We start from the raw sequence: 135254 nt of genomic DNA on the forward strand, positions 1-135254 counted from the left end.
ACAGCAGCACAAGGGTTCCACATTTTCCACATTCTTGCCAACACTTGTTATTTTCTGTTTTGTTTTGTTTTATATTAACCACTCTGGTGACTGTGAAGTTGATTTCATTGTGGTTTTGATTTGCATTTCCCTAATGATTAGTGATGTTGAGCCCCTTTTTGTGTGGTTATTGGCCATCCGTATGTCTCCTTTGCAGAAATATCTATTCAAGTCCTCTGCTCATTTTTTTTAAAGGATTTATTTATTTATTTTAGAGAGAGAGGGTGCGCGGGGGCAGGGCAGAGGGAGAGGCAGTGAGAATTTTTTTTTTAAGATTTTATTTATTTATTTGAGAGAGACAGAGAGAGCATGAGCGGAGAGAGGGGCAGAGGGAGAGGGAGAAGCAGACTCCCCGCTGAGCAGGGAGCCTGATGCGGGGCTCCATCCCAGGACCCTGGAATCATGACCTGAGCCGAAGGCAGACGCTTAACCAACTGAGCTATGCACGTGCCCCCCTCCCTGGTCCATTTTTAATTAGGTTGTTTGTTCTTTGTTGTTGAGTTGTAGGATTTTTAAAAATGTAGTCTGAGCATTAATCTTTTATGAGATATATGATTTGCAAATACTTTCTCCCATTCTGGGTTGCCTTTTCACTTTCTTGTTAGTGTCCTTTGAGGCACAAAGGTTTTTATTTGATGAAGTCCAGTTATATCTGTTTTGTTGTTGTTGCTGTGCTTCTGGTGTCACATGCAAGAAATCCTTGCCAAATCCAATGTCATGAAGATTTCCGTCTACATTTTCTTCTAAAGAGATTTATAGGTTTAGCTCTTGCATTTAGATATTTAATCCATTTTGCGTTGATTTTTGTGTATAGTGTAAAATAAGTGTCCAACTTCACTCTTCTGCATGTAGATATCTAGTTTTCCCAGGACCGTTTGTTGAAAAACCTGACCATTTCCTCATTGAAGGGTCTTGTCACCCTTGTTGACAATCATTTGACCATATATCTGAGGATTTGTTTCTGGGCTCTCTATTCCATTGGTCTATATGTCTATCTTTATGCCAGTACCGGTACGGGATTGTGGACTGCAACAGCCAGGAAAGAATTCTTGAGATGTTGTATGGTGCAACTTACTTTATTTAAGTAGCTGGGGACAGGACCCGTGGGTAGACAGAGCTGCACTTTTGCTGTATAAAGCTGGTCGTTAACATGCTGAGTGCTCAAGGGGGTGGGGTCGTGCAGGGCATATTAGATCATAAATGTCTTCTTTGAATTTCTACTCGTAAAACTACTTTCACAAGATTTCTCTGGTGCTTATCGTTCTGTTCGATATCGACTATGGGTGAGATGTACAGGCAGCCATGAGACTCTTTTAAGAATGTGGCAACCAGCACATACTTGATCCTTATCGGAACTACACAGGCTGTAAGTCGGCCTTCTGGGCTACAGGTGAACATTTTTCTGCTTTTATCCTTCATCGGTACCACACTGCTTTGGTGACTGGATCTTTGTAGTAATCGTTGCTGTCGTAAAGTGTAAGTCCCCCAACTTTGTTCTTTTTTTTCAAGGCAGACACAAGTTTTTAATACTACTTGCTATTTGACCCTCCTCTTAACATTTTTCTTGAGTGCCCTTGCCTATAATGTTTCTGTTAACAGTTCCTCCTGGATGACTTCTCTTCCTTCATCCGTTACAACCACTCCAAAGCCAGTTTTCCTTCCCTCTTGTACCCCTCTCCCCTTAATTTAGATTCATTTCTAGTTGTGGGTACAGGCCACAGCTGATATATTAAGGCCTTAATCCTCCTGGATGACCAAGAGAAGGGAACCCTAATAATCTCTTTCCCCCAGCTTTAAGTCCAGTTCAGTCTCTTTCAGAACCGTTAGGGCTAAAAGTCACTTCTCTTGTTCCTTCATCATCTGGGCTGGGTGTTTCATCTGGCCCTGCAAGAGGAAGAAAACTGAGACTGGGGCCGCATGACAGGCGAGGTGCATTGCCTAAAAGGCCGTGTGGTATGGTGAGAAGAGCGTTATGTTGAAGGCCGAGAGACTTGTGCCGTAGTTTTACGTCCGCCACTAAGTAGCAGTTAGATAACCGAGCCTTTCTCGCTTCCTGGAAAGTTCTCTTATCTGTAAAGTAAGGAAAGTTGGACTGGATGGTCTCTAAGTTCCCTCTAAATCTAAAAAGTTTATTTTTACTTTTTGCAAGACAGGTTTCTCAGAAGAAGAATTTAAGCTGGTTTAAATGGATGAATAGAACTTGAATGAAAAGCAAAGAAAGACTTCAGGAGATTTAAAACAAGAAAACGAAAGTATATTTAGAAGTCAGTGAAAATAACAGTGACCAGCCTTTTTATTGAGCGATACTGGGTCAATTAGATATCCATGTTGAGGGGCGGGGAAGAACCTAGACCTCTATCTTATATACAAAACTCAGCTCCGAATTATTTGAAATCTAAATAAGAAAGGTAAAACAATAAGGCTTCTAAAAGAAAAAACATAGGCTAGTAGCTGCCTGACCTTGGGATAAGCAAAGAGTTCTCAGAACAAAACATGAAAGAGAAAATGGATAAGTTGGATTTTAGCAAATTTAAGAACTACTTTTTTTTTTATGTTATGTTTAAGAACTACTTTTTATCAAAAGACACCATTAAGAAGGTAAAAAGGAGAAAAACATTTGAGATGTATCTGACAGATGACTTGTATGGAAAATATCCAAAGAACTCCAGCAAATCAATAAGAAAATGCAGGTGACCAATAGAAAAAAGTGGCCCAAGACAAACTGGTATTTCACAAAGGAGGATATCTAAATGGTCAATAAACATGTGAAAAGGTGCTCAGTACCCTCAGAGAAAAGCAAATTAAAACTCCAGTAAGCCCCCAGACAAGAAAAACTGCTCAACCTCTTTAGTCAGTAGAGAAATGCAAACCAAAACCCACAATGAGACACCACTCACACCCACTAGGATGGCTGTAATACTATAAAAAAAATTAAAAATTAAAAAAAAATTAAAAGGAAAATAAGCATTGGCTCGGATATGGAGAAATTGGATCCTTACATTGTTGGTCAGAATGCAAAATGGGTCAGCCACTGTGGAAAAAGTTTGGCATTTCCTCAAAAAATTAAACATGCTGTTACATATGACCCTGCAATTCCACTCCTAGGCATATACTCATAAGAACTGAAAACAAGAGGGACACCTGGGTGGCTCAGTCGGCTAAGCGTCTGCCTTTGGCTTAGGTCATGATCCAGGGGTCCTGGGATCCAGTCCCACATCTAGCCCCACATCCAGTCCCACATCCAGTCCCACATTCCCTGCTCAGCGGGGAGTCTGCTTCTCCCTCTCTCCCTACCCCCTGCTCATGCTTGCTCTCTCTCTCTCTCTCTCTCAAATAAATAGATAAATCTTTAAAAAAAGAAAAACAAAATATTATGCCAAGTGAAAGAAGGCTGACCCAAAAGATTACTTACTGTAAGCTTCCATCTGTATGAATATCCAGAATAGATCACGAGAGCCAGAACAGGAGCTCAGGGCAGGAGTGGGGGGTGGACAGGAATGAAGAGAAACTAATTACTGGGTAAAGGGTTTTACTCTGGAGTGATGGAAATGTTTTGGAACTAAATAGACGTGGTAATTGCTCTACATTGTGAGTGTACTAATTGCCACTGAGTTCACTCTAAAATGGTTAATTTTAGGTTATATAAATTTCACCTCAATAAATCATTTTTTAAAAAAACTATGTACAGTACCTATGTGCATACCCACCAGAAAGGGTGAAATAAAGAAGACTGTCCTTTCTAAGTCTGGTGACAATACAGAACAGCTGGAACCCTCTTACATTTCTGGAGGTATCATCAAAGCAAGACAAACACATGCCCTCTTTCAACCCCAGCATTTCACTCTTGTTTCTATCTGAAGAGAAATGAACACATATGGCCACCAGCAGACATGTGCAAAAACGTCCTTAGCAGCTTTTGTCCATGATAGCCTAAAACAATAAAAAACCTCAATGTCTATCAAGGTCAAATGGATAAACTGTGCTGGATTCGTACATGGGCTACTAGCCAGCAATAAAAAGAATGAACTACTGGTACAAACACAACAAAGATAAATTTCATAGAAAGAATGTTGAGTGAAAGAAGCCAGACCCTGAAGAGTATGTTATATTCCACTTATATGAAGTGCAGGAACCGGCCAAAGTAATCTAAGGAGATAGATGGAAGACTAGCCTTTGCTAGGTTAGTGGTGACGTGACGGTGGGGGTTATTGACAAGGGGGCTCAAGAGAGCTGTCTGGCTGCTAGAATAAATCTTCCGTAACTTAATCTGGGTGGTGGTTACACAGGTGTATACATATGTACATAATAGCTCATCTGTGCGCTTGAGATCTATACACTTTATTATGTTCTACCTTAAAAAAAAAAAAAAAAGCCTAGAAAATCAAAAAACAGTCCCCAGAGTAGGGGAAGAACAGGAGAGAATGTTTGAGAAGCGTAAGGTTGTAGAAGACCTTGCATGGCAGTGGGGTGGCAGAAGTTTGGATTGCGTCTTACAACTGTGGTAGGTTTGAGGGAGGGAAATGACACAGCGGAAGCAGAGATGTGCCTGGTGGTCTGAGCACTGGTCTACAAGCGGAGGCTGTTCTAGTAGGACCTGGATGCAGGTGATATTATACTGTTGAAAGTGGAAACTTGGAAGAAAGAAGGATTAGTAAGGCTGGTCACTGGTTGGGCAAGGACAGCGAAGGATGACAGGGCAAAGATGACTGAGAGTCATTGCTAGATGGCTGGAAAAATGATGGCTCTAATAACAGAAGTAAGAGAGCCAGGAGGAGGAATCAGTTTGGGAAGTAAAGAGATGAGTGGTTTTGCACGCTTTAATTTTGAAGTGGTGACAGGCAGTTGTGAGACTCAGGAGAACAATTAGGGCTGGTGATCAAAATCTGAAAATCACCCATGTGCAGATTATGTTGAGTAGATGAGATCCCTAAAAGAAAGAGTGTTGCAGAAAGATTGCAGAAGCCCAGCCCTTAGAGAAGAAGAGACTGTGGTTGTGGATAGAACCAGGATAACATAGACTAGAATGAGGACTTAAGCCTCATGGAGAGAGAATGGGGCAGGAGATATAAAGGGAGAAGATACAGAAGTAGGAAAGGAAAAGGAAAAGATCGAGAATGTGAGGGGGAGCTGGGATCGTTGAGGGACCATGGTCTTGGAGAAGGCAGGAGGAAACAGGATCTGCAAGCAAAGGCAGAGGACTTAGCCTTGGACAGCTTGACCTGTGAAGAACGCAGGGCTGTACAGTCAGGTCTCAGGCATTGTCAGCAACTTCAGTCACTTCCTCTTGCAGTATATTCATTCTTTTCAATTTGAATATTGTTGACTTGCAGTGTTACACTAGTTTCGGGTGCACAGCATAGTGACTGGACAAGTCTGTAGGTTGTGCTGTGCTCACCACGAGTGTAGCTACCATCTGTCACCAGACAGCACTGTGACCATAACATTGACTATATTCCCTGTGCTCTGCCTTTCATCCCTGTGACGTATTCATTCCATAACTAGAAGCCTATATCTCCCCCTCCCCTGCATCCACTTTGCCTGTGGCAATCCCCTCCCCCGCCTTAGCAACCATCAGTTTGTTCTCTGTATTTATGGTCTGTTTCTGCTGTTTTAGAGTCTACGTATAAGTGAGATCATATGGTATTTGTCTTTTTCTATCTAACTTATCTCACTTAGCATTAAGCCCTCTAAGTCCATCTACGTTGTTGCAAATGGCAAGATATAGCATTCTTTTTTATGGCTGAGTAATATTCCATTTTATATAGATGTACCACAACTTCTTTATCCATTCATCTTTCAGTGGACGCTTAGATGGCTTCCATGGGGAAGCAACTCTTGCAGTATTCTTTGTCCTCTAAGTAGGAACTGAGGTGACCCAGGGTGGAGAATGAGTGTGACTGTGAGAGCCAAGAGGTCCCCAGGTATTTGAACCAATAATGGGTTTCAGGCATAATCCTATCATTTGTGAAAGGGATACAGAAGTAGTTTAAGGCACCATGCTTGCCCTCTGGGAATTTATAGGGTGCAATTCAACAATGGCTAAGAGCCAAAACCAGTGCAAATAGGATGTTTTAAATCCTGATTTGTCATTTTCTAGCTGTCTAACTTTGGGCAGGCTGTATTATGCCTCTGTATCTCTGTTTTCTCATCTCTTAAAAGGGAAGAATAATGACACCTACCTCATATGTTGTCCTGGAGATTAAATGAGTTAACAGGGGGCGCCTGGGTGGCGCAGTCGTTAAGCGTCTGCCTTCGGCTCAGGGCGTGATCCCAGCATTCTGGGATCGAGCCCCACATCAGGCTCCTCTGCTGGGGGCCTGCTTCTTCCTCTCCCACTCCCCCTGCTTGTGTTCCCTCTCTCGCTGGCTGTCTGTCAAATAAATAAATAAAATCTTTAAAAAATAAATAAATAAATAAACAAATAAATAAATAAATAAACGAGTTAACAGAAGCAAGGTGCTTGGAACAGTGCCTGAGACGTAGTAAGTGGTGGATAAATATTAACTAAGATCATGATAAAGCTACAGGAGTTCACAAGGGGGAAGATTAGTAAAGGCTGCAGCTGGTGGGAAGGTTGTGCGGAGGAGCGGGCATTTACTGGAGACCATTCAGGGATAGAGAGGAGGAAAGGAATGAGAGAAGAATTCTAGCTTGAGGAAAACATTGTAAATAAAGTCTTAGATCAGCAAAACCGTTGGCATTTGCCTGTGGTGTACTTGGTGATCCAGACTGTTCCGCTGGGAGTAGTGGGGGTTAGAGTAGGACAGGAGGGGGGGTGACTGGCACTGGTCACAATAAAAGAACTATACGTTGGAGAGTCAGAGCGCCTGGGTTGTGATTTTTATCCTGGCCCTGTGACCTTGGGCAAGTTGTCCAATCTCTTAGGACCCCAAGTTTCCTAATCTATAAAATGAGATGGACTGTATCTGTAAAATCCCTTGCATCTCAAGAATTCTGTGCTTCATACGTGATGACTTCTTGGACCCCACGGTCTGTGGAACAGTGGGGTTTTTTCAGCGCAGCATGGAGCCCTCTGGTCTTTGTGGCTGTGGCCTCATTAGTCCCATGCTGTAAGGGAGTGAGCCGACCAGCCCACATGGAGACTCCACACACTGCCTGTGCAACACTTAGCAATCACCACCGCTAGAGAAATCTGGGATCTCTGCGGGTGTGTTTATGAAAGGCGCCCTTGGGTATTTCATTCTCAAATTATTTAGAGTTAACTCTACGACTGTTCTCTTGAGGAGCCTTGAGTTTTGTGGATACTTGCCTTGAAGTGGACCCTGAGGGCTAAGTAGGAGGGAAAGAACAGTCTTTAGCCTTTTAAAAAAATTTTCCCAGATTGTCTCTGTGGAACTCACAAAACTAACAGCAAAAGCAGCACCATGAGCACCAGACGAAACGCTGGTAAAGCCCTAAAGCTTTCATGGTAAGACTCACCTACGGGGTCCTTTCGTGACAGGCACCAAACACTGTTGTTTTTGATGTTAGGGAGTCCCCTGTTCCAAGATGTGTTTTGTTTTGTTTAAATATTTGATTTATTTATTGAGAGAGAGAGAGAGAGAGTGTGTGTGTGTGTGTGTGAGAGAGAGAGAGCTTGGGGAGGGGCAGAGGAGGAGAGGGAGAGAGAGAATCTCAAGCAGACCCTGTGCTGAGCGTGGAGCCCAATGGGGGGCTCGATCTCAGGACCCTGAGCTCATGACCTGAGCTGAAATCAAGAGTTGGACTCTTAACCGACTGAGCCACCTAGGTCCCCCTTAAAGGCGTGTTTCAAATAACCCAGGACTCTGTATAAACATGGAAATGGACTTTTCAAATTCCATGCTTAGAAATCATGGGCTCTAGTATGGCCCTACTTCATTTTTCCTTTTAGAAGGGAAGTTTGGTTTGTCGTTGTGTTCTCACGTCTGTCCTTCCTGGTTTGAGCCCCTCTGGGCTGCACGCAGGCCTCTGCCGTCCTTCACCCTGCGGCAGGCGCTGCAGTGCTGTGGCTTCAGAAGAAGTTCTCTGAGATTCCTCTGCCACTGGCTTCCCCCGCCCCTCCCCCTGCCCCCCGTTGTCGCTGGCAGCATCTCAGTCATCAAAGAGGTACATCTGGGCTCTTATGCCAGATGGACTTCACACATCTTGGTAAATTGAAAAATAACTTAAAACGGAAGAGCCAAAGTAGATGGAAGCTATTTTATCTATATTTTGTGTCCCCAAAGTTTTGAAGGGTTTAGTGTTTGCAGAAACTGGAATTTGAAAAGAGTGACGGTTTGCCCCGGTGTTGTACTTGGAAGGAAGCGTATTTCTTTAGGGAATAGAGTTCTGGGAAAGGAAGGTGACTCGAGCATATAAGGATTCCAAAGCTAACGCGTGCCCCTGGGTGATGTGAAGGATGCCTTATTACAGGAGAAGTTCCAGGAGGGTGTGGAACGTACTCTGTAGTCACGTGTGGTCGCGAACAGTGAGCTGCGTCTAAGTAAGAGAGAAAAACTAGCAATTCCGGAGCCTCCCGTCTTTCCGTCTCCCCGGCTAACCATTCCCCTGAGGGGTGGCGGTGAGCCTCACGCAGCCCGTTCACGCCACAGCTTCTCCGAGGAGAAAAATAACCGTGTCACGGAGGAAACTATGTGTTGCAGAGGTTGTGAATAAAGGTCGAGAGTGAGATGGTTTGGTCTGGCCTCTTTTCAGAGCAGCGATTGATTACTGCTGTCTGTGTTGCCGTGTCTTCCAGAGCTGACCTGTCCCGGACGCAGCATAACTAACGAAGCTGCTGCAGGATGAGAAGATGGCAGCGCGGCTGCTTGCACCACCAGGCCCCGATAGTTTCAAGCCTTTCACCCCTGAGTCACTGGCGAACATCGAGAGGCGCATTGCCGAGAGCAAGCTCAAGAAACCGCCGAAGGCCGAAGGCAGTCATCGGGAAGACGATGAGGACAGCAAGCCCAAGCCCAACAGTGACCTGGAGGCAGGGAAGAGTCTGCCTTTCATCTACGGGGACATCCCACAAGGCCTGGTCGCAGTTCCCCTGGAGGACTTTGACCCATACTATTTGACGCAGAAAGTGAGTTGGAGGAGGCCACGCAGCTTCAGACCCCCTTTCCTAACAGCCTTAGGGGAGACGGGGGAGAAAGAACTGTCCCTTTCCCAAGTTTGGATAAGTAGTTAAAATTGCGTTTCAGTTCTGGTTAATGCGGTTTATTTTTCCGTCTAATTGCTGCTCAGGGTCATTTGTGGGTCTCGACACTTCTCCACCCTGTTAATAAGACTTCCGGTTTTGGCTCCAGGCCAGATCAGAAAAAGGAAAACGGAATAAAAAACAAAACAAAAGAGAACGTAAATGCAACGTGACTATTAATAGAGTCCGAGAAAGATGGCGCAGTGAAAGGAGCTATAGCCGGGTAGAGTCTGTCTCCTACACACGTTCAGAATTCTCTCTTTAAGTGTAAAGATGATGTAACTATTACAATAGCAGCAAAGCCTATTGTTAATATAAAGGAGATGATGGGTTTGTGCTCTGTGCGATCTTTCTCTGTCCCTTGGTGACCTCAGGTCACAGCTGTTGGAGACAGGAATAGAGGAAGGTAAACCAAACCGGGCCAGTGAGGAGACCAGGTGTTTGGCCTTGTGACTCAGTCGTCTGGGTTGAGCCCCCACTCATTCCTACATTAGAGTCCACTCTGTTATTCCTGCCGGTAAGAAACACAAGTGAAATAAATACTAGTCTTCACTTGGCCAAGAGTTTCAGACTCCCCTAACGAATCTTTGACCAAACCATGGGTTTCTTTCTCATGATTATCTTTTGAAACGAGGCAACAGGTGGAGAAGCAAAGCCCCCTGGTTAATCCGCCAGCCAACTAATGAGCCATTGCATACATGACAGCAGGAATGACATCAGACCCCATTTTAGGGATCCCTCATTTGGTAAGTGTCATTTAAAGAATTAGATTGATAGGTGTTTCCAGATGAGGGGAGAAAAGGCTTTGTGTAATTACATATTCACAAATATGAATCTTACCTAAACTGTTTTTATTAACAAAACTGCCTCATAAACTTCCCCTAACTTGTCCTTCAGTCTTTTAATTTGGAAGAAATTTTAATTTTTTGGCTTAATAATGGGACAGAAGTAAGATGAGACCAGTAGATCTCAGTCATTTTTGGCTCAGGATGGCAAAAACAGGGAAGACGTTGTCTACACAAAGCTGTCTTCACTCACTTCTGCGGCAGCTAGGACAGCTCCATGGCAGAAGCAAAGTAGCACCGGTAGCCTGTACCTTCGCCTGAGAAGTATAGAAAGTCTCAGAAGCAAAGCATGATACGATAGAAATTACAGTAGACTAGAAGTGAGAACTCCTGACTCTACCGTCATTCTCCATGCTTATTATCTGTATTTCTCTTTTCTCAAAAGTATATTGTTCAAGCTACCACAAATAGATTATAGGAAAAGAAAGTTTTCAATGAAGAAAAACTTCTCAAAACTAGTTCATGTCCATTAGCAAGACACGTCACCTCTCTGGGCCTAAATTTTCTCATCTAGAACTGAGAAGTTAGAATTTCTAAGGACTTTTTCACACATCAAGTTCTGGAACTGAGTAGTTTTCATAAACTTTCATTGATTTCCTCATTTACTCTTCCCTTTTTAAAAGTCTAACTTTGTAATCTCAGCCTTTGCCGAGTGGGGTAGATGGGAAGGGAGGAGGCAAGCTGTAACGTTCTGGGTTAGAGAATAAGGGAACGTGGAATCTTTGGCTATTTTTAGAAAAAAAATTCATTCATTGTAAAATTTTGAAATATTTTTAGAAATGTTTTCTTGCTCTTTCCTACCCTGACATCCATGATCTTAGAAGAGGTACAGAGCAATGACAAATCACAGGGTTTGGGTTGTGCCTATTTAAGTGAGTTGGCCAATGGTAAAACTTTTTCAGAAAGTACTCTTATAGCAATAAGAAGATAAGTAAAGCCCCTTGGACCCTGCCCTTTCAGGAGGCTAAAACCTCCTTGCTTTTATTTGAACTGTTTATTTTTCCGACTCCAATGCAAATTAAATCTCCCTTTCTTACACTTGACTTACTATACAAAGAATACATAGAGCTTTGGTTGTCAGAGCCAGTTTCCCGTTTGCATGCCTTTTCCCCTGGTTGCTGCCCCGTAGATAGCCTCTTTTCTCCTCTAACACCTCAGATTTCAGTGGCCCTGGATTGGGAGCGAGGCCTCAGACGGGGTGGGTCTCTGGCCCTGATAGGTGTCATTCCTTGGGCAGGATAGATGTTGACGGAGCTCCATTAGGGGACTGGCTCTTCATGACAGTCGGACTTCAGCCTTCGGCCTCACCACAAGGTTAAATAGTTTGAGGAAAGGATAACTTTAATTGTATTTTTTTTTTTTTTTTTTGCTAATCTTTTTTTTTTTTTTTTTGTGAAACATACCACCATGCAGAAAAGTTCATAAAACATAAATGCATAGATTAATTATTATTATAAAGCAAACAAACTAACACTCATGACAAGAAAGAATATTAGTAGCACTTCAGAAGTATTAATTGTACTGTTAATCAAGGGTTGTTTTTTTTTTTTAAGATTTTATTTTTAAGTAATCTCCACACCCAACGTGGGGCTCAAACTTACAACCCCAAAAGCAAGAGTCACATGCTCCACCGACTGAGCCAGCCAGGCGCCCCAAAGCAAGGGATTTTTTAGTCGATTACTAATATGTTTGCTCAAGTTTATTTGCAAATCTTTACGGGCATTACTAATACTTCTTACTAACTAGGCCTTTCACTAGGCCAAATTAGCAAGGTCTCCTCTACAAGGAAGCACACTGGGAATTAACCCACAAATCAAAATATTGAGAGTAGAAATGACTTTAAGAGGACATTCCCTTGCGTTTGTTTTTCATGGACTGCCTTAAATAATTCTTGCAAAATAGAGTTTCTTTGATAAATGATACAAGTGGATTTCTTTATCTTTTCCTTATAGGTCTCATTTTCTACCTGATTAACCATTTTTATGGCTCTCAATGAAACTGGTTTCTCATTTCCTTCCCTCTATTTTAGAGGTGAAAGAAAACTACTCCCCTGTTAGTAGAGTTCTGGTTTCATCCCGTTGTGGATTTCACACTCTCCAGGGACACAGGGACATAAACCTGTGTGTCGTATTTTCAGATACCCTTGTACCAGCTGGTGCTGGTTTGAGCTTCTTGAGGCCCTCAGCAGTGTTGTCCATGTTGCATTGCACTCCCAGCTGTTCCCGAAAACACTCTCTTCGGATTTCCTCAGACCTCCCAGTGCTACAACATTTTCTTTGCCTCTTGGTACTTTGTTCTAATGTCTCCTTTCTTTGGCTTTCTTGTATTTCAGCTGTTGCTTGCAAATAATTGCATTTAGAGGACGTGTGTGTTTATTTATTAATTTGTTTATATTAAATAAAAATAAGTTATGTACCTACATGGTTAAAAAGTCAATCAAAGATATTCAGTAAAAAGTCTCCCCTTTACACCTCTCCCTCTTCTGCTCACTTCCTGTCTCCTTGAACAGGTAACCACTGTTAGGAGGGTCTTCCAGAGTTTCTTTATATATGTATCGGCAAAAACAAATAGGTATTCTAAGGAACTTGAACTCTCCCGAATGCCTTTGTTCTTGGTTTTCTTTCTGCTATTTTCTTAAGCCTGTTCAAGTCTTAATTTTGTTGTTTTCCCTTCTTTCATGCTTCGAAATCTTATATTTTATCAGTGTAAATTCTCAATTGATTTCTCCCCCTTCCAAGCTTTTTTAATAAATCAAATCAAGGACTTTGTATTACTTGAAGAAGGGTTTTTCTATCTCCCCAGTTCTTAATAATAACTTGTTGAATTTCAAATGGCCACATATATTCCTGATAACTATCTGAAGTGGGGCAGCAAGAAAGTCTGTGGATTAGGTTGAGAAGGGCCTTCAGAGTTGCCTCCTACTTCTTTTCCCACTTCTTAAATTGGTGATTGATCCACGTGTCCTTTTTGTTCAGGGGGTATACGCTCTTACAAGAAAGCCTTATGAACAAAAATCTAAATTATAGGATGGACTGATGTGTCTTTAAATAGGGCTCATGCCTAATGCATTAAGAAATTATATGTGGTTTCCCAAAGTTCAATTTGCCTTCAACTCCTCATTTCTCTTTTCCTGCAAATTGTAGTCTACCTGGAATCATAGAAAATTAGAATAGTGTATCCTTCGACATCAGCTAATTCAGCCTCCTGCTTTTATAAATTTAATGAGGGGAAGTACTTGTCAAAAGCCAATAGTAGGGGCGCCTGAGTGGCTCAGTTGGTTAAGCATCTGCCTTAGGCTCAGGTCATGATCCCAGGACCCTGGGATCGAGCCCTGCGTGGAGCTCCCTGCTCAGCAGGGAGTCTGCTTCTCCCTCTCCCTCTGCCCCCTTCCCCAGTTGTGCGCGCTCTCTCGCTATCTCTCTCTGACAAATAAATAAATAAAATCTTTTGAAAAAAAGTATAGCCCTTCTCAAAAAAAAAAAAAAAAAAAGCCAACACCAGTGTTCGTGGTGGAGCCAGGACTAGAACCCATGCCTCCAAACTCTTAGTTGGTTACAACACATTTCTGGTTCTCCACTTTTCTCATGTTTTATTAACCGATCCTCAGCTTCATTGGCTCAGTTCTTCTGAAGCTAGGCAAGCAAATTTACAGACAGGAAGAAGAACCTGCTTTTTCATTCATTTTCCTGATAATCCCTACGGCTTAATAGCCTTTTTTAGGATGGGTCCTAAGAAGTGCAGTTCTTCTGGAGGAAAGGCTGGTGTCTGTATTAGTTGCAGGATTTTACCTTGCGAAGTGCAGGAGCTGAGTAGTGTACCCGCCGCAGACAAGCTGTTCCGGAGGCTCGGGCTCAGTATCCGCACTCCTGCAACAGTTCAGCTGGACATGTAATCTGAACACAGGTTATTTAACCTCCCGACGTATTTTTACTTTACTTTTTTTTTCTTTTTAGAGAGGGAGAGGCAGGGGGCAAAGGGCGAGGGACAAGCAGACTCTGCTGATTGCAGAGCCCACCGCGGGGCTGGATCTCATGACCCTGAGATCAGGACCTGAGCCCAAATCAAGAGTCAGACGCTTAACCAACTGAACCACCCAAGCGCCCCTGTATTTTTACTTTTAACAGGAACATATCTCCCACCTGTCCCAGTCCCCCAGCCTACTGACAGAATGGGATAGTGAAAAGAGCACCTAACTGGCGATATAAACACTTCCATTTTAGTTCTTCCTGTGCCCCTTGTTTGCCCTTGGCCAAATCACTCAAATTTCTCTGGGCTTCAATTTCCTCACCTATAATATATGCAAGATGAGAGCTGGACCTTTATCTATATCCTTCTAATTGTATTTCACACATATGTCTATCACAGTACATTTTAGCTGTGGCAGACTGCTTCCTGTTTCCCGAGTGTCCCCTGCCTCCTGGTCTCCATTCTCTCCTCTTAGAACGTACTGGTCCTTTAACTTCACCTTTTGACACTTGACCCATTCGTCCAGGCCCTAGGGCCTCTTCTTGAAGCCTGGCTTGATTCTCTACACCAGAACTGATTCCTCCTCCTTCTGAATTTCTGTAATACATTAACGTATAATACATTTGGTCCAACCTTTACCAAGAAGTGGTTTTTAGATTTAATTCACGTTAGCTATAGCAGGGCATTCTGTTCCCAGCAATGTTTACAGTTTCCTCCTTACACACACACACACACACACACACACACACACACACACACATACACACAGAGTCCCAAGCGCTCCTGGCAGAAAATCCTTGCTGAATCTATTTTCACATACTCTTCAACAGGTGTGCAGAACAGAGACAGGCTGCTTAAGGAGAGTTCATGTTCATTAGGTGTGATTTGAAGTATTACTAATGAGGTGCTGCATTTCCTGCTTTTGCACAATAAGCCTAGATGCTCCTTTCTGTTCTAAATAAAAACTACGTATTTTAAAACTTTGTTTTTAAAAAGCCAATATGCAACAATATAAAAAAAAATGGTGTTTCTGTTACTTTATCCCCCAAATCAAAGTGAGGCAAATGCTTGTGCACCAGCGGGAGGCAGGCCATCGTCAGGGTGACGGGTTAAGGATGTGCATGTGTGGGGTGCTTTTCTATTCTCCAAACATCACTCTCTAGAGGGGGAGGAATTTAGCTGAATATTCCCACAGCCAAACCCTCTTTAAGACCTTAGCAGTAGACCAAGTGTTGGGACATCTGGTTTCGGATCCTATCCCTACTTATTCTAGGCCATCTTGAGCATGTCACCTAACCATGCAGGGTGTCAGTTTCCCTAATCTAGGAAATTAAGATGAGGCTAATAGCTAATATCCCGCCTGTCTCGCCGGGTTGCTGTGAAGGTCATTTCTCGTAGCCTACATAAAACAAAACAGCCTGTTGCTCCAGCCCTGCTTCAGTTTTCTCCCTAGCGCTTGGCAACACCTGCCATGGGTTTATTTGTTTATTGTTCATCTTTGTGCTCATCGGCTGGAGCAGTGCCTGCCCTGTAGTGAGTGTTCAATCCATATCTGTTGATTACATTAATCTTAGGAGGCAATGCATATGAAAACACGAGGTACTTTTCTGAGTGCTTCGAACATGAAAGGTGACATGATATTTCTTCTAATAAAAATTTTCCCATTGACCAAAATGAATTGAACTTTGGAGGGAAAAGAGACTGATTACCAGTATATCTTTTCCTTTCCCAAAGAATTAGTTTCCTTTAGGGGCTGAGGAAGTAGATCAGGAAATCGTTTTCCTGACATTTTAGATATTTTCAGAGGGCTGGAGACTGTTGTTAAGTGCTACCAGTCTTATCTCTCCTCTTGTAGAAACTTAGAGTTGGAAAGACTTTATCAAAGGTCATGGGTTAATAGCCTCCACCTCATGCTTGATTCTCTTCTTGGTTTATTGGTATCATGTGTGTATTATACAAAGGATGTTATTTCCTGAACATTGTAGGTTGTCCTGTCATGTCTACCTTTATTAAGTGTTTTGCTTCTTTCTTGGCTGTGTGAGTTGTGTTACCTCCCCTGTATTAACCGACTAAAAAGAGAATGAGAGAAATGGACATTGGAATATATGCCAATTTGGGTTGCCTCATATAAAACATGACCCATTTATTCAACAAAAATACTTCTTGAGTACTTCCGATATGTGAGGCCTTGTGGGGCAGGGGGTCTGTTTGGTTCTCTTAGGGAGACAAAGATTAATAAAGTCCATTCTTCACCCTTAAGTAGCTTATAACATGGCAGTGTATAGTATGATATAATTTTTGACAAGAGAGCCCCAGAAAGGGCCTTACTTACCTCATAGTAAGAGTAGTATTTGAATCAGGCTTTGGAGTTTCTAAAAGAGGGATAGACCGAAACATTCTAGGCAGAAAGAGCAATGCGAGCAAAGGCTCAGAGACAAGGGCGTAGAACAATGGAAGAAAAAGTGGAGTAGTCTGATTTGAGTGGAATGTGGGGAAATGAGTGAGGAACCATGGGAGATGAGGCTGGGGAGGGAGAGCTGGAGCCAGATCATGGAGGACTCCATATGAGACGAGGAAGTTTGGTCTTTATTCGATAAACAGCAGAGACCTACTGGAGGTGTTGGGGAGTGCAGATCGAAGTAGAGCTTTAGGGACGTGAATGTGATATGCAGGGTGGGCCAGAGGACAAGAGACCAGCTGTGAGGTGATAAGGGTCCAAATATGGTGGAAGTGAAGAGTAAGGGCAGTGGATGAAGTCAAGAGCTGTTACAGAGATAAATTGATAGGATTTTGTGATTGATTGTGGAAGGTTAAGGACAGAGTCGAGCATTCAGTCATTCGTTTGATAATGTGATAAATTGTTATTGAGCGTTTTCTGTACGCCCAGGCTCTGTTCCATGCCCTCGGGAGCAAATCAGACAAGGCTATGCTATTCTTGGAACTTAGTTTTTGTTGGGGAGACGGATAATAAACAAGTAAAGAAATGAATCATTACAGATAATGATATGTGCATTAAAGACAATATGGCCTAGGTACTCGAGAGGTTGTGGTGCTCTAACGTGGTAAGAGACTAAACCTAGGGAATACAGAAGAATCAGAGGCTACACGCTGTCTAGATATTCGGTGTCTTAAATAGGCTTTTATCAAGCACTAAATTATAATCTTTAAAAGGACCCATAATGCAGATATTCTGAGTTACTTAAAAGCCAGTATCACTCTGTTGAGAGATTTTGCCAGTCTTCGATTTTCACATAGGCAGGAGTCCAGCACATTTCAGCATCGGTGTGAGTCACGGGGGCACCTGCAGATGAACCTTGCATTTGCTCCAGAAAAAAAGCCTCAGGTCTTCTCAATTCCTTGCACAAGTACTAAGTTGCAGTTCCAAAGCTCTGAGCCATGTTGATGTAGAAGAGACAACCTTTCACCTGAATTCTAGAATGCATGTTATTAATACCTCGGCCATAAAATTCCACTGATTGATAGTTTTAGGAATTAGTCTCCGATGGTTTCTCCAGGGTCATGAAATATTTTTATTTTAATGAAAATTGACCTGTTGAATGGGTTAGTTAATAATGGCCGTTGGAAGTGGTGGAGGACCTCTCAAGATCACAATGATATTGATCATCTTCTGACAATAACCATATTTTAAATTCTTTATTAGTCAAAGAGAATAAGCCTGTGGCATCATTATACAGAGGGATGCTTCTCTTACTGATTGTTTCCATATTCAGATGAGTTGTAAATTCTTTACATATTGTTCTTTACACCTAACCCTGTTTGACACAGTTCAAGATTAGGATTGCCCCATTATATGACAATTTCTGCCAACTCTGAACCCAGCAGTAGAATTTTCGATACTGGCTCTGAAGAGGCACTCCTATTCCTCAACTTCCAAAGTTTGGCCTGTGTAAGCAAGTTTGAATAAAAGATCCCTCCAGTTTCAGAGGATGAGGTCCCCTCTCTACTGTTCAAGGCCAGTCCCTGTCCCTGTGCCTCTGACCCCACCCATGCCTTCCAGCCTTCTCTAGAACTTCACTCTCGCAGTTTTCGTCTCACTTTTCTGGTCTGTCAGTCTTTCCCTTTGCATCCTGGTTCCTTCCCCTCAGCCTATAAACACTCCCAAAGCCTCTCCCATTCTAACAAGCCCTCACTTGAGCCCACATCACCAGCTAGTCTAACCTCTCTTCTCCTGCCATTGAAACTTGTGAAGAGTAGCCTTTACTCATCATCGCCACCTGCATGCCTCCCACCCACTTCCCCATCCTTGCAGCCTGACTCTGCATCCTCACCTCTCCGCTGACATTCTCATGGTAAGATCCTCTGTGATGTCAAACTGCCGAATTTATCAGACATTGTTTTACTTCTTATCGCACCGAACCTCTCTGCTGTATTTGATACCGTTGATTCCTCCCTAATTCTTGCAGCTCTTCTCTTCCTTGGCTTAATGCTCCGTATATCTCCGATCATTCCTTCTCTTCCATTTCCGGCACCTCTCCCAGGTTCTGTACATGGCCCATGTTCCTGTCGTTCGACACACTCTCCCTGGGTGATGTCACCCATTCTCTCAGTACTCTTGAATCTGTATCTCCAGCCTGGAACACTCCTTAATATTCCGCAGCTTGCCAGTCATCTCTAGCTGGGTTTCCCACAGGTAACTCAGTGTGTTTCATATTGAAGTCGTTTCTCCTCTCAAACCTCCTTCTTTCATCAGCTGTTTTAGTGGATGACACCACCCAAATTCTAGATATCATTATCGACTCCCCAATTTTCTGCAGTTCTTAGGGGCTACCAACCTTAAGGAGCTGTCAGTAGAATGTTGCATATTTTTATAAGTAAGAAAATATTGTGGCGCAGAAATCTGAATTGCTCAGATTCCCTAAGCTAGTGTGGGGCAGAGCCAGATTTCAGGCGCGGGGATGTGTGATTTAATGTTCATGATCTTTCGGCCATACCATGCTGTCTCTCTAGCGTATACTGCAGACTCATTTTTTGTTTTTGTGTTCTGTCGCTTTTAGATAATTTTCTAGCATTTTACGCTGCCTCAATATGAAGTTACTCCATGGTGTTTTGAGGTTTTTTGTTTTGTTTTGTTTTTTAGTGTATTTGTCTCAGGCTGTATCTTTAGCATGGTATCTAAGACACAGAAAAGATGAGAAGACTTTTCAAACTACAACAAATAATTCTTATGGGCGGATGAGCTAAAGGGTGGAAAAGGTCGATTAGACACTGAGCAGAAAGTTGCGTATAGTTATAGGTTAGTTGTCTGATCATTTCTTCATGTCTAAGAGATTAATTCATGTGTTCAGTAAACATGTATGAATCTCTACCTTTGCCAGATGGGCATCAGATTATGCACTCTACTCGCTAAGCTGAGAAACAGTAGTTGGAAGCCATAGCCCTGCTTTAAGGACCTCAGGGTCCAGTGAGAGATAAAGATGTGTACATAAAAATGACAACACTACGTGAACTGCTCTAATCGAATTAAGTGCCAAGCAGAGACACACAGGAAGGAAGGATAATTCTGTTTAAGAGAGTTGAATGGGGCCATCTGCAGAGAGGAGGTGATAGTTGAGCTGGACCTTAAAGTATTAAAATATGGTTAAAAATTTCACCTGTTGCAAAAGAGAAGAAAGAGCAGTTCGGGTAAAAAGACTGGTACGTGCAAAGGCAGAGGGGCATGGGAAGGACTGAATTGTTTCAGACAGTGGGTTTGGTTGTGACGAGAGCATGGAGTGTGGTTTGCCGTGGCTCCCGTCGAGAGGCAGATTGGATCCCAATGTGTGTGTACTAAGCCGTGTTTATTTTCTCCCACTTCCAGAGTTCTTAGGTCTGACATAAGCTCTGGGGCCCATCTTGAGCCATTCAGTGCAGCCATACAGGTGTCTCCTAGTGACTCTGGATACTTGGTCTAGCTTATCCTATGGTCTTGTGCCAAGTGTGTGAGTACTAACATGAATGGTAGCCCTCGGGGTTTCCTCATGGCCACCCCATGTTGGGAGCCAGAGAGCAGGAGTGACAGTAGTCTGTGTGATGGCCGCAGCAGCATCCTAATCACGTCCGTTGAGGGTTCGTTCTGTGCCAGACACTGTAGCGAGGACTTTTGGTGAATCTTCATTTAATTCTCATAACCTGATGAAGTAGGTACTATTAATCAATATCCCTATTTTATCAATAAGAAAACCGAGCCTTAAGAACCTAGAGAAGTCGACAAAGATCATGACAGCTAATAAGCAATGGAGCTGTGCCTTGAATCCAGGTCTTTGTGGCCTCAGAGCCTCTATAGAAAACACTCTGCTCTTTCTAAGAGAGAGGAAAGCAAGAATATAGAATATTCTGGAATATGAATACAGTGACTAAGGGGGTTAATATGCTTTATATAACAAACGTGCATTTTGCTTTACCCCAGAGCAGCTGCAGTCTGTGTACCCTAAGAGGGTAAAGGGGAAAGAGATCAAAGGCAAATTCATATTGAAGGGCAGCAAGGAAGAGTGGCCATGTAGGAGGTTCAGGGCCGCCCAGCCTCTAGGGAGCAGCGTCATGCTGGCTCAGCCTGGAGCAGGTGCATGGCGCTGCTGTTCTGCCAGGTATGGCTTCCCGTGACCAGGATGTGGGCAGGAAGGGGTCAGCTGCTCCAAATGTGGGTTGGAGGGCATGCGGTTACAAGGTCAAACCAAATGAGCAAGTGTGTGCAGAAGCACCTGGAAAACAATAAGCCACAGGTGCATGTGGTGCCAACATTACCTTCATCCAGCTTCACTTGGGAAAAAGGCCACAGCCATAACCAGCTGCTGTGATCTCCGAGGGATGTGCAGGGGTTTCCCTTTTGCCAGAGTTAAAGGTATTAAGTAAGAGAGATTGCTTCATTGACCCAAGGATTGGACCGGATGACCTGGTGTGAGAAAAAGCATTCAGGACCAGATGCCGGGAGACCTGGCCCCTAGTAACTCTCAGCTCTGTGGTGTTAGTGTGAGCAGAGGTGTCTGTGCGTGGTCTCTTGGCTGTAAAGTGAGGGTTAGATTTTTTGAAGCTTTTTGAAAACTGCCTTATAAGAGCACAGGCTTTGGAGTTAGACCGCCTTGGCTCAGTTCTAAGTTTTGCCACTTAATAAATAATGTTGTGGTTCTTGGGAAAGTTACCTGACTTTCCGCCTCAGTTTCATCATCTGGAAAATAGTACCTACCTACCTCATGAAGTGGTTGCTGTGAGACAGATACTGAATGGGCGTCTTAGTAGGCTGCCTGCCACGGAGTAAATGCTTAATGTTCAATGTTGGTCCTCAGATAGGCTCATAGGTACAACTGTCAATGATCAAAAGCAGTAAAAACATTAATATGAGATTTAGATGTCCGTCTTGCCTAATCCTCGGTGTAGTGGAATAGAGACTTGGAAGACGAGGGCTCTAAATATTCATAGTTCGGGACCCCTGGGTGGCTCAGTCAGTTAAGCGTCCAACCCTTGATCTTGGCTCAGGTCTTGATCTCAGGGTTGTGAGTTCAAGCGCCGTGTTTGTGGAGCCTACTTAAAAAATAACAAAAGAAAATAAAATAAAAAATATTCATAGTTCAAATGAAAGTATAGCCTAAAGGAAAAAAAATTTGTCCATGTTTCATGTCCTGCTTTAGTTCAGTATTTTTAAAAGGCAGCTGAGTGCCAGGACACAGGTACTGAAGAAATTCAGGCCAGTTGTGCCTTTACTGGAGCCTTTCCTGAGGCCCATGGGACTGTAATCGTGGTTTCACTTGAGGGGCCCACTAAGCAGATTAGCATTAAGAACGGCATCCAGACTCTTTTCAACACGGGGTAGTCGTTTGACAGTGCAGGTCATTTCTGTCCCAACAGCTTCCTCGTCTGAAGTAGAATCTGTTTAGATTCAGCATTAGATGTTCCTATATTAAACTGGGGGAACTTGGAAGGGACATTGATTTGCCGCCCGCTGTATGGGCTCTGTAGATAGTCACTCGGAGGTGAATGCCAGATTGCTGTTGACGAGCGGACGGCGGGCTGCTGCTGCTGTCGCTGGTGTGGCTGCTCTGCGGATCGGCTGTATTCAGATTGTCATCGGACAGAGAACTGTGCGTGCACTCTGAAGCCAACAGGCAGAGAGAATGTGCCCTTCGTAGAAGTTACCAGAATTAACAATTTATAGTTAGGCGGGAAAGAGCTAACAACTAATGTAAGTCAAACTGGCCAGTTGCCTGGTTCAGAGGGAGTACGAAAGGTCCGCGAGAAGACGGTGTATATATGAGGTTGAGACAGGCAAGAACTGAAGGGGAGAGAAGTCAGCTAAAAACAAGAGGGTCAGGGGGTTCTAGAGACCAAAACAGTTAAGATCCAGGGGCCAAACTCGGGGAGACAGTCACAAGTCAGTGTCTGTAACAGCTCGAGCTAGATAGACTCAAAGGACATTGGTTCCCAACTTCCCTCTTGTAGATTGGCTCAGTCCCTGGGCGCCTTGGTGTTCATTATAGCCAGAGGTCATTAGGTACATGAGGGTTACTTTTGCCCTAATGGAGAGGAAGGACTCAGTTGAAGGGAGAGCCACTCTGCTGGGCTGTGTGTCCCACAGCAAACCAGGGGCTGGACAATAAACCTTTCTCTAAGAAGCTTTCTGGTCTGTGATCTATTCCAGCCCTGCATCGAGTACTCTTCTCCGTAACGTCTTTTCGTATCTGTGTACCCTTTATTATTTTAACCTACACTTTTTGTATGATTAAAAGAATCTGATCCTGAGGTGGGGTGAGGGTGACAACATGCCATTATATTGGCCGCACTGCAGTACTTTGGTACTTACGTGCATTTATTGGACCGCATTTGCAGGATGCTAGGATTTGTGCGGTGTGTGTACGAATGTGCTTGTCCCTGACGTGCGCAGTGTCTCTTCCCCTCACAGTAGACCCTGAAGAAAATACGTCTTATCCTGAATTAGCAGTGGCAAAGCTCCTCCATCCTGTGCTCCAAGCCCCACGTTGCTAATTAGAAATGAAAAGCCTGTGCTTTTCAGAAGGTTCATTGTATGCCGGCATGACATATTTATGACAACTGTGCCATAACTCGGTAAGAGCTGTTCCACTGCTCTTAATGGGCCTTGTGCTCAAACGCGTTCAGTGGCTGTTATTATAAACTGATATTTCCCCTTGGGCAATAAACCACAATTCAATTTCAATTTTCCTTTTAACTCATTTACTTCACAAAGATCTAATTTAAGACAGATTAGGTAAAATATTATTGGACTTCATGGACACCAAGTGATTCTTGCTTAAGAAGTATTCTTGTAAGAATCCAAAGCTTGCTGTCCTTCCCATTCATTCTTCCTGGGCTTTGAAAATCAATCCAGTGTTGAACAAGGGACAAAACTCCTTTTCTAGATTCTCATCAGCAGTTTAATGACGATTACTGAGATTTTATTGGCCACGCATATGGCTTTAAAGTGCTTTAAATATATATTTTTTAAAGCCAGCCCCTCACCAGTCATCCCCATTCATTTTCTCTCTGCTCTTCACTGTTCTGGCAGGAACGGGGCATAGAAGCAGGGGAGACAGGGCGGGGTGGGGTGGGAGCAGCCCTTGGTGCACTTCTGCCCTGGGACTGCTCCGTGCTGCCCTCTGCCCACAGAAGTATGGTTTTCAGGGTAGTATCACAGCTGTGGACCCTGGACTCGACAAAGTATCACATTGAAGGAGCAAAACAACCAATTCAGGAGAGTTCTACCAAGACGTAATGTGAAAGAATAAATAATAATAGGCTTTCTCCTCAAAGGTATGGCAGTTCATCTCGGATGTTCCCGCATATTTTCTAAACCACAGAATCACAGATATCAGAGCAGGAAAGGGCCTGGGCACGCCCATCAGGCAGCCTCTCTCTCATTTCATAGACGAGGGAAATGAGATCCAGGGAGAGCAGCTCACCCAGGCCATACAGCTAGCAGAGGCAGGTGAAGCAGGGGAATCTAAGTGTTTGAAGATAGGTGTTTGAATCCCCCCCTCCCCTGTTTTAGTGACCTGGAAGATGACTGGCAGTCCCCAGTCCTGGTGAGCACAGATTCCCCTGCAGCTTATTGAATCCCGAACCTCTGGGGTGGGACTCGTGAAGCTGTACTTCTTACAGAAGCGGCTCGGATAACTCCTACGCGGCCCGTCGGGCCTAGGTCCGGAACTGGTGTTCGTGTGTGACAGGGGTCACCCAGCTGTGCCCCGTGGGTCAGATCATCTCTGCCATTTGTTGTTGGATAGCCCGTGGGTTCAGAAGGGCTTATACACTTTTAAATGGTTATGGAAAAGTCAAAGGAAGGATAGTATTTTGTGATGTGTAAAAATTATATGAAACTTAAATTTCCTTGTCCACAAATAAAGTTTTGCTGGAACACAGACACTCTTAACTTGTTTACGTGCTGTCTGTGGGGACTTGTGCACCACAGCGGCGGGTTGAGTTGACTGTGCAGCCCACAGAGCCTACGGTATTTACTGCGGCTCTTTACAAAGGAGAGCTGCTGGCCCGAGACATGCTATGCTGTTTGTCACGTAAGCCCTGTAAGTGCCAGCATCAAAAGGGAGATTCCTGAACTTCGAGTACTTGTCTTAGTCCAAACACTGTCTTGTTTTATGCTAAAGGTGCAGTTATGAAAGTGGCACCTGGGTGCCGCAGTCGGTTAAGTGTCCGCCTTTGGCTCAGGTCATGGTGCCAGGGTCCTGGGATCCAGCCCCACATCGGGCTCCCTGCTCAGCGGGGAGACTGCTTCTCCCTTTGCCCCTCCCCCCTACTCATGCTCCCCCTCTCTCCAATAAATAAATAAAATCTTTAAGAAAAGAGGCAGTTATGAAAAACTGCATATAAATTAAGCATACGTACTAATTATTTTAACAATAAAGTATATTTTATTGTAATACAGCCTGCTACGGGAAGAATGGACGATTCATGTTCACTGCAGGCGGTTTTGTGTGGACCATGTGTTTATTTCTCTTTGAGGAGAAAAAAGATACCTTCTTTTTTACCTGATGAAGATCTAGGATGTAAATATTTAGAAAGGAGTGCTGATAAACTATTTTTACTCTATGTGCACTCAATACCTAAATTAACTATGAAATTTCTACTTCACACATAAAACATAAAACATTCTTTTTTATTCTTTTCAGATTTTTATTTACTTTTTTGGCAGAGAGAACACGAGCAGGGGAGCGGCAGAGGGAGAGGGAGAAGCGGACTCCCTGCTGAGCAAGGAGCCCGACGTGGGACTCGATCCCAGGACCCTGGGATCATGACCTGAGCCGAAGGCAGCTGCTTAACCATTTGAGCCACCCAGGCGCCCCACATCAAACGTTCTTAATAAAGCCTTTATACCTATAAAACCATAGTTTTTAAATTCACCAGAGATCCCTACTTTCCTTGCCAGCTCCTCACTTACTAATTCAGAACCCTCTGTGCCTCCTGGCTTTTCTTCAGCCAAGGCTCACAGTTTCCGTTTCTTCCTGTCTTCTTTTTCTTTTGCCTCTTCTCCTTGTCCCTCACCTCAGACATGTAAGCATTTGTTCGCTAACCAGGCCGCAGATCGTCGTTAATGTGCAGACGCTGACTCCGCGGTCGGAAGTGCCCTCAGTGGTACTTCCGGACCCGTCTTTCCACCGTGATCAAACTCAGAGATCAGACGAAGGGTGTGGAGCACACCACTTTTAAAAGTCCCGTTCCCTGTCTTCCTCGAAGGCAGGTGGGTGATTCTGTAAGGGCCTGGCCTGGTGGTGTTTAGATCCTGGGACGTGGGCCAGTGCTTCTTTCATTGCTGCTTAGGCTTTTATGTCGTGTGCCCCAGGGGCTCAAATTTCCCATTCACCAACGAATCCGTCCCCCATACCAGTTTCATTCTCTGCCACACGGCCCCTGAACAGCCTCTCAGTTTGGCACAGGAGAAGCTGTAAAGAGGCTCTAAACTTGGCAAAATATACTGCTCTTTGCTGCGTGACCTTTGATAGGTGGTGTCCCTCTCCTGAGCTTATGTAAAGTGCATAGAGGATAATAACCCCTCCTTCACCCAAACTTCACAGGAATATTAGGAGGTTGAATGAGGAGGTTATCTAAAAGGCTTGGCATTTTCATAGAGGGAGTTGCTATAGAAACCCAGAGGCAGACAAGTACTTTGGAGAGGAGGTTTCTGGAAAGTCCCGGGGTCTTTGTTTCTTTGGGTAGCCAAAATATGGAAGATCTGGCCTTTGACCTGTTTCAGCTTAACCCTTTTGCATTCAGCTCCCTTTTGCATTAAGAATCGGCTTTCCTGCAGTCCTGCAGCATGCCCCGCCAGAGCCAGTGCCCTCTAGTAACAGGAAGAACATTATCACGGTGCAGTCTCGAACACTAGGGAGGGTGAACTGAGCATTTCCAGAATGTATATCTGGCTCAACGCCAGCACCGCTTTTCTACTGGGAGAAAGGCATGACTGCCAGATTAGGAAAGGAAAGACTAGACGATGAGAGGAAAGGATCTTTAAAAAAGAAATCTGTTGGCAGCTGTTTATTGGGAGTGCGTGGCTTGGGTTTGGGTTATAGGAACTATGGGAAGAAATGTGAGACTGAGTCCTGTCCTCTGAGAGTGTAAAACTTAGTTTCGGGGGTAACTGGATGGAGTAGAGGGAGGGTTAAAAAAAAAAAAAGTCTTAGAGTGGAATGAAAGGCACAAAGTCCAAGTATAAATAGGAATTCAGAAAAGGGAGAGCTCAGAGTAATTCGGAATATTTCATTAAAAAGTGGGACCTCAGGACCAATTTCAAAATCATGCTTCCTCTGTGGGAAGAGGGGATGTGCTTTGGAGAGCTTGCAAGAACGAGCAGCACGGTAAGGCCTTATCTCTTCAGTAACTGATGGGTACATGGATGTTGGTGGTATCATTCTTTAGACCTTTGTATATGTCTTATACAGCTTAAATGATTCATTTTTTTGTTTTGTTGCTGTGGTGTTTGTTTTTTACTGAAATATTCACAAGCTAGACAGTTCACCATTTTAAAGCATGCAGTTCATTGGTGTTTTGTTCACAGGTTGTGCAGTTGTCAACACTATCTAATTCTAGAACATTCTCATCACCCCAGAGAGAGCCCTTAGCAGTGACTCCTCATACCCCCTCTCCATTCAGCCCTAGGCAACGACTAACCAACTTTCTGTCATAGATCTGCCTCTTCTGGACATTTCATGTAAATAGAGTCCTACAGTATGCGGCCTTTTGTGTCTGAATTCTTTTTAAGATTTTCAAGGTTCACCCATGTTGTGGCATGTATAATCTTTCATTTCTTTCTTTCTTTCTTTTTTTCTTGGCCCAGGTGTCTTTAGTTTTCAAGAAGTTCTTCAAATCATTCTGAAGTTCAGAATGAGTTAGGAACCATTTTTGGCTATTACTATTCTTATTTCTATTATTTGACTTGGAATAAAGCTGATTTTTAAAAATTTGTCAATAACACCTTACTGGGCACTCTTTGGATAATAATGTATATATTTTTATTATGGTAAAATATATGTAACGTAAAATTTACCATTTTAACCATTTTTAAGTGCATAATTCAGTGATACTAAATATATCCATCATGTTATACAGCCCTCACCACTATCCATTTCTAGAGCTTTTTCATCTTCCCAGAAGGAAACTTATACCCATTAAACGGTCTCTACATTTCCCCTCCTCTAGTGCCTGGTAAACTCCATTCTACTTTCTATCTCTATGAATCTGCCTATTCCAGGTTCCTCATAGAAGTGGACCTGTCCCTTTGTGTCTGTCTTATTTCACTTAGCATGATGTCTTCAGGGTTCATCCATATTGTAATATATAAATTAATCTCATTCCTTTTTAAGATTGAATAATATTCCATTATATAGAGAGACCATATTTTGTTTATTCATCCATCATTGATGGACATTTAGGGTCATTTCTACTTTTGCAGCATTTTGAATAATGCTTTTTGTGTATGAGTTTTTGTGTGAATACCTGTTTTCAGTTCTCCTGGGCACATACCTGGGAGTGGAATTGCTGGGTCATATGGTGACTCTGTGTTTAACTTTTGAAGACTGCCAAACTGTTTTCCAAAGCGGCTGCACCATTTTGCAGTCTGCCAGTAATATGTGAGTGTTCCAATTTCTCCGCATCATTGCCAGCACTTGTTCTTTTCCATGTTCTTTTTTTTTTTTCCCATTATAATCATCCTGGTAGGTGTGAAGTGCTGTCTCATTGTGGTTTTATTTGCATTTCCTTAATGACTAATGATGTTGAACATCTTTTCATGTGCCTAGTGTCACATGAAGTTTGTCTGTCTGCCTTGTAGAAATGTCTACTTTAAAATTGGATTTTTTTTTTTTTTTTTAACTTTTTACTGTTGAGTTCTAAGAGTCCTTTTCTAGTCCGGCTGCTAGGCCCTTCTTAGATTCACAATTTGCAAATATTTTTTCCCATTCTGTGGGTTTTTTTTTTTTTTTAACCTTCTTGGTAGTGTCATTTATTGCACAAAATTTTGAATTTTGATGAAGTCTAATTTCTCTCTTTTTAATTTGGTTGCTTGTGCTTTAGATGTCACAAGTATGACACCATTGCCTAATTGAAAGATGTGACAATTTACACTCATGTTTTCTTCTAAGAGTTTTATCATTTTAGCTCTTACATTTAGATCTTTGATCCATTTTGAGTTAATTTTTATATAAGGTGTGAGGTAAAGGTCCAGATTCATTCTTTTGCATGTGGTTGTCCAATTGTTGCAGCACTGATTCTTGAAGGCTACTCTTTCCCCTTTGAATTGTCTTGGCACCCTTGTCAAAAATCAATTTGCATAGTTGTATGGGTTTATTTCTGAATTCTCAATTCTGTTCTATTGATAGATATGGCTATCTTTATGCTAGTACCACAGTCTTGATTACTATAGCTTTGTAGTAAGCTTTGAAACAGGAAAGTATGAGTCCTCAAATTTGTTCTTATTTTTCAAAATTGTTTTGGCTCTTTTGGTTCCCTTGCATTTCTATATGAATTGAGTATGAATTTTTCAACTTGTTAATTTCTGCCCAAAAAGGCAGTTGAAATTTTGATTGACATTGCATTGAATTTGTAGATTAGTTTGGGGAGTATTGCCATCTTAACAGCATTACATCTTCTAATCTCTGAGCACGAGTGCTTTCCACTGGTTTAGGTCTTCTTTAATTTCTTTTGATGATGTTTTGTAGTTTTCAGTGTACAAGTCTTATACTTCTTTTATTACATTTATTCCTAGGTATTTTGTTCTTTTGGATGCTCTTGTAAATGGAGTTGTTTTCTTAATTTCCTAATTTTTGGATTGTTTATTGCTAGTGTATGGAAATACAACTGATTTTTGTATAGTGATCTTGTATCTTGAAACCGTACTGAACTTGTTTATGAGCTCTGATAGTTTTGTGTGTATGTATTCCTTAGAGTTTTCCATATATAGGATCATTTCATCTGCAAATAAAAATAGTTTTACTTGGGGCGCCTGGGTAGCGCAGTCGTTAAGCGTCTGCCTTCAGCCCAGGGCGTGATCCCGGCGTTCCGGGATCGAGTCCCACATCTGGCTCCTCCGCTGGGAGCCTGCTTCTTCCTCTCCCACTCCCCTGCTGTGTTCCCTCTCTCACTGGCTGTCTCTCTGTCAAATAAATAAATAAATAATCTTTAAAAAAAAAAAAGTTTTACTTGCTTAATTGCCTTGCCTAGAACAACCAGTACAGTGTTGAATAGAAGTGGTGAGAAGGACATCCTTGTTCCTAATTTTAGGGAGAAAGCTTTCAGTCTTATCATTAAATGTGATATTAGCATGTGGATTTTTCATAGATGCTCTTTATCAGGTTAAGGAAGTTCCCTTCTATTTCTAGTTGGTTGGGTGTTTTTATTATAAAAGAGTATTGGACTTTGTTGAATGCTTTTTCTGCATCTGTTGAGATCGTCTAGTGGTTATTGCCTTTATTTTATTAGTATGTTGCATTGCATCAATTGATTGTCACATGTTAAACCATCTTTGCATTTCTGGGATAAATCCCACTTGATCATGGTGTATAATCCTTTATATATGCTGGATTCAGTTTGCTGGTATTTTGTTGAGGCTTTTGTGTCTATATTCATAAGGGATATTATGGTTTTGATTTTTCTTCTCGTGATGTCTTTGTCTGATTTTATATTAGGGCAAAACTGGCCTTACAGATGAGTTGGGAAGTGTGTCCTCTTCTATTTTTTGGAAGAGTTTGCAAAGGATTGGTATTAATTCTTTAAACATTTGGTAGAATTCATCAGTGAAGCCATCTGGTCTGGGCTTTTCTTTGTGGGGGTTCATTTTTTTAATGCAAGGTGCAGAAGAGTATTTATAGTACAATCCCATCTGAGAGAGAAAGAGAGTCTTTTTAAGGCTGTATCTGTGTGCGTGTATTTACACAGAAGAGTTCTGAAAAGATGCACAAAAAAAGATATATAAGGAACAAAGGTTATCTTTGGGTAATGAGATAGAACTTAAGTCTTCTGTGCCTTATATATAATTACAAGCATGTATTGCTTGACTTTTTTTTTTTTAAGAGCCTACTAAGAACGGCTAATCTTTGGCCATTTGCTCTTTTATCCACACAGTGAGGTGCTAGTGCTGTGTGCTTGCTACTGGCCTTGTCTCCTTAGGAGCTCAGTCTCCTAGGCCCCTGCACCTCCAGCTTCATGGTCCGTGGCACCCCTTCTCTGTTTCTCCTCCATCAACACCGAATTACCTGTCAGTTCCCTGAGAACGACCCACAGTTATGTGCTACTGGGCCTCTGTACATTCCATTCTATTCCCTTTCCCTGCCAGCCTTCACCCTTTACCTGCCAGCCCTTCCCTTGTATCCTTGAAACCCTTTCCAAATACTAGTTACCTTTGTGAACACCTTCCAGCTCACTCTTCTCCCCTTCATTCTCTACCCAAGGGGAGAAAACACTCTCCCTCCTGTTGCCTCTCATTCATTACACATATTTTCGTTATTGAACTTTGTATTTACCCTGCATCGTAATTACTAGTTCGCATATATGTCTTCCCTAAAAGTACAGTTTTATCCAATTTTGTATCGCAGAGTTTAGCACAAAGTAGATGCTCAAAAGTACTTTGATGGAATTGAGTTCATGAGACAAGAAAAGGCATTGTGGGTAGTATGAGCAATGTGAGCAAAGGCCAAAGTTACGAGTTACTATAATATGTACTGGTTTGGCAAGACAGGAAGATTCATGTTGGGAAATATGGTTGAATGATTTTGGCAAGGCCGATTGATCGTGGAAGCCCCTAAAAGCCGGTAGAGTAGACTTGGTTAGTAAATACTGGCAGAATAAACAGCTCTTCTCACTTATTTCGATTCCTTGCTCAATTCTTTCTTCTCAGTAAGCGTACCCTGACCACCTCCTTTAAAACGGGTCACCTCTCCATTCACCCATCCCCTGACCCCTGCACTCTGTGTCTCCCCTTCCCTCATCTTCCTCCTTTTTCCATCGCACTTACCACGTTGTATATCATTTACTTATTCATTATGTTTTTTTATTTGTTGTCTGTCTTCCCCATTAGAATATAAGCTCCCTGCACCATGTAGCCTGTTTCCCAAGCACCTAGAACATTGCCTGGAACATAGTGGGGATATAGGAAACATTTGTTGGGTGAACAAATCCCAAGTTAATGAACTTCAGTGTCTTATCCAGAGCTGGCAGAGGACAGCCTAGGTATAGTTCAAATGGCTTTTTTCTGAAAGAAAGAAAGAGATGTATAGAAATGTGTAAAACTGCTAAGATCGTACCCACGGTATATTATGTATATAATCTGGGGCCGGGCAAGGGAGGGCGGGGAGGGAAAGAAAGCTACGGTGCCTTAAGGTTTCTTGCCTTAGAAACCAAACTAGGAAGTCGAAATTACAAGTACATTCGAGTTTATTTATTTCTTGCCTAGAAAAATGTTGTTGCGTGTGGTGATCCCATGCTTTAATAACTTCTCTTTTTCTTTCTCCACAGACCTTTGTAGTATTAAACAGAGGGAAAACTCTGTTCAGATTTAGTGCCACGCCTGCCTTGTACATTTTAAGTCCTTTTAACCTGATAAGAAGAATAGCTATTAAAATTTTGATACATTCATATCCTTTTCTACAAACGCGGAGTGAGTGCAGCATTCGCGTGGTCACTGGTATATAGTGTATGTTTCTGAACTTTGACATTTGAATCGCATATTAAGTATTTTATCGGTAGTGTCGTTGACTGTCCCACCAGTCAGAAGTTTGAGTCAACATCTGCCAGCTCCTGAGCTGAGCTTCAGCAAATTCTTTTTTCCAAGGACAATATCATGGGAGTCTGGAATTTTGTTGGTATCATGAAGAGAGACAAATTAAGATGGTACCCCGTAACCGAAGTCTTACTTTTTAAAGTGCCCAGAGCTCAGTAATTTCATTCTGAAGCAAACGATTCAGTTTTTTAACACATACACACACACAAACACGAGTCCAGTATTAGAATTTTTTGGAAGGCCACTTCTTTTTTTTTTTTTTTTTTTTTTTTTTTTTAAAGATTTTTTATTTATTTATTTGACAGATAGAGACAGCCAGCGAGAGAGGGAACACAAGCAGGGGGAGTGGGAGAGGAAGAAGCAGGCTCATAGCGGAGGAGCCTGACGTGGGGCTCGAACCCGGAACGCCGGGATCACGCCCTGAGCCGAAGGCAGACGCTTTAACCTCTGTGCCACCCAGGCGCCCCTGGAAGGCCACTTCTTGAGTACAGAGTTGAATGAATGCTTTTAGAGATCTGCCTTGAATATTTCTGATTTCTTGAGCAGTGAGCATGGAAAGTGCCTGAGATAGTTTCTCGGATTAAATGGTCTCCTCAGTACAGAGGTTTAGATCTGGATTGCAAGCCTGATATGAGTCTTCTGTGGTATTTTTACTCCCCTTCAACTGAAAATGCCAATTTATTCCTGTGGCCTGAATTTTATATCTTATTAATATAGGGGCGTGTATGACAGATGAAAAATCATGTGATGAGTTTAGCAACTTTTCACAGTGACTTTAAATTGTATGGTTGGTGTTTAGTTTGTCAGTCTTTAGTCCGGTGCCCCGAAGGATATTGTATTCTCTGAGTAGGATGAAGAAAGTGGCAGTAGCGACTTATAAATTGGTTTGCTCAGCTCTTGCCACATTTTATTAACTCTAAGAATTTAGCAGCCCGATTCTGAAATCTGTAGTTTACAAGGAACATTGTTCTGGAATAAATAATTCACAGTGGACTTCTTCCCCTTTTGTTCAGAAGACTGTGTCTTTTTCTCTTCTAATCGGAATGTGTTCTTATTCCTGGAAGAAAAATCGAGCTGAGGTGAAGAAAAATCCAGCTGTAAGAAGTATTTTTTCTTTTAAAAATTTCATTAGTAGAGTGAAGATGGTGAATGCCATTAGCAAGAGAGAGTTAGCAACAAATGAGATATGGCTTCTGTGCTTATGAAAGTGACAGTTTGAGTTTGAGTAATTCACATGCTGACCTAAAGGAGTTAATTTGTTTCTCAGTAGACAAGAACAGAAAGGCTGAGAAAAATCTTGGGTGGAACTGAAAAGGCGGCAAAATGGTTTGCTGTCCGTAAACATTCCCGGGCACTTTCAGAATGATCAGACGAATCTACCCCATCATCTAATTCTTAGGAGTATGGTGGTGCTTATGTCCTTGAGATCCTTACCCAACAGGCCATGACTGGCTTCCCGAATTGTTCAAATGCCACACGTAGCGGCTGTTACCTTCCCCTCTAAGGACAATTCAGCCCTTTGGAAAACTAGGGGGAAAAGTGAACCGTTACGTTCTACACCTGAAACTAATGTAACATTATGTGCCAACTGTACTGCAATTAAAAAAAAAACAAAAGTGAACCATTAATTGCATGTAGATTTTCAAATAACGAGTTATGCAAGATAAGGTAATTAACAATAAATGAGTACTGAATAATATAGATCAGACGTAATGTACTTTCTCACCTGATGACATCGGCATCTGGTAGACTGGTAGATTTCTGGTTACTACATGTACAGGTATTTAGAAGCTTTTTCCATAGCTGAGGCCAATGTGGCAAGAGTGGGGGGGATGTTTTACCCAAAAGAAGCAGAGCAGTGTCAGCCCTTTTGAAAGAAAGAGAGTGGCTGTCCTGCTGTGTCCACCCACAGCTCTCTGGTCAGGTGTGGGTACATACGGCAGCATTCTGTGTTCATGGTGGCTTTCACTATCGCCTCGCTGTTTCCTTGTCCTCTGTGCTTTGTCTCCTTTCAGGTTACTGACTTAATTCTCATGATACCCAATGTGAAATGTGTTTGCTTTCTGAGGAAGAGAACAGGCCAGATTTCGTGTATTCTCCCTTGACTCTTTTCTACAGTATTTAGCATGATCATTATGTGCACTATTTTGACCAACTGTGTATTCATGACTTTTAGTAATCCTCCTGAATGGTCGAAGAATGTGGAGTAAGTAGCTCATTTATTTATTTGTCTGCTTGCTTGTTTTAAAGATTCTTACACACCGAATCTTGCTTTGCACAGTTTATCCATCAAGGAAAAAAATTGGTTTTTTCCCACTCTTTACTTCACAGAGAGGGGTGAGGATCCATGTGGAATTTAGGAAATATCCTTAGACGTCAACTCTAGAAAGAGAAAGTGCGCTCTGGAAGTTACTGCCCTTCACCTCCACCCTCTCCTGTGCTGGCCAGTGCCTTTGACTTGCTGCCCCAGCGCCATCTTGTACCCTCAGTTAGTCCCTCATGGCACTGCCTTCTTCTCCAACATGAGATTTCCTCTTTTTTTTTTTTTTTTTTTTTTAACTTGTCTAAAGTTAGAAATAGCTCTGGGGCCTCCTCACCTGGTTCAAAATGACCACCTACTAGATGGCACCCAGTACAGCATTCCAAAGTTCTTGGTTTTGTGTTTCGGTAAGTTTTCTTCAAAGCATCCCTTTCTCTTCCTGCCTTCCTTTCTCCCGCATTGGCTGTGCCCGTTCTGTTTTGTCTAGTAGTCGAAGCCACACTTCAGGCACTGTTATCTTAAAAGATTCACTGAAAGTTTCTGTCTGTTCAGAAATTACCTCAAGCTCTCCATTTCTTTGACAGGTACACATTCACAGGGATTTATACATTTGAATCACTAGTGAAAATCATTGCAAGAGGTTTCTGCATAGATGGCTTTACCTTTTTACGGGATCCGTGGAACTGGTTAGATTTCAGTGTCATCATGATGGCGTAAGTTGTCTGCTTACTTTATTGATGTTCTTGGTGTGATTACGCATGTGTGGTTGTATGCCTGGTTGCGTTCGTAAGTGTGTTTGTGGCCAGTTAGAAGAGGCATTAGTGGATAACCGTAGAAGGCCAAACGGGCCTACGCCTGTGATTCTCGCTTGTGAGGGCAATGACAGCATGTTTATGTGGGAGAAGGTAAGCCAAGGCTTCGTGAAGGTAGCAAGTGATTTTCCCATCGACGTGCTCTCGTATGTTCTCTGCCCTTACAACACTGACCAAGGTTTGCATTCTTATTACCATGGGGCCTTGGTGAAGACTTGACATGTTTTAGGTGTTAACCTTAAGCTGAAAATCAGTTTCCTGGGTATGTTAGTTATAGCACATGTAATTTCATGAGGCTGGTCCAGATGTTGCAGACTTGAGAGCACATTTGAGAGTGGAAACATGAGCCAAAGTATTCAGACTGGTTACTTCCTGAGGAAGTACTGACCAGGACTTGACACTATCGCGAGAGAGCAGCGTACCTCCACAGCAGTATGCTAGCTGCATGTATGCATCCCTGTGTCTCTTTGGGAAATGTAACTGATGATAGAAGACTTAGAGCAGACTTCATCATTTGTACTTTCGGGTGGGGAAGCACTTTGTGGTACGGTGGGGAGTAGGGGTGTTGTCTAGATTGTGTGTGTGTGCAGGTATGTAAGAGATCGAGTACGTTTGTATATATATGGGTCTGAGCATCAGAAAGATGTGTTTCAATTGTAAAATGTGAATGAATGAACGATATGCATTGAATATTTGAAACGGAGACTTTGACTTTCTGTTATATCAAGGCAATTTCTAGCTTTCCAACATTACGAATACGCACTGGTATTCATTTAAAATTGAAGTGTCCTTGCTGGGCACAGAGCTGGTGATAAAGTGGGCACTTAACACACTATTTGCTTCGATCCCATGATCCTGAGCCCTGCCTTTGTACGTCACTGCAAAAATATGCGTACGACTCCTGGATAAGTCATATCTACAGACATGTAGGCACTTTTGCCGTTGTCAACTAGGGAGTTATTTAATGTAAATTTGTTTTTATGGGCTTCTGCTGCAGAAATTTGCCTCCTTTTTCCTAAGAAATTGTTCACAAAGCTTGGAGACATAAGCCTTTGATAACTCCTGGCCTTTCTTTTTACTGAAAATAACGAATGGACCGAGAGTAGTCCTTCTGATTGGGGTCTACACAGCACGATGCTGATTAAGAGAGTAAGCCCTCAGAACCTCCTGGTTGGATCAGTTCTTTCAAATATTCTTTTGAATTCTCTTTGTCCAATTGAAAAAAGAAATGTGTTCTTTAAGTGTTTGTATTTTGAAATTTTCTTTTTCAACAACAAAAAGAATGAAATCATAGCTTGTGTATAAGACCCTTTCTTCCCCCCATTGTCAAACCCTCGCCCAGTGGTACCATTACAAGTTAACTTTGGTTTGATTCTGCAGGTATATAACAGAGTTTGTAAACCTAGGCAATGTTTCAGCTCTACGCACTTTCAGGGTACTGAGGGCTTTGAAAACTATTTCGGTAATCCCAGGTAAGATGGCCCGGGGTTGGTGTTAGGTGTTGGGTTAGGGCCCTGACGTGACGTATTGTACTTTTTGTTTTGTTGTGGTTTTGTTTTTTTTCCTTCGGTGTTTGTGTTCGTGTCTGTGTTTGTCATTTGTGTTTGTGTGTGACCTCCCTTACTACAGATATGTGACAGAGTTTGTGGACCTGGGCAATGTCTCAGCGCTGAGAACATTCAGGGTTCTCCGAGCTTTGAAAACTATCTCTGTAATTCCAGGTGAGAAAATTTACACACAAAACTGACTGCCTCATCTCCTCTTTCCCTTCCATTCATTTTGTCCACCACATTCTAAACCGGTGTCAGCACACTTGATATGGCCTTGCATTACGCATGTTTTTCCTGGGAGACGTTCTCTGGAATGGCCCTCTGGCCCTAAGGCAGTTTCAGTGGCAGCGCTTTGCGAGGCATGCAGCCCCATTGCATCCATGCTTTGAAAAAGCACGTGCTTAAAAATCACTTGGATCCTCCAATATCTGAAAAAAATTGTCACAGAGCTAGCTGTCTCTTGGAACATAAGTCATTTGCTTCCTGGCCTCATGGAATTACAGTAAATTTAACATTCACCGTCATCCCATTGCTTGTGATTTCTAGGCTTCCTGTCGCATGGTTTGCTGATGGGATGTTATTCAATGAACTATACTTTTATTGTTACTGTGTTAATGGAATTATTTAACCACAGAAGACACCTACCCTGTTAACTAGTCCAGTTTTAGAGCCAAATTGAAGAGCCTTGGAGTTAGTGAATGAACTTTAGTAATCACAGTCACATCCTATTGCTGTCTGTTTCACTGGAGTAAGAACCAGTAGACCTCTACTATGTGTGTATTCAGAGGCCATTCTCAAACACAAATCCCAATGAAAGCTTGTGCAGATGCTGTTAAAAAAAGTGAAAGGTAAGACAACATACATGCGTCTGAACGTACGGGCAAACAACAAGGACAGGAACTTGAGAAGAAAAGGGAATCAATCAGTGGGTGGTTGGGAAGTAGTTAATTGACAATCGTTTCATAATTTTTGCCTTTTTCTTTTTGGTCCTGGTTGAGCTAGCCCGGTGGTTCTTCACAAAAGGTTTTGGATCCTTTTGAGAATCAAGGGGAAGTTCCCGGACCCCGCTGAAACCCATCCATGAACCCCATGTTAAGATCCTTAATTTAATTTAAATCCTAACTACCAGATAGTGCTTAACTAATTTTTCTAAAGGCCGGTCTTGAAATCTGGAAGGAAAGACATTTGAGTAAGCCTTGGGAGCCTGAGGCCCACGGGCAGGCACGTGGCAGAAATCAAGAGTGTGTGGTTGCCGACTGGACTCTGGTTCCGTGCAGGGGCTTTCAGGGAAGACTCCCAAGGGACCAGGCTTCCCACTGCAGTTTTGTAGAAACAGGGACATGAAGAACAGAGGCATCCTGTTCCTGGTGTCACGTGGCTCTTCTGGCGGCTGACTCAGAAATATTCCTCTCTTCCCCTTTTCAACTTCATCTAAATATCAGACACAGAGAGAGGGAAGCACAAATGCAGAGTCCTGGAAAGGGCTGACTTGGAATGTAGCTTTCTGAGAACCTCAAGGAAGGTAAACCTCAGTTTCTCCATTTACAAATCTGGGCATGAGGTGGGCCGGTAAATTTGGGCCCTACTAAAAATGAATTCTTTTACAGTTACCAATGGGAGCTTTCTCCCTCTCAACTAGAGGCTAGGCATCAGTTGGAGTATATTCTTGGCAAAAAAAACTACAACCCTGACTTATCAAGGTTCAGTTCCTAGCCATTTTAAATCCGTTTGACAAAAAAGCGAAGCTCGTTCTCCAGGCAGCCTCAGGCAGCTCATTGATGGTGATTTAACCCTTGGGCAGCCTTGTCTTATTTCTTCAGGCATCTGGAGCACCAAATCTTTACTTTCGTTTTCCCTCTGCTCTCTTTCTTCTCTGGCCTCTTTTAAATATGATCCCATGTTTTCTGCTCACTTCCCCCAACATACTCTGCAAGGCATCTGTCTCTTTATGTTCTTGTGATCTGAAAACTTCTCTTCCAGAATTAAATTGGAAAGCTGCATTCTGTTCACTAACTAGGGCAGCAGATGCTATCTCTGGTCTAGCTCTTAGCTCCTGTCTGCTGTATGGATAGCTTCTGACCACAGCATTTCTGCAAGGTAACTCTTGACTGGCGTCATATTACTTATCCTTACTATTAACCCATTGATCTATCTATCTATCTGTCTATAAAATATATTTATAAACACATGGTAGTGCTCCATAAATGATTTTAGTGTAGCAATTATTATTATAAAGAAGAAACCTAAACCCAAAGAAAGAGTTTGTATCAAGGCTTAGACCTCAGCTTCACAATTTGAAATAGATTCCTGATTCCTGTTTCTAGAAGCACCCCCACTCGAGCTGGCTTTGCAAAGTTAACTGGGACGCAAAATAACTTGAAGGGATAATAAAGCCATAATAGATCTCTATCAGTGAGTGCTATGATTGATACTTGAATTAAAATGCGACGCTTTATGCCAAGTCCTTTCACTCCCCGTACTATTTATAGAGAACTATTGCCCTGTTCCTACCTGCCTGTTAACCAGCTCTCCTTTCAAGATGGGAGCACCATCGTATGAGTCACTAGACCTGGTGCCATCTCGATTGGAAATCTCAGTCATTCTGACTCTGTCGTCGAGCCAGGCCTTACTGCCCTCTTAGTGAAAGCCATTGTAGTGCATACCAGGCTTTCTCATGGATCAGTTCAGCGGGACTGGTGCTCTCTTTGCCTTTTCCTGTTCCCAGTTTGATTGTAGGCTTTTGCTGAAGCTGCCGGAAGCAGAAGCAAGAGCAACCACAGAACTGACGTGGGGTCTGCAAGATCCCACGAAGGCTTCAGCTCCCTTCATGAGAGTGTTCCGTTCCTGGAGAACTCACCCACTCACCCGGGCTGACGCTGCCATCCCTCTTAGCACTTTGGTAGATAGTCCGAATGTGTCAGCGAGGTCAGGACTCCCAGAAGATGGGATAACGCAGTGTGTCGGTTAACTGCAGCCTTTTGGATAAGGGGTGCTTTGATGTAGAGCCTTCTGGTGACTTAGAAAAGACCAAACCCACATTCTGACCCTTTTTATTTGCTGACTGAAGACCTAGATATGTATCACACATGGTTTCCCTTTTGCTTCAGAGACCTTGGCTTGAAGAACAGTGTATGCAAACGGCAGTTACAGGAAAAGACCTTTCCTACATTTCTTTGGTCCAGAATTTGCTGGATTCGACTTGACATTGAAGTATTCTGTGTAGAAATTCATGTCTTAAAACTTTGTTTTCAGGGGGCGCCTGGGTGGCTCAGTTGGTTAAGCGTCTGCCTTCGACTCAGGTCATGATCCCGGGGTCCTGGGATCGAGCCCCACATCAGGCTCCCTGTGCAGCGGGGAGCCTGCTTCTCACTCTCCCTCTGACCCTCCCCTGCTCATGCTCTCTCTCTCTCAAATAAATAAATAAAATCTTTAAAAAAAAAAAAAAACAACTTTGTTTTCAGGGTGCTTGGGTGGCTCAGTCGGTTGATCGTCCGACTCTTGGCTTCAGCTCAGGTCATGGTCTCTGGGTGGTGGGAGTCGAGCCCCGCATCAGGCTCTGCGCTCAGCACAGAGTCTGCTTGTCCCTCTCCCTTTGCTCCCTCCCCTCATCTCTCTCTCTCTCTCAAATAAATAAATAAAATCTTTAAGCAAGCAAACAAACAGAAACTTTGTTTTGGCTTTATATTCATTTGGGGCCTGGGCATAAAAATGAGCTTCTGAGTGACTTTGCCAGAAGTTTCATCTTCTACGTGTTTTAACCATGTGCCACAGGACCGACATGCCCAAAGATAGGGTGGAAATCTCAAAGCAGGAATCTGAGGCTTTTCCTATTGAGTAGCATTTAGTGGTGTAAATAAATCCAGTTGGGACAGCCTTACTGGCCAGTTCTACTCATTTCTATCATCATTTCAGTGACTCCCAAAAAGCACTCCTTCTGTATTTGCCAGCACTAGTTTAATATCATTTTGCTTTCTTTAGAGTTATAATTTTTTTATTATTTTTCTCTTTGATTTTTTATTTCTGTGCTTTCATTTCTGTTACTTTCTCTCCGTACCTGTGGTATCAGATAAGAAGCAGGAAAAATGGTGGGCCCTTCTCCTTCCCACCCCGGTATTCACAAAGAAAGCGTTTTCTTTAGACGTATGCATTATGAATATGGCAATTTCTGCTGCCCAGTGAACGGGGATAGAAAGTGTTTTCAGGCTATATTTAGACTCCTTGTTTCCTTTATAATATTCTAGTTATTAATCCAATTGCTTTTGTATTTCTCCTTTTCCCATTGCTTCTCAGGAAAGGTAACAAGTTGAACACAGTGGTCGTATGTGGGAAAACCCTGGAGTCTCACAGGATCCCACTGACCCACCTTTGGGAGCTAGTTAAAATTTTGCTCAGACTTTGTGATACAAATCTGGTCTTGAGTAAATAAATCTATCTCCAGATCTCTCCCCAATTATTCTTGATCCAAAGAACCCTCACGGATGTCATCATGAGGCTTGAACCTGCTGCAGGATAATTGACGTGGCACAACCTAAATCTAGAGCTTGTCTGGACCAAGCCAGACTTTGGGAATTGGGGAACTTTTCTCCCCCGGGCTGAGAACTGCTTGGTACCGCTCCTGAGCCCCATTCCAATGTTACTTTTGTAGAATTAGCTCATGTTGCTTCAAACCAGACAAGTTTCTCAACCTGAGCCACAAGCTAGAAAATATAAATTTACTTTATAATCCGGCATCACCGCTGTGGAAGATTTTGACCCCAGTGTACATGGCTGATTCCTCTGGACCTGGCACGTCCACAGGCTTTGTTCATCTGTCCGACGGCTTGCTGGACGTCGTGAAAGGTGACGGGAGGTTCAGAGGTGCCTTTGGATGTAGAGGCTTCACCTGCTTCTCAGAATTCCGCTCTGGTAGCTGCCATTTCTGTACGTTGGGTCTGCCTGTCTTTCTTGATCCGTAGTAAATGTATTAACCGCTTCTGCTCAGGCTCATCCCAACGCTAGTTAATGTTCGCCTTTTCCAAGAGTTCTCGCTGTCCAATCTGCCCCCACGTGGCTTCTGCTGCACCCTCTGTTGTGTAGGAGTTGTTTGAAGGAGCATTCTGCTGTGTTTGGGATAATCAGTTTTCAGTCAGTATCTTGCTTGTTCTGGGCTGTGGTGTTGTGAGCCAGTAGAAGAAGTGAGGCAACTTCTCCTCAGAGCCAGAACAGTGGCATTTTCCGTTCTCGCACGCATCAGGTCAGGAATTCTACCAGCAACTTCTTACTTTATTGACCTCTGTTGGCGATAGCAGGAAGCACTTTTGCCTGGCTGCGTTTTCTAGTGAGCGCCGGTCGCTGCTGGCAAGACTATAGAGCTTGAGCTCAAGAAAGGCGTTATATGAAAGACCATCAGGTAGGTACATGAAAAGATGCTCAATATCACTAGTGATCAGGGAAATGCAGATTAAAACCATAATGAGATAGCACCTCACACCAGTTAGAACGGCCATCATCGAAGAGACGAGACAGCAAACGCTGGCATGGACGTGGAGAAAGGGGAACCCTTGCACACTGTTGGGATTCGTAAATTGGTGCAGCCACTATGGGAAACAGTATGAAGGATCCTCAAAAATTAAAAATAGAACTACCATATGATCCAGCAATTCCACTTCTGGGAACATATCCAAAGGAAATGAAAACACTAACTCAAAAAAGATATCTGCACCCCATGTTCATAGCAGCATTATTTACAGTAGCCAAGACATGGAAACAATCTAAGTGTCCATTTATGGTTGAAGAGATAAAGTTGTGAGATATATACACAATGGAATATTATTCGGGTATAAAAAAACGAGGAAATCCTACCATTTTTGACAACACGGTTGGACCTTGAAGGCATTATGCTCAGTAAAATAAGTTGGACAGAGAAAGACAAATAAATCCTGTATAATCTCACTGATGTGTGGAATCAAAAACAAACAACCTCATAGAAAAAGAGATCGGACTTGTGGATACCCAAGGCAGGGTGTGGGGGGAGGAGGAATTGGAGGAAGGTGGTCAAAAGGTACAGACTTCCAGGTCTAAGAAAGAAAGTGCTAGGGATGTAATGGACAATATCGTACCTGTAGCTGACATCGCTGTATGACACATAGGGAAGTTGTTAACAGAGTAACTCCACAGAGTTCTCATCACAAGCAAAATTTTTTTCCTTTTTTTCTTTTTTTCCCCCTTTTCTTTTTACTGTATCTATATGAAAAGGTGGATTTTAGCTAAAATGCTGGTGGTAATCATTTCACGATATATATAAATCGAACCATTATGATATGAAACGTCTCCAGTGATATATGACAATTATTTCTCAATAAAACGGGGGGAAAAGAGAAAGAAAGAAATGCATTGAGAGCCTCATCTCCATAACTTGCTGTTGATGTCTGCGAGTATGGTCATTCCCAATCATCAACCCTAACGGAAGGAAGAAGAGTCTTAGCGGAGGCCAGGTGACCCGGTGACCATTTACATTTAACACTGCCGTGTAATTGGGTGTCTCCCTCGGGACGCTAACATTACGCCACGCCACCTTTCTTCCTGTGGGACCTGGATGAAAATCTTGGAGAGTGAACTTTTTAGATAGCCATAGTTAGTGTTATTTAGCAGTTATTCTTGCGTAATTAAGATTTGTTTCTCTGAGCCCCTGTGAAGTAAAAAGCAGCTGAATACCATTTCCAACTTAAGTTTTTACTTCAAACTTCATGAAAGCTGGAAGAACGCTCACCAAGGAGTTGCTCTAAACCTCAGACTTCAGAAGAAAACACTTGAAGATTTTTTTTTTTTTAAGTCTTCTTGACTCATGTTTACAGATTTCTTCAGCAATGATTTCTGGTTTATGGAGAAAAGATTTTAAACCAGCTGACTGAGAGCGTTTAGGTCTATCCCCAGGAAAATGATGAGTTCCATGTATGGTTGGTGTGTTAGTCGAAATCTTTGGTTGCAAGTGGAGGAATACATGAAGGGCTGGAACGCTTTTGGGCTTCTGGAAGCCAGCAAAACCAGAATGCAGAGCCAGAAAGCTCCAGATACCAGGAAGTATTTTTTTTTTCATGTTCTTTCTCTCCACGTGTCTATTTCCTTTTTCAATCTCTTAGCTTGCTAACTGCCTTTACTTCTCAGACATCCTAATATAATGACAGAATATGGCTACCACTTAGTTCCCAAATTTCCACGTCATCATTCCTTCCACTTGAAAAGACTACTGGACTGTCTTTAGTCCCATTCTAAGTCCCCAGAGGAAAGGATCAGGATTTAGGTCAGATGTCCACCCTGACACCTATAACCTACTCACAGATAGTCACTTCCTACAAATAAGGCTGCTGGGGGTCCAGCTTTATAAAACAGGGGATAATTTGAGCCTCATGGCCTGGAATTTCCATTATATGGGCTTGGAACTGTCCAGAGAGTTCCCAGCCCAGGAAAATCAGATTAAACTATGCTAAAATTGTATGGGTTTTTTTTTATTTGATTGATTGGTTGATATCACAGATGCTTCGGTTTGACTATTTTGTAGTATTATACTCTTGTTAGTAATACAAATGACAGTTTACAGCTCCTTTCTCAATTCATTTAAAATGGAAATAGAAATGGCCTTGAACAATCATCCAGTGTTCAGATCAGTGATTGTCTGAACCATTCAGGGGAAATATAAGCTCTTCTTAAAGAAATCCAGGAAAAGAAACTACAACCATTCTTCAGTGACCTATTCACCTATTTTTTAAAATCATGCTTTGACTTTGAAAACAGAACTTAGGAACCTAGAATTGAATTATTGACCTAGTATAGACCCACCTCGACCAAGCCAAATACTTTCCTATGAAAGGACTTTCCTATTCCTCAGCAACTTATGCAAATAAGGCCCATAATACTGGAACAACATTTACTTCTTGATGGTTGCTTTCTATTTTATACCACCAGTATCTTCTTATCTGTGTGACTATGATACAGTTTTCAGGGCCTTCCGAATAAGATTGAAATTGCAGCTACTTAATCTCGAAGAAATAAATATCTCTGCCCTATTTTGAAAGACTTCTAAAGAAGATTCTTCAGCTTTTCCTATACTGCCCACTGCCACATACTCCTGTGTTTATCCACATTCTGTGTATAAGAAAATGAGGTGGGACCTTGAATTCGTTCTGATATACGTGGATCATAGCTAGTGACTGAGCCAGGACCAGAATTTCTGCTTTCTGATTTCCTGTCTGGTGCTCTTTTTGTTTTTTGTTTTTGTTTTTGTTTTTTGTTTTTTTTTAAGATTTTATTTATTTATTTGACAGAGATAGAGACAGCCAGCGAGAGAGGGAACACAAGCAGGGGGAGTGGGAGAGGAAGAAGCAGGCTCATAGTGGAGGAGCCTGACGTGGGGCTCGATCCCGTAACGACGGGATCACGCCCTGAGCCGAAGGCAGACGCTTAACCGCTGTGCCACCCAGGCGCCCCTGGTGCTCTTTTTGAACAGTCTTTTTTTTTTTTTTTTTTTTTAAGATTTTATTTTGAGAGAGAGAGAGCACTATTGGGGGGAGGGACACAGGGAAAGGGAGAAGCAGACCCCCTGCTGAGCAGGAGAGCCTGCCGCAGGGCTCAATCCCAGGACCCTGAGATTATGACCTCAGCCGAAGGCAGACACTTAGCCAACTGAGCCACCCAGGTGCCCCTGCACAGTCTTATGAGGAGAAAAGAATCCGGTTAGAAATGTCTTGAGTCCTATGCCTTGAATGTAGACAAGCTCTTAATGCCTTTGGTGGCCACAGTCTCTATGGAAGGTCCATTCTATAAGAAAACACAGGCCTTTGCATACTTTTGTATCTCTATAGTCTTAATTCATAGCTCTTTTTTCTTTAATTCCTCTCAGATCCCTTTCAGAGTATCTGTGTGAGAGGAAAGAAAATGTCTCATTCGTTTGCTCTTTCAATAAAAATATGTTAAGTGCATGCTTTGTGCTAGGTCCTGTGCACAGCATGCATTACTATTATTGGACTCAGATAGAAAATTCTATTGAATTCAACTTTGAAAATTCCAGGTGGTTACTTGCAAAATACAGCAAAGAACCAGTCATGTCCATACTCCCCATTAGATCACCATGATACGAGGTTAGCCATGCCGCGTTGCTATCCCAGTCACATCTCTTTGAGGAGGGCAACGTCTGGAACGGTGATAGCTTGCAAGCATTAAGTGCCAGGTGCTATACTTGGTGTTTTACGTTCATTATCTTATTTAAGCCTCACAACAACCTGGTGAGGGGTATTGTAAGTACCTTCTTATAGATGAATAAACTGAGGTTCTGGCAAAAATGGTTAACATTTGAGCCATTTACTGTGTTCCAGGTACTGTGTTAAGTGCCTGTATGAATTATGCTTAATCCTCACAAGAGCCCCATGATACTCAACTATCTTTATTCCCGTTTTAAAGATGAAAAAAACTAAGATTCAGGTCATATTAGTAACTGGTCTTAGTTAAGAGTAGTAATTATGCACCTAGCTTCACACTTCAAAGCCAAGATTAGGATTTCTCTTGAATTTTAGTCTAATATCCCTTCCTTCGGCAGTGGATCAGGGGTGAGCTCACTCTTGAGGCCTGTGTGTCTGCGTCCTGTCTGCCTCGCATCTATCCTGGCACACCGGCCTCCCTGGAGTGAGTGCTCAGTACTGTGTTGGCCACTTCCTACAGATGGCTTGACGTCTGGGCAGGCCCAGGAGAGCCTCACACAGCATTTGTTTTGACCCAAACATCGTGAACCCACCGCCATGTTTTCCTGTGTCTCCTATCACTGATACCTCCATCGCAGTTAAGAAAGCTACCCGCAGGTTCAAATGTGAACCAGCGGCTTCTATTTAAACCTCAAATTCAAGTGGGCTAGTTGTTTTTTTTATTTTGTTTTCAATCTAGGACAGAAAAAAAGGTCAGTTATAGAGAATAGGGCATGTATATGGTCCGGAGGTGTATTTGTAAATGGAAAGACAAACTGGAAATACTGGGTTGATAATAATTAACCTTTTCAATACATTGGTATATCCAGAACTCTTGGGAAAATATTTATCGTACTTTCCCACAACTTGGCTTTTTTAAACTTTGCAGTAGTTCTCTGTCCAACCAGGAAACCTCCTCAATTCCTGATCTTCCCGTTTGTTTATTCAGTGAATATTTACTGAGTACCTGCCATGGGCTAGGCAGTCTAGGACAGTTGTGAATGAGACAGACGTAAATAATTAATTATAAGCATGATAAATGCTATAGAGGAAAGTATAAGGTGCTATTAAATTATTAAAAATAATGGGGGAGGGAGACGAATTGGAAGTCAGGGAAGGCTTTCTGAGGGAATTCCTATTTAAGCTGAGCCTGAAGAATGAAGAGGAGTTAGGCAGGTAGGACAGGGGAATGGAAGGAAGCATTCCAGGCAGAGGGAAGAGCGTGTATGATCGCTCTGAGGCAAGTAAGAGCCTGGCGCATATGAGGAGCTAAGCAGCAGTCAGACTCAGGAGAGTACTTCCCGGAGGAAAAGAGCCGCATGTTGGAGAAGGAACTTTCTTTTTCTTCTTAAAAAGTGTTGACTTAAGAATTGATACTTCTGGAAAAATGGATAATATTGCTGGCCTGTAGTTATTCCCATGGCATAAGAGAGAAAGTGGCCATGGTTCAAGGGTGGTGCTGTGGGGAGGAGTAGAAGCCAGTAGCTAAGAGGGAGGCTGGGGGAGGTGGGGAGCGTTCTGACGCGACTCTGATTCCGAGGCTTCTATCTCCTCAGGCCTGAAGACCATTGTGGGTGCCCTAATCCAGTCCGTGAAGAAGCTGTCAGATGTGATGATTCTGACAGTGTTCTGCCTGAGTGTGTTTGCCTTGATTGGACTGCAGCTGTTCATGGGCAACCTGCGAAACAAGTGCGTCGTGTGGCCCATAAACTTCAACGAGAGCTATCTGGAAAATGGCACCAAAGGCTTTGATTGGGAAGAATATATCAACAATAAAAGTAGGTGGCCCCTTCTCTGCAAGGGGCGAAAGACAAGTCTGTCTCCAATTTACATGGTCTGAAGCCATCACTGGGCTATAAAAAGTAGTTGGGGTGAGAAAGGAAGCCAGTGCTCCCGCAGTGGCCTGAGGAAGTTACTCCCTGTCCTCGGGGTAGGGTTGTATTCAGAAGCGCTCTCTGGGTTTTCTCTCCCCTTTAAAACCCAAAATGAAACTTTACAGCCTTTTCACAGGCACCCCTAAACTTTTGCTTTGAAAATCAGGCTTAGGAGTTCGATAAAAATACCTTTTGCCTTGGTTGGGTTACCTCAGATGGTTCAGAATATGCCTCGTAGGCTCTCTTGTCTCTGGTGTGGGGAGTCCGGTGATCTCCTAGTAGCCATTTGAGCCCCTCACACTGAAGGAGTTTTAATAATTTCATTTCAGGAACCACAGCACTTGGGTCTGCACTAAGTGTGCTGGTACTTCCATAGAATAATGGGGAAAAGTTAGCAGTCTCACTGTTCATCACCCCTGAGGAACTAAAGGCAGTTAAGTAGCCGTAAGAAAATGTTGCAAAGGCCATTTCGGGGACACATACAGGAAAGGGGAACGTGCCTCCAGTGAATACAGGACAGTGTAATGTGATCAGTGAGGGTTCAGCTTATCTTTGGTTAAGAGAGCTTTTAAGGACAGAAGGCTAAAGTTGTATAGAAGAGGAGTAAAAAGGTCAGAAAACTCACTTACAGACCCCTTAGACTCGAGTACCAGAAACTGGCATATAGATTTGAAATACGAGTGGAGGTCAAGTGTCTGTGAAAAGGACATTGGATTAGGACTATATGGTAGCACTTTTCATTTTTAAGTATATATAAGAAAATAATTAATGGGAAAGAATTCTTATCAGGTTTTACTCTGTCAGAAAAGATTTATATGAGCTAAAATCAATGACTGTTCCTGCCAGGCTAGTTAGGAACAGTGTAACCTTATTCTCTCATTCACTTAAATCTGCCTTATTCATTTCCTGCTCTTCAAACTTTTCTAGCAAATTTTTACATAGTTCCTGGCATGCTGGAACCTTTACTCTGTGGGAACAGTTCTGATGCTGGGTAAGTAGCTCACCTAATTTTATTCTTCTCCCTTAAAATAATGTGTCAGATGAAAATGGACAAAATTTTCACTTTTCTCTGTGCTCATGTAGTAACTGGGTCTGACATATTGGTTGACTCAAATTTTCTTCCTGTTTCATATTTGGCCAACATTGGCATTCATATTTGGCCAACATTGGCATTTCACGTTCATAGGTGAACGTGCCTATAGTCTCGGGGCAAAATTAAAAATGTAAAAGGCTAAGGATAGAATCTATAACACCAGGTACCTTGCCTATCTCTTGTAGACTCCCCTCATTCTATTATAACATGACGAATAAAATACAGAGTAGGGACACTGTCTTAACGATAGATTAGTACCAAGGACGACCCAAAACATACCAGGCCTGACAGCATGGGGAGGGAACAGAATAGCAGCATAGTATTCTTTCCGTTTCTTAAGAAGATTTTATTTATTTATTTATTTATTTATTTGAGAGAGCAAACGCACCCACAAGTGGGGGGGTTCGGGGAGGGTAAGGGGGGGGGGAGAAGCAGACTCCCCGCTGAGCACGGACCTGAAGTGGGGCTGGATCCCTGGACTTGGGGGTTATGACCTGAGCTGAAGGCAGCCTTTTAACCAACTGAGGAGCCCAGGTGTCCCCTTTTTTTCCCCATTTTTAAAAAATCGTGAGAAAATACATAGAACATAAGATTTACTCTTGTAACCATTTTTAAGTGTCTAGTTCAGTGGCATCAAGTACATTCACAGGGTTGTACAACCGTCACCACCATCTGTCCCCAGTACTTTCCATCTTCCCAAACTGAGACCGTACCCATTAAACACTAACTCCCCATTTCCCCTCCCGCTCCCAGGCCCCAGTCGACCACCCTGCACTTTCTGTCTCTGTGATTTTGACGACTCCGAGCACGCCATGTACGTGAGGTCACACGGTGATTGTCTTTTTGTGACCGGCTTCTTTCACTTAGCACCATGTCCTCAAGGTTTACCCACGTGATAGCATACGTCAGAATTTCCTTCTTTTGTAAGGCTGAGTGATGCTCCATTGTCGGTATATACCACATTTTGTTCATCCATTCATCCGTCAACAAACGCTCGAGTGGCTTCCATACTTTAGTTATCGTCAATAATGCTGCTATGAGCACAAGTGTATAGCAACATAATGTGAATCTTGATTCTGCTACTTTTAGCTCTGAGACTTTTGGCAAGCCTTTCAACTTAGGTGAGCCTCAATTTCGTCATCTATAAAATGGATTTAATAAGTCAAGTTCTCACTTCCTCAAAGGGTTATTGTAATGATCCAATTACGTAACATACGTGAAAGTGCTTTGTAAACAGAAAATTATATATATGTGAGGGTATCAAATCATTATGCAGAGTATACTTGGTCCTCTAGGAATTAGTGTTTTAAGATGACCATGACAACTAGAAGTCCGTTTAATTTCTGTATTGAAGTAGATACTAGAAATTACATTGAAATAAATATCAGGTGAGTCTAAAAGCAGACCTGGTAAAACCAAGGTCACTGAAATCCCCAGTATGACTTAGGTTGTCATGAAGGTTGAGTATTAAGAGAACAGAGATGATTAAGAGGAACTTGTAGCAGGCCATTTGTCATTTGGGCTGGTAGCTAAGATGAATTTGGTTGAATTGCACATTGATGTGTATCTAGGACAGTGATTCTCAAATTCTGGCATGCACAAGAATCACCTGGCATGCCTCTTTAAAATGCAGATTCGTGGCTCCCGTGTCCAGAGCTTTTATTCCCAGGTCTGGGTAGGATATAGGAATCAGCGTTTTTAAGAGGCATTTTAAGAGGCATGCCTGGTGATTCTGATCCTGGGCTGTTCCCAGAACATCGTTGTTTTGTTTTTTTTTTTTTAAGTTGACCTGACCAGGGAGGCCTGGATAGCTCAGCCAGTTGAATGTCTGCATTTGGCTTAGATCATGACCCCAGGGTCATAGGACTGAGTCCCTCATTGGGCTCCTTGCTCGGCGGGGAGCCTGCTTCTCACTTTGTCTGCCACTCCCCTTATGCTCTCTCTCTCTGTCTGATAAATAAATAAAATCTTCAAAAAAAAAAAAAAAGTTGACCTGACTTCTTTGTTCTTTCTCCTTCTTCTTCTCTCTCTTTTTTAAAATACCTGTGTGTTGGCCTGACTTTCTAGACGGTTCCCTATTATCTCCATAGTCCTGGAGATGACCTAGAGTTAATGATTGGGTAGAATTATGTTGAAAAGCGCTGAACTTCCCTTTCTTTTCTCAGGCAATGCCCAGAGGGATACCAGTGTATGAAAGCAGGAAGGAACCCCAACTATGGTTACACAAGCTTTGACACTTTCAGCTGGGCCTTCTTGGCATTATTTCGCCTTATGACCCAGGACTACTGGGAAAACTTGTATCAGTTGGTAAGTAGTAACACCTCTTTTTTTGAGTATTGCCTTTTTTCTCTTTGGGGACAGAATTTGCGTGAGGGTTTGTGGGTTTGGAGACACTCTGTGTAAAAGACCTTCAGTGAAGATATTATATGGGATCTTAGGATGTTATTTCTCAGAGTCAGCTGGTTTACAAAATGAAGGGAATTCTCCCAGCTCTTGTCCCTGTTTCTTTAGTAGCCAGTCACATGTGCGGTAGAGGCTCAAAGGGTTGACAGCCTTTTGCCTGGCCTGGGAATCTGCTATCTCTGCTTACTTCCTGTTGGTCCACCAGACCATCTGCAGTATTTCTCTTCTTGGATTTTTGGCATAGGGCATCTTTTTAGGGACTATCAATTAAACATCCTGTACAAGGCACCGTGCTAGACATTATAAAGATGAGCCTTCTAGCCACAAGGATCTTGGATTCTAAACATATCAACATTTGTGAGATTTGTAACACATCTGAACTTGTTCAGGCAGGTTGTGACAGATTTAAAAAAAAGAAAAAGTCTGCCGTTCTGTTGGGCTATCTTGGTAATTGGAGACAAGTCTTGACTGGTGGTGATGGAGAAGTAAGTGTAGGTGATTGCTAAGGGTCTTCCAGCTTAGAAATTCCATGATAATTCACTGTTTTCTATTTGACTCTGTCATTTGGTGATGCCAGTTTGAGAATGAGAAACATGTCTCCCTCAGGCATGCAGGCCCTCTTGAAGAGAAGCTTCTAATTTTCAGATCCCGTAAGGAATTCTAACTTTCCGTTGGACAGCCTAGAGTTCTCCTAGGTTCAAATCTTTCTCATGAAATATTTGTGGTTGATGCTAAATTCCATTAAATATTTGTGGTTGAAAAGAATAACAATGAAAACTAAATAATAGCGGGTCACATATACATAACCTAAAACCCAAGTGCTCTTTGATGTCTGTTTGCTCACTACTAGTGAAGGGAATAGTCCTAGGATCTGCTTCTTCTTTTTTTTCTACTGTTCTTTATGCCATATCCCTCTTTAAAAACCCACCCTACTGCAGAAGGATAAGGGAGGATGTCACTCAAGATGGGGACTTTCTGCGACTTGGTCCCTAAGATGGAATTTGTCTGTTAATGCTCTTTGAGGACCCATAGATAAATGAGCTGAAGTCTTATATTCTTTTCTTTATACTTGTTTTACAACCAACTAACAAAGTCCAATATAATTCTTAGCTCAGAGCATTTTTTCCTTTAAAAAAAAAAAAAGAATCAAGTGTTTTTCCATGAAAGGAGTATACCGGGAGTATTTAGAAATGCAAGAGGATTTTTTCTGTCACAATGAATGGGAGGTACTAGTGACATTTACTCTGAGTTGAGGAGAGAGGAAGCCATTTGGCCGTTGGGATGCTAAGTGCTCTGCAGGATGAAGGCACACCGTGCAATAAAGGACTGTTCTCGAAATGCAGTGGTGCCCCTGCAGGGGAGCATTACCCCACAAGTTATTTTCAGCCTGGTACATTTGATGCACGTGACTCAGAAAATGGTTCCTGTCTTTACAGACCTTACGAGCAGCTGGGAAAACGTACATGATCTTCTTCGTCTTGGTCATCTTTGTGGGTTCTTTCTATCTCGTGAACTTGATCTTGGCCGTGGTGGCCATGGCTTATGAAGAGCAGAATCAGGCAACCCTGGAGGAGGCAGAGCAAAAAGAGGCTGAATTCAAAGCAATGTTGGAGCAACTTAAGAAGCAACAGGAAGAGGCACAGGTTGGTGATCAATGCTTTGCTACGGTAACTTCCTGCCAGATCACCATGACTAAGGCTCCGTCTGATTGTCATTCCCGTTGATCTTCTGTAGGCACGTTGTCAAATAGAAGTCGTTAATCTGATGAAAATAACCCAAGTAACAAATGCAGATGGTTGGTCCAGTCATTCCATTTGTCTTTATGGCCCAGTTGTTCGTTAATATGATCGCTAGTTGAATTTCTCAACTGGGTAGTGCTCAGCTGCTCCGGCGGCTGGGAGGAAGACAAGTGGCCGGAACAGGGTATATAATGTCTCATGTAAGCACAGCCTTTTCGTTGAGTAAATCGTTAGGATCTCCTTCGGAGAGTCTCTGGGGTCATGAAAATATTGGTCGTAACTGAAAAGAAGACGCGTGTAAAATAGTAAAGTAAGATGCGAAAAACAGACTAGTGATCCCACCACCCTAACACTTTGCTTTCTGATCCTTATCCAAATAGACAAGTGTTTTTATACTGTTGGGCCCATAATATATAATATAGTTTCTTAACATTCATTTTCAGAGTTGCCCAGAAGAAATCTTTTGGTACCAAGAAAGCAGCTAAGTTCTTGTCTGAGAAACTCAAGAGAATAAATCCTAGAGTTCTCGCCACTGGGTTCTGCTCTGATTACCGTAGGGCCACGTGCCACAACACAGCTCAGCCAGAAAATGGAGACAGTCAGGTCCTGGCCACAGTGTCCTCTATGGGCTGGTTCGCCTTCCTCCTTCCCCCTGCTTCCCCCATCTGTGGGAAAGGAAGTGACCTGCACTGCTTGCCTGTTTTTGGGCAGCTCCGGTTAATGGCTTCTGACTTTCCCGTCACTGTGGCTCCTTCCCTAGGCTGCTGCCATGGCCACCTCCGCGGGCACTGTCTCAGAAGATGCCATCGAGGAAGAAGGCGAAGAAGGGGCAGGCTCTCCTCGCAGCTCCTCTGAAGTATCTAAACTCAGTTCCAAGAGTGCCAAAGAAAGACGTAACAGGAGAAAGAAGAGGAAGCAGAAGGAACTCTCTGAAGGAGAGGAAAAAGGGGATCCTGAGAAGGTGTTTAAGTCAGAGTCAGAAGATGGTATGAGGAGGAAGGGCTTTCGGCTGCCAGACAACAGAATAGGGAGGAAATTTTCCATCATGAATCAGGTAAACTCTTTGCACTGGGTCAAATAAGCCTAAGAAATTCTGCTTTTTCTAATCTCACTTGATTCTCATATTCACCGTTGGCTCTTCATTTTCCAGCCCTTTCCCTGCATCGTCTGGCCTACCTCTCCACGCTCCACATTGTTCCCAGAGGCAGGCGATGTGGGCGTGTTAGGATGGTCCTCTGCTCCAAGGCTGCCCACCCCCCACACCTCCACACACTCCACACCTCCAACCTATCCCACCCCACCCCCACTCTAGGCCAGCCCTAGGACTGAGTGATCACCTTTGGCAGACTGACTTCAGCCAGAAGGTCCATGTCACACCAGTAGGCCTTCCATTCTAAAACTTCGGGAAGCACCTTTCTCCTTAAACCTCAGAACATCAGAATTTAGCTTTCAAACATCTTCTGTTTAAGAACTGCATATAATTTTAGGTTAGAAGAAAAGTCCTGAAACTCTTTAGGTCACCTTATTTGAATGTGGCAAATTCTAGTAATTAATTATTCTAGATATATAGTGTCATGCTGATAAATTAGCCTACAGTAGATTAAAAGCTTCCAGTTGTAGCCAAGTTTGATAAATGGGGAAACTAAGAGAAAGAGAGAGGGGAGGACTTATGGATAATTACTGAGCATTCTGTTACTATAAATATTACCACATAACACCTATTTTTGGATTTCAAAGAACACCACCAAAATCCAATTCTCCGGCCATTTAATTCCCCATATTAAGGAAATGCTGGAAAGTTTGTAAGGTGTAGAACAGATTACAGTTACCAGGTTTATGGAGTGTACCCAGTGTTTTCTCGTCTTCCAGAGATGCTGCATTGTGTCTCTCCCTTGTATCTCTCACCTCCCAGTTCCGTCTCTGCTAGAACTGTTCGTTTTATCACAGCAGAATCTCTCCTGTCATCCCCTTCTTTCTATCCTGTTAATCCCGTCTTTGTTCAGACCTTTGTATTGTTTCATTCTACTGCAGTTAGCCACCGCAGGTTCGTTTCCTCTGATGTTTCTCCCTCTCCTTCATGTTTTCTATACCATTGCCAGAGCGCTTCTTAGTAAAACAGAGCTCTCCTTATTCACCCCCAAGCAGTCATGGAGTGCCTGTCATGCATCAGGGATTATGACGGGTCCTAGAGATTCACAGGGGTTCAAACACCATCCCTGCAGTGGAGCGGCCACTAAAACTTGTTTCTGTAATAGCACTGATGGTTCCATATTGTTCCGTGACTGCAGTAGGCCGCAGTGTTTTAGAGGGCACAGACCTACCACAACCTGGAGGCTTAGCAACTGGTAAGTGGGAATTAGTCAAGTAACGTATGTGCGTGTTGGTGAGGGAGCACTAGGACAGAAGAAAGGACGCTCCAGATTTGGAAGAAAAGTAACTTCTGGTGTGGACACCCCCAGCTTGAATTACAAGTAGAGATGTCTTTTAGGCACACAGATAGGCAAGCGATGGCTTCTGGAAGAGGTGCTGAGGTGAGAGACAGTGATCGGAGCCGTGAGACTTGATGAGGTATTCCAAGAGGCTGTGTCAGGTGAAGGAAGGAATGGTGGCCTAGGGGCACGACCACTGATGTCCGTGGGCATTGGAGATGGAGCTCATGAGGAAAACAGACGAATAGTCATCAGAGGTGCTAAGAAAACCAGGTCAGTGAAGCCCAGGGAGCACAAAGGTTGGAGAAAGGAGGGAGTGATCAATGGATTGAAATTTAACAGAAATGCTTCATGAACTCAGAATTGGAAATATGTAGGGGATTTGGCAATATAAGTCATCGAGAACTTTAAAGACACATCTCAGTCCAGGATAAGGATGGAAGCCGTACGGAAGTGGAACGGGAAGTGAAGACAGTGCGCGTAGGCTTCTCATACAGACTTCTTTCAACAATGTGAGTGAGATCATTTTTATAATCCGGGCTGGGGAGCCCAGACTAAGGGGAAATAGAGGTAGAAGATGGAGTCGAACAGAAAGAAAATGGAGTACAGGCTTGGAAGACGTGAAAATAGATGGAGTCTTTAACAGGAAAGGGCCACTCCTTCTACACATGTCAGGATAATAGGGGAGGGTGGGTGTAGGTAAGTTTGTAGGTGGGAAGTAGGAGATTGAGGAAGATGACACCGGACAGTGTCTGGTGTGCAGTAATACAGGAAATTCCAAGTCCGACTGAAGGGAACGAGAGATTGAGTAGGGGGTTTAAAGAAAATATTGACAGCGTAGAACAGTGATCACAAAGGATGGGAGAGGAAGTTACCCTAATCATATGCACTCTGTTTACTAACGAAGCACCAGCCCTGTAGTTGGCAGTCCTAGCACCCCTGCTCCTGGCCTTCCCAGTCCCCGGTCACTGTGCCGTCGGGCACCCTGCGCTTGCACCAGAATGAGCTGCTAGATGCTTCTCATGTGCGATGTTTGTTTTCTACCCTCAGTTTTGCTCCAGAAACCCCCTTTCTGAGATGCCCTATTTTTCTCTCTCTCAATGTCCACACCGTACTTCCTCTTCACAACCTTCTCTCGGAAAACCTTCCCTGACCTCCCCCGTTCCACACTTCATTGGACGTGACCATTTCACCTTTCCGTTATGTTTTATACGTACCTCTTTATGTGTTGCTTTTTGCTCTGCGTGGACTTATGTTCTTCCCTCTCTTAGATAAAGTGCTAAAGGCAGGGCCTGCATATGGCTAGCATTCAGACACTTGTTGGACAAGTGAATGGGGGACTTTTAGAAATCTGATTTCACCCCTTCTGGGACTTCTCTGTGGCCTGGAACCATCTCTCTGTCTCACCTTCACCTCACCTTTCTCCTAGTTCAGCCTCTTTTGGGGAAAAGTGTGATTCAGCTTTGTTGTCACCCAACCCTTGTCTTGAGAGCCGTCTCTGAGCTAGTTAATGAACACCTTAGTGCCGTTATTGAATGGTCTCTGATTAATCTATAGGCTTTAGCACAGAGTTGCTCTGATTGCTCCCTAGCTCAAAAAATAAAACTGGGCTTCTGAAATGTCCTGCTTTGCATGAAAATACTCACTTCCTCTCATTTCTCCATCTGAAAAAAATTGTAGATTCCTAGAGGCCAGGGCTGTCTGCCAAGACTTGCTGAGAAACCCCACATGGAAGTCATATTCTTTGTCCCAGGACTCTTCTGCGGTTTCTCTGATTTTATCTGGAAGAATGACTGAGCAAACTGAGGCCAAGAGAGATTCACTAACTCATCTAACGTCATATGGCTAGTAGGTGTTAGAGTCAGGATTTGAACGAGGTCCTTCAGACCGCAGAGCTTGTGCTCCTGAATGCTACGCTGTAGAGCCACCCCTCCCTACCCACCTCCACATCTGGTCATCTCTTGTTGGCTCACCAGTGAACGTGGCTTCCGTTTCCCATGGCCAGTTCAAGTGTATGTCCATTTCCCTTACTGCCAGATCTTCAGAGAGCGCCTTAAGACATCTACCCATCCCATTTCCTGCTCATTTCTCTATAAAATTACTACTACCATTTTAGGGCTTAGGACAGTTCATAAATATAAAGTATTATCAGTTTTTCGTAGTATTTTAATTTTTCCATTGTAGCATTTCTCAAGCTTTTTAGGCTTAGGACCCACTGATATCCTTAAAAATTGAAGACCTCAGGGCACCTGGGTGGCACAGTCAATTGAGCATCCAAGTCTTGGTTTCAGCTCAGGTTGTGATTTCAGGGTCATGGGATCGAGCCCTGCAACTGGTTCAGCACGGAGTTTACTTAAGACTTTCTCTGTTCCTCTCCCTTTGCCCCCCCCCCCATTTTCTTGCTTGCTTCCTCTCTCTCTAAAATAAATAAATCTTTTAAAAATAAATAAATAAATACCCTTAGCTGTATTCTCACCATAGATCTTTAACTCATGAATTATTTGTAGTATCATGCATTGATCATTTGGGAAATACTGGTTCACTGAGTTTCACAGATCTTCCAAGTACTGACACACAGTATTAATTACATACATTGTAATCACTACCCGCGCATCAGAAAAGTCTAAATACTGTGAAACTGTCAGGCTCACAGAGGCCACTCTATACTTGTGAGAAAATGAAAGTGATAAAGGCAGATATCATCTTATTATTACTATGAAATAGTTTTGACCTCTTGAGCCCCCTTAAAAGGATCACAGAACCCCCCAGGAGTCCCTAGACCACACTTTGAGAATGAGTGCTGTTTTGGGAAGGAAAAGTGAAATATGGCATGGACATAGAACCTTTAAACCACCAATTTGTCACATCCTAAGCATCCCAGTCATTGTTAAGCCTTGTCCCAACAGACAGCTGACATGGATACCCTAAAATCCTCAATTAGTTTTTCTGTGGAAAAATGTGAGGGCCACCTCCTCAAATCAAGAACACCCCAGAGCCATTCTCCCAAGGAAGCATCTAGACCTGAAGTAGTATATTTAGTTGGCAGTGATGTGCCTGCCTGAAAAGGATCAGAAGCTCCTGATTGGTGGACAGGGAAGATTTTGAAAACAGGAGCTAAGGCCCACGCATTTTATAAAGCAGCCTGGATCCCAGGAGTTAATAGAGCCAAGGGTCCTGAGTCATCACTGAAACCCTCCAGCGCAAGGAAGCTGAGACTGGGGAGAGGCTGGGGTATCTAACCTCAGGATGTATCTCCTTAGAGAATGGGCTAGAGCAGGATTGAAGGCTGGGTCCAAGGAGAGATGGGGCAAATTCTCTTTTCCCCTTCCACATTTATTACAGGCAACTCTTTTGCCAAGAATGGAACAGAGAATTAAAGAATAATAGGTAGATAGTTTTCTTTTAGTGTGTATTGTCTCAGGATCCTGATTTCTGTGTGTTTGTAGGTCACTGAATTGACCATTATCTTACTTACCAGTTCCCTATCAGTTAGGAATAGATCTCATACAGTATATTTTTCTGACTAGGCTGCAAGGTGCAAGAGGGCAGGGACCATGTGGTAGGTCTTCTTTACCACTGTATCTACATCACTTAGTACACATAGGGATTTAATGATCATTTGTCTAATAAAGGAAACCTCTTTCCTAACGTGGAGACCTATTGTACCGTGTAGTGTCAACAGCCAGCATTAGCTTCATGCAAACTCACAGACTTAGTCCGGGGAAGTGAACTTCTTTGAGAAGTGAGGCAGTGACCCAATGCAGGTATGACGTAATGTTCAGGTGTGGGTGGCTAGTTTGCAGTATCATCTAAATGCATGTTCACTAAATTAAGCACTGTACCTGTGATACGCAGAGCACTCCAGGAGATACAACATGAATCAGGCAGTGTGCCCCTAAAGAGCTTGTAGCTGGTTAAAAAGGAGAGCGCACGTACTCTAAAACAGAGGCTCGGGGCTCTGGAAGGGTGGAGGAGGTCTGTAGAGGAAGAAGCTGAAGGGCTGGACCGTGGACAGTGGCGAGGACTTGCACGGCTGGAAGCGTAGAACATAGAGACCTGCAGGCAGTGTGGTTCCACGTTGGGTCTGTGAGGAGAAAGAGTGAAAGATAAAATGGAAAAAGTGAATTAGAGTCAAAGCTGGGGGGATCTCGAAGGACATTTTTAGGACATTGATTGATGATATTAAGTGTGATCATGGGATTTAGCAAAGGAGCCCAAGAGTGCCTGAGTCTTGTCTTGTCCTGGCCATATTTCTCTCTAGCGAGCCCTCCAAGGGAAATACATATACCCAAGGCACTGTTATTAACTCCAGTGTTCTGTGTTAGACTGAACCGAACATGTGGGTAGAAGCTCAAAGATATTTCCTGTCCCCCTCCCCCTGCCATCCACCTTGGGATCTTACTGCATTTTTTTTTAAGATTTTATTTATTCATTTGAGAGAGAGAGAGAGCACAAACGGGGGAGAGGGAGAAGCAGACTCCCTGCAGAACTGGGATCCCGACATGGGGCTCGATCCCAGGACCTGGAGATCATGACCTGAGCCACCCAGGTGCCCCAAGGGATCTTACTGTATTAATCATCATTTTTATTTTCTGTGTTTTATGATGCTTTGACATTTTAGGAGTCTTGCTAGCTGGGGAGAGACTGCCCCTCCCAGTGCAAACTTAATTCCTAGACAGTGAACAACTTGTCTGGAAGTGTGTCTTTCATATACAAATCAACCAATCCAAACCTTCAGCCCCAACTTTTTATCTAACGCTCACATACCAAGACACACCAAACCAATGTTTTCCCTGCCCTCAATCACTCTGAGGGCCAGGTACTGGACAGCCAGCACCGCTCCTATAGCCCAGAGCTGGACAGCCAGCACCGCTCCTATAGCCCAGAGCCCGCTGAAATTACTCAAACCGCCCGATCCCGAAACTTGTCAGATGTTCCTACTCTGTCTCAGCCGTTCCTTCTGAGGAAACCACCATACAGGCTCTGAACCATGCTTTTCCCTTGCTCCTTTTGCCTCCTAACTGACCCTACTACCTCCCCATGAGGCCCTGCAGCATGGCGTGGCATGCCTGCCCCCTTCTCTTGAGAGCTACAATTAATAAACTCTTTCTAAGGTAGCTGTCTCTGTGTCTGTCACCTTACCATTTCTCATCAGAACAAAATCATAGGCACAATAGGAAGGCATTGCCTTCGGCATAGCACATTGCTGTGGTATAAAAATTTAGGAGATGCCAAACAAAAGGGACAATTAAAAATATTAGTGTCTTTAAGTTTTCTTTAACCCAGGAAATTTAAATCCATTGTAAGGCTTTCTGAATGTACCTATCTTATAACCAGGGTGTTTTATATTCAGGAGTGGGATAGATGTCACTTGGATACATATTAGTATATTTATTAAAAAGGAAGAATAAGGTCATAATTTTTCAAATAAGAGTAAGTCTGATTTGGCCAATTGCTTTGACAATAAGGACTGGTTTTGCTAACTATATCATATGGTAGATACTTTTGTAAGTTAAATGAGCTAAATCTATGGCTTTAAGGTTTTGATGAAAATATCTTCAAAGCATGTAATAAAATAAAATGATTTTATTAAAAAATTAATGTTGGAAAAAATTAACGCTGTCAATGATGCATTGAAATTAATGATATCTTGATTATTCCAACCATTTCTTTTGGGTTAAATAAGGTCTCTTTAAGTAAAAGAATTACCTCTTTATGAGTAACTCATATTTTTATTAGTAAATAAAAATGAAACCTTTTTGGCATCCTCAGAAATCAAGAAATGGAATACTTCTAAAAGCTAGGTAACAAATCATTTGGCAAGTTGGGTGGTTTATAGTTCTTTGCTTTCAATAAAGTTGAAAGACTACCTGATTTGATTGTCAACCAATAGATCATTAGGATAAATTTTGCTGATAGCTTACTATGTGATTCTGGTATAGAATTTGAAAGGAAATTAAAAAATTGAGTGAGATTGCTATAACCAAATTCTTCTGTTCCAAGATACTATTTATGTGAATAAGGTTTCTCAGCATTTAAAATCCAATATTAGATAGGGAAGGGAGAATTGATGTTGAGCCGTGTTTGATTCTAGTAATAAATAATACTGTCTACAAATATTTCATCACCAAAAACACCAATAGGAAAAAAACTCATTAAGAGATACGTTTTAATAAAATTTTCTTTTTAGGGGCGCCTGGGTGGTTCAGTCGTTAAGCCTTCAGCTCAGGGCATGATCCCAAGGTCCTGGGATCAAGCCCCGCATCGGGCTCCCTGCTCCGCTGGGAGCCTGCTTCTTCCTCTCCCACTCCCCCTGCTTGTGTTCCCTCTCTCGCTGGCTGTCTCTCTCTCTGGCTGTCTCTCTCTGTCAAATAAATAAATAAAATCTTAAATAATATAATATATATTAATTATATAAATATAATCTTAAATAATAATAATAATAAAATTTTCTTTTTAAGCTTAGAATTGCTTATAAATGGATACTATATGTGTATATCTTGATCAATTTTATTAATAAGAATTATAATAAAAAATCAATCCAAGAGAATTTTTAAAAATTCTTAGAGACTCATGGTCACAGGAAATTTTTTTAAATTTTAAGTACAGTTTATTTATAACTTTTTGTTGAAGAAAATTGTTGATCAAAAGTGATCAGTAAAATACAGTAAAGCATAAAAATATACATTAGCATACAATTCTCTAGGGAATGTGGAATTGGAAATATGAGTTGAAAGAGAAAAAGAAATGAGAAAAAATTTGTAAGTGATAAATAAAAGTTTTATTTTAACATGTCAGTGCAGGGGCGCCTGGGTGGCTCAGTCCCTTGAGTGTCTGCCTTCTGCTCAGGTCATGATCCTGGAGTCCCGGAAGTGAGACTGAAACCCTCATTGGGCTCCCTGTTCAGCGGGGAGTCTGCTTCTGCCTCTGCCCCTCACTCTGCTCATGCTCTCTCTTGCTTGCTCTCTCAAATAAATAAAATCTAAATAATAATAATAATAATAATAATAATAATAATAATAAAATGTCAGTGCAGGGAGCACCTTGGTGGCTCAGTTGGTTAAGTGTCTGACTCTTGATCTCAGCTCGGGTCTTGATCTCAGGGTTGTTAGTTCAAGCCCAGAGTTGGGCTCCACACTGCACGTGGAACCTAAATAAATAAATAAATAAATGGTACTGGGAATTATGTAATTTACAAATATTTAAACTTTTGATGGGGGCGCCTGGGTGGCTTAGTCCATTAAGCATCAGCCTTCGGCTCAGGGCATGATCCCAGGGTCCTAGGACCTAGCTCAAATCAGGCTCCCTGCTCCCTGCTCAGTGGGGAGGCCGCTTCACCCTCTCCCTACCCTTCCTCCCACCCCTCCTCATGCTCTCTCTCTCTTTCTGTCTTGCTGTGCACTCTCTCTTAAATAAAATCTTTTTTTAAAAAAATAAACTTTTGATTTAAAAAATGTTGACTTTAAAATGGAATAGGAGGGACCATACATGATATTCAACTGAACAAAAAATACTTTAAGACCGCTGTTGGCATAGGACTTACCTCCAGGGCATGTACTCATCGAGAGAATTAGCAAGTGATAGAACACTTCAACCTTCTCTCCTTTTTGCCAAGTGTGGCATGAGTCTATCTTGAGTAAATGAAAGGCACACTTCATGTGAGCTCATGGTAATGAGAAATAGACACACCGATGTGTTTCCTGGTGGGTTAGCTACATAGAGCTCGAGGTAAAAGCATCGTTGCAGTGCATGGGTGAACAGTGAGGAGAATTTTTGTATGGTCAGCTGGTCAAAGACCGATGCATCCCAAGGCTATGGGGCAAGAAGTGAGTGCTGATGGGTGCTGAGTAGTACTACGAACCCAACGTCCAGAAGTGCTTTCTGGGAATACTTGTGTTCTGATGCAAGAAATGCAAGGCGGGGGCCAGGAAGGGGAGGCACACAGACTTTGCGCAGCCTGTGTGGGGTCCGCCTCGAGTCTCATGCCTGTCTCTCTGTCCTTCTCTGTCTCCCTGCCCCTGCAGTCACTGCTCAGCATCCCGGGCTCCCCGTTCCTCTCCCGGCACAACAGCAAAAGCAGCATCTTCAGCTTCAGGGGCCCCGGGCGGTTCCGCGACCCGGGCTCGGAGAACGAGTTCGCGGACGACGAGCACAGCACGGTGGAGGAGAGCGAGGGCCGCCGGGACTCGCTCTTCATCCCGATCCGGGCCCGCGAGCGCCGCAGCAGCTACAGCGGCTACAGCGGCTACAGCCAGGGCAGCCGCTCGTCGCGCATCTTCCCCAGCCTGCGGCGCAGCGTCAAGCGCAACAGCACCGTCGACTGCAACGGCGTGGTGTCCCTCATCGGCGGCCCTGGCTCCCACATCGGCGGGCGGCTCCTGCCAGAGGTGAAAATAGATAAGGCAGCTACCGATGACAGTGTAAGGAAGTAAACACATAGACCGAGGCTAGGCATGGCAGTCTCTCCCGCGCCCTCCTCTCTCCTCTCCGGCCGGCCTCTGGCTCCCACGCTCTGTCCCCTACTCTCACGTCTCGTCCCCACCACCCCGATCCCTTCTGTCTTCTCCCTCCTGGTTTGTTTCTGTTCCTCTCTTCAGCCCCTCCTTGGTTTCCCTTTCACTTTAATCCCTGCTCTCTTCCCCCCACCGCACCTTCTTCCTTGTTTCTACTGCCCTACCCCATCATCTCTTTGCTTTATTTTACCTCTTTTTCTTTCTGTCCATCTTTGCAAGTCTTTATCAGCCTACCTGTTTCCCTCTCCCCACCTGCTTTGACTGAATGCCTCTGGCCACGCCCGGATGGAATGAGAATGGCATCCTGCCACCACCAATGACCAAGTCTGAGCCGGTTTGGAACTACCATTGCTTCTCTCCCTCCCACGTCCTCTCCTCATAGGGAAACAGCCTGGAATTTAAAGCTCTTATCTTTCTGTTAACGACAACAATAACAACAACGATACAGCTCAATAATTTTCCAAGTCTCCTCTGTAAGAATGAGGTGTGATTTTTCCAAAGAGGAACGTGGATACCTGGTGCTACGGGTGGGAGCTGTGCACCAGGGAGAGCCAGGCAAAGAGAGGTTAGGGAAGCCAGTGCAGAACTGGAGCTAGACATTCAAAAGGGATTGAAATGGAAATAAATCGAAGGAGGGAAAAGTGGGAGGTTGGGGCAAGAACACATGGTGTATGGGGGAGGAAGGAAAAGGGAAGCGAAAGATGAATTTTAAATGTAATCAAATGTCAGGCTCTGGAGGAGCTGCATATAATAGCTTCATAAAATCACTTGTCTAGGGGTTTGGATAATGGCTCCCCTCTTTGGGAAAAGCCATCTCTTAACATTCCTTTAAATTCTAAGCTGTTTATACCTTTTTTTTCTCGTTTCAAATTCTTGTAACCTCAGCGATCCTAATCCTCCGTACCTCTAACCCTTAACTTCCCTCAGTCCTTCCGTAGCTGGCATAAGCTCCTTGAGATAGCATGCCAGTCCGTTTTGTTCTAACACTTCAGTTTCCTCTAACACAGCACGAAGACAGCCGGTCCTCTAATTAGCATGATGCATGTGTGGAGGAAAACTGGACAGTCAAGGATGGACTTATTCACAATGATCTGTTTTTAACATTTCAGGACAGTTGTTGACTGTACAGATAAAAATTCAAAGTGCAGTTAGGATGTGTTTGACATTGTCTTTTCTCTCCTGCCTTTTTATTTAATAGCAAAATACCCCATACACACGCACACATGTGTTTGTTTAGCGTTTTACAAGCTACAGATTACTTTTACATTCATTATTTAACTTGCTCTGAATAAGAATTTCTGTAAGGCTGACCAAGTGGAGAGCATTATCCCTGTTTTTGAGATGGGGAAGTAGGGCTCAGAAAATTTGGGCTCCTTGAGGTCACGCAGCTCATTGTTGATAGAGCCAGTCTTAGGGAAAAGTCAGTCTTCTCTCAGTGAATTTTAATGCCTTCTCTGTTTAGTCACATGGCCGTTTTTCTCCTGGAAAACTGTTTCTTTAATATCAACTATAATACCCGTAATAATAACAAACAGTGGTTCCAAAATCCCCCCCACAACCAGATAGTTGGGCAAAATAAATGTTATAGATGATTATCTCTATTTTAAATATAATTTTTGATTGTCCCTAATTCTACATGTAGAGGTAAATTTTTAGGCTCCATAATTAGACAGTTATATTCTCTGGAAAAGCAGGAGATGATATCAATAGAGTATGAGGGGTGGGTCAGCGCAGTGTAGGCAACTCAAATATTAAGAACCAAATCAAATTTTGATATTCTGGCTGGTTTTTTAAATACTTCAGCCAAATAATAGATCTTGCTTCTTCTTTGAAAAGAAGGTATTAAAAGGTATCCAGGAAGGAGGAGATTGAACTTCAGCTGAAGGCAGATGAGCACGTTTGCAGGTTTTGTTTTTGGGTTTTTCTGCAGCTTCTGTTATAATGTGTGGGGGAAAAAATTTGAGAGGCAGTTGAGCAGATGGCTGTGGAAGTAAGGCTGTCTGCACCGCCTTACCGTGTAGCCTACGGAGTGCTGCCTTTGGGTTTCGGGGGGCCTGCACACTCAACGCCTATAAGCGCTTAGAGGATTCATCGCAGTGGTCCCAAGCAATGATGGTGACAGATTTGAGGATTCCCAAGGCCAGGAGGGCAGATCCCAGAGTGGCAGGAAATGAGGTAGGCGGGGCTATTTCATTCCCAAAGGCTTCATAACTAGGAAAAGCTATTTCATTAGAAGCCATAAAGAAGCACTTTCTAGCTATTAATGGTGTGGCAATATATGTAAGTTATATTAATAGGCCAAAAAGACAAAACAAAACAAACCCAGACTGCATAGAGTTTGTGTGGTGTGATATCAGATCTGTAGAAAGACAAACTACATGCAGAAAAGGATGACCGACTAGAAGTTAACAGTAGTTGGCTTTGGGAGGGGAAATTATAAGTGACTTTTTTTCTTCCTTACGCTTTTCTGTTATTTACAGTTTTCTACAACAGAAATAATAATTATAGCCACCATATATTGGGTTCTTGCTATAGTTATGCTAAGCACTTTATATGCATGATCTCATTTAATTTCTTGTATATACCGAACACAAATCCATTGTGTTCAGTAGGTGATTTTATCCTCTTAACAGGTGAGGTTCAGAGCCTTAGTGACTTGTGGAAATGGAGCTTGAACCAGGGTCTTCCTGATGATAAAGAGACCTTCCTGGCTGTTTGAATATTAGCTTCTTTGGGAAGTGGGAAAAACATTTATCATTTATCTTAGGAGGAGGCAATAGATTACTAATGTTATATGCAGCCCAGGCCAGAAGAGCAGCGAATACTGCTTTAGGCTGGGATGTAGCAATTCAAAACACTTGGGATGTGTCTCCAGTGGATTCACTTGCCGTCACCTGAACCACTAGAGTGCTTCCATCGTATGCTCATGCTCTGTGGAGTTGAGTAGGAGCTGCTGAGGCCCACAAGCTGGTCTCACACAGTATTGATGCTGAAGCTGTGCCACATCTGTATTTTTTCCTGAGACTCAAGTCAAGAAATAGAATATTCTCAGGGCGCCTGGGTGGCTCAGTTGATCGGTTAGGCATCTGACTCTTGATTTCAGTTTGGGTCATGATCTCAGGATGCTGAGATCAAGACCCACATTGGGCTCCACGCTCAGCAGGGAGTCTGCTTCTCTCCCTCTCCCTGTGCCCCTCTCCCTGCTTGTGCGCGCACTCTTTCTCTCTCAAATAAATCTGAAAAAAAAAAGAAGAAAAAAATCTAATATTCTCTGTGGAAAAAAAGATATCCAGACATCACCTCATTAGAGTTCCACCAGAAACTATTTCACCTGTTCATTAATTACTGTTATGATTGGTGATTATTTTTCAATAGTTTAGGAATTTTCATTTTTGCTTTTTGCTGAAGCAGAGGATGAGGGGACTGTTCCATGTCTTCATCTCTAAGCTGGAAAAGTAGGTGAGAATCTCCTCACTCATAGAGAAAGCAGGTGCTGCTGGCAAATCCAAAATTGACAGTAACTCAGAAATCCTGTTGCACTAGCTGGCAAATAACAAGCATTATCTCATTTAATGCTCACAGCTGATAGGTATTACTCTCGTGTGCATTTCCCTGAGGAGGAAACCAAGGCATAGAGAATAAAGTGACTTGCCCAACATCACACAGTAAGTGGTAGGGTTAGGGCTTGAACTCAGGCAGTCTGACTCCAGAGCACCGGCCAGTAACCAGTGCACTACACCAACTCTGAAGCCCGAGTTCTTCAGTTTATTTACTGATGTGATCCTGGGAAATTAATGTCACCTCTCTAAGCCCATTTCCTTATCTGCAAAAAAACGACAAAAGGACCTGTGCTATAGGGCTGTTGTAAAGATTAAATGTAATAACATTTATAAACCATGAAGCATATTATTTGGCCCATTCTTGGTGTTCAGAAAGCTAATTTCCATTTATTTCTCTGAGAAGTAAACATTAGGATTTCTCCTGAATTGCTTGACTTGGCGAGGGTTGCATTCCTTCTAAAATCCTAAAGAACCTTTGTCTGAGAAGAAGAAATTATTGTGCAATTATTTTAAAGCGGATTACTACAAAAATTTGAGAAAGGTTTGAACAGGAAACAAATGGCTAGGTTCTAAAGCTACTTCTGAAATGCTCTAAATTTTAGTTCGAAGAAAGGTAACTGCTTGATAAATTTCCATTCATGCATCTCCGTGGGAAAGCAATTTAGTTGAGCTTCCTTGGGCAGATCTGTAGAAATGTGGGCAAATCCGCCACCTGCAGGTGTTGTAGGATATCTCTTTGAGAAGGACAGCTGCAATGTTGGAGGTTGGAAGTCCGTGGCCAAATGTCCTAATAAACTTTGCTTTTGGGTTGAGAGAAACGGAACAAATTTGTACTGAGTTTAACTTTCAAAGAATGTAATTAAGGGTCTCAGTGGCTTCCTCTGTTTTACATGAAAGCTCCTTAGAGGCCGAATTCTAAAAAGGCAGAAGCTCCTGCCTTTAAAACGTTGTTAATTCTTCTCTTTCCTCCCCAGCAAAGAAAAACAAAACAAACAAAAGAAATAAACACCTCCACTTACAGGAATAAAAAATGACCTGAAGAGATAGTGAAGGGGAAGGGAAAGAGTATGCGATCTTTCCTCTGGTCCTTGGGTCTCAGCATGGTTGGAGGAAGAAGCCCTCTCCCTCCCCCCCAGGTGAAAAGAATTGAGCAGCTGAGCCAATAACAGAGACATATCTCCCAAGCAGATTCTGGAGGAAGGGCGCCTCTGATGCTGTTGTACGCCGGAGAGTCTACTCCAGCTTTCCTTCCCTCTGGCTGGCTATAATCTGACACAAGAAACAATAGCCATCAACCCGGATGGGGAATGTAAAATGGTGCGACCACTTTGGAGAACAGTGGCAGTTCCTCAAAAAAGTAAACACAGAGTTACCATTTGATCCAGCAATTCTACTCCTAGGTAGAACTGAAAACAGGTGTTCGCACAAAAACTTGTACATGAATATTCATAAAATCATTATTCATAATAGCCAAAAAGTGGAAACAACCCAACTGCCCATCAACGGAGAGATGGTTAAATAAAATGTGACACATCCCTATTATGTAATATTATTCAGCCATAAAAGGGAATGAGGTATTGCTATGTGCTACAGCATGAATAAACTTTGAAAGCATGCTCAGCAAAAGAAGCCAGGCACAAAGGTGCACATAATATATGATTCCATTTATGTGAAATGTCTAGAAGAGGCAACTCTGTAAAGACAGAAAACAGATTATTGGTTGCAAGGGGCTAGGTAGAGGTGAGGATGGGCATTGGCTGCTAACAGGTACTGTGTTTTTCTTCGGTATGGTGAAAATATCCCGGAATACATTGTAAATATACCACAAGCCACTGAATCGCACTTTGAAACAGTTAAAATGGTGAATTTTATGTTATGTGCATTTCATCTCAATGTTGTAAACGTTGAAAAGAAAGAAACAATAGCCTGGGCTTTCAGTGCCAGCTTTCAAAACTTCACCTAGGGAAGAAGGATTTCAAGGACTACATCCATCTTGGATTCCTGTATGCCCTGGTTTTAACAGATTAGACTTTTTTAGTACAGATTTATTTTTCTCTGGATACTACTATCTTAGCGCTGAGTGCTTAGCACTTTTCAGTAATGTTCTTTATAAGCAGTTTTAGTTTATATCATCCTAGGCAGTTAACAGTGACTAATATATGTTTGCTCCTTGTCTCTCCATTAATCGATCAGATCTGATGAATACTGAGAGACTCCGTGTTCAGACAATGACCAGACCATATATAAAAATAAGACTTTCACTCACAACCTGCCCAAGAAACCAACCCCCTTGTCAATGATAAACAAGCCAGGCAGCCAGCTTGCTGTAAGTCAGACCTGCGGGCAGCCAGATTGCTATCTCTGGTGACAATCCAGTAAGCTAAACAATAACTTCTATAACAACCAGCCCCAGATAGGTAGGACTTGAGTACCAGGTGACAGTTTTCCTAATTTTTGTTTCTGCTTTCAACTTAGGACCCACCAGAGAAAGCCAAATATGCACCCCTAATCAATCACCGAGGATGCCCTGCTTCTCGTTCCCACCTACAGCTTCCTCATGCCAGCCACCTTGAAATCAAGGCACACCCGAAGCCTTCCCATTTTTCTACTATAAAGCTTTCCCACTCTGTCTACCTTTGAGTCTCTGGCAAAACCCATGTGATGGTGGCTGACTCCCTTCATCAAGCTCAGAGTAAATAGCTTTTCCCACTTGACTGATCTTCATTTATTTCCACACCACAGATAACATTTTATATATATTATATACACACCCTGTGTTCCATATTCTGTTTCAAAAGAATGCTACTGCATAATCAGTATTGCAGTAGTACATTGGGCAACCCTCACCCAAGAGTTACCGAAGATGTGGGTACAAAGGTGGTAGAGCAGGAGCTGTCCAGCTCCAGCTGGTGGACCAGCTGAGAATTGTACCCTAGACCCCTTTGTACCACAAGACTCTCAGAAAGTACCCTTTCCTACTCAATCCCCTCACCTCTCTGAGCAACCTCTTCTGACATTTATCACCATAGATTCGTTTTCTTTCATTTTCAAGGACTCATACGATACATATTTCTTATTCGGCTTCTTTCACTCAACAAGAAGTTTTTGAGGTACATTCCTGCTGTTTCAATAGTTCCTTCCTTGTTATTGATGAGTATTGATAAGGTACTTCATTGTATAAATACACTGTAATGTGTTAGTCCACTTTCCTGTTGATGGACATTCAGATTGTTTCCAGTTTTCAGTAGTATGAATAAGCTTGCTAAGAGCTTTCTTGTGCAACTCTTTTGGTAGATAAATGTTTTCATATATATTGGATAATTATCTCAGAATGAAAATCCTGGGTCATATGGTAAATGTATGTTCAGCTTTATAAGTAACTGCCAAACAGCTCTCCAGATAGTTATACCATTATTTTTAACACTCCTACCAACAGTGTATTAGAGTTCCAGTTGCTCCATATCCAAGCCAACATTTGGTGATGTTAGTCTTTGATTTTAGCGCATTAGTGAGCATAAACTGTATCTTACTGTGCTTTTAATTTGCATTTCCCTGCTGATTAATGATGATGAGCGTCTTTTCATGTGCTTACTGGCTTCTCATAGATCTTTTATTGGTTGCTTATTTAAATCTTTTACCCATTATTGATTTGTTTTTTATATGTTATGGATACAAGTCCTTTATCAGATACATAAATTTTTAATTTTGATGAAATCCAATGTATCAGTTTTTTCCTTTTATGTTGTTTTTTGCATCCTGTCCAAGTAATCTTTGCCATTACCCAAAATTGTGAAGTTATTTTCCTTCTATAAATTTTACAGTTCTAGGTTTTATATTTCAGGTCTCTGATTCAGCTCAATTTGTGTGTATGAAATTAGATAGGAGTTGACTTGGATGAATATCTAATTTTTCAGTACCATTTGTTAAAAAGACTTTCCTTTCTCCATTGAATTGACTTGGCACCTTGGTCAAAAATCAAGTGATGTACATGTGTAGGTCTGTTTCTGGATTCTGTTCTGTTCCCTTGGTCTGTTTGTCTATGCTTATACCAATACTACATTTGTCTAATTACTGTAACTTTATAGTCTTTTTTTAAAGATTTTATTTATTTGACAGAGAGAGAGGGAACACAAGCAAGGGAAACGGGAGAGGGAGAAGCAGGCTTCCCGCTGAGCAGGGAGCCCGACACCGGGCTCAATCCCAGGACCCTGGGATCCCTGACCTGAGCCAAAGGCAGCTGCTCGACGACTGAGCCACCCAGGCGCCCTGTTACTTTACAGTCTTGAAATGATATAGCATAAGCCCTCCAAACAAAAAATATTTTAAAGATTATTAAGTAACCTCTTAAGAGATTAATTTGCTATTCAGATCTTTTTTAAAAAATTATTTTCCTATTCTAGATCCTTTGCATGTCCTTATGTATTTTAGAATCATTTTCTGTCAGTTTCTTCAGAAAAGCCTAGAATTCTTATAGTGATTGCTGGGAATAATGGACATCTTAATTATATTGAATCTTTCGATCTGTGAATATGGTATAGTTCTCATTTATTAAAGTCTTCTCAAGTTTCTTTCAGCAACGTTGTATAGTTCGTAGTGGAGGTCTTACCCATCTTTCCTTAGTTTTATTCCTTGGTATTTGTGGTTTTTGATACTGTTGTAACAGGTATAATTTTTAAATTTTTTATTTTCAAGTATTTGTTGTTGCCAGAACATAGAAATACAGTTAATTTTTGTGTTTCGAACTTGTGTCTTATCACCTTGATAAATATAACATATTGATTCTATTAGGTCCTTTTTTTTTTTTTTTTTGGTAAATTCCATAGGGTTTTCTACATGCATAATAATATTTTCTGTGAATAACAGCAACTGCACCTTTATGCCTTTTACTTATTTTTCTTGTTTTATTGCACTAGCTAGGACTTGAGATACAAAACTGCATAGAAATGATAAAAGCAGACATTCTTCCTTGTTTCCATTATTAGAGGAAGAGGATATAATGTTTCATCAAGAAGTATAATGTTAGCTGTAGATTTTCATAGATATTCTTTATCAGATTGAAACTGCTACTTCTATTCCTGGCTTGCTAAGAAACTTTATTATGCAGAAGTGTTGAATTTTATTAAATGTTCTTTTTCTGCACCTGTGAGATAATCAGATGGTTTTTCTCCTTTATTCTGTTAAAGTGATGAATGACATTGACTTTTTTCCTAATGTGAAACCAGCTTTCCTCATATAAACCCTGTTGGTCATGATGTATTATCTTTGTATATATTTGCTTATGTTTTGTTAAGAATTTCACATCGTTGTTCAACATGAAGAATGTTGGTCTCTGATTTTCTTTTCTTGTGTTTTTGGCAAGTTTAGTATCAGGTTATGTTAACTTTATAAAACAGGTTGAGAAGTATACCCTTATTCTCTATTTGCTGAAGGAATTGGTGTTAGTATTTGGTATTGGTATTATTTCTTCCGTAAATGTTTGATAGATTCACTGGTACAGCCATCTGGACCTAGACTTCTCTTTCTTACAAGGTTTTTTTTAAATTACAGTTTCTAATGTGGGCTATTTAGATTTTCTATTTCTTCTTCTATCAGTTTTGATAAGTTTGCCCATTTCATACAAGGTGAAATGACATGAAGTTGTTTACAATATATTCTTTTTTTTTAGGTTAGACCATTTAGATTTTTGGGCTTATTGATTATCATACTGTATCTTATACTCTAATACAAATATTGTACAGAAGATTTTCATCTTATGATGGTTCAACTTATAATTACAGTATATTCTTACTATCCTAATAATGCCTGTAGGATTTGTAGTAATGTTCCCATTCCTTTTCCTGAAAATTACCATTTGTGTTTTCTGTCTTTTTTTCTTGATCAGTCTTGCGAGGGAATTATCAATTTTAGTACTCTGTTTTTAAAAAATATTTGCCCTTTTTGATTGTCTATTGTTTGTCCATTTACTAATTCATTAATCTCCATTCTTATTTTTATTACTTCCTTTCATTTACTTACCCACAGTTTAATTTGATCTTTTTCTAATTTCTCAAGGTGAAAGCTTAGAGCATTGATTTTATATCTTTTTTATATTCTAATATAACCATTTAGCACTGCAGAATTTTCTCAAGCCTTTGTGTTAGCTGCATCCCATAAATTTTAGTGTATCATTTCCATTATCCTCAAAGTATTTTCTAATTTCCTTTGTGATTTCATCTTTGATCCATCGATTTTTGGAAGTCTGTTTAATTTACAAATTTAAGGGGATTTTTCTGAATATCTTATTATTACCACAGGACTTTTCAATGGAACCAGTTATTTGGATCTGTGGTAAATGCTCTTGCCTATGTAAAAAGGTGACATAATGACTTTCTCTTTTTACCCTCTGAAGTTCCCTAAGTATTGTCTTTGAAATTTCTTTTTCTCGGTGTCTTCTTTCATTTATTTCTTTCCTGAAGCTGAAGATATGTTCTATAACATACCTTACTCTGGAACAAATTTTAACATTATAGAAGTTGCCTCCACGTATCACTGCTACAGTTTATTTTCATTTTACATAGAAAGATATAAATAATCATTGTTCCATCTTAATATTAAGTTTGGGGATAACCTTTTCTTTATGTGGATTTTTTTAATCCAAGCTAAAAATTATTTTAGCTTTCAAATAGATACCACTAAATAATATTAATGATTTGACTAGGTCCTTTAGACAGCATTTTTATTAACTTTGTTTAAGGTTAATGTTACTAAAGTCTGAAGAATTTATATCTTGTTACATCCAGCAAGTCCAGAAAACAATAAGATATGCTTAGAACCAAAGCAGTTTTAAAAATGCAGTTTCATCCTTTCTTGATGAATCAGCCAGTCCGTCAGATCTTGGAGTCAGCATTATGAAAATTATCTACCATGTACTGTAGGTCTGCGGAGGGCAGCTCAGTAAAAATCTAGAATGAATAAATGCACGAAACAAGAGTGTCCACTCTATGGAGCCTTTCTGGGTTCCTTTTTAGAGGGTTGTCACTTTTAAAATAGAGTAGTCTATTCTGATTTATTAGGTGTCATGAATATCAGGCTGGCAATGGAAGCAAAAAGTGGCCTGTCAAAGAAATACATCTTATTATGACCTGAGGTCCTGGTCGACACATCGTTGCTTTATATTCAGGTGTTTGTATAGTAATGCAGCCAGGAATTCCCAAGGAAATCAGTTCTTTTTCTTTTCCATTTCTTCTATAGTTCTGCCAAACAAAACAAAACAAAACCCTAAGGTAAACCAAATGTCTGAATCAGTGGAACAGTTTGATGAAACACTGTAATAAGATAAACTATAATCTGCCAGAAACTTTCTTCTATACAGTTCTTAAAATCTAATCATATCCAAGGGCAGAAAGCCTTTCTGATGTCGCTCTCTAGAGACAATTACTTTCTTCTCAAAATCACTAGGACCTCTCTGGTACTGATCAGACATACTTCTCTAGCTTCACGCAAACATGTATCTTCCCTGTGCTCTGAGAGACGGTGACTGTCTCTGCCCTCTTACCTTCACAATGGAAGGGATAGCCAACATTACATGGATGACCTATTAGAGTGGTTGGCATGGTTACTAGAAAGCTAGCTTTTAAGCCACTGTGTGAGGGCGGATCTAATGCAGAATATTCAGGTTGGCACAAAGAGCACAAGCAAGGGACGTTAAGAAACACTGCGGTAATCTCCCATACCAGTACTGCCCACGGTAGAGCATGTAACAGATATTTTGTGTAACAGTCTAATGGTGTTTCCTGCCCTTTTTGTTTGACTGGGAATTTGAACTTCACCGGTTAATGTATGAAGTAAAATTTTATAAGGGCAAACTAAAAATAGTGCTATTTATGTAATTAAAATAGTGAAACTCTTACCATACTTCTTTACATTGGCTTGGAGGAGAACTGGGGTAAAACTTCAACTTGCTAACATTCGGTCGGGCCCAGGCTCGACATTTGGAAGTGACAGTTTGAGAAAGTGATGGTGCCCTCTCCCCATGGAGGAAACAATGTCGGCATATTTGGTGTGATCAGGGACTTGGTTAATGAAACGTTGAATAGAGGTGAATTCAACTTATTTTATGTGTGGTCCAATTCTAGCCAGATGCTGTGGATACGAGACTGAGACAGGAAAACTCAGGTTCCACTTTGGTTGGTGTTGCCCCTTGGGATCTGGTCTTTCGACTCCATGCTAGGAATTGACCAGATGAGGTGTTTGGGTCTTAGCCAGATGCTTTGGTTCAGTGGAGATTTGTACAAACTTACCTGGTCTTGTCCTCTACAGAGCTAGGATGACCCGTAGTCATGTTTCCTTCTACTTGTTGAGGTTAATAGGATTGTAGGATCAAAGTAAGAAGGTGTCATGAAGAGTATCTGTTTCTGCTCACACTCTGGACTATCTGTCCAGTAAGGCCCAGCTTTAACGTTTGTAAGACTTTACTCACCCGATTTGCTATTTTTTTCAGGCTACAACTGAGGTGGAAATTAAGAAGAAAGGCCCTGGATCTCTCTTAGTTTCCATGGACCAACTGGCCTCCTATGGGCGGAAGGACAGAATCAACAGTATATTGAGTGTTGTTACAAATACACTGGTAGAAGGTATGTGCCCTTAATGTCAGTCCAAGCCGCCAAGATATCAATATATAGTGTGCATGATAAATATAATCCCTGTCCATTGGCCTGAGTTTTGCAAAACCTGACTCTGAACTTTAGGAATAGAGTCTACTGGTTATAGAAGCCAGCATCCCAATTCTGCATGCAGAGAATCAAATAAGGACTTCAGAGCTGCTGCCAGCGTCATACACAGATAGGTAAGAAGTATGAAGGAACGACGTCGGGAGGGAGCTAGAAGAGCTCGAGAAAACCGTAATGGTCGTGAGGAGCCAGTGGGGTGAGGTGAGGCTATAAAGGCTGTAGACTGAAGAACTGTGAGACAGGAATTGATGGAATCCCCTCCCTGCCCTCTTCCCCAAAACATACCTTCCTCTTTTCCTTTTTAGCTACCTACAGCCCTCTTGGTTTTCCCTGAAGGACTAATGTACTGTGCATTTTGACTGCACCTAATTCTGCCTCTCATCAAACACCCCACGTATCCATAAATATATTTGGTGTGTGAATAGGTAAGCCGAAACCCCTCTTATTTCGGCGCTCTGTGCCCCAGGGAAAGAACAGCCACTGTTGAATCATAGCGTATCTGCAGTCGTGCTGCTGTCAGTGCTTGTACTTGGTATTGCTGGCTCCTCCACGACACAGCCTGGCACGCTGAGGAACATCAGGATTTTCCATGACACCATAGTCCCCCAGCAAGTATCAGCTCTCTGCCCAATCGTGGTCTGTATTCCAGGCTCCTCCTGCTTTCTCTGGAGGTAGAGTCACTGACGGGGTTTTCTCTCACAAGATTCTGATTGATTCTGCATGAATCTTCTTTTGATTCACGTCGATTTAGCTGAGCCGTCCCACTATAGATTCCGAATATTCTCGACGCCCCAGACTGCTGCTCCTCAGAGTTCAGACCCCAGGCTGGTGTCCTTGGGACAAGTTATTTTTTGAGTCATTTGAGCCCAATACCATTTCTACTCTGAGAGAAAGGGAATAGGAGAGAGAGAGTATGTGTTCATTTGTTCGGCAGGGGTGTCTGCGGTGAAGGGGGGGGTCCCCAGAAAGGGACTCTTCTAGATTGTTTACATTCCCACGTGTGAGCAAGGTGTTAGAGTGTACCTAGACTGGTCTTAAGAATGTATAAGTAAAAAGAATATTGAGCTAACTGTTTTCAGCTGCCTGAACACTTATTCCTGTTTTTCTTTCATTCTCATCTAATGTCTGAGAAAATCTTTAAACTTTGTGGTTATACTTTGAGATCACAGGCAAGTAACTGCAGAGCATAAGAATTCCAAGCTAAGAAACACTAGCTTAAGAACAGTGGCTAATTTTATTCTTCACTTGGAGACAAGGACAGGATTTCTCTGGATGTCTGTGGAAGTCGAGAAAGACAAATGAACCACCTCCAACAGGCATGTTTTATGACTGGCAAAGACATCAGAGTGGGAGAACTATTGATGCAATACAACAGTTACTCAGTTGACTACTACAATGGCCCAGCACAGGGTCTAGTAAAAGTAAATGCACCAGAAATGTTTGTTAGACTGACCCTTGCCAAGCTTGGAATGCTGGGGGCTTCCATGCCGCAGGCTTCCTTTTGGAGGCCTTGGTGCTTCCATTCCTCTCCTGAGTTGGGTAGAAACCACTGGAGCGGTAGCTTGGTCTTTTTCTTCTCCCTTTTCTTCCTCTTCTCCCTGTGCTCTTCTTTCTCTTCCTTTTCTGGCCTACTCATTCTCTACCCTCCACCCACCAGCACATACCTAATAAAAAATAGACGTAGGGGTAGTTCAGGGGAGAGAGAGACTGTCATAGTTGTGTTCCTGGGTAGGAAGCCATTCCAGTTCTTTCTCCTTTTTTGAAGTCCTAATGTTCACATAGCCTTTCACTGCTCGGACATTCCCCTAGCCCCTCCCCTAGTATTCGACTCCCTTTGTTAAAGCTGGTGAGACAGAACTGCTGTAAGCAAAGAACAATGATTGGGTGGAGCCGAATAACGTGAGAGGGAATTAAAGGACATTAAGAAAGATCCATTCCTATTTAACTGCTGATCCCTCTGTATTCAATAATGGTTACAACCTGAAAAGCCAGCATTGAATGAATAATTGTCCCTGCTTCTCAGAACTTCAGTTAGGAAACTCTGATATTATTTTAATCTTTGGATTACCAAACCAAAGAAGCAGGCTTCTTCCTACCTAATATCTTAGAAAGCACAGCGGAGAATTCCGGAACCATGTAAATAAGGAGAAAATCCTGCCTGCTGTGTGTCCCCCCATCTCGCTGCAGCCATGCTCACCCAGATCCAGTAAACTCAGCAGAATTCAGTCAGCAGATCCTTGGGGATGTTTCAGAGGACTGGGGGGGGGGGGCAGGGTGTAGGCAGACTACTATAGACTCACTTCTCCGATCAATGAAGCTGTGGGAGAAGGGGAGGGAGTTGGTGAGGTAAGAATGAAGAACTGGTGGTGGTACTTGGCATTATTGATTCTCAGGTAAAACAGGTTCAAAAACTGCCTCACAGAGACAACTGGCCATAGCCGTTGGCTGCCACGATTTGTTGATTCACTCTTGTGTTCAACTGACCAGCCCCAAGTGTCAGCACCATTACTTACCTGCTATCTGTCTTTCGTGGTGTGGCTACAAGCTCTGTGAGGGTGGCAACTGTGCTCATCAGCGTATTCCCAGGGCCTTGCACACTGTAGGTGTTTCAAAATTGTTGAGTAGAACTGAGCGAACCCCTGCCTTCAGAAACCTCACGGTCTACTAACACCACCATCTTGGTGGAACTGTGAGGCCCTCTCTGAAAACAATTCCCAGCACCCCTGAGTTGACTGCAGTAACCTCTCTAAGAATGTCCAGGAGTAAAATAAAGGGAACCCCACAAGCCTTTGGATATTTCTTTAGATATGTTAACCCATTCCCCCAGACCAAACTCTTAGCCACTTAACGCATGTGGGGCCAGTAACATTTTGTCAAGTTGTGAGTCACTTTATAAACCTCTGTTGTCACCTAACTGATTTTCTAGCTACTAAAGCTCCACATTGTCTTACCGTTTGTAGAACAGAAAAGATTATCCTGAGATCTTACCTGAGAAAATGTGGATAAGATCCCTAGTATCCCTGTAGGAGTCTTCTTGGTGGCCCATAGGGTAGGGAAACCCCTCTTCAGTATCTGGCAGAGACTTGGAGCCTAGTGCACTGTACAACACTGCAATTGTGTCTACTGTCAGAGACGTGAACAGTCGCTGCTTTAACCTCCACGTGCCAGTGAACAGACATTTGGAGAAGGGAGGAGATTAAAAAAAGGAACGGAACCAAATTTCCAAATATGTACTGTAAGAATTTATGGAAATAAGAGAACCTTTTCATTTTCTTTTTTTGGTTAGAAAACTAAATTTACCTTGGGAAGGGAGGGAGTTCTCTGAGGAAGAAGCCAAAGCAAATTTTCTTCACAGACTTCCTTTCCCACGCAGACTCCCACGTGGCGCTTACTGTGGCCCTTAAATCTGAAAAACCAAGGCAACCATTTTCTTAGCAACCAGAGAGCCAATCAAAAACCCAGTCAAAGCACCCCAACTAAAATAAAGCCATCACCATGGGCACCATCCAGCTGGTTGAAAAAGGGGAAGTAGACTAACTTAAGTCAGCCATCTTGTTCTTGGTGAAACGTTGGGAAACTTTTTTCATTGCCTGAATGATTTTATTTTGTCAGCAGAACTGGGTTGGGGTGTGGGATAGATACAGTTATATCCAACCCTGTGGAACGAGACCTTGCCTCTAAGGATTACCATGCTGACAGCTTTTCAAAGCTACATCTCTTAAAGAACATCCTCGGAGATCAAGGTCCTTGGACTTTTGTAATCCGAGCCGTTATGGCTCATGCTTTACTTGAGCAGGGCTTTGTTACCTACGGCCTAATGCCTGGGTTGTTGTGGCTGCCAGCTGAACAGCTCTCTGCCTTTAGTGTCTAATGGTCCTTTTTCATCTTTGTTTTGTGAATGACCTTAGAGAGCATCTTGGTCCAGTGATATGCAATCTCTGTCCATCAGAATGCCAGGATTCTAGGGAAGTGCCTCAGGGAAGGAGGAAGGCCGTCAGACTGGGCTCCTCTTCTTGCCTCAACTAGAGCAGCTCTTGGCTTATCGGTTTTGGGGGGGGGGGGGGATCACATAAGATCAGTTGGAAGCTAACCGGTTCTGTTTTTCTTCTGAAAGAAGGTAAGAGAAAGGAAAGAAGAGAGAGACCAAGGTAGGGAAGAAAGGAGGGAGGAGGTAAATGGAGAAGGGAAGAAAGGGGATGAGAAAGAGGAGGGGACGAGATGGGTGGGCCTCCTGTGCCCACCTCAGCTGTGAATTGTGAACTCCCTGACTTGCACTTCATTGGGACCGTAAGAGACAGCCTGCACAGGGTCGCTGGCCGCCCGTGCTGCTTCTGCTGCAAGGAGAATACTGAGAGCAAATGCTTCTGTAACCCGTAATGCAGGCCGGGGTGCTCCGAGGGGCTTTCTGTCTCAGCTCATTTAATTCTCTCAGCAGATTGAAGTCATGTACTCAGGTTCCCCCACGTAGCAGTGTCTGAGCACCAGGTATGTCTGGCTTCAGAGTCTGTGCTTTTGACTGCTTCTCTGATAATGATCCAGGGATACGAGATACAATAGAAAACCTGCCATTTATTGAGGATTTCCCTTGTGCCGGGCGCTGTACCGGCTGCTTTACGTTCACCAACTCGCTTACTCCTCAATCAGTGGATGAGGATTATAGGACTCGCTTAGTCCTATAGCCTGTGAAGTAAGTGTCGTTTCAGATGAGGCAACAGAAGCGTAGCGGAATCAGTAACTTGCCTGAGATCACACAGTTGTGAGTGGTGAAGCCAGCTGGACCGGGGAGTCAGACTCCAGAGGCCAAGCTCCTAACCAGCATGCTATGCTCCCAAAACAGACAGATCAAACCCTAGTTTCTAACCAGATAGTTGTTAACAGGGACGTGACCTGGGACTGCCCCTGCCTCCTCCTTCCCTTCATGAGAAAGAAAATGCGTGGGGGGCGGGGACTACACACTCAGGACAGTCGGCACTCAGACCACCTTTCTTCTCGTGGTGAAGAGCAGTGATAACGACCCAGCAGAGGACCAGTAGCAACTGCCTTTGTTTCCTCACTGTGTTTGTGCTTGACTCACTACAGAGCTGGAAGAGTCTCAGAGAAAGTGCCCGCCATGCTGGTATAAATTTGCCAATACCTTCCTCATCTGGGAGTGTCACCCGTACTGGATAAAACTGAAAGAGATTGTGAACTTGATCGTCATGGACCCTTTTGTGGACTTGGCCATCACCATCTGCATTGTCCTGAACACCCTGTTTATGGCCATGGAGCACCATCCCATGACACCACAATTTGAACACGTCTTGGCTGTAGGAAATCTGGTAAGATGGAACATGGTCTCCTGATTTTATGATCTGAATGTGTTTTGCCTGTAGGACATCTTTTTCTGATATTGGAAGCTGGAGTTTAGTTGAAAAGAAAGTAATAGTTAATTGGAAGACAAATGCTTCCACATATGGCGTAGCCCCAGCCACTTCTGCTCGCTGTTGTGATCCCTTGGCTGTTTCCTCTTTCTGCAGAACTTTGAAGACGTCATTTAGGAGCTATTGGCAGAAAACCAGCCATGGTGACAGAATGGGAGGCATGGTGCAGTGGGTTGGTTTCAGCAACCTGAGCCAAGGACTTCTGGATTTTTTTTCTCATTCTGTTTCTCACATTGATTCCTGCATTACTCCAGCACATCACTTCCCCTTTCACCTTCAGTAACAACCACCACAAAATAGGGGAGCTCTTTTACTGCATTAAACATAACTATAAATTGGCCTGCACTGTCATATCTTAATTATCCGTATGGGGCCTATCTGTGGGAAACTTTTAATTCTAGGCTGGTTTCTCCCTCCCATCCAACTTCTGGGCTCTCATCCAGTTTCTACCGTTAGTTGATCTGTGCCAAATTTATTTTAATGTTAGCTTAAGTCATATATTTAATTTATTATATTATTTAGAAGATAAGAATGAGGGTTTTTTTTAAATAGATGACACAGTGTATTCTGAAGTCAAATAGTTGTGATTTGGGCGTTATCTGTTTTATTTCTTTAGTCCAAAAACCAGGAGGTAATTGAATTTTGATAGGAAAGATTTAGTTGGAAAGAATCCTCTAGGTCGTCGGGGCTTCATTATTCCTTAGGAGTTTCACCATGAGCAAGTCAAATCTAGTGATTCGTTACTTTTGAGTATGATCTCTGCCTGATGTTCTCCCTCCCCCCTCCCCCGCACACACACACACACACACACACACACACACGTCTCACACACACAAAGAGTCTTTACATTAAGTCCTAATATACTGTTAGAGTGTTATAATATCATTTTGAGTTCTGATTATGAAAACACACATGGCAAAGGAGAAGATCCTTTATCTGTTTAGTCCTGGCAGCCTACCATGTTCCCTGGTACACGTCCAGGGTAGTTCTGTGGCCTTTCCACTCTCCATGTCTGAGTTAGTGCCACACTTCAGACTCACTGCTCCAGTATAAACCCTCATGTGCAGCCCGATGAAACATGGGTGGTCTTGAAACAGGACACTTTCATAGGCTGCCCAAGAAATCTGCTGACTCTAAAGGGCTATGTGACTGGCTGACCAGGAGCCATCAAGCAACATTTTGAACCAGTCAACAAAGTGATAGCGATAGGAGCTTTATTTTATTAGCCAAGAGTTAAGTAATGAAAAATATGACTTGATAATTTTGTTTGTTGGTGGTGGTGGTATTTTCCCTGTGATGTTTTGTTTTTCTCAAAGTCTTTACTTTTACTTGCTTTTTACAGAACCAGTCCTTGATTTTGAAGGGATTTTGAGAGGCCCTTTCACCTACCACCAGCAGAATTGCCCTCAGACCAGGCCAGCAGATATCGTTATTTTTCCCTTTCTTAAAAATCCGTAGAGACTTAGGGTCACACCTAAATTCGAGTTGTGAGCATTCAGAAGACTTTACTCAGAATCATCGAGAGGAAAGAGGGGAGGAGGGAAGGTCAGCAACTAATATTTCAGGACTCTTTGAAGCAAGCCAACCAAAACCGAATTCTGAAATGAGAAAGCACTCTGGGGGCAAGAATTTTCAAGGGATTGTAAAGAATTGTAAGCATGCAATTAGTAGTTGGGATGGAAAATAGTGAATGGTTCGGGACACTTTGGACTGGCCAGTAAATTGGAGGTGAGCATGAAGGGAAAGAAATGAAGAATGGTACTTAGATTTGGAAGTTTAGTAGCTAAGAGGGAAATAGGATGACTGAGGAAGGAATAGGTTTGGAGTTTAAAATCAAGAGTTCTGTTTTGGACATACTAACTAAACATGCCACTCATTTCTGACCACAAATGTTTGCATCAATAGAATGAGGATAATACCATGTCATCAGTCGTTGGAAGGATAGAATGAGAACCTATAGAGAAGTTTTTGGAATAGTGAAAAGCACTCTATAAATCATAGGAAGTGTATTAGTGTATTCAGTAGCTTGGACATTTTTTTTAAACTAATTGGCTTTATTAAATGATTCGTGAATCAGGCAGCATCCCATCTAACAAGCAGAAGGGAGCTCCCAAAGGCTTGGACGTCTAAAGCAAGTCTTTGACTGAACCTGAGAAAAAGAAGGTGGAAAAGAGTGAGATTGACCAGCTTGTGAAATAGGGAATGACCTTGTCTCACGGTTGGAACTCTGAGGCCTTCCCACAGCTGGGACGGTGAATTGAGCTGCGTTTGTCCATAGATATACAGATGGAGGTTTCTGATGATAGAAGAGAACAGTTTTCTGTAAAGTGAGGGTCCCTCCTACCTCTTCCAACCTCCCCACAAGGAAAAACTTTAATACGAGGAAGAACCTTAAAGATAATTCTATCCAGTCCGTATGTTCCATCGAGGAAATGGAAGCCCAGGGAGGCCATGTGACTTCTACAACTTTTGTGTTATTCAGGAGATAAATGGGGTGCCTGGGGGGCGCAGTCGTTAAGAGTCTGCCTTCGGCTCAGGGCGTGATCCCGGCGATCTGGGATCGAGCCCCACATCAGGCTCCTCCACTGGGAGCCTGCCTCTTCCTCTCCCACTCCCCCTGCTTGTGTTCCCTCTCTCACTGGCTGTCTCTCTCTCTCTGTCAAATAAATAAAATCTTAAAAAAAAAAAAAAAAGAGATAAATGTAAGGATTCTTCTCTTGCCTTTTTTGCAACTATCTGAACACAACAGTGAGTTTATAAGGTATTTTGTTTTGGTTTTTAAGCAATTTTAGTCTTAGAGAAAGGTTTCAGGTACAGTCTAAGACATTTTTTTGGAGAGTAAGTTGCTGACACAGCCTCTCAGCCTTTCACATGTGTGTTTTATGAACAAGTACGCTCTCGTGCAAAACCACAATACAGCCATTGGACTCGGAAAATTCCCGTGCACCTCAGAGCTCATTCATTCTCAGGCCCCTTCAGGTTCTGCCAGAAATCCCAGTCATGTCCTCTCGCCCTGTTCAGGCTCGGCTTTCTATGCTAGACCCCCAGCATCCACACCATTGTCCTCCCTGTGGACCCTCTCCCCACACTTCTCAGGCCCTGACACCCCAGTCCCAATTTCTTTGGGAACTGCTCCATTGAAGCATAAGTTCCTAGGTGAATATTTGAGGACACTCACAAGAGCGCCGTTGTTTGGTTGTTGGTTGATACGTTGTGTGCAATTCTCCTTTTTTCTCCTCCTCGAGAAGCATACCACAGCGCAAATTAGACGGCGTCATAGGGATAGCCTTCAATCTACTCTTTTCCATTTGTAAAAAAGTAATTCTTTCATACCAGCAAACCCCAAATGATGGCAATCCCTGTACGTTGAAATGACATGGTTGCTGACCTCTGTCACAGGCATTTCCACCCGGCATCTGGGTGCCATTCATCCCACTGAAAAGCAACAGTAACTCTGTCAACAATGATTTTCTCTCAGGAGCCAGAGTTCCCACAGTATAAATATTCCGTGGTCAGTTAGCCAGTGCTTATTACTGAGCATGTCCTGTGTGGTCACCAGAACCGGTGGGGCAGCAAGTCCGGGCTCTACTTGGTCTGCAGTAAGCAGGCTGACGTTTCTGTATAGAGAAAGCTTCCGTGGGCTTACGCTGCGGGTGAGCTGTCTGTCAGGGATCGATTAGCTGCCCTCGCGGGGATGTCCATCTGTAGGTGCTTAGCACGCACCGTGAACTTTGATTTTGCTTAACTGGATCTCTCTGGGAATATTTTCTTTCAGTTCTAGAATACTGCATCTGCAGTTTAGAAAAAAGGGGAGCCATGGAAAAGTACACAGACACAAAACCGTACAGCCCATGTATCCATTTTGATTTCCATCACACCATTCTGTTTTGTCATTGCTATATATTCATTGAGTTTCCAAACAGTGTCTGTTATCTAAGTGTTTTCACTATTTCCAATTCTGTCCTCAGACCGTATCTTCAAAGTTTTCCTTACGCTGCTTCCTTTGTAAACTTGGTAACCAGGTAGTTGCAAGCTGTAATTTATTATGAGTTTAAAGCCTATTACATAGAAAGTCCTCCTCTGAAATCATAATATTCAGTAAGAGTCTGATGTTACATGGTTGGCTTAGAATGAGGGTATTGGTCTTGTCGAAACTGGCATTCGTGGGATTTTACTTTCTTACTGCACGTTATGTTACCAAGACCTGTGGGATACAGAAGGCATGGAAACACAGGGTGCTCTGAGGGTAGAAAAGTTGGAGTCGTGTCACACCGGGAAGAAGTCGTTCTCAGACCCGATAAGCTCCCGACCTACAACAGTTATTACATCATTAATTCTCATACTGAAACAATCAAAAGGAAGCACCAAAGTCTCCCAACAATAAGAAAAAAATTGGAGGGGGTGCCTGAGTGGCTCAGTCGGTTAAGCGGCCAGCTCTTGATTTCAGTTCAGGTCATGATCTCAGGGCCCTGGGATCGAGCCCCAGGTCGGGCTCCTCGCTCAGTGAGGAGTCTCGTTTGAGATTCTCTCTCTCTCTCTCCCTCTGCACCTCGCCCTGCTCATGCTCTCTAAATAAATAAATAAATAAATAAATCTTTAATAAAAAGAAAAGAAAGTCCTTTGAGGATATACTCAGTAGAATTTTACACGAGCGATATAAATGGGATTCGGAAGGCTATGGAGCAACATGGATTGAGTTATGATAAGTAAGAAATAAGACCCAAGATATTATGTACTCTGTGATTTTACAACTCTGTCAAAATACATATACATTTGAGAAAAACCAGAAAGGGAGTGCATAAAAACGATAGTTGTATGCAGGATGATGAGGCTATACTTTTTTCCTGTATTTCGCACAGTTCTAGCAGTGTTCTGTTGCTTTTACAATGTAAAATAAAAAATTCGGAAGCATATGTCAACCTTTGACAAGACACATGCTATCAAATCAGGAATAATGCTATATTTTTTCAATAGAATTATAATTCAGTGAGTGTGTGTGTGCTCTTTTTTAGGCAAACATCCCAAACATAAAACATTCAAAATGACTGCTGACCCTTTAGAAGGGGTCCCCTGTGTGGTCTTCCTATTGCTTAAAACAGTTTTTTAAATGCACTCTCGAACAATGTGAATTAGGTGGCTTTGGCAACAGAGATGAGAATGTTGGGACTGAGTACTTGATTCAAGAGGAAAAGAAGTCTCTCCTGCCTCGTGTGGCGTAGTCACGGGACACCTAAGTGCTGATGTCCTCAGATACAGGATTCAACACGGCTAGCTCTCGCAGCTTCTCGGACGTGTCGTGTTCAAAGATAAGGATAAAGGCATTCTCTTTCTATTATTTCTTTTTCTTACCCCCTGCCTTCCCCTCTTTAGGTTTTCACTGGAATTTTCACAGCGGAAATGTTCCTGAAGCTCATAGCCATGGATCCCTACTATTATTTCCAAGAAGGTTGGAACATTTTTGACGGATTTATTGTCTCCCTCAGTTTAATGGAACTGGGTCTAGCAGACGTGGAGGGGCTTTCGGTGCTGCGATCTTTCCGATTGGTATTCCATATTTCTCCAATTTCTTTTTACATTTCCTATCTTGCAGCTACTAAAAAGTTTTGCATAAGTTAATTTGATGATTAAAAAAATCCTTAGCTATATTCTTCTCACAATTCCTGTTGGCAATTTATTGGCTTAGATACTAAAATCTTAAAAATTTTTCTGTTAAGCGCCTGATATAGAAGTTAGTTTTTAATATCAACAAACAGAGGTCCGTTTTAGGAAGTTCCTCTCCTCAGAAAATAATGGATAATCTAAAAGATGAAAAAGGATTCCTAAGGGCTATTCTGAGGTCTAATGAATTTGGTAGTAAATCTGTTTCTTTATCCGAACATCTCCCTGAAATGGAATTTCTCCTTGTTCAGATGTCTCTCATTTCTTCCATCATGGTGACCCCTCCCAGAAAACGGGAATAAAATAGTATTTTTTTTAATTATATTGAAATTAATAGTTGAACATTGGCTTTTTTTCCATAACATTAGCTGAGAAGGGTTTTGTAATGTATTTGAAGAAGTTAATGTTAAAATTACTAAAATGACTTTGAAAGAATAGTTAATGATATCCTCGAAATAGCTTCCCATAAACACAGGGATAAGCGATGTCCTGATTAAGTCCCTTGAGAAGCTGAGTTACTTTGGGGATATCCCACTCAGATTATCAGAACTGGCTTAGGTTTTTCTCTCCCTATTGGGAAAAATACCTAAGCACTTGTAACCGAAAGGATTTTAGGTTTTTTCATCAGGATGTTTAGCATATTGAAGAAAGAGAATTGGAATAGAATGGAATTATTTGTAAAACAGAGGTCCCGCTCAGTCTAAGTCACACATAACCTCTGCCAAGTTTCTGGAACCTCTGCTTACAGTCTTGGGTTAGGATCCAGCCCGCAGTAGACTTTTTGAAAATCGTTCTTATTATCTGGAAGATGAGATGAAGGACTAAGAGGTGGAAGCCTTAGCACAAGTTATTCCTAATAATTAAAAAGCCAGTCAGAAAGGGAAAAAATACAAATGATCCAGATATTCATACGGAGAAACACCTGGTGTATCTTGAACTCTCAGATTAGACTCAAGCTTTTAAGAGGAAGAAAAAATGTTCCGCTCTATGCTGTTGCCTTCTACCTGAATTCCTATTATATCCTGCGTTAGTCATTAACTAATGACGTCTGAAGATGATATCATTTCATTCAGGGGCTTTATGCATTGTAATTCTCAGACTACTAGCTAAGACTTTGTAAATCAGTTATTATAGAACATTGAAGTTTCATGATTGTAGGTAACAGAAGTTCTGTCTTCCGAGTTAATACCATTATAAAGATGTTCGATATATGTGGAACTGCACCTACTAGGGCATTCTGCTTTTCCTCCAAGTTATTCCAAGCATATCCCAAAGTTTCATATCAGCTATTGATTATTTATTGGCAAGCAAAAAGAGAGACATTTGGAATTTTTAAATGCATGTTTTTTTAAAGAGACAGATGATTTTTCACTGTCCTTACCATCCTGATCTTTGTCTTCACTACAACTCACATTTTCCTTGATATGTTCCTTGAGAAGTCAAGGCAAAATCAATAGCAAAAGGATATATTCATGTATGGGTTCTTAAAAAGTGGATTGAGGGGTGCCAGCGTGGCTTAGTTGGTTAAGTGTCCAACTATTGATCTCAGTTCAGGTCTTGATCTCAGGGTCGTGAGTTCAAACCTCCTGTTGGGCTTCATGCTGGGCATGGAGCTTACTTTAAAAAAATAAATAAATAAAAACTGGTTTGACCCAGGGACTAATACAGGGGGCTAGAGGCAGTATTCTTGGTTCCTAGTTTAAGTCTTTCGCTTACTGTGAAATTAATCTATTTTCCCTGTCTATGCCTCACATTCTCCCATTTTAGTCTAAGACAGTTAGAAAGTCCTGGGAACTTCCCAAGGGTGCTCAATAAATTTAAGGTGATCTCACTAGTTTTGTATGTTTTTATTTTAGCCGTGTGGTAAGGAAATGGATTGAGAATCATTTGATTTTTGTTTTGGTTTTTTCCCCTTAGCTCCGTGTCTTCAAGTTGGCCAAATCCTGGCCCACCCTGAACATGCTGATCAAGATTATTGGAAATTCAGTGGGCGCCCTGGGCAACCTGACCCTGGTGCTGGCCATCATTGTCTTCATCTTTGCCGTGGTGGGGATGCAACTCTTTGGAAAGAGCTACAAAGAGTGTGTCTGCAAGATCAACCAGGACTGTGAACTCCCTCGCTGGCACATGAATGACTTCTTCCATTCCTTCCTCATTGTCTTTCGAGTGTTGTGCGGGGAGTGGATTGAGACCATGTGGGACTGCATGGAAGTGGCCGGGCAGGCCATGTGCCTCATTGTCTTCATGATGGTCATGGTTATTGGCAACTTGGTGGTTAGTACGAATTGTAGAACTTCTCATTCTTTGTCCAGAACATCTTACTCTTGACCCAGAAACCCAATGGGCTTGGTCCTACTAGCTTCCATGCCTGTGCTGGGTTTTATTCTTTCTTGGCTCAAGAACCCTAAGGTACAAATGAAGGAAAGGAGACTGCTCTTTACAGAGGCCTGCTGAGTCATAAGCCCCACAACCTGTCAACCCTTTTTCATAGTTTCGGAAACAAAACTCAGCAAAGTTAAGTGACTTTCCTGAAGTCAGGCAACTGGTAAACATCAGGGCTTGTATTAGATCCTCGACTACAAAATCTACGTTCTTTCTACTACAGAAATTTCCTTCATTTAAATTAGAATTTCTCAACCTTGACATTGGTGGCACTTTGGGTTAGATAATTCTTTGTTGTCGGATTGTCCTATGTGTTATAGAATGTTTAGCAGCATTCCTGGCCTCTACCTTTCACGGGCCAGTAACCCCCCCTCAAGTCGTGACAACCAAAAATGTCTCCAGATGTTGCCAGCTGTCCCCTAGGAGGCAAAATTGCCCTCCGTTGAGAACCACCGATCTAAACCGATGGAGGGTTTTTATCTAACTTGTATAAATGGCAGGTGCTTTACTCTGATCTGTCTGCCTGCTGTCTTCTGCCTCTGTATGTAGAATATTCACCAACAGAGATTTTGACGCCATGATTCTCCAAGTGTTGTCAAAGGACTGGCAGCAATGAGATCATTTCAGGGTATGTTAGAAATGTAGAATCTTGGGCCTCACCCCAGAACTACTGAATCTGCATTTTAACAGAACCCCCAGGTGATTGACATGCGCACTAAAGTTTAAGAAGTACTTATCTTTCAGATCAGGTCCAATACAACTTGCAAGTCTAGAGCAAGGGGGGCTGGAAAAAGGCAAACCCAGGTGACCTCCTGTGAGCCCCCTCCAACTCACCCCCATCTTACCAACCATATTCCTTTGTAATTCTACAAATGGTCCAAATAATTTGCATACATATAGTTCATTTATTGTTTCCATCACTCCCACTCTACCCATACTATTACCTCCACCTAAAATGTATTGCTTGCTCTTCTTCAGAAGTGTGACAAAGTAAGGGCCAGTGGTAATCAAGAAGTGAACACCTCTCCCAATTTGTAAAGTAAGTCTTAATAAAAATAAATTAATCTTATTGTCCAACGTGGCAAAATAGACTAGTAAAACAGAAATAATAAAGCTTGCGTCTGATGGCTGGACACTTAGGTATACAACAGAACCCAACAATCACCATCACCATCTTGTTAAACTATTTTATTTTATAAACGTTAGGAAAACAAAGGAAATTAATTCTTAAGATGACACGAACCATATTTCAGTTCTACTTTCTTGATTTGTTGTAGGAAAGCATGGCTCTCCAAGCCCAGTTGTTTTCCCATGTAGGTTCTCCGGGACATCCACTGCTCGTGAACACATGGCATCTGTTTCTTCTTCAATCCTCCCAATAAGCTGTCTCCATCTTTTTCTTCTGTTTGGGGGGAGGAATTTTTTTCCAAAATGGATACAGTTTTTGCTTTTTCTGATTGTAAGACAAGTAATATATTTGGGGGTACATACATATGTATGTAAAACTGTAAGAACCAAGAGAAGAGGTGCTAAATTTGTATTACAACCAAAACCAAACAAACTGCCCACTTGGTGGAAAAGAGTATGGAGGTTCCTCAAAATATTAAAAATAGAATGATCATATGATCCAGTATTTCCATTACTGTGTATTTACCCAAAGAAAACAAAAACAGTAATTAGGAAAGATATATGCTCCCCTATGTTTGCTGCAACAGTATTTACACTAGCCAAGATGTGGAACCACCCAAAGTGTCCATCCATAGGTGAATGGATGAAGAGCTGGGGGTATCTGTACGCAATGGAATATTATGCAGCCATAAAAAGAATGACATCTTGCCATTTGCAACAACATGGATGGATCTAAAGGGTATAAAGCTTAGTGAAATAAGTCAGAGAAAGACAAATACCATTTGATTTTACTCGTGTGGAATTTAAGAAACAAACGAGCAAAGATAAAAGAGACCAAAAAACCCCCAGACTCTTAAATACAGAGAACAAACTAAAGGTTACCAGAGGAGGAGGGGAGGATGGCTGAAAGAGACAAAGAGGATTGAGAGTATGCTTATTGTGATGAGAACTGAGTAATGTGTAGAATTGTTGAATATTGTGCAGCTGAAACTAATATAACACTGTATGTTAATTATACTTCAGTAAAAAAAAAATTTTTTAATGCCCACTTAAAACACTAAGTGGGTCAAACCAAACACAATAGAAACTCTTGTGCCTGTCACATAAGTCTGTGGGCTTCCAGGTTTCATCCTAGCTTAGTGGCTGACTTTACTTGATACCACCTACATTCACTCTCCTTCTTCCTAATGCCCCCGGTACAGGTGCTGAACCTGTTTCTGGCCTTGCTTCTGAGCTCCTTCAGTGCAGACAATCTGGCAGCCACGGACGACGATGGAGAAATGAACAACCTGCAAATCTCAGTCATCCGGATCAAGAAGGGGGTGGCTTGGGCCAAACTGAAAGTTCACGCCTTCATGCAGGCCCACTTCAAGCAGCGCGAGGCCGATGAAGTGAAGCCTCTGGACGAGCTGTATGAAAAGAAGGCCAACTGCATTGCCAACCACACTGGTGCAGACATCCACCGGAATGGTGACTTCCAGAAGAACGGCAATGGCACAACCAGTGGCATTGGCAGCAGCGTGGAGAAGTATATCATTGATGAGGACCACATGTCCTTCATCAACAATCCCAACTTGACCGTGCGCGTGCCCATTGCTGTAGGCGAGTCTGATTTTGAGAACCTCAACACAGAGGATGTTAGCAGCGAGTCGGATCCTGAAGGCAGCAAAGATGTAAGGTCCCAGTCTAGAACCCAACCTCAATTCTGTGTGGGAGCAAACGGGGCCCTGTCTGCTCTTGGGACTGGTTCAGCTGTGGGCTTGGTAGAGGATTGTGGAATAGCCAGCTAGGTTTGAGAGCCAACCCTTATACCCATTGTCATTCTAGACCTTCCCTGGGTGACCTAGTTTCCTGAGATGCTCCTAAATCTGTCTCCATTGCTTCTGGATCGTCTCAGTCAGAGGCTGGAGCAAACCCTCCAGTACTTTCCTGCCCTTAAGCTGAGCTGCAGCACTGAGATCCACCACCAGCCACATTTTGTTTAGGGTGACCTGTGAGCAGACATCATTGTGTTCTACCCAATCCTGACAAGTTGGCCCTCTGGTAATTGTTTGCACCTCTGGAACTGGATGATGATGAGTTTGTAGTAAGAGTTACAAAGAATGCTAGCTGGTCCCTCGTCCGTGCCCGAGATAGAGCAGTCAGCGTGCAGTGGGAGGATCGCTGCAGATGTTGTTGAGCTCCGTTTCCTTTGTGGTTCTAGAAACTGGATGATACTAGCTCCTCTGAAGGAAGCACCATCGATATCAAACCGGAAGTAGAAGAAGCCCCAGTGGAGCAGCCCGAGGAATACTTGGACCCGGACGCCTGCTTCACAGAAGGTGCCAGGGGCAAGGACAAGGGTGGGACTGCCGCCCTGGCACCACTCACGGGTTTCTGCTGGGGCCGGTGGTGGGCTGAGGCGGGGGGCTCCGTGGCCATCTTCAGGAGCTTTGTTCCCTACCTCATCATTTTGAGGGGAGTTGATATTGTTTCCCTTGTTTGGTTCCTACCTGTAGCAAGTTTCTGTTCTCAGACGTTTCTGTGTCCGTTTTCTCTTGGCATCAGCCTAAAACCTGCCATTAGCAAGGCCTGTTCTGTCGTGGCTGTGTCTGCCTCCTAACTACCCTTTTCTCCTCCCTCTCACTGCTTCTTTATAGGACATCTCCCCAACTCCAGAGGGCCTTGCCCTGGTAGCCTTGCAGCATAGCCCCAGCCCTGCCGGCCTCCATGTCTGAGTCAGACGTTGTGGTTCAGCGCTGTACTCCGGGCTGTGTGGTGGGGCAGCGCCTGGTGGGGCCTGGGAGAGCGAGGAGAGGGCAGGTCTGGGCGGGCTCCCTCGGGCTGACCCGCCTCTCCCGCTGGTGCCAGGTTGTGTGCAGCGATTCAAATGCTGCCAGGTGAACATCGAAGAAGGGCTGGGCAAGTCCTGGTGGATCCTGAGGAAGACCTGCTTCCTCATCGTCGAGCACAACTGGTTTGAGACCTTCATCATTTTCATGATTCTGCTCAGCAGCGGTGCCCTGGTGAGTCCAGGGGAGAGGACGGGGAGGGATGGGCTGGGAAGGCTTTGCGGGGACTAGTGGGAGAGACCAGAGGGGGCCCAAGGCCAGTTTCTCTGAGAGCACAGGTGGCCGCGGCCCCGAGGATAATGGTCTGCCTAAGTGCTTTGGGCTGCTGTTTTGAGCCTTTAGGATTAGAATCCACTTATCCACATCTTGATCTTCCTTACACTCAGCATGACCCTTCTCACGTCTGAGACCCCTTTCTATCAGGAGGAGAGCACAAATTAATTATCTTCACTGCTTAGTGTGCCCCATTCTAAGCAACTTCCTAAAATGAACTTCCCTTTCTCACCTAATACCCCAAATATCTTGTTCTTTACTTTTCACTTGCCCCAAATAGGAGAGAGGTTGGCTTCCCCTACCCACCATCTCCCCTCACACCCTAACTGGTTGGGAGAACCCGTGGCATTAGCAAATACTTAGAGAGCCAGGTCTCTGGTGTAAAGGTTGTTCATATTCACAGAGTCGTAAGTACTTAATCATTGATCAGTGAGGCACAGGGGACACCGAACACGCAGCCTCCTCCCCTGCTGGAACTAATTATCTGGGCATTTGCTTTCATTTTAGCTGGCTTGTAACTGAGGGGACCTGGACATAGCCAGGGGTGAGGGAGCTGTTCCCCAGTTGGATAGATTTGAGGACAGGAGGGACTTAGAGGTGCTGCACATTTTCCTTGTTCAAGTTAAGGGAAAGCTGGAGAATGCAGAATTTTCGAAATGCTTTTAAAGAAAGCAGGCACACTCATGTAGAGATGGAACCAAAGCCTAATCTGGATGCAGAAAATAGCAAGAGAGAAGCCCCAAATTTAGTGTTAAGGATCCTGACAGTGATTTGAGAAGTTTCTCACCAACTGGTGAGGTAGGCGAATCAGAGAAGCTGAAATGGAGGCAGTAGGTGGCAAAGAAGAGTCCATGGGGAGTGGGGGACACGAGGGGGGGATTATGCAGGAAAGCGGCTGGACAAATGCAGGAGGCTGGAGAGTTGGCTTGGTAGCCTGGATCTGAGCGAGGGGGAGTCACTATCCTGCCTGCCCTGGGCCTTTATTGCCTCCACAGGCATTCCCCCAGTTCTCACTGAGGTGCGGTGCAGGCCCCTGAGAGAGGACAGCACAGTCTCTGCCCTCGAGACAAGGGAGGGCCGGACTCAGGCCAGCGTGGGGAGGAAGGTGTTTTGTGACTGGCGATCTAGTAAACAGAAACCCAGAATTAAGAGAACACACCTCATCTTCTGGCTCTTCTCTTTCTCGTCGCCACAAAAAATAAAAGCAGCAGTGAAACAAAAGTTTTTAACTTTCTTTACTGCTCACCTTTGACAGTTTTTCTTTATTGTAGACGAATAAGACGGGGGTACTTGGCTCAGTACATGAAGACCCTGTGCGATTAGCAGGCGTGAGACCTAAGAATGGCGAAGCGAAGGGGCGCCTGGGTGGCGCAGTTGGTTGAGCGCTGACTCTTGATTTAGGCTCAGGTCATGATCTCAGGGTTGTGGGATCAAACCCTGTGTTCGGCTCAGTGGGGAGTCTGCTTGAGATTCTCTCTCTCCCTCTGCGCCTCACCCCTACTCTCTGCTCACTCCAGGTCTCTCTCCCCCCCACCAAAAAAAAAAAAAGAATAGCAAAGTGAAGCCATAGCTGACATGTCAGAGAGATGCCGAGAATGGGGTTATGACGGGACTCAGAGGGCGGGGCTGGAGCCGCCAGTGGGGGGAGCTCAGTCTTGGGCATCTCACATGTATTGGATGACAGAATGAATCTCTCCAAAGGGAGGTAAGGGGAAACTTGACACGGAAGCTGTTGAGTTTTTCACTGAGAAAAGGGGGTTTATTTGTACCAAGACCCAGAGAAGGACTATGGACCCATGACCTCTCCCCACCTGCCCAGTGATGGACCTGGAGCACCTGATGTCCGTGTGCCTCCATGTTGGAAATGTGTCTGTCGGCAGCCTGCTCTTGTCCTTCCTTCCAGAACTGTCCGGAGCAGGGCCTCCCATTGCAGGACACAGGACTTTTGTTCCACCTGCAGTTTTCTCTCCCACTGCAGCCCCGCCCCCCCCCGCAGCCCCGCCCCCCCGCCCCCTCCGCAGCCCCGCCCCCCAGTCGTGGGAATGCTCGTCCCTTCACGGCAGGGAGTGACCTCCTTCAGGAATTCCAGAGAGAAAGTCGGACTAAGATTTTCTTCACCTGAGTGTCTCCGAGCCCTGTGACCCTCCCCCTGTATCTGTGGCGGGGGCTGAAGGGAGAAGAGATTTTATGGTATAAACATAGAGTGCTGTCAAGGACACGCAGAGGCTGGAACCCTCGTACACTGCCGGAGGGAGTCTAGCATGGTGCGGCCACTTTGGAGAGCCGTTTGGTGGTGCATCAAAGTTACCATGTGGGCCGGCAGTTCCCCTCCTGGGCATTAGACCCTAGAGAAGTGAAGACGTGGCCGTGTAAAAAAGAGTGCGTGAATGTTCAGAGAGGCGCTATTGCCAATAGCCAGAGCGTAGGCGCACGAACGCCGGTCGGTGAGGAAGGTAAGCAGACTGCGGTACAGCCACGCACTGGAGTCTTACTCATCCGCCGAGAGAGAGGCCGCGCTGCTGCGGGTGCAGCGCGCACGAACTCGGAAAACCGCGCGCAGGGAGAGAAGGCAGTCACCGGGGACCGCATAGCGCTGGTTCCTTCGTACGAAATGTCCAGAATGGGCAAATCGGAAGACGGAAAGGAGCATAGTGGTTGCCTGGGACTCGTGGGAGGCAGGGAGGCCACAGGGTGGCAGCTAGAAGGTGGGGGGCTTCTTTCTGGGTTGGATGAAGAGGTTTCCAAACCTGATCGTGTGACGGACGCACACCTCCTGACCACGCTGAAAGCTTTCGCGCTGTACACTTGAAACGCTGAATCAGAGGGTATATGGATTGTATCTCAGTAAAAGTTTTTTTAAGAAGCCACGTGCAGCAGGGGCTGGGGACAGAGGGACAGGAAGGCGAGCCGAGGCCCGCCGCAGGGGGAGGAGCTGCCGAGGGGTGGCGACCTTCCCGGTTGCCTGCCTCCCTGCGGGCACGTTCGGCAGCCGCTGCTTCTCTTTCAGGCCTTCGAGGACATCTACATCGAGCAGAGAAAGACCATCCGCACCATCCTGGAGTACGCGGACAAGGTCTTCACCTACATCTTCATCCTGGAGATGCTGCTCAAGTGGACGGCGTACGGCTTCGTCAAGTTCTTCACCAACGCCTGGTGCTGGCTGGACTTCCTCATCGTGGCTGTACGTGTCCCGCTTTCTACTTCCCACCCCTCGCAGTAGCAAAGCAAAAGCAGCATGTCCCTTCCTCTAATGGCCAGAGTCGCCTGGGGGGCCAGGATGTCGGACAAGATGTAGGTGTAGTTTTGGGTAGAGCTCCCGTCGGAGCGCTCCGATCTTAACTTTGGGAGAGAGAGCTCTGAGGTCCCTCCATTTGCTCTAGGGATTCACCAGGCAGCTCTGTGCTCTGGTGGTTTGGCCTAGAAGAGTCAGAGATTAGGAATGGGAAGTGGAATTGTTGGTGCCAACCCCCCTTGTTATGAGGCTGGGAACAAGAAGGTTCTTGCCCCACACCAGCAGGGTGTCCTCTTTCTGGTGCCAGGAGAGGGGTGAGGTGGGTGCTGCTGGGGTACAGGTGTGGGGGGCGGATCTTGGTAGGCTCTCTCCGCTGACTGTTCCTGTGGACACTTCCAGCAACTCAAGGCTTCATACCAGACTCCTCTGAACAAGTCGGTCTACCCAGAAGAGGTGGTGTTCACACCGAAATAACCCCCCCCCCATTGCCATTTCCACAATGGTGGTCAAACTTAAGAGAATCCTTTTTTCCTCCAGGTTCCAAGACCATCTCCAGGGCTTGGTGGCCTCTGACCATCTGCAAGGCCTGAAGGCTTTACCTCCTGTGTTATTTTTCAGGGTGGCAGCTGGATCATCTCTGTTTCTCACCCCACCAGCCCCTGTTCCTTGTTGGCTTTTCTAACTGCGATGAATGCTGCTTGTTCTGTGTAATTGCTAAAGCTCTTTTCTTCTAGCCAAATCAGCATTGGGAGAAAGGGTGAATGGGAATTTCAGGACCAGGGCCTACGGAGAATTCACGTCCTGCTGAGCGCTCCTGCTCAGCTATTTCCTGAGCGAATGGACTGTTCGGAGGCTGGGTGGGTACCTGTAGAACATAGGTTTCCTCAGCTGTGTAGTAACCTACCTAGAGAGGGCCTCTGGAAGCCTCTGTCAGATGACAGGAGCCCAGCACTCCGCACCAGCGATCCCTGCTCTGTCAATGCATTCCCGTTCTACACAGCGTCTGCGACTTCCAGCGTCCGTGGTTAATGACTCCTTCTGGGAGCTGTCACTCTGCTCCTATTTGCATTCCTTTTTCAGAAATCGGGCCTTTAGGAGGATGCCCAGATGAGGTGAGGAAGTCACCCTCTGCCCTTAAAGTGGAGCCAACAGGTACTGCCCCAGAGGGCGCCAACAGGAGCGCTGAAACCACTCCCTTCAGCAGCCGCCGCGCTCCCTGCTGACGGCAGGGCTCTGCTCCCACAGGCGGAAAGCTTGAGCTCGAAGAATTAAGGAATGGGCTTGGGGTCTGGCCCAGAGAACTAGAGGGACACTGGGCCAGACCTCTTCCTACAGAGCAGGACACCTGGTACCCACATAAGCTGAGAAAAGCATTGACCGTCCTGCATATCACCGTTTATTTAGCACACATTTTTATCACTTTTTATACTGGCTGGCAGAGAAATAGAAAGTATGAGACAGACATGTAGCCAGCAGTAATCCAGAAATTCCCCAGCTTGAGGGAGTTGCTGGATTCTTACATTGCCTCGAGCCCTGACAGCAGTTCCTAAGAACACCACTGTACCAGTCACTAGTCAACAAACAGAAATCAAATACCAGTCTCGGTGCAGAGCTGTCCCAGAAGCTGTAGGGGGTCACCAGGGGCGGGCAGGCATGGCCCCAGCTCCTCAGGCGCTCACACCAGCTTGCAGGACCACTCGGGCCTGATGCCAGCCTTGCAGTAATCCAGCATTCTGGGAACAGGGCTCTCCCGGGACCCTTCCATCTACCGACTTCTCTTGCACACTGCAGTGCCTTGAGTATCAGATATCTGTTGAGCGCCCACAAACAGGCCAAGCCTCCTGTCAGGAGTTGTGGGGGATACAGAGAGCAGAAGACATGGACAGTTCCCTCTAAGGGCCTGGAAAGATGAGACATGCATACAAATAATCACAGAATAAAGCAGCGTGCGCTGAGTGGGAGCAGCCCCAGTCCGTACTGGGGCTGCACTGTTTGCCACTCCTGAGTTGGGAGTGGAGAAGAAGGCTCAGCTGACACCTGCCCAGCCGGAGCCATCAGGGTTGTTGCTGTCTAGTGCCTCTGGCATCGTCGAATAGCCAGCATGTGTAAATTTCAGGTACTTTAGCACCGTCTCTGAGAGACTCCCTTCTTCCTGTCTCATCCCCCAGTGACTATGTGTCCAAATCTGTTATTTATCACCATGTTTGTTTCCCTAATGGATTCTCATTCCTCCGTGTTGCCCCTTAAAGCTGCTAAGAGGACTTTTTACAATCACGTGGATGATCCGGACAACTTCCAAGGTGAATTCTCTTTGCTTACAAGCCGCGTAATTCCCAAACAGAGACAGTGTTTCATTTTGCTCAGGTCCTTGGCTGCACTGGAGATCTTGTCCTGTAGAAGAATTTTGTCCTCTGTCCCCCAGGGAAATTTATCCCATCATAACCGGAGGTCAGCCAGCATACCGGTTCCAGGGACGGGAACTTTCAGAGACCACACATCCTGAATTCAGACTATTATAAACATTCTCCGTCTGAAAATGTTCACATCATTTGGGAAAAAGTCACCCAGTGTCTCCCTTTTTTTCCATTCCTGCAGCCATTGATACCCTGAATTTTTACTTCCCCTCAACTCCTTTCTTTTTTCCAGGTTTGATTCTTTCCTTAAAGTATACTTGCAGCGGTGGCCTGGTTACCTCCAGTGAAAGTTTAACATGGGGACTCAGAGGATTATGAGAGCGCCCTCAGCTGCTAAGCAGTAGCCCCCCTAGGACCCTTGCCGACCCTGGCTTGGGAGACCTTGGCTAGATTGATCAGCTGGGCAGCACGTTATCTTGGCACCAGTTAGAGCCAACCTCGGGATCGGCAACTGTACCTCCGTCCTTCTTCCCGCCTCAGGCCTCTTTGTTATCAGATTAACCCCCCCTCCCGAAGAGCTGGGGTCTCCCTGCTTTGTGTGGGGCCCGTCGTGCGTGGGGCCCGTCGCCCCTCAAAGCTTAGTGTTTTGTAGTCTTTAGCTGGCATAGGATGAGGCTGAGGGTATTTTGAACTCAGGCGCTTGGGCAGGATGGGGTGGCTCACCTTCAGATGTACCTGTGGAGGCCTCACTAAGACTCTGGCAACTGTAGTTTATTTGGGGGTAAGAGGTGGCTGTACTTGGCAGTAAGCAAAACACACCTCCGTGTAGATTCTTACTGATGGTGACGAATGGAGGAAAAGTGATTGGGTGGTGCCACTGTGTGTCAGAAACCTTTTGAGACCCTTGTTTTAGACAAAAATTGAACTCTGAAGCATGTACCCTTCAATAATAGGGCAGGCTTTAATTCCAGATTTGCTTTGAATACTGCCTAGGACTCCAGGGAAGATACCTGCACTGAGGGATTATGAGTCCATGCACGGATAAAGGTTCACGCCCCTTTTAAAAATTGAAATCCTGGAGCCTGCTCATGGCTTTCCCTCACTAGGTCACGGACATTCTATGTCCACTCCTGTCAGTCCCGCTGCTTCATTATAAAAAGAAAAGAAATTCTTTTTAAAAAGGTTTTATACAGCTTAGAGATACAGAATCAAAGAAGGGAAGCCCTCAGCTAGAGCTAACAAGCAACAAATGAAACTGAGCTGTAGGTCGTTTCCTTTTCTCTCCTCTAAATTTGCCTCGAAATATCAGTTTAGGCCAAGCAGATCTGTAACCATCACTTTCCAGGAGAGGGAACTTAATGATTGATGGGAACATCTTAACCTGTCCCAGAATTTGTGGTGCAGGGAGACTGCTCCAAGAAACCCGGAGCCCAGACATGTCAGGATTTGATCCGCTAACGGTAGTTTCCTTTGGTGGGAACTCTAGGCAGGCCTGTCAGGTCAGGCCCAGGCAGCCCTCGGTGTAGTTGGCCTCCAGTGTTACGGGACCACATGGTAACTGCTCGGAGAGCGCTGGTAGAACAAGGTGAGTTTGGCTCCGGAAGAGCAGGAAGGCATTTGACCACCACGACTCCAGGCCTGGAGACCTGCACGTTCTCCCCAGCAGGGCAATACAGTCAACTCCAGATTGTTCAGATACCGATAATCCTCTCGTGGGTTCTTTTACCTGCCGGTTGGGGAGGTGACCTGTCTGTGGAAGAAGGAGCTCTGGCCTGGAAATCAGGAGGGTGGGTCTCTATTTCTGGCTCCCCAACTGCCGGTGTGACACTGGGCAGATCCTTGTGTAAGGGTCTCAATGTGCCCATCAGGGAATAAAATTATTCTAAGAATCCTTCCAGCTGTTTTTCTAACCACGAGAGTAGAGGACGGTCCTGGAAAGGACAGACCTGAGGCCATTTAGTTTTGAGCCGTTCTGGAGAGAAAGAATGGGCATTATAAGAAGTATGGGTTCAGTGTTCAGACCCACCCGAGTTCTCACGAAGGAGTCACAGTTATAATTCAAAGACAGAAGGATTATTCGAGTTGAAGGGAGAGACGAAAGAACTGCTTAGGGGTGCTCTTGTGGAGCCAAAACTCTGTCTAGAAATTGCTTCCTTGGGTTCTGGCCTTCTCGGGAACGGCAAAGCCAGCTGTGGCGCTTACTGGGTACGTTTCCTTTGTCGATGTGGTAACCCATCACATTCTCCAGCAAATGGTTTCTTGTCAACCAGGAGCAAGAGAGCTTGTCCTTGTTGGAAATCCGTGGTGGACGAGCTGAGGAGGGGCGGCTGGTGTGGAGTGTGTGTATTTATCTGTATTCTTTTCCATAGGTACCATTAGATTTGTCTGGCTTAATTTAATGGCAACTTCTGGGAGCTGCAGAGGCTGTAAAGGGCGAGGGTAAGGTTTTTGTCATCTGTTCAGGCTCCTCTCCTTCCACTGGAACGTCCTCATTCCCCCTCTCCCTTCAGCCTCCTCCCTTTGCCAACCTGTATGTCTGTTCTGCCTCCTCCTCCCGATTTTCTCCTCCCCCTGTGTTTTTTCTTCTGCCTCTCAACCTCCTTTCCTTTCAGGTCGTTTGAGTCCAGCTTGAAGTAGGCAGCTGGTGTTACCCACTCTCCCCCTGGGGGGCCCAATCTGTGTAATCAGTGCTAGGGGCTTCATTCTAACACTCTGGAACCTCTTTTCTTGTTTTTCTTCGTTTTGTTTTGTTTCCTTTTTTGTTTTTGTTTTTCTCTTCTGTTTCCGTGTAGGTCTCTTTAGTCAGCCTTATAGCTAATGCCCTGGGCTACTCGGAACTAGGTGCCATAAAGTCCCTTAGGACCCTAAGAGCTTTGAGACCCTTAAGAGCCTTATCACGATTTGAAGGGATGAGGGTAAGATACTAAGAGCAGCTGATCCTTCTGCATGCCGATGGAAACTGTTTACGCATGCTAGAACCGATCACACGGTGGGAAGATCATTCAGACACGATCTGTGATGCAGCTGCTGATTTGATCCTCCACTCTCTGCCCCCGCACCTGCCCCGTGCGAGGGGGTCGCATCAAGCTGCCTCATCACATTAATATGGGCCCCACCCCAACAGCGTGCCATCGCAGAACATGTTGACGCTGGCTATTCTCATTTGGCCTGGCTTACCTGTAGCACTCGGGGCGGCTTTCTGGGCTGTTGATTTAATAGGGAGAATCACCAGGTGCAAAGAAGGGGAATTGTAACCCACAGACCCACTGAAAAGCAGCAGCCGCAGGCAGGGCAAGTACGGGCATCAGCCAGGTGGGGACTGTGGCCTGGCCGTCCCTGAGAACGCAGCTGAGAAGGGGCTGGAAGCCATGATGGCAGGCCTGGAATTGGGAATGGAGCCGAATTTGGCGTGGCCCTGGGAAAAGAAATGCTTTTCTTTCTGTTCTGATTCCTCTTATTGCACCTTGTTGTTCTCAGCCCAGTCCCGTAAGGACTGGCAGCCTCTGTCTGATAGCAAAGCTTTCCTCCTCACCACCCTCCCACCCACGCTCTGTGGTCCCCTATCCTGACACCGCCAAATACCAATCAGCTATGATGCCAGATGACTTCTCCGCTAGATCTCCTGAAATTTCTTGACACCTGCTATTCCTGCTTTGGTGATACTCCACCCAAATCCAGAGAGGGCAAGGTGCTGTCACCCTGCCAGCTTAGAAACGAGGCTCCCTCTTTTGGTGCCCTTTTTCTGTCTCTCTTGGTTAAAAAAACAAAAACAAAACAAAACTGCATGTGTGTGCATGTGCGTGTGCACACACAGAGACGTGCTACAAAGTCAATTTCCTAAAACCAAGTGGGCAACTGGCTTCTAGTGCTAATAGTTGTCCTGTGGTAATCAGAGAGGTCTGTTATACTTAAGGAGACCAAGAAAACTCATTTCCGTTCAGATGTTGAATACATGCAGGAGAGCAAACCAGAGGATATGTTTTTGAATGTGCAAACATCAGAATGTAGGAATAAAAGTTAAAGGGTTCCAGTGGTCCCCGGGAAGCCAGACTCACTGGAGCAAGTAGGTACCAGGACAGCACTGCGTCATCCATTCCTCCGCTGTGATCCGTGGCCACTGTTCCACGAAACTCCCCACGGTTGTACAGGAGGGTGAGAACCTCCCTGCGCCTCGGGAATTGTATTTTGTTAGTCCCTTCAGACAAATGCCTTGCGCCACCCATTGTGTCTCTCCCGTAGCACAGTCACGGTTGGGTTTACCGCATCTTTGCTTTCTGCAGCCCGCCCGAAACCGTCTGCAGGAAGGTCAGGGCCGCGGCAACACAGACTTCTTTCAACTTAAAAAACAAAGCAAAACTTGGGAGTCTAAGTCTTTCTCCCAGAGAGCAGAGAGATTTCAGAGCATGTGCGGGGAGGTCACTGTCAGGCGCAGGCTAGATGCAGGGGGAGAGCGTTTGCTGCAGAGGACGCCGGCTTGCGGTCCTGAGACGTGCTCTCCCCTCCCCCACCTTCCCACTTTTTTCAGAAAGGGCTAGTGAATTTGTTTCCTAAGTCCTATCAGTTCTGTGTAGAGCGTTGACAATCTGTGTTAGTGACTGAAACACTGAGGAGTCAGAGAAGGCCGTGGAAGATAGTACTGGGCCCACTGTAGCCGCCTCCGTAGCCTGTGCTCCTCCCCAGCTGGCGGCAGTGATCTGGGACCTCCTAAAGCCAGACTGGGAATACCTGAAGAAAGCCCAAGAAAAAATGCCCAACTGACACTTGCTACTAACCTTCTCCACCCAGATGCTCATTTCTGCCAGCCCTTGGCAGAAGTCGCCCCTGGTGACCAGCTGGGGCCAGTTTGCTCCTGAGGAAGTGATTTGAGTCATCTGGACTCACACACCTCTTCCCTTCAGCCCCTCCCCCTTTCCTCACCTTTCCTTGGACTCCCAGTTTCCATTCCCCAAAAACTTTTAGTTGCCAACCTTCAAGTAGGTTAGGGACCCAGAGGTCCAGAAGTGGTGATCAGAAAGTTTTCTTTGAAAAAGCATTAGAAAATGAAACCTCTACATCGAGGTTTTTTCAAATAAGATAATATGAGCGAAAACCAGTTCGACCCCAAAGCCAGGATTTCAAACAATGAGTGTTCAGTAAGGGAAGCTCTGGTAGAGGAGTGTTCCTTGGTTTGGTTGGCTCCGGTCAGCTAACAGCATTGACCACTTCCGGTTAGGCAGGGGAGAGGGCTCAGGACCCATTCCTGCCCTGTTTCCCAGCCCCCCTGTGGAAGAGTACCTAGCTGCAGGAAGCAAGATCGAATCTGCCTGAGCTAACAGTCAGCTTCCCAGCGATCAACAGGATTAACTATACACATTTTATTTGACTTTTATTTAACTATACACCTTTCCACGGGGCCATATGTGTTCAATTTTTTGGTTTGGATTCTTCTGTATGCCAACACTGAGCGATTACCCTTAGAAAATGTTCAATACGAGCTCTCCACAAACTGACCACCATCCATGCAGGCGGGCTCAACTGTCACTGTGCTGCTCCAGTGGTAGGCTTGGACCTCCGTTTGGGAGGGGACACATGGCCCTAGCCTGTCCTGGGACACTGACCTCAGATCGTCCTCTCTCCTTCCTCAAACCAAACACCAGAAAATTGAAACACTCATGCTATTGGCAAAGGAACGCCTAATGTAGTTCTTTGCTTTCCTCTCCTCCATAGTAGTCTTCATTTAAAGATTGTGCTGTGCTGTTACATTTTTGAGGGTTTATAATGCTATGAAGCATGCATGCCTTTTTGTTGATTGTCAGTACATGGTTGTCCATTAAAGCCATGTTCCCTCTGCCAGATATTAAAAGCCATTTGACAGATTTTATAGCATTTAATGAACAGTAATGTTCTAGGTATTATGAGAAGACAACAACGCTCTAAGAACTAGTATCCATTGGAATTTTTTCATCAGTTAAGTGAGGTTTGAAGCAATCATTAAGTATAAATGTCCATTGAAAAAAGCAACTTTCTAGATTGCTAGACCCAATCTTGGAGTAATATTTCTATACCTAGTTTTGAACAATGAATTTTATCATAACTAAAAGCAATGTAGAATAACTTGAGATTTATTAGGGACCAATTCACAAAGTGACTGCCTATGGAAACTCGAATTGCCATTTACACTCACCTATGTATAGTATGGGAGTTCAGGAAAGCATGGTTTCTTGCCCTTTGGTCGCTGAGCATATCAGCACGATGACTGTTATATATGGAGCACAGTTAAACAATTTTCATTATTCGCTAATGTCTACAGCCAGGAAGAATTATTAGTATATTTCATCACCTGTTTACTGTTTTATTCATAAAGCTAAGCTAAGAAGTTTTTCTTTGGTTATAATTAATCAAAAGTACATTTACATCGTATAAGTACATTGGATTTTATAGGATTTTTGTGTCCTACAGATCAGAGAACAAGGTTTGGTAAATACTTCTGCGTACTGATTCTTTTGATCAGATCTACGACTATAAAAGTGGGAAGAGGTCACTCAGTTAATTAGCCAATTATTCTTCCCTGCTATAAATATTACCCCATATTTAGCTGTCACATGTAACACTATGCAGGACAGGTCAGACTGGGTTAAGATAGAAGAGTTCCTAGAGGAGGAACTGAATTGACATAAACAGAAGCATTTCTAGGTTTCAAATCTTTTGGGGCCACTTGTGATGGTCTAATGGAAGGTCGTGACCTCTTACCTAAGCTCTGCTGCAAAACGCTGTCACATAGACTTGAGATTTTGAATCTTGATAATCTATTCTCTCATCGCCTGAGAAATGATTATTCCATTTGTGGTTCATCCTCCTTTTGCCTGTTCTCTTGCACATTTCGTTGCTTTCCGGTGCTCTGCCAAAGGGTGAGCAACTGTAGAATGAGGAGGCAAAATTCTAATCTGATCACCTGACAGACTTGGTAACATCAGTCAATCAATCAATCAATCATTCTCCAAAATAACATGGAGGATTTTCCAAATTTCAGATATTCTGGCTTTCCTCCCTCAAAGTAATGAACAGTTAAAGGATAATCATTTTACACTAATGACAGCACTATTAAATCTAGAAGAGATTTCTTGGTCTAAGAATTAAGAAATAACTACCTCTCAGTCTAAAGGCCTTCATATATGAATTGGGGAAACACAAAACTAGTATTTTAATCTAAAGAAGAGTGACTCCTTAGCAGAATATCATTGCCTTTTTTATATAGGACTGAACAGTTCTTCTCGGCCCTGTGTTCCGACCAGTGACATTGCAATCTAAGGCAAGAACAGAAGATAAGGAAAACCCGACCCCAAGTGGGGCTCAAACAGAGCCCAGAGCTGCCCCCTGGCGTTCCTTCCACAGCACAGCCCTGTGGGCCCTTCTGATGCTGTGCGTATTGGCAATGTGTCCTGCCTCTTGCCGGCACTGATGCCGGAACACGGTGATACTTCTCACCTCCTTCTAACAAAACATTAGAAAGCTGCGTTTACATCATTGTTTTTATTTTAACTCCATTTTAATTTTCCTAGGATATTAGAAAAAGGAAGACACATTCTTCCCATTTTAGGGTCACCTTTCTGGGCCTTAGCAGTCCCACTTAAGACAACAGCAAGTGAGAATCAGGGCAGAATGAACACCAGTCTTATTTTCTGTGCCCCTCCCCCGCCCCAAAAAACTATTTTTGTAAGCCCTTTGAACTCCTCTAGTGAAAATTCCCACCACAGTGGAAGTGTTGTCTAGCTACTCTCACCTGTAGTGTGAATCAAAACCAAAGTTAAAAACAACCCAACGACTTTGATTCCTGAAGGTTTTTTTTTTCCCTTTGCCTTTTTTTCATTCCTGAGTTTACCGCAGTCAGTGATTTTTAACATTATGCCGGTTTTGGGGTTTCAAGAGCAACGATCTAACCCAGAACTCTCCAGAAAACATAAGTCATTCCTATTTCTAATACATTGTGAAGAGTCGAGGCCAGCCCTGGATTGAGCAGAGAGACATCAATCAGCATTAGCCAAACAGGGGCAACTCTTAGATTTAGAAGCCTACAAAGTCAGAAAGGAAAAAAAACGAAAGGCTGAAGAAGAATAATGAACCTTGAGTGAAAAATACATCTGTTCGGATTTTATTTTATTCTGTTTGGTAGAGGGAATATAGCTTTTTTTTTTTTTCCTATTGAGCCTGCAAAATCTGCATGCTCAGCTATTGCCTGAAACAAGAAAACTGGCCTTGCATAAACGAGACTTTGTGTACCATTGACTGATTCCCTGCTAACCCCGAAGGGTAGTTCTCTGTGATTTTGAACAATCCTACCTTGTTTTGCAGAGGGGGAATGTCTGTTGAAAGGCGACTGGTGAGCTTGAAATCAGATTTCCCCCATGGGGGCGTATTTTATGAGTTGGCAAGGAGGGAGACTAAGAAATAATTTTTTCAGTCCCAGGTTGGAGCCTGGAAGAGAAGACCTAGGTCAACTGGGGCAGGGAAATTCGTGTTAGATGGAATAAATATTATGGAATTTACTAGTATTTCTCAAAATGTATTTTAGAGATTTAGAAAATGTTGGTCCTCCTTGTGGATCTGTCCAGCTACCCTCATTCCAAAAGGGACATAACGTTTTTGTAGTCCGAACAAGCCACACAGTGTCATTCCCCTCCTGGAAATCAAAAGAGTATGCTTGCCCGTACTTCCTGCCAACACTCAGCGACCTCCCCCTTCCAATGCAGGTGGTGGTGAATGCCTTGGTGGGCGCCATCCCCTCCATCATGAATGTGCTGCTGGTGTGTCTCATCTTCTGGCTGATTTTCAGCATCATGGGAGTTAACCTGTTTGCGGGAAAGTATCACTACTGCTTTAATGAGACTTCTGAAATCCGATTTGATATTGAAGATGTCAACAATAAAACTGAGTGTGAAAAGCTCATGGAGGGGAACAACACAGAGATCAGGTGGAAGAACGTGAAGATCAACTTTGACAACGTGGGGGCAGGTTACCTGGCGCTCCTGCAAGTGGTAAGCATCGCTGCTTCTGTCAGTCCTGCGAAGCTCAGCTGGCAGAGGTCGCATGCGGTTCCTTCTCATTCCTACATCCAGAATCAGGACGACGCCTGCTAGGTCGCAGAGAACAATGTCCTTTCCCAAACCAGTTCCAGGGAGACAGCTTTCCTGAGAATTTCTGAATTCTCCAAGACCTCCCTCAAAGGGGATCTCTCACTATGCTCAGGAGCAGAGTTCTGCTCAGCAGCCGATAGATTCCCGCAGCGTAAGAAAGTTGCAGAGAGATCACCTTCTCTCTCCAGGACAAAGCATGTATTTGAGGAGAAGGGGGGAGAAAAAGAAGAAGGAGGTAAGTGCATAGATACCACCCCCACCAAAAAAATGGGAATTTTGATTTAGCAGAATAATCCCCTCTAACAGCTACACTAAGTTAACAAAAGAGAAGAATATGGCCGTGCTAGGATGCCGCCACTCACGTCCGCCCGCCCCCAGAGAAAGGTCTCAGATTAACGTAGCGCAGTAAGAAGGGGTTTAGTTACGTCGCATACCGTCGCGTCTAGTTTTCTCTTCCACTCTCACCAATTTTTTGGACCATTTGACGAGACAGGATGATGCACTGGAAGCTCCTAGGCTTTGGAGTCAGACAGTTGTAGGTTTGAGCCGCACTCTGATGTTTATTGCATCTGTAACCCTGGACAAAGTACTCTACTTCCCGAAGTCTGTTTCTTCGTCTGTTAAATGTCGGGAATAATACCTTGCACTGTTGTTAAGAAGATTCACGGTAATTTATTAAAATGTCTTAGAACAATGCCTGGCACATAGCAGTGCTTAACTAATGGTATTTTGCTATTAGGTATTTTTGTTCCTATTACAACTGTGCCTGCGTCCTATAGTCGTTGGGAGGATTGAATGCCGTAACGCAGGGGAAGCTCGCAACTTGACCTTACAGATAGTAAGCACTTACCGTTAGCTAGTATTAGGAGGCAAAGTGAATAGAATGAACTGTATCCTACTTCAGAGCCTTTTGTTGTTTTATCCCAGTTGGAGAAATTGGACCCGCAAATTAAATCTGAGTTGGAGCAGCTCCAGGAGACCAGTGCACATCAATCAGCCAGTTAGATGTTGAATTCAGAGGCCCCGCCTTGCACGGGGTGCTGTGCTTGGCGCTACGAGGCCATCTGATGAATAAAGAGCCACCCGTGCCCTGAAAAAAAAACTTTGGATCTGGTTGAATAAAGAAAACAAATGGGACAAAAAGAAAACAGAGGACACTGAATTGCTAACCTCCTTTGTTTCCAAAGTCAGGCGAGTATAGGAGATGGAAGAAGAGCGCAGTTAGGAAGGGCTGCCTGGGATGGAGTCAGGCTTGCCGTTGCCATAGGCTGAATGCGGGTGGTAGGGGGAGGAAAGTTCTGGCCTTGTTTTGTTTTGTTTTTTAACTGCAACTTAGAAATTTTCAGACGCCCGTTGCTTATCTAACACCATTGTAAAAAATGACTCGTCAGTGGTAGGCTAAGTTCTCAGTACCCTCAGTAGATTCCTGCCACTCGTTCATAAATACGAGTTTGCCCCGGCTTCGGGCAACCTTCTCAGGCCCATTTGAAGATCTCTTGTGAGAGTATAGATCCAGTTACCATTGTCAACATGTTTCTCTGCCAAACTTTGATGTTATTTTTAGGGACTTAGACAAAGCTCCCTCGGGACCCGTGCTAACTAACAGAAAATTCTATGTCCATATGAGGCCGTGCCCCAACTGTCTCGTGTTCGCGCTGAGCCTGAGCCTGGCGCCTGAGCCCCCTGCCCAGACTCGCACCCAACCCCCTCACGGGCACAGGCTAATGACGGACTCTGTTTGCCAGGCAACCTTCAAAGGCTGGATGGACATCATGTATGCAGCTGTGGACTCCCGCAAGGTAAGGACAAGCCTGGCGAAACCGCAACCTTCCTAACATTCTTAGATGGCTAGAAGCAAGCAGCATGGCGGCACTGATCAGGAAAGGGGGTTAGGACGCGTATTGCCTGTTCGATCGATTATGGCTCCCGTTCCTCCTCTCAGTGAGTCCTCCCTCTCTTACCTGGGCTCCGGGTCATCGGGCCGTTGGTTTTCACCTGGGCCCAGCGGAGCGTCTCCTCCTCGGCGCAGGGGCAGACGTGTGGCTCTGAGCTGACAGCCCTCCCCTCCCCCTGCCCCGCCATTCGCATTCTCCGCCCGAGTGGAGGCGGCCAGGGCCTGCCAGGGTGGAGGAGGAGCCGGGCCCGGAGAACTAGGGCTGCCGTTCCGGTGGGCAGTCACGGCTGGTGGCGACGGCGCGTCAGAATGGCCCGCGAATCCACGCGAGGAGCTGATTGTCCTTGTCTCTCCTGCCCTCCGACAGCCTGACGAGCAGCCTAAGTACGAGGACAACATCTACATGTACATCTACTTCGTCATCTTCATCATCTTCGGCTCCTTCTTCACCCTGAACCTGTTCATTGGTGTCATCATCGATAACTTCAATCAACAAAAGAAAAAGATAGGTCTCCTCCCCTCAGCGCCAGCGGCCAGAGCGCAGCTCAGATGGGAGGCCCTGCTGTCCCTGTCTCTAGAAAGAAAATGCCTCTCTCTCTAAAATCCACAGTATCCCCTCACTGCGGCCCTGGCCCCACTCTACATTAGCGCCCCCCAACTCCTTCTGTGCGGGGCTGGCTTGCACAGTATGTGGTTTACCACATTTCCTAGGCCACACTAACAATTTCCTAGTACCAACCGTACTAGCAATTCTTGAGGCCTTTGCTGGGTTTGGCATCCCGCCAGGGGGAGGCAGGGTCAGAGAGGGTCTAGCGACGGGTGAAAAGGAAAGCAGCAGTTGAATAACTGTAGCAAGAGGTAGAAAGTGTCTAGACTTGTCATTACCGCTGGGAATCCCGGGGCGCCACTAGCAAACTGGGACTTGAGAGACATCCTTGGAAAGTTCACTTCCTCACTCCTTCCAGATGGTTAAGAATTTTTCCCAAACAAACTGAAGCACTCACTTGTCATCCATTTTAGAAGTCAAGTCTGTGTCAAGGAGCTCCCCGTGTTGTTTTCTTGCGCCAGGATTCTGAATTTTTAATACTGTTGGAAATAAATGGGCCAATAACCAGGACTTGAAAATCCTTTTGTTTAAAAAATGTTTTTCTTTAGAATTTTGTCAGGAAAGCAGGTCCAAAAAAATGTGTGAACCAGTGAGCTGCAACTGTCCTCAGCATCTCTGCTCTCCAGTGTTCCCTTCCCTGAGGGCCCACAGTGGGGTAGTCCCTTTCCTTTGTGCCTAGCCCCTGGCAGACCTCAGGAATGCCAAGCTGAAGACAAAGGCTGGTGTTTCTTTGAATTAGAATAGTTGTCCCAGGTCTACCTCATTATGGGGCAACTATTAGCTAAACTGACCTCTGGAAAGGTAAGGGGGTCAGTCCCCCCTCAGTTCCTTGGGTTGAACCTTAGGTCCAAACCATAGGATGTGAGAGCCTATTGTAATTGCTCGTTCTCTTTCTTCCTTTACTTTGGAGGTCAGGACATCTTCATGACCGAAGAGCAGAAGAAGTACTACAATGCCATGAAAAAGCTGGGCTCAAAGAAACCACAGAAACCCATTCCCCGCCCCCTGGTGAGTGCAGGCTGAGGGCAGAGTGAGACCCCCTGTGGTGAAGACACTGGTAAGGTTATTGCTAAGGAAAGAAAGGGACAAGTGACGGGCTGCCTGTGCCCTCTGGTCCTCTCCTAGCCACCCCGTTCAGAGGATCTGGGGAGACAGCAGAACAGGGACTAAGGTAGGGGATGGCTTTTATATTTGTGCTTGACCTTTCCTCTGAGACTTCCTTGGGCAGCAGTGGGGAATCAGCCTGTTATAACCACATTGGCTCTGGCACTGGTGGAAAGGTGTTTTAAGAGACCACTAAAAATGAACAGAGGAAAGTGAAAATGAAAGCTGGTCCCTTTCCTACCAGTGCAAGATAGGATGTGGCCACTGTCTTCTCAGCTCTCTACCCAGCAAGTAAGTCTTTGCAAGATAAGACAGTACCCTGGCTGTTTGTGGGAGTAGAAGAGAGTGAAAGTAGGAGTCTGATGTCCTGATTTTCTCTCTCGAACTGGGCCTTTTGTAACACAGATTTGGGCCCTGGGCTTTTGCTTTGCCCTTCTGTTGGTGCTTGCCCTCTCACTTCCGAGGAGGTGCTCTGCTCCTGAAGCCATCCACCCAGCGGAGGGGACGTGACCCCCAGGCTCCAAGTTCCGCTTTCTGTAACTTTCCTTGAAAGTAACTTTTTCTTTAAAAACAGCACAACTCTTAAAATAAAAGCTCACCTGGCAGTCTAATTTGTAAAAATAAAAGTAGAGCTACCTTGACTCAAGAGTAGGAGTCCTCGAGCATTTTCCCTACTTGGTGCCACCCCCTGGGCCTGGCATACCCGCCTCACCAACTTCTGAGGGGAAGGAAGGCCTCAGGCCCCGCAGAACAGTTGGAAAGCCGGCAAGTGAAAGTGGTCCTCAAAGTAAGCACCAGCTTGAGTGCCTAGGTTCTTTCACAATACATAAATAAATAAAAAATCAGAGAGCTCCTAAGAACGAGAATGTTTTGGGTATTTCCTTGATGTTAGTGCTTCCATTTTGTGATGGAAACAAGACTAAAGAGAATGGAGAGGGTTAACATTTCTGAAGTTCTGTTCAGTCCTTTACCCATAGGAACCTGAGTGTATTTTCTTCTATTCTAAATATAAAACCTGAACGTGGCAGGAAACATTAATAAAAAGTGATCAGCACTCATTCAGCAAACAGTTAAAGATCTCCTGCTATGTTCCAGGCGCTAGGCCCAAAGTGATGGACACAATTCAGACACTGTTGTCAAGGTTGCTTAGAACGCAGGGGGTAGAGATAATAAATAAGCAAACCACCGCTATACAATGGGGAGTGTTGTGAGAAAAAACAACTAGAGGGCCTGACAAAAAATATGGAGGCTTGGGGCAGGGAATCTACTTCAATAGAGCAGTCAGAGAAAGCCTCACTTGAGGGTCTACTTGGGTAGACAAGAAGGAGCCAGAATGCTGGGGGAGGAGATCCTAGAAAAGCAAATGAGGTTGTAAAAGCAGAAAGCATCGTGTTGCCAGGTGGTGATGGGCTAGAGGAAGGGGTATGAGATGAGCTGGGTTAGACCATGCGAGGCATCTCTAAGCCAGGCTAGCAATAAGAATTTTGTTGCAAGCCCAATGAGAAACTGTTGAAAGGTTTTAAGTAGAAGCGGGATGTAATCCATTTATGTTTTTAAATAATCACACTCGCTACTGTGTGGAGACTACACTGGATGCAGGCAAGAGAGGAAGCAGGGACAGTAGGTAAGAGACTCTTCCAGAAGTCAGGATAGAAGATGGCGGTGCTTGGGCTAGAGGAGGGCCAACAGAAGCGGGAAGAAGTGGGTGAATTCAGGAGAATCAGTAGGACCTGCAGTGCCTGCGGTGGGCGACAAGGGAGAGGAAAGTGACAAGCGTGACCCTCACGTTTCTGGCTTGGAGACTGGGTGGATGATTGAGACGGGGAGGAGCGGTTTGGGTGAGAGGCAGGGGAAGGACTTGGTAGGTTGAGATGCTTATGAATCAACAAGGAGAGATGTTGAGAAAGCAACACAGGAATTCAGAGGAAAGAACTTGAGAAACTGAAGTACACGGATGCTATGTATGCGGTAGGAATAGATGAGCTCTCCTGGGGACACAGTGTGGAGAGAGGAGACGCGGGCAGGGCAGACATGGCCGGCAAGAGGCCGAACAGGAGCAGTGGGCGAGGCCGGAAGACGTCCAGACGCGTGTGATGGCATAGATGTGAAAGAGAAGAGCGGCCGTGTCAGAAAACTCTTGGGGACGTAGCACTGGTGTCGGGGTCCGCCCGTGCTCCCGACATTCTGCCAGAGCAGCAGCACAGAGCCGGCCAGGGTTACAGAAAAGAAAGGCGATGGCGGGGGCGCCTGGGTGGCTAGGTGGGTTGAGCGTCTGCCTTCAGCTCGGGTCATGATCTCAGGGTCCTGGCATCGAGTCCCACATCGGGCTCCCTGCTCGGTGGGGAGCCTGCTTCTTCCTCCCCTGTTCCCCCTGCTTGTGCTCTCTCTCTGTCAAATAAATACATAAAATCTTTAAAAAAAAAAACAAACAAACAAACAAAGGCGATGGCAACGTCCACGGTCCGCTCAGCCGGGCTCTCACGAACGCTCTTGTGTCTTTCCTCCCCCTCCCGCCCCCAGAACAAGATCCAAGGTATCATCTTTGATTTTGTCACTCAACAAGCCTTCGATATCGTCATCATGATGCTCATCTGCCTTAACATGGTGACGATGATGGTGGAGACAGACACGCAGAGCAAGCAGATGGAGAACATCCTCTACTGGATCAACCTGGTCTTCGTCATCTTCTTCACCTGCGAGTGTGTGCTCAAGATGTTTGCTTTGAGGCACTACTACTTCACCATCGGCTGGAACATCTTTGACTTCGTGGTGGTCATCCTCTCCATTGTGGGTAAGTGGGACGGGCGGGGAGGACGCAGGGCTCCGGACTGGCCCTGAGCGCGGGGCTCCCGGGAGAGCGGCCAGTCCCACGGCTGCGCAGCGCCGGCCCGGGACTCTCGCGGCGGAAGCCCGGGACTCTCGCGGCGGAAGCCCGGGACTCTCGCGGCGGAAGCCCGGGACTCTCGCGGCGGAAGCCCGGGACTCTCGCGGCGGAAGCCCGGGACTCTCGCGGCGGAAGCCCGCGGGCGTCTCTAAGTCGTCTCGTGGGCCTGCCCACTAGGTCACGTGGTCACTGAGTCTCTCCTGAGTGTTCACAGTCGTCGTGGGTTATAAATTCCCTGGTCGAAGTGGGGAAAATGATATAGATTTGACTCTTGCTTTCCAAGAGTTTCAAGTTAACAGGGAAGGTAAAAAGAACTATGGCTGCAGTAACAGTATAATGTGGAAAAAGGAATGGTAAGAGATGGTGAGGTTGGATACTAACGAAAATAGTCTAAGAATATTCCGGTGGGGACCGGCAGGGCTCGTTTTACTGAGGTTTTACTGTGTGCCAGGCATAGTTTGAGAGTTTCTTCACTGGCGTGATCTCATGTGATGGTTGTGACAGCCCAGGAAGCAGGCTACTTCTTAATCTTCTGTGTGTCCGGGGTCACCCAACTAGGAGGTGGCAGAGGCGGAACTCAGATCGGATCTTAACGGCAACGGTGTGACATTTTGCTTCAACCTAACAGCATGGTAGGGGTGATACCCTGGCAGGCAGAGGAAACGCTGGCCAATCGATTGGCCTCCCAAAACATTTCCTTGCCTTCCTGAAGGGTATCTCAAATGGTGAAACACTGGCTTGGTTCCAGGTAGCTTTAACTGACGTAGGCTGGCAGAGGGAGAGTGCCTGAGGCCCAAGGGAAGCAGCCCAAGAGCCGGTGGCCAGGTGGCTGAGCAAGGTGCCAGTGTCTGATTTTCTAGTTCTGTCTGCTGGAGCAGCACATCCAAAAGTGTGTTGCCACGTGGAACACTATCCCCCCCCCAGGAAAAGAACCCCATGATGAGATCCCTCTGGCCAGCACTGTACGTGGAATTTCCCTGCGGAGAGTCACAGAGCACATCAGCCTAGAGAAGGTTCTTGGAGGTCCTACAGTGAAGAACTGTTGACCACACCATCCTACCTTTATTTGGATCACAACACCCTTTTGTTTCAAGTAATAACAATGGTATCTCATGCTTTACTGAAACACACCACGTGCCGGTCACCATTCTAAGTACTTTTTGAGTTCTAATTCCTATAGTCCTCACAATGACCATCTAAGTACCACGAGGAACTGAGGCACAGAGAGGTGACCAAGACATGAGGCTGGTGAGTGAGTGAGTGTGCAGGGCTGTCAACTCAGCCCCTGACCTCAAACCCACACTCCTAAGCTCCCACAAAACACACTTTGGACAGTGTTGCCCTATCCACTGTTCCTGAATGTTTTCTGCCCACCCGTCATTGAGTGGGCCAGAAAACCCACAGACCAAACCATGCCCCCTATTCTCAGATGGTACCCAAAAATAAAGAGGGAGAGTAACTCTACTTTTGGTGATTAGGATTTTTAGTAAATATCATTCATTTGTTCAGAAACAAAAGTATAGAAATTCTTTTTAAATTAAGAGGAGTTAGGGTAACTAGCCCTGGGACCTCCTAGAGGACTCCCTGGAGTGCTGTCTACCCGTCCTTCTCCCCTTTTCTCTGGGGACAAGTACACATTCATCAGACAGAACCTTACTCTGGCACCTTCTCTCTGAAGCCTGACTTGCCCACCAGACATGGAATGCAGTATTCCAGATACTACCTGACTTCTTAAACCATTGGTGGTTATGCCCTAATTGAGATGTAAGAAGAGAGCTGAGAATTCATCTTGGGTCCTGGCTGAGGTAGACGTTTTCTCAAAAGCTCAAATACTCCCTGGAATTCTAGCTCCAGAGGACACCCCCAAGAGGCTGTCCGGCCTGCTCCCTGAACTTACCGCCTCTCGTCCCTTTCTGCAAGTTAACATTTTTGTCCTATGTTGACAAAGAGTCATGCATAATGAGCTTGACTAATCACAAAGATAGCTTTATGAAGGAATGGATGGGGGAGTGTAAGTCCGAAATGGTGGCTGTTACTCTGATACGTCTCCAGTTAGACGCCTGTTTGAGTCTTAGAGAAGGGAAACAAAACAAAAACAAAAACAAAAGATTTTGTCCTAGTTTGAAAAGCTCAGTGAGGCACCTGGGTGGCTCAGTTGGCTAAGCATCTCACTCTTGATGTTGACTCAGGTTGTGATCTCTGGGTCGTGGGATCGAGCCCTGCGTCAAGCCTTGCGTCGGGCTCCATGCTCAGTGGGGAGTATGCTTGAGATTCTCTGTCTCTGAAATAAAGAAATAAATCTTTTTAAGAAAAGAAAAGGGAAACTAAAGCTCTAATAAGGGTTGCATAGCCTTCTGCGGTTCACTGTCCCAGTGTTTGTGAACCTTAGGGTTGAAAGATATTTCCTTATTCAAAGAAAATCCTTCCTGTCAGTGGAAGCTCATGTTGTCTCGTCAGGGCCTCGACAGCAGGGGAAGGCACTGGAGGAAGAGGGCCTGTCGTTGCCTTCCCTTCAGCTGCCACGTCCCAACCTTTGCGTGTCCTCTTCCTTCTGTGGCCCTTTACTGGGCTCCCGTGATTGCCCTGCAGTGTTCAAGGCAAGCGGTCTGGCGGAGGTGGGCCCCCCGATAAACGTAAACAGAAGAAGGCCCTCTGGATTTACATGGTCCCACTCTACTTTTATTTCCTACTTGTGCCTTGACATTTTTCTCTGCTGATGCTGTTTCTGATTTATGGCTCTAAACACAAAATCTAGAAGCTCTGAGTTAAAAGCCACTCCTGAGAGATCCCTCTGGTTTTCTCGGCTACTTTGGCAGGGTAGGGACATGGACAATAAGAAACCAAAAATGTCTTTTCAGAGCCAGGAAGAAGATACTTTGAAAATTAGCGGCATAACGGAGTAACTAAGACACGACAGCCTAGGGTCGTGAAGTCCTGGGTGGCGCTGGGCCCTCCCATTCACTGTCGGTGGATATGGAAATTTGCTAGCATTTCGGAGAGGAATCCGTAACGCCTTGGAAAGTCACGCGCGCGCACAACTGAGAAAACTCAGTGTTCTTGAGTGGGAAAACAGATAAATGAGGACCTGTTCATGAAATGGAATACTGTTCAACCATGAAAATGCGTAATCCAGAATTATTTTAATGCCAGCGACCAATCTCCCAAACATAATGCCAAGTCTCACAATTAAGTTAGAGATCTAAGGAACTTGTTCTAAAAAGATAGATACAGTAAAATTCTTTCAGCGTAATCGGATGCTATCTTATCTATCTATGATAGTTATGGCTTCATCCGTAGTGAAGTTAGGAAGAACCTGGAATAACACTACACCATCTCCAGGATTGTGGTTGAAGAGAGGAAGCAAATTTGGTAAAATACTTGCATCTATTAAACCTGGATATTAAATGCATAGATGTCTGTGTTATTGTTTTCTCTGCGTTTCCGTATGTTTGAGAAACGTGTGATTTTCTTTCTTCATCATGACAGTTCAGATTGAATGGTAAGGCGCTCATTCTGTGAAGCCCTTCGAACTTAAGCGCTCCAGTGCCAGGTGACCTGAGAGAAAGGGGTCTCCGATCTCAGTAACATTTCTTCTTCTGTCCTCTTCTTAGGAATGTTCCTGGCTGATATAATTGAGAAATACTTTGTTTCCCCAACCCTATTCCGAGTCATCCGATTGGCCCGTATTGGGCGCATCTTGCGTCTGATCAAAGGTGCCAAAGGGATTCGTACCCTGCTCTTTGCCTTAATGATGTCCTTGCCTGCCCTGTTCAACATCGGCCTCCTGCTCTTCCTGGTCATGTTCATCTTCTCCATCTTCGGGATGTCCAACTTCGCGTACGTGAAGCACGAGGCCGGCATAGATGACATGTTCAACTTCGAGACCTTCGGCAACAGCATGATCTGCCTGTTCCAGATCACAACCTCGGCCGGGTGGGACGGCCTGCTGCTGCCCATCCTTAACCGCCCGCCGGACTGCAGTCTGGATAAGGAGCACCCGGGGAGCGGCTTCAAGGGCGACTGCGGGAACCCCTCCGTGGGCATCTTCTTCTTCGTCAGCTACATCATCATCTCCTTCCTGATCGTCGTGAACATGTACATCGCCATCATCTTGGAGAACTTCAGCGTGGCCACGGAGGAGAGCGCCGACCCTCTGAGTGAGGACGACTTCGAGACCTTCTACGAGATCTGGGAGAAGTTTGACCCCGACGCCACCCAGTTCATCGAGTACTGTAAGCTAGCCGACTTTGCCGACGCCTTGGAGCACCCTCTCCGCGTGCCCAAGCCCAACACCATCGAACTCATCGCCATGGACCTGCCCATGGTCAGCGGGGATCGCATCCACTGCTTGGACATCCTTTTTGCCTTCACCAAGCGGGTCCTGGGAGATAGCGGGGAGTTGGACATCCTCCGGCAGCAGATGGAGGAGCGGTTCGTGGCATCCAATCCTTCCAAAGTGTCTTACGAGCCGATCACGACCACGCTGCGGCGCAAGCAGGAGGAGGTGTCGGCGGTGGTCCTGCAGCGCGCCTACCGGGGACATTTAGCAAGGCGGGGCTTCATTTGCAAAAAGACCACTTCCAATAAGCTGGAGAACGGAGGCACGCACCGGGAGAAAAAAGAGAGCACCCCGTCCACAGCCTCCCTCCCGTCCTATGACAGTGTAACTAAACCTGAGAAGGAGAAACAGCAGCGGGCAGAGGAAGGAAGAAGGGAAAGGGCCAAAAGACAAAAAGAGGTCAGAGAATCCAAGTGTTAGAGGAAAGCAAAAATTAAATATTGTACAGATGTAAAACTTGCAAGTGAAAGATTGTTTACAAACTTCCTGAATATTATCAATGCAGAACAGCTGTGGAGACACTTTAACCCGAAGATCTATACCAAACGTAGTCTGCTTACCATGTACCACGGTTGCATCTTGAGCAGTGACCTGCCGAGGGCCAAGGACCCTGCTCCCTGGACTCCCAAATTTTCTAATGCTTGGGCAGGTGGTTACTGCATGTTCCACATCAGTCAATGCAACTTAGGACAAAACCAACAGGATACAAAAACCAGAGGAGAGGCTGCCGGGACCAGCATATTTCCGTTGCAGCCAAATGGATTTTATTTTTTCATTTTGGTGATTCTCAGAAGCAGAAAGCATCACTTTAAAAGTTTGTTTGTCCATGCAAACTATATTTGCATTCTCACATTAGTTAAGCTAAGCAGCAAAAAGAAAACACACACACACACTCACATTAGCCCGTGTCATTCAGTTGTCAGTTTCTTTGACATAAGCCGTCCTTCTCCACATGGGCTTCACGTGGTTTGGAGACGGGTGGGGGAAACAATCAGGTTTCTTCAGGCTGAGGAGGACTTGCTCAGGCCGATTCCAAACATTGTGCTCGTTCAATGCGTAGAAATGATTTGCATGATGGCATGCCGTGATCAGAAGTCATGCATGAGAACCATACACCACAGGACACTACCGGTCCTGTCCCCTGCACTGGGTCAGCCTTCGGACAGGACCCAGCCCTGCACCGTTCACTGTATTTGGAGAAAAAAATGGTAAGAGTTCCATACCCGCTGCAATTCCTTATGAATTCCTAGAAGTCTTTCACACACCTTCTGGGTAGGGAAACATAACCAACCTAATTGACCGCCACCACCGCCACCAAAACGCAAACCCAGTCCAACAAGCAGATGGATCCGTTGTGTGTATATGTTTAACAGACATCTCTAACATACAGCCATTGTTGCACATTCTGAAAGATGAACTATTTAATGCTGCTCGGTGTCCCTTCCACGGGGAAACTTTGATCTCGAATGGCTCGTATTAATAATGTCACTGTAAAACAAAATCCTAGGGCTAAAAACAAAAAAAAAATCAAAAAAAAAAGTTCATTTGTATTGCAATATTGATGATGATTGTTTAGCCTTCATACTGGAGAACTGACACTTGGGGCAGAGGCAAAAGTGCTATTCAAAGTGGCATGTTATCTCTAGGGGGCAATTTGGGGAACTGAAAACAAACTTTCATGGGGGCTTGGGGTGCTCACTTCATTCAGTGTCCCGTCCTTCTGCACTGTGGCTTTCTCCGGGCTCGGGTCCAGCTGGAGAGGGGTGCAGATCTGCCCAACGGGCCTCTGCCCTCTACGGAGGGTCGTCGCGAGCTCACACACTGCATGATTTCCTCTTGCCTCCATCTCATTTTTCCACCAAGCGGGGCTTCCCTTACCTCCAGAGCTGGGTGAGGGCAGCAGCACGGGGGGCTGTGGCGGTGGTCTCTTTCGTGTCGTTATAGAATAGTCACTGGTGGGACCTGAGGTAGGGACGGAGCCGCCTCTGAACCCAGCCCACTCGGTTTCTTTATTGCACTGATTCTCACGAGAAAGCGATTTAGTAGGAATTCTTAAGACGTCCCAGCTTCCCCCAGCACAGTGCCCTCTCGGCCAATCGTGCTACCCGCTTAGCGACCTGCCCGTTGTCCCTGGAGGGTGGCTCTGCGGGGAGCACCGTGTCTTCCGTTCCATCTCCCGCTTCAGGGAAGACAGTTTTTAGTCCAGGGGTTTCTCATCTGATGAGTAGAGCTCAGAGCCAAGATGCTGCAGTTGAATGTGTCAGGAAGTCGAGACAAAGAACGAGGAGAGGCTTGAGCATGCGAACCAAATCAAAACAATTTCTTCCTGAACCATAAAACCCAGGGGGCCTAAAAGCACCCCATAATCAGACACACCAACCTGCCTTGCAGTAGAAGCCCTTTGGTGTAATTGTAACACCCACCCGCCCGGTTTTGCGTAGAACCAACCAGAGCAAGGCAGTAAGCAGAGCTTTCTATCTCATTGGACCAGTAGAAACTCGGCCCAGCTCTCGTCAGCCTGCTTCTGCGGCCTCCTCCGTAGAACTTTTGTACCACGCCCGACACCAGGTTGGAAAAGCATTTCTCTCAGTGACCCTGCTAACTGCTAGGACGAATGTATAGTAACACGCACAGGCTACATCGTACACAGCACAAAACAGAAGCTGACATGTGTGGCTATTCTTTTTAAGAGAATTATAAATACTGTAATATATCATTTTATTTTATTGGCATGCCTTTTTGTAAATACAAATTATTAACTTATTAAATAGGAAATGGCTTCTGGCTTATGCCACTGTCATGTTTATTTTTATTTTTTATACTTTTCTTTCTTCTTAGAACTTAGATGCTGTCAGCCAATGTACATCCCCAAACCAGACAGACAGACAAAAAATTTTTTATTGCTAATGGTCTTTTCCAAAACAACAAAAAATATATATATTTTTGTTCCAATGTGCAATAAATTCTAACCACTTCTATGCAAGATTTGGCTAAACTTCATAATTGTTCTTAGGTCTTGAGATGGGCGACAGAGCTATCAGATCCCGCTCGGTACCCCAAGTGCTCACGCTAGTGATGTCGTGAAGCTACTAGAGCATATTTATGCGATTTTTCTAAGATCTGACCTCCTCCCCCGGAGCCCCAGCAGCTATCGCCTCAGTAACACACATGGGCCTTGGTACCTGATACCCATCAGCCAGCTTCACAGGGAAGAAGCCACGCCCGCCCGACTTGATGTTTCAACTTTTTTTTTTTTTAACCTTCTCCTGCCTTCTTTCCCCTCACCCACGGTCCCTCCACCCACTCACTCACGCACTCTCTCACTCACCCGCCCTGCTCCACCCTTCTTTGGTAGTAAATGACACCATCACCAGCAGTTCACACCCGCAGTTAACAGGCATTGAACCGAAAGAGTCCGTGACGGCGTTTCTGCACGCCCTCACTGAGTGCGTAAGTGGCAACGCTTTGCCAAATATTAACGAAGCCAATCAAAAAGCAGCAGCAGCCACAGTATCACTGCACATATATATATATAGATATATAAATATAATATAAATATTTATTTTTTGTAGCCAGGTCCTTGGTGCAGTATTTATACTCCACAATCCACCTTTAAAAAAGGACAAAAAGCAAAAAGACACGTGTGATGCTGTTAATTTCAAACGCAGAGCCAAAGCCACTGAGCAGCAGCTGACACGGTTGCTGGTTTGCGTATGAAAAACACTTTCCCCTCTCCTTTCCTTAACCTCCTCGTTGCTTTGGCGGAGGAGACCATAATTTACAGCAGAGGGTGAGAGCCGCCAACACGTCCCGAGTCAACATGACCTACTCCCACTTCTCTAAATGAGCCGCTTTTGGCGTCAGAGATTGACTGGGGAGAAATAACCAGAAGCTCCCAGTCAAAGCCCCTGGAACGACAGTGCCCAAAGTTCTTTTATTTTCCGCCGCAACCAATGTAAACTTGTAAAAGACCACTAGTGAAGATTAGTGTATTAGTGAATGCATGGAGGCCAACACTGCTCTAAATGAGACATGATTAAAAAAAAAAAAAAAAGTACATCACTACTATAAGCCAAAAGGAAACAAAATAAAAACGACCCTTTTTACTGTACAAGGGAAGCCTGTCTTGGTGTCTGTTTGTTGCTTGACTATCCCAATTCTTGAGTCCTGGGAGGCGGTCTGGGAATTGGGACCTTAGCACATTTGGGAAAAGGAGGGGAACAGAAGGGAGAGAAATCAGTGTCTCTCGCCAAGCTCCGGCTGAGAAGTAGAGATTGGAGAGACGAGCAGGGTCCCGCCTACCACCTCTTCCCCTACCCAGATCCCCACCCACCCACCCACCCATTGCATGTGGCGTTCTTCCCCCTCCTGGGCCAGTGCTTCCAGGCCCATGAAACCCCTTCTTCACCAGTCCACCTGGCAGAGCCCCTAGAGATGACGTCAGCCAACCCAGCCGGGCTGGCCTCACTTCTGCCTTTTTCACCAGTATGTTAAAAAACAGGAGAAAAAAAAAAAAAAACTATCCTAATGCCCCAAAGCTTGGGCAAGCACAATGCCCAATAGTCTCCACTCTGCTAGCTAATGCTGGGCCCTGCCCTCCATCACCCCAACACATACACCAGCAGACTACGGCTGGTCTCCTTCACATTCGTGCAGGGGAGAGGGGCACCACTCCCCTCCCTCACCCTGCCCTGCTTTGGGGACATCCCTCTCTAGGCCATGTCTCCCCGTCCAGGAACACTCTCAGGAGGATTTTGAAGTGCCCACTCTAGTCCGTTCCAGTAGCTCCACTCTGGAGAGAGATGGCTGGTAGGTCAGTCCCCATCCTCCTCCCCTCGGCCCCAACCTCCAGGCCTGCTGTGGAGGTGAGATTGCCATGGGTTATGACTTTGTGACTTGAGTCCCGGGCATCTTCTGTAATGATGCCTCTTTCTTTTCTCAGATGTTGCCCAAAGTTTTGCAAAAAGCTTCGTTCATTTTCAGGTACCCCCACCCCCTAAAGAATCGGCTGCAACTAGCCAGCCAGGGGGACATCAGGAGAGAAAAGGAAGTCTGGGTTGGGAGGGGCCCAAGGTGTGCACAGAGTCTGTGCTGTGGCTCAGCTCTGTGATTTCTTGGATTCCCTTTCCAAGATTACCAAGATTTCCTCCACGAAAATGCTCCTGAGGCACCCCCTGCCCCTGCCCCCCACTGCTGTTTGCTGTACATAGAGGCTAAGTGGGGTGGGGTGGGCGGGTGTGCACGTGTGGTGTGTGTGTGTGAAGAATGTATATAGGTAAAGGGGAGCGTGGTCCAGTGGTTCCAGAAAAGGGACAGAACTCCTGTGTTCCATCCCCAGCTCAACCACTGGCTCGCTGTGTGGCCTTGGGCAAGTCACTTAACCTCTCTGTGCCTCAGTTTCCTCATCTGTAAAATGGGGATAATAATACTGACCTACCTCACAGGGGTGTTGTGAGGCTTTAACTAAATGTTTTGTAAAGTGTTTTGAGATACAGAGGCAAAGGCACTAGGGAAGGGCAAAGTATTATTTGGACTTAAGGAAGATGAAATGGTAACAAATGCTGCTATTCTGAGAGCCATTTTAAACTGCACTGCTCCAACCACCCCCGCTTCTCATCGCCAGGACAGCAGGTCGAGAAAATGTCTTTCCTTTCACTTGCTTCTGGGGTTTGTGATTATTCTAGACACTTAATTTTTTTCCCTTGCTGTATCTCCTCCTTCCCTCACCACCTCGACTTGTTCCCTGTTCCGGTTACGCGGAAATGGCAGAAATGCTTGAGAAATGAGAATGCATAAGTGGATTGGAAGTTTATAGTCTGAAACTTCAATTTTACTTTGTACTGTACACCTTTTTACTTTAGAATTTGCAATAAAGGGTTACGTCAATCTTGTTTTCAACTCTCCTCTTGGACTGGCCTGTCATTCTGTCATTGTTCTCATACCAAAGCCCCCCGACCGGGGGCAGACAGGGACTCAAGCTCTCCCACCCAGCAAGACCCCACCGCTGTCCTCTTTACCTTCCCCCACGGCAGGGGACAGAGTCTGAGGGCTCACCCAGGCTCAGCTCCGCAGATGGGCCGGCCGGGCCCCAGCCACTCAGGTGGGTGGGAAAGGTCTGGGGCTCCAGGTAGGGTAGGTCTTACTGTCTCCTCCATTCAGGAGGCCTTGCCTGAGTAGGGAGAGCAGCTTGGAGGCAGCAGCCCCTGCAAGTGGGGACACCTCTAGCTAGGCCACCCCTGCACACTCCAGCAGGGCCTCCGAGTAAACGGAAACTCCCTTACTGGTCACAGATCGTTCCCTCTGAGTTCAGCTTTCGGCTCAGGCAGCTCTGGGTTCAAAACCTTGACTATGCCACTAACTAGTTGTGGCCAGTTTCTTTACGTGTCATGGAGAGCGTACCTGCTTTTCTTGGGTTCTGAAGATTGTATCAAATAATGTAGGTAACGGCTTGGCACAGGGCCCGGCATACAGTTGGCACTCACTAAATGGTAGCTGTGGGTGCAAGAATTCCCGTGAGAGAAGGAGGTACTAAAGCTGGCAAGTGGGGGGCCTGCCCCACTCCCGGGCACACTGGCCCGGAGCCCCTCCTCTCCCACGGGCAGCCCCACTGGCGATGCGGCCATTTGCAACAAACCGACGCTTGCTCCCTCCTTTCCGTATCTGGTAACGTTTATAAGATGACGAAGACGACACTGGGCCAGGGCTGTGCTCCCGTGTCACAGCCGGGGGCACTGAGGCTCGGGGGGACGGGGCCCGCGTGCAGCCCGGACCCTGGGCGGCTCGAGCCGCTCCGCACACAGGAGTGGCCTCGCTTCGCACCCGCCGCGCGCCTGGGCCGGCCTGCGCCGGGGAGGGCCGGGGCCGGGGCCGTCGCCGCCCGTGAGCCACAGCGTGAGCAGGACGAGCAGCGCCCCGGCGCCCAGCGCCCCCACGAAGCCGGTGAGGAGGCCGAGCGCCAGCGGCCCGACCCAGCCGGCCGGGCTGCGCTCGTAGGGCGCCTGGGGCAGACGCTCCACGATCAGCTGCAGCCCGTCCCAGTCGGGCTCGGGGACCGAGGCGCGGCGGGGGCGCCGGAACCGGGGCGCGGCGGCGGGGCGGGGGCCGGGGCCGGGGCGGGGGGCGGAGGGCAGCCGCACGTAGCGCTGGCCGAACTTGCGCAGCTGCAGCGTCGCCTGCTGGTGGAGGTTCTTGCCCAGCTCCCGGGCCACGTCGGGGCGGCCGCTGCGCCGCAGAGCCCGGGCCACGCGGTCCCAAGACAGGGTCGGGGCCTTGGCCGCCAGCCAGGCCGCCAGCCCCTCCCGGCAGCCGTCCGACACCTCCGCGGGTTCGGTGGCCGCCCGCCGCCTCCGCCACAGCCGGCCCCGCGGCGCGGACGTGGACCCCCGCGGCTCGGGGCGGGCCAGCCGGTCCTCGGAGAGTCGGGTCAGCTCGGCCTCGACGTCCGGGTCCGGCGCCCTCAGGAGCGACTGGAAATGGTCGCACTCCTCCGGGGTCAGCAGCTCGGCCAGACGGACGGCCGCGTGGGGGCCCATGGCGTCCAGGGCCCCCGCCGGGGCCAGCGCCCAGCCCCAAAGCGCCAGCGCCAGCGCCAGCGCCGGGGCCCGAGCCCGCGCTGCCGTCGCCCTCGCCGCCATCGCCCTCGCCCTCGCCGGCGGTGACCGCGCCGCACCCACTGTGGTGGGAGGAGCTCCGAACGCCCACGGGTGGGGGAGGGGTGCCTGGTACCTGCGGCGGGGGGAGGGTGGGGGCCTCCGCAGGCCGGGATTGGGGGAGCGGGGCGACCCACACATGGCATCTCCCAGCACCCGGGAGATAGAATTGAAAGGAATTACGAGTGAGAGAGTTTTCCAAGACCCAGGGCTGGAGGACGCCCAGTCGCCCAGGAGGCTAGGATCCTGGGCCCTTATATTAAAACGCCTGCCCTAGGCCTGCCGCCTGGCCATCCCACTAATGCCTCAATTTACCAAGGGCCGCACATCTCTAATAATCCATTCACCGCCCCTCAGCCACCAGCACAAGCCCTAGACCCCTTGCTCTCCATTATCCAATTCCCAATCCCAAACTCTCTGGCTAGCTACTAGGTACCAAGTATTTATCGACTCACCAATTCCCATCCTCCCACAGGTGCCTCCAAACCCTCACCTCCTCTTGTCTGGATTAGGTAACCTCCTCAAGTCCCCACGCCCACTCCACACACACACACACACACACACACACACACACACACACGCCCCACTCCCTAACCTTGTTTCCTTTCCTGAGCAAGCTTGGTAAGCTTGGTTCTGGCTCTCCTTTGGATCTTGGCCAGCACTCTGTTCTGCCTTGGTCACTCGTCAGCTGACAGGTCCCTTCTGGGAAGCCCTCCCTGACTCCAGGACACACCCTTCGCACCTCTCCATGAGGTAGCCCTCTTATCTACTCCTACACTAGGCTGCAGCTCTGCCTTTCTGCTATCTCCTCCATCTGTTGTCCCTGTAGCAACTTGCAAAGTAGGTGTTCAGGAAAGATTTGTTGGCTCCGTGTGTGAATTCTTAACTTGCAAATCGGTCCCTGTCCACAGGCCATCAACCCCCTTTCCTCCAAACACATGCGTGACTTTCATCGCCGAGCCTCAGCTCTTCGGTGGGCATGCAAGGTCCGCAGGGTGCGGGGGTGCAGTCCCAGGGATCCCTCCAGCCTCACTTCCTCCCGCCCTCCCACCCCTGCCCTTGGCAGCAGCAGGAGTCAGGGGCTCTTCTGGGCATTCTTGAGATAGCCTGTTTGGGTTTTGTTTTTTTTCTGTTTCAAGAGAGCCTGTGCATCGTCCATTAGGACATGTATCTGGAAATTGATTAATTGAAGGACTTATCTAGTATTTTAGCGTCGTCCATGTACCAAATCCTATACCAGACGTGAGAATACAAAATTTTTAAATGGTCTCTCCCTAAGCAGCTTTATCCATTTTTTTTTCAGATGATTCACTTTTGAGCTCTTCTCACCTTGGCCTGTGGGCTCTGCAGCACCGCGGCGGCGCTTAACCACCCCTGCCCCCTCACGGCTGCAGTGTCTGCACAGAGTGGGTGCACAATAAGCCAACCAGCGTGCGAGCGAGTCCAGACCTCCAAGGGCCAAGGGGGTTGACGGCGCCGAGGCCTGGGGCAACGCCCTGGAGGCCCCACGTGCAGGCACGCGGTTGTTCCTCTCAAGGGGAACGGCCTGCCGGCTCTGCCCTTGCGCTCGCCTTGCCTCCGGAATGCCCAGGACGTGCGCCTGCGCCGCTCTCCGTGCACGCGCCTGCGCCGCTCTCCGTGCACGCGCCTGCGCCGCTCTCCGTGCACGCGCCTGCGCCGCTCTCCGTGCACGCGCCTGCGCCGCTCTCCGTGCACGCGCCTGCACCTTCAGTACTTCTGCCTAGAGCGTTCGAGGACCTCGGGAGGTTGTGGGTCCACACCTCCAACGGGTATCTCCGTACAGCTTTTTCAACAAGATCTTCCTTCCTAGTGCTCAGGCTCTCGGTTTATGAAGAGCTGGCAGAGACAGAGCTTGGGAATGGATGGATGGTGGTGAAGGATCCCCACGTGTCCCTAAGGGCTGGAACTTAGCCGTCTCCGTACCCTGCCCTCTGCTCCCTTCCCTCCAAGAATCAAGGCTGAGCTTAGCTCCAGCCAGCAAGGGCTGCTGTCCACATTCTGCGTGCATTTTCCTCTTCGGCCCCTCTTCTTTCCAAGCATTCATCTCCCCATCCATTCACTCATTCGATGGACACGTGAGCCCTTCTTTCCCCCTCATACTTTGGGACTCTGGAGATAGGAGCCAGCCCCGATTCTGAGCCCCTGGGAGCTCGTAACAGTAGGAGGGCCCTCCCTAAACAGGGGCTTTTCACCTGGTAGCCTTAGTGCCCCAACGCCTGGTAGGCACTTGCTGTGCCAGAATGAGTACCGGGAGTGCCGCGGTAATGTTCTGCTGAAGGACTAGAAACACCCACAGGGCCACACCTATGGCACACCTGGATGCCCAAGCATTCCCCAGAGGGCTCCCCGCATCCTGCTGCCCCCAAGAAATCCTCTGGAAACCACATGTCATCGCTTTAATACTGTGTAATACTTTCTTTTAAAATACAGTCTCTTCTGAGGTAGACAGACCACAACTGCAGAGCATCGTCAGACAGGAGATAAATACGTCCACGTACAACACGCAGCAAAATGAGGTAGAAATGGTTACAGCTGGAGGAGAGGACCCCAACCCCAGTCTGGGTAGAGGAAGAGGAGGGCCAGCTCCAAGTCTGCCCTCCCCCAATCCCTGCCACTGGATTCTTTGGTATGCCCCCCCAACATGGCCAGACCTGGACCTGCCCTGTCCCCCCACCCCACCCACCCCAGCGCCCATGAGGTAGGTGCTAGTAGACTGGGAGCTGTCTCCTTGTGCAAAGTTCCCCAAGGCCAGTAGAGGAGGCAGTGGGGGCCCTGGGTCTCAGTGAGCTCCTCCCCCAGCCCCCAACTGCCTGCCTCTTGAAGGGAAGGCTGGGATCCCAACCCCACTTCCCCATGCCCTCCACCCCCCCCCCATATACATACACACACCTGAGAGAACCTCCTCACGCCCTACTCCCTCCAAAGGGCCCTTCACAGCAGCGCAGCCCACTGCTTCTGACGCACCAAAGCCCTGCAGTCAGCCAGCTGCAAGGACAGGAGGCCCGAAAGACCAAGGGTGAAAAGGAGGGAAAAGCAGAGCAGCTTTCCTGTTAGCACCCCTAGGCCAGCACAGGCCCTCAGCACCTTGGCACCTGAAGTGCACCCCATGGACACCCTTCCAGCTGGGAGTGGGAGATGGTACGAAGACTGTAGGAGCTATGGGGTGAGCAGGGGACAGCGGGGCTGGGGTGGGAGAGAGAAGAGGGGGTGAGAGCTTGCACCCTACTTTGGAGCGAAGGTCAGGCTTGTGAAATGGGCTCCCTGGGGGGGAGGAAGACAAACTGAAGCCCCATCAAGGGAAAGTTGCTGGGAAGGAGAGGAATATTGTTCTCACAAAGACGGGCCCCCAAGCCTGGCTTCTGGTGGAAAGTTTGGGTGGGACTGAAAATAAACCCCCCACATCGGGGGAAAAACAAGTCTGCCCATCTCCTCCGCCCTCTTGCAGCCCCTGGATCTCCCAAGCTAGGACCCTAGGATAATGGGAGAGGCGCACTTCCCCACAGAACGTTCTTCTGTGACATGCTCACTCCTCCTTGAAGCCTCCCAACAGACAGGGAAGCGGAGTCTGTAGTCAATTTTGCGCCCAACCATGCTTGTGGCATTGTCTTCTCTCCCAAGGGAATCCTCCTAACATAAGTTATAGAAGACCTCTGCCTGTGAAGGGCCAAGTGAGATGACCTCTCTGGGGACTTTCTGCCTAGGTCACCTTTCCATCTGGGCCCTCTCTTTCTGGATGTGGGGCAGGAAATGGGGCAAGGGGCATCCCTCTGGATAACACTAAACAGAAAACACTAAGCTGGGAGGTGGGGTACAGGGGGAGAGCAGCAGGACCTACCTCTTCTCAAATCCCTCAACCCACTCCCCCACACCCCTGCCTACAACCTTGGACCTGGGGAGGAAGCCCTAGAAATACATTCCGCTTCTGTCCCAGGGAGAGCAGGGGTTTCAGTGTGGCTCTGGGTCTTCCTCTGCCCTTCCCCACAGGTTTCGCTTTTTGAGTCTCCTGGGAGAATTTGCTCCCTGGGGAGGGGTTCGGGGCAGGGAGCACACAGGAGAGCAGCCAAAGTCTAACATTCTTTCTGAGGTCAGTTTCTTCCTGAGTTGTCAAAATAAAACGAAAAACAGCAAATTCTACACATCTTACAAAAATAAGAGGCCTAAGATATTAAACAAGCTACATTTCTGGGATTTCCCCCTCAAAAACAAACAAACAAAAACCCTTCTTTGGGTCTTTTTTTTTTTTTTTTTTTTTTTTGCTTGCCCTCCCCCCAAGACCCAAGGATACAGCTGGGTGAGGGATAATGGGGTGGGAGGGAACTCCCTACCCCCTCCTCCTCAGCCCCTGGGCTTCCAGATCTCCTGCAAAGGGACACTGCATTCTTCTGAATGAGAGGGACCAAGAGAAACAGGCTGGAAAGCAAGGGAGGGAGACAGAAGCACAGAGGGTGATAGATGGAGGGATAGAGGAGGGAGGAGCAAAAGAGAAACAGGGCCAGCATATGAGAAGGTCAGTGACAAAACCACCGAGAGAGAAAACTACGCGAATGCAGAGAAAGAGGGGGGAGGAGGGAGCCATTCAGAGAGCGAGGAGACAAAAGGATTGTGGCGAGGGCGCAGGAGTTCCTTAGGCCCCGGGTGCCAGCCCATCCCGGGTCTGCTCGTCGGCTGGGCGGAGATGGCGAGCTTCCCGTCCACAATAAATAGGAAAAACCTGAGTACACAGCGCATATGGCATCTATCTGCCTAGCAGAAGCATTTTCCTTCCCACGGAAAAAAAAAAAAAAAATCCACCGGCAGCCCCTCCCCTCCCCCAGCCCACATTCATCACTCCGGCACCCTCCCAGCCCGGTTTGGTTAAAGACAACCCTCCCGACCGGAGGGGCGGGGAGAGGGGGGCGGCTGCTCCTTGGCCTCCCCTCGCGTCGTCAGTGTCCGGAGCCGTACATTTTGTCCCATTCCACGTACGAGTCCAGGTCCTTGGGGGAGGCCCTGGGGCCCACCTTGGCGAGCGCTGCCTCCAAGTCCTTGTAGGAGAGGGGCCGCTGCAGCCCCGGGAGGCCCGCCCCGGCCACTGCCTGCTGGCACAGCTGCCCCAGCTCGCCCCCGGAGAAGCCCTGGGTGCCCTGCACCAGGGCCGCGAGCTCCCGCTCGTTCAGCGCGCAGCCCTGCTGGGCCAGCGCCCGCTGCAGGATCTGCCCGCGGGCAGGACCGTCGGGCAGCGCCACGTAGAAGCGGAGAGCGAAACGCCGCCGGGTGGCCTCGTCCAGAGCCGCGGGCCGCGAGGTGGTGCCCACGACCAGCACGCCGTCGGACCCCGCGCCGCAGCCGCCATCCAGGCAAGCCAGGAGCGGCGCCTGCAGCGCGCCAGCCGCAGCGACGCCGTCGTCCCGAGCTGGGAGCAGCGCGTCCAGCTCGCTGATGAGCAGCACGGAGGGCGGGCGGCAGCGCGCAGCCGCGAAGGCGGCCTGGAGGAGGTGCGCGCCCTCGGCGGCGCCCGGCGCGGTCAGCGTCGCTCCGCGCAGGCGCAGCAGCGTGGCGCCCAGCTGCGTGGCCAGACAGCGGCCCAGCAGCGCTTTGCCCGCGCCCCGCGGTCCGAACAGCAGCACGGTCCGCGGCGGGCGCGGGCTGCCGGGGTAGGCGGGCGGCCTGAGCAGGGGCCACACCAGCTCCTCCTCCAGCGCCGCCTTGAGCGCGCCCTGGCCTGCCACGTCTGCCCACTGCACCGGGGGCCCGCAGTCCAGCATCTTGCTCGTCACCAGTTCCAGGGCCCCCGGGTCCACGCCTTTGGGGGGCTCTCCCGACGGCACCGCGAAGCCCCCGCGGGGCGCCGGGGCGCGCTCCGGGAACTTTTCAAAGGGCTCGAGTTGCGGGCCGTAGACGGGGGAGCCCAAGACCTTGAGGGGGAGGCCGCCACCGTACTTGCCCGACGCCTCCTCCGCGGCTCCCGGGGGCTTCGGCCGGAACCCGTTGCCCCGACACTCGCCGTTGTCCGTGGCGGCGTAGGAGGTGCCGTCGGCCGCCGGGGCCTTGGCGGGCTCGTAGACGTACTTGCGGTAGCGGCCCTCCGCGCCCTCGTCGGCGGCCTTGCGCTTCAGCGACACCCCGGCTTCGGCCGCCGGGAAGCTGTAGGAGGTGGGCGCCGGCCGGGGCGGAGCGGGCGCGGGCAGGGGCGTGGGCGCCGCCAGGCCCGAGGTCAGGTAGGGGGCCGGGGGCGGAGGGAGGGCCGCGTAGCCGGGCTGCGCCGCGTAGCCCCCCGCGGGGTAGTTGTACAGCGGTCCCGAGGGGCCGTAGCCCGGCGGAGGCGGGGGCTGCAGGAGCGCGGCCGGGGGCGGCGGGGGCAGCGCGGTGCCGGTCTGCGCGCAGTAGCCGGGGGCCAGGTACCCCCCGCCGTATCCCGCCCCGTACTCGGGCGCCGCCGACGGGCCTCCGCACGCATTGCCGGCGTAGAGGGGTTCAGGCAGGTTCCCGGCTAAAACCGGGGAGCCCCCGAGGCCCCCGGAGCCGCCCCCACTGCCCGACTTGGTTCCCGGGAGGCCCTCGTGGAGTGAGGCCAAGGGATAGGGTGGCTCGGGCCCTGGCCAGGGCTCGGGGTCCCCCTTGGCGCCGTTGAGGAAGGCGGCGTCGCCGTAGCCGCCCAGCGCGGGGCGCTCGTATGGCGAGTCCAGGACCCCTGAGTACTTCTCTGCGTAGCGCTTGAGGAGGTTGGAGGCTGTGAGGGCAGAGATATCGTCGTGTGCCCAAGCATAGTGGCAGCGCTGGCGACCCCCAGGGGGCAGCTCCAACTTGTGGGCCGGCGACGGGGTAGTGGAGGAGACGTCCAGGTGCTGCTCTGGCCACTGGTTGAGGGGCTGGGCGTGTTCCGGTGTCCAGTGCATCTTCGACAGAGCTGCGGGCGAGAGGGAGAGAAGCGGCTAGAGAGGTCCTGCAGGGCCTCTGAGGGCCCCCACGCCGCCAGCCACAGGCCAGCCCGCTTAGAGGGCAGCTTGGCACAGGCTGGCTTCCACCGTCCACCACCCGCGTGCCACCCTCCCGGGGCCTCCCTTCTGCAGGCCCTACGTACTTGCCTTGCCGGGTACGTCCCGGGATTAAAGCTATCTGAAAATACTTTACTCAGACGAGTCTGGAAAGGATATGTTTGACCCTAACTTCAGCTTGGGGGCAATGTGATGATGATTTTGTCCCAGCCACACAAGCCCTGCGCTCTAGAACACCTGGTCCTTACTTTAGACCTAATGTAGTTAAGGGTCAGGCGAGGAGGGAGACACCCCGCTGCTGGAAATAGTGGAACCCAGGTGGGGCTCATTCGGTAATGCGTGTTTGCTGCACCCCCACCACGCATTACAGAGACACTAGGTTTGTATAAAGATGATTGGCCCCGCGGTTTGATAGTCCTACCTGTGCTGTTCACCTCCCTGAGATCCTAGGGCCCCCCTTGGGCGTGAAGTCAGATTCCACTTGGGGGGGGGGGCAGTGCCTCATGGTCTCTGGGAAACCCCAGGGACTGACCCAGAAGCATTCACTTCCTTTCCAATTAGTTTCTTTCCTCTCTGCCTGATGAAGTCAGAGCACCTGGGTTCCAGACCCTCCCCCCCCACCCCCCCACCCCCGCGCACGTGCTGGCTGTGTGCCCAGCTGGGTGCTGCCATCTGCCCCATCCCCCAGATGTGTTTCACAATACAGAACTGCTATTCAGAAGAGACAAATCCTATTCCAGAGAAGATGGGGAAAAGTTAGTACACGTCAGAGAACGTGGCTCACGGATTTGTTTCTGAGCTTCCCAGGAACCAAATAACTCACTTTGCGAAATAAAAAACACCACCCTACTCAAAAAAAGCAAAAATGTTCCTGGCATAGAAATCTTGGAACTTCTTTTCATAGGCCGCAGGAAGCAGGCCTGTGAGGTGTAATAAACAATGCCCTCTTAGCCATGCCATGAACATGGCAGAAATGTTCCGCAGAAGTTTCTTACGTTAGCC

At 45.5% G+C, this 135254-nt stretch overlaps 3 protein-coding genes across 4 annotated transcripts in view; 1 reads left to right on the forward strand and 2 right to left on the reverse strand.

Annotated features, from left to right (window-relative positions):
* The first annotated feature begins 8771 nt into the window (after positions 1-8771).
* Positions 8772-120441, forward strand: SCN8A (sodium voltage-gated channel alpha subunit 8). Of its 2 annotated transcripts, none has more exons than XM_026501841.4 (26): positions 8772-9088; positions 31978-32096; positions 34359-34448; positions 35087-35215; positions 36695-36786; positions 47630-47851; positions 48875-48938; positions 51206-51347; positions 52880-53086; positions 53943-54236; positions 63636-63998; positions 76164-76296; positions 81472-81710; positions 87183-87356; positions 89388-89744; positions 92183-92653; positions 93184-93301; positions 93831-93985; positions 97092-97265; positions 102463-102585; positions 108397-108681; positions 110526-110579; positions 111042-111179; positions 112185-112289; positions 114906-115176; positions 118881-120441. In XM_026501841.4, the coding sequence occupies exons 1-26, from the start codon at positions 8813-8815 to the stop codon at positions 120026-120028; spliced, it is 5943 nt and encodes a 1980-aa protein (XP_026357626.2). In that variant the 5' UTR covers positions 8772-8812; the 3' UTR covers positions 120029-120441. The 2 variants fall into 2 exon arrangements, with proteins under 2 accessions (XP_026357626.2, XP_026357625.2); XM_026501840.4 differs by lacking the exon at positions 36695-36786 and adding an exon at positions 36944-37035.
* A 5883-nt stretch (positions 120442-126324) lies between these two features.
* Positions 126325-127242, reverse strand: TMDD1 (transmembrane and death domain 1). Its single transcript, XM_026501617.2, has one exon. It carries the CDS (start codon positions 127240-127242, stop codon positions 126325-126327), a length of 918 nt encoding a protein of 305 aa, XP_026357402.2.
* A 2419-nt stretch (positions 127243-129661) lies between these two features.
* The window catches only part of FIGNL2 (fidgetin like 2), a 28717-nt gene continuing 23124 nt past the window's right edge, over positions 129662-135254 (reverse strand). Inside the window, exon 2 of the mRNA XM_026501837.4 lies at positions 129662-134164. Within this exon, the coding sequence (XP_026357622.2) occupies positions 132204-134153 (1950 nt within the window). The 5' untranslated portion in view covers positions 134154-134164 and the 3' untranslated portion in view covers positions 129662-132203. The remainder of the gene's footprint in view (positions 134165-135254) is intronic.

Source organism: Ursus arctos, unplaced genomic scaffold (genome assembly GCF_023065955.2).
Source record: "Ursus arctos isolate Adak ecotype North America unplaced genomic scaffold, UrsArc2.0 scaffold_26, whole genome shotgun sequence".
Lineage (NCBI taxonomy): Eukaryota > Metazoa > Chordata > Mammalia > Carnivora > Ursidae > Ursus > Ursus arctos.

What these genes read in the sequence shown, in the direction of transcription:
- TMDD1 (XM_026501617.2), bottom strand. Translation starts at nt 127,242, where the DNA reads ATGGCGGCGAGGGCGACGGCAGCGCGGGCTCGGGCCCCGGCGCTGGCG.
- SCN8A (XM_026501841.4), top strand. Translation starts at nt 8,813, where the DNA reads ATGGCAGCGCGGCTGCTTGCACCACCAGGCCCCGATAGTTTCAAGCCT. An exon ending in GGGAAAACTTGTATCAGTTG is followed by an intron (nt 51,348 to 52,879) that starts GTAAGTAGTAAC and finishes CTGTCTTTACAG; the next exon opens with ACCTTACGAGCAGCTGGGAA. An exon ending in AACCCATTCCCCGCCCCCTG is followed by an intron (nt 112,290 to 114,905) that starts GTGAGTGCAGGC and finishes TCCCGCCCCCAG; the next exon opens with AACAAGATCCAAGGTATCAT.